Genomic DNA, 134,808 nt, shown 5'->3' on the forward strand with positions numbered 1-134,808 from the left:
CGTGGTGTAGAAATTCCCTCACAGATGGTGTTATGAGGGGCCTCACGTGGTGTAGTAACTCCTTCACATATGGTGTTATGAGGGGCCTGACGTGGGAATAGTACCCTTTGAGATGTTTGTAAACTTCAATTAGGTCACCCCTTGCCCGTCTGTAGTATAAGCTAGGCAGTTGCAGGCGTTCTAATCTCTCTGGGTAACTGTGATGTCGTAGTGCAGTCTCTAGTATATCTCGGGAACCAGAGAGTACTCCAGTATCCAGACGGGAAAGCATCTCGCCAAAGACCATCTTTAGATGGTCTTTGACCTCACTCTTGAAGAGCGTTACGAGGGAAGGACCGCCTAGATATCTGAACTACCTTCTCACATTGGCCCGAGAACTTCAGTTCGTTGTCAAAATACTCACACAGGTCCTTTCCACATTCGGTCTCTATTTATACAGTTTTGTAAATATCTTTGTTGTAAGTCTTCTTAGAGTTTTCGGTAGTCTTAACCTTTTTTATTTCATATTCTCTTATTGTCATGATAAGAATATCTTGTTTATTAGCAAGATAAATGTTTTAAGACCTTTGTATTGACTTTTTTGTATTTCAAAATTTTACTTATTAAGTGAAAACTAAATTATTCCTAAGGCTTGTTTGAACTAATTATTTCTTTGGTTCTCGTTGCAGGTAAAAGGAGGAGCCTAAGGTATCCACAGTTAAACTTGAGGCCTTCAACAAGCTCTGTGACTCGCAGCACTTAGGCCTCTCCAAGCAACATTGACCCGCTCAACAAAACCAGAGGTCACTATGTAATTAATGTACAAAATCATTTGATGTAAGTCATCCAGATTTCATAGACATGTCTTAGCACTACCACCCATGTGAGAAGGATTCGGGCTACATGAGAAGGCAACAAGATTGTTCTGGGCTAACTAAGAGGACTACGCATTGAGTGGTCAGGGGCTACATGAGAGGGCTGAGGGATTACATATGAGTTTTCAGGGCTACCTGAATAGACGCAGGGCTACATAAGAGTTCGGGGCTACTTAAGAGGGCTCTGGGCTACATGAGAGGGCTCAGGGCTACCTGAGAGGGGTCGGGACTCCCCAGAGAAGGTGGAGGGCGCGCTAAATATAAACAAAGTTAGCAGTGCCGGTCGTGGGGGCACCAACAGGCCCGGCCGGGTGTGCCAGTGTGCCCATGGCTGTAGTGCCGCCTCTACCGTGCCCGTGCCACCGTCGAGTATAACTGTGTCCCGCGCCCACACCACGCCCACCCTCACCTTCCCAGGGGCGCCTCCCACGCCTTCCCAAAAAGATTCTAGGGATTCTTACTTGCGTCAGTCACGGGTAAAAACGTAAAGTGGACTGTAGTGTATTGTGGGTGAGGAACCGGGGCCAGCCATGACGATTCCGCCCTGCTGACCTCTCCCACGCGTAGGGGCCGTCCATCGCCCCTCACACACGCCCCACCCCACCACCCTGCGTTAAGGGCTCCCCTACACCTCCCTTACATCTTTTCGCCTTCACCCGGAACTCCATCTTCGCCTCCAATCATGACTGTGGTAAGTGTCAATCAAGAGGGAGGGAAGGGAAGTGTTGTGTCTTTAACTCAATTGGTAGAATGCATCACCCTCGTCTTGCTCCACTGGCTGTCCTCTCCCCTGAGTGAGGAAGAAGTCGGAGGAATGTATTATACTCATGATTATGTCTGCATGTGTCGACTGTCTTTTTCTATAAAGACAAACAGATAGATACCTGGATGGATATTAATTCAATAAAATCGTCATACAAGTCCACATTGGTTCAGCATTTTCACAGACGGTGTAGGTATACAAATAATGGTAAGCAGTGAGCCATTTTAACTACGAATAGCCCAAGACAGCATCTAAAGACTCATTTCCAAATATCTTCTACACATTAAAGTTCTCCCGAGTGCATTAGCACACGTCATAAGTAAGGTCTTAACTCGTGGATAGTGAAGCCCAGTGACTCGTGACTTGGGGTCTAGGAGATGAACTTTAGTGCACGGCAGTTAATGGTGATGGTCCTGTTGAGGTCTGGCCACTAGCTGTTGTAGTATTACACCTGTGGTAATGGTGTACCTGTTGTAGTGTTATACCTGTGGTAGTGGTGTAGTTGTTGTAGTGTTACACCTGTGGTAATGGTGTACCTGTTGTAGTGTTACACCTGTGGTAATGGTGTAGCTGTTGTAGTGTTACACCTGTGGTAATGGTGTACCTATTGTAGTGTTATACCTGTGGTGGTGGTGTAGCTGTTGTAGTGTTACACCTGTGGTAGTGGTGTACCTGTTACAGTGTTACCAATTAAGGAATTGTTAAGCGTTCCTTCAAATTTATAAATCTCACGTACCTCTCAGTCTAAATCACTGTATACAGGTATGGAAACACTACCTCCAGAAAGACCTAACATCCCTAGAAAAGGTACAACACAGAGCTACTAAGGTGATTATTACCCAAGTAGACTGAGGACCTTAGGACTACCAACCCTACAGACAAGACATAACAGAGCGGATCTCATAGAGACATTCAACATGAACCCCGGAACATTTTTTGTGGTCTTGCGCCCCACCAACATGAGGGGACATAATTATAAGCTCGCCAAGTTATATCATGCAGCACCAACACGGGGGGACATAATTACAAGCTCGCCAAGTTATGTTACTCACCACCAACACGAGGGGACATAATTACAAGCTCGCCAAGTTATATCACGCACCACCAACACGAGGGGACATAATTACAAGCTCGCCAAGTTATGTTACTCACCACCAACACGAGGGGACATAATTACAAGCTCGCCAAGTTATATCACGCACCACCAACACGAGGGGACATAATTACAAGCTCGCCAAGTTATGTTACTCACCACCAACACGAGGGGACATAATTACAAGCTCGCCAAGTTATATCACGCACCACCAACACGAGGGGACATAATTACAAGCTCGCCAAGTTATGTTACTCACCACCAACACGAGGGGACATAATTACAAGCTCGCCAAGTTATATCACGCACCACCAACACGAGGGGACATAATTACAAGCTCGCCAAGTTATCATACAGAATGAACATAAGGAAAAACTTCTCACAGATGCTGGCAGACCTATGGTACGGTCTACCAGCTCAAGCTGTGGAATCAAGAACAGTACTGTACAGGGCTTCAAAATAGTCCTAGACAAAACTATCAAGAACAATGGAGGGAACCTACACAGGCCACTGGCCTTCTTCACTCGGCGTGGCCACCTCTAACGGTGGCCATTAGGAAAATAAGGTAGATAGGTTAATTCTGTTGCCGTACCCAGTGTTACCTTGTTACGGTAACCATTAATAACATTATACTTGCTGTAACCTAAAGTTTATTCTGTAACATCAATACGAGTACAGTTACAGGATAAGGTATAAAGTAAAGGTACGGGAAATTTAAATAGTGACTGTGGTACAGGTGACACATTAACAAAGGTGACGGCAACAACAACAACAGCCACAGCAACAACAACAACAACAGCCACAACAACAACACCAAGGTCATCACCAGCAACAATAACAAAATCAACAATAACAACAAAAGAACACTAACTACAGTAACAACAAAAACAACCACCTCAACAGTAATAACAATAAGGTAAATAAATAACAACAATAACAATAACATCTCGTGATTAATACGGGACTAAACGCTCACCTCCGTATATAAACAAAGTACTAATAACAACAACAATATAATAATAACAAAGACAACTACAATAACACCACCACAACATCAACAACACCATTAAACAACAATATTAACAAAAACAACAACAGGAACAACCACACTAACAACTACAACATTAACAACAATAATAATTAGTTACCAAAATACATCTGCAACTACAACAATTAAAACAGCAAGCACAACAACAACAACAACAACAACAACAAAAATAAGAACAAAATAACAATAGCAATAATAAGAACCCTGATAACTTTAACAACCACAATTACTATTACTATTCCAACTGTTGGTTACTTGTTAGAACAACTATTACAATTGCCCTTACTACTTTTACTATTACTATTACTACTATTGCTATTATTATGACTACTATTACGATTATTATTATAATTAATGCGATTACTATTACTGATTTTACTATTACTATTATTGCTAGTGCTACTATTGCTATTACTGTTACTACTATTACTAATGCTATTGCTACTGTTATTATTAATATTATTGTTATTAATATTGTTATTATAAATTGTTATTACTATTATTGCTATTACTACTATTGCTATTGCTATTACTAATACTATTACTACTATTATTATTACTATTACTATTGCTATTACAACTATAGCTAGTGATACTATTGTTATTATTATTATTATTATTATTATTATTATTATTATTATTATTATTATTATTATTATTATTAATAATAATATTAATAATAATAATAAAACTACCACCATAACCACTTCTACTATTACTACTATGTACTACTTTTTTTTCTATATGGCCTCCAGCCTCCCCCAATAGCCACACCTTCGCCACCATTTTATTACCTTAATATTAAATATCCTAATACATAAGTAGTTATCCTAGCTGTGTTGAGTTAGTTGAGCTTCAGATCTATGCGGCATTCAGTGACTGTTGCCTCATAGTCAATATCTGCAACCGTTGTCTGCTTTGTAGCCGATGCTCTCGTTCCCCTGAGGCAGAGCAAAGCCGACCTACTACTACTACTGCTACTACTACTACTACCACCACTAACTACTACTACTACCACCACCACCACCACCACTACTACCACCACCAATACTACTACTACCACCACCACCACTACTACCACCACCACGACTACAACAACTACTATTAACATTCCTTCCATTGTCGTAGTCCATAAAAGGTTTAGGTAACAGAGCCACTACTACCACCACTAAACACTAGTACACAACAGCAGGCACAAGTGTTGGTCTAAGCCAGTGTAAATATCACCCACAGAATGTAATTATTTTTGTGTGTTTTTTTTTCCTTTTTCATTCGTATTTACTTTTGTTATCACTAGTGTGGAATAAAGAGCTCATATTTCATCTATCTGTCAGGCTTTTCGTGTGTGTGTGTGTGTTTGTGTGTGTGTGTGTGTGTGTGTGTGTTCTTAAATCTAGTAAACACGATAATTTTGACATGAATTTGTGGCAGATAAAATGTTTTGTGTGAGATAATTAGGATCGTCTGAAGATTAATCAAACCCAGCTTATTTTACCTGAATATCTACCACCCCAGCTTATAGTGAACTACACTTTAAGATAAAATCAATCGCTTCCTTCAATTTTCAATCCCGCGGTGGACATCAAAAGTGGACACAAGATGACGTGGCACAATCTGCACCTCTTCAACACTTGACGCAGCCTCTATACTTATTCTCCCTGCACAAGACAAGGACAAAGGAAGAGGCAGTGGTGACGCGGGTGGGTGGGTAATCATTAATTTCACGATGATTACATTTCTAACACTAACCTAACTGAACCCAACACAACCTAAAACCCGAAGAAAAAAAGTGAAGAGAAAAATGAACAGGAAATTCTCGTGTTACCCACTATGATAAATGATAAGTCTTTAGTAATCTGTTGCACCCTAAGCACTTATTCAAGCCAAACTAACCTAATCTATCCTCGACCTGATGGTGGAGGATCCAGAGGTGGCTAGCGCTACCCCTTGGGGAGAAGTTTTAAGCCAAGAAATGGATCACTATTAGCACACTATTAATTGTTAAAATTTTACTTTCTGACTACAGATCCTTCATGAGCACATCAAACAGTTCTTATACTGAGATTTTCATTAAAATTAATTTTCTGGACCGAAAAATTCTTGCAGTTTTTATAGGCCGAAAATTAACTTGGTTAATTATCTCAGTATAGTTAGTTCTCAACATGCTAATTAAGGATCACTGGTACATTTGTTTTAATTACCTTAATTATCATTACAGTTTGAGTTTTTGATAATTAATTAACTGACTCACTCACTATCAGGACTACTAGTTATCTAAATTTCCACTTTTTGACCAGAGTACTTATACTGAGGTTAGCTAGTGGCTGCCTGGGAGTGCTAGTAGCCGCCAATGGGTACTAGAGGTCGCCAAGGGATGCTAGTGGGCTCCTGGGGATACTATTGGTTGCCTGGGGAGTGCTAGTGGCCGCATGGAAAAGGTGGTGATGCTTTTGGCTGCCTGAAGAGTGCTAGCGGCCAACTAGGGTGCTATTGGGCGCCCGGGGTGCTATTGAACTCCAGGGGATCCAATTGACTACCTGAGGGTGCTAGTGGCCACCTGGAGAGTGTTAGTGGCCACCTGGGTGTACTAATGGCCACCTGGAAAGTGCTAGTGGCTACCTGGGGGTTCTAATGGCCACCTGAGGAGTGCTAGTGGTTACCTGGAGGTATTAGTGGCCACCTGGGGTACTAGTGACCACCTGGGGTGCTAGTGGCAACTTAGGGGTGCTAGTGACTACTAGGGGAGTGCTAGTGTCCAGCTGAAGACTGGTAGTAAGCGCCTGGGGTGCTAGTAGCCATCTGGGAGTGCTGTTGGCTACCTGATGATGTTATTGGCCACCTGGAGAGTGCTAGTGGCAGCTTGAAGAATGCTAGTGGCCACCAGGAAAGTACTAGAAGTCACCTATGGGTACTATTGGGCACCTGGGGATACAAGTGGCCACCAAGGAGTGCTAGTGGCCGCCTGAAGAGAGCTAGTTGCCATCTCGGGTGCTAGCGTCCACCTGGGGTGCTAGTGGCCACTTGGGTGTGCTAGTAAACACCCGGGAGTGCTAGTGGCCACGTGCGGTGGCTAGTGGCGACCTAGGGAGTGCTAGTGACCCCTTCTGAGTAGTTGGGCTAATGGTCGTGCGAGGTGCTAGTGGCACTCGGAAGTGCTAGTGGGTGACTGTGGATGCTAGTGGCCGCCTGGGGAGTGCTGGTTGCCATATGGAGGTGCTATTGGATTCCTGGGGGTGCTAATGGCCGTCTGGGGAGTGCAAGTGGCCATTTTTCGGTGCTAGTGGCCACCTGAGCATGCTAGTAACCACTTTCGAGGTGCTAGTGGCCACTTGGGGATGCTAGTGGCTGTCAGATGGTGGTGGTGCAAGTAACCCCCTGGGGGTAGTGATGGTGTCATGGTTTTGGTGTGAATCAGTCCACCAAAATGAATCGGTGGTGAAGGAGTGGATTATATAAAGATAATAATATGTCGTATTTCTTATTTCTTACCGTAGAGTCCGATACCTTCACACTGATTACTTACAGGAGATTATGGCGTATCTACGTAGAAGTTCACTCCACCACTCGACATTCCATGATTTATACTTGATAAATGATGATTTAATGAATTCATTTAATTTTCAACATCTATCTAAGTTACTGGTTATACTTTGTCATAACCAATCAGTCATTACCTTTAGTAATAATAAGATAGGATCACAGATACGGGCAGATAATTGCACTTACATTTATTTGTCAAGCTTCCATACAATGATTTACAATTTGCATGGATATATGATTCACTCACGTTCACGCTGTAATAAAATTAATCTTCTAAAAGAGAATTTTAACTTGGGGACACATGTGATTACTCTACTATGGGTATAACTTAACAGAGCCTTAATTCTTCAAGTGATACATTTACTGCCAGCCTGGATTGCTTTTGTTGCAACCAGGCTTCCGCACAAGGACTTCTTTCCACGGGCCACAGCAACAAAAAGTACTCTTGGGTTACCACACATGGTGTCGTGCAGGAGAACTCTGTAAGCGTGACTTGAATTAACCATTTAGGTGCAATAGACCAGCCTGGATTGCTTTTGTCGCAACCAGGCTTCCACACGTGATATTTCCACGGGGATAACAACCTAGGTTAACACGCTTAGTCTCGTGTCGACCTTCCACGGCCATAACAACAAAAGGTACTCTTGGTTTACCACACATAGTCTCGCGTCACTGAGTCACGGTAGACGGTTGTCGCGGCAAGGAGAACTGGTAAGCGTGACTTGAATTAACCATTTAGGTGCAATAGACCAGCCTGGATTGCTTTTGTCGCAACCAGGCTTCCACACGTGATATTTCCACGGGGATAACAAACCTAGGTTAACACACTTAGTCTCGTGTCGATCACGGTCACAGTAGACGGGTGTCGTGCAGGAGAACTCTGTAAGCGTGAATTAATTAACCATTTGCTGTAGGTTTGATAGGCCAGCCTGGATTGCTCTTGTTGCAACCAGGCATCCAAACGTGATATTTCCACGGGGATAACAACCTAGGTTAACACACTTAGTCTCGTGTCGACGACGGTTCACAGGACGGAGTGGCGTGGAGGACTCTGTGTGGTGTGGTGTCCCGCCCCCTTTCAGGAGGGAGAGGATGGAGACGACGTCTTAACTAACCCATGGCTCAGGGGGTACGACTTAAAATGAGGTTTTTGGGTGTGAAGCGATGAACAGTACAACACTGTTTCAATGCCCACCCCCCTAAAGGCTGGCTAACATACACTAATTGAAAAATACATGTCCCAGTTATGCCTCGCCGGGCGTCTTATCTCTGGTAAAACAAACTTTGGAGTTGGTTGCGTGGGTAAGCCTAATGCAACCCATGACAGATGGTACTAGTGATGGTCTGGGAGTGGTGGTACTATTCACAAGATCACAGATCAAATAAAAACGAACCATACAACGTCTTATGGTCGCTACATGTAATGTCAAGACCCTTCTGGTTACTGGCATAAACGAGCGTCCTGAAAGAGAAGCTGCCCTTGTAGCAAAAGAGCTGTCTAAGTATAATATCGAAATAGCAATGCTTAGTGAGTCCCAGCTCCCAGACGAGGGTTGACTCACAGAACGGCGGTCTAGCTATACCTTCTTCTGGAAGGGTAAGCATGCTGCAGAGAGAAACAGTGTTTATGGAGTTGGCTTTACCATCCGCCAAAGCATCCTACAAAGGCTAACTGAAATGCCTGTTGGGATCAACGAGATCCTCATGACGCTCCGAGTCCTACTGAATCACTCACGTCATGCCTTCTTCATCAGTGCATACACCCCAACACTGGATGAAGAGGGTGACCATCAAGGAAGCCTTTTATGCCGATCTTGACAGAGTGCTAACCTCTATCCCCAGAGAAGATAAGGTTGTGCTTCTAGGTAACTTCAATGCCAGAGTTGGCAGAGATGCTGACATATGGCAGGGAACCATAGGGAGGAATGGACTAGGCAAGTGTAATCCCAACGGCCTACTCCTCCTCAGCAAGTGTGCTCCACACAACCTCACTATCACCAATACCTTGTTTAGGCAGGCCGACGATCCAAACACTGGCATCTCATTGACTACATCATTGTCAGAGAAAGAGATCTCCGAGATGTCCTCAACACGTGAGCTATGCGTAGCCTAAACCACTGTGACACTGATCATCGGCTCATCAGAGCCAAACTCTCACTTCATGTCGCCCCAAAAAGAGCAAAGGCAACAAGCCTCCAGAAGAGGTTTCAACACTAAGTGTTTGGAGGATGCAACGGTAGCACATGCTTTCAGTAGAGCAGTTCGAACATGGGCTGATAAACAACCCGACATCAAACAACCCAAATCCCAGTGCCGTATAGGGTATTCTCGACAATGTCATGGCAAAAACCTGCAGAGACCCTCGGCCAGATCAAAAGAATACACCGGGACTGGTTGATGAAAATGACACAGAAATCATCGTACTCGTCGATGATAAATGTGCTGCTTTAATTGGCTGGCAGAATAACCCACAGTCTCGGTGGATCAAAGCTGATACCTTCCACAAAAAAAAAGAGACTGCCCAGCATAAACTTTGCAAACTAAAGAACGAATGGTTGAAAAATAAAGCAGTGAAACGCAAAACCTTGCAGATCAACACAACACAAGATGTGCGATTTTTTTCAATTACACTATAACATTTTCTGGGCTAATTACTCATCGCACAGCCCCCCTCTATTCATCCGACGGTAACGCCCTAATCAAAGATGAAGAAGGCCTCCTTCAGTGCTGGAAAGAGCACAACCATTCGCCACTCAATCAAAACACCAGTGTGGATGTCCTGACTACCCAGCAGGTCCCTCAGCATCCTGAACTGACCCACCTCAGCCATCCTCCATCCCTAGATGAGGTAGCTACCTCCATCAAACATATGAAAAATAGCAAAGCCTCAGGGCTTAATGGAATCCCATCCAAGGTGTATAAAGCAGGAGGACCTCTGCTTACCAGCCGTCTTCACCAAGCTCTAAAAGACACCTCCATCGTCAATATATATAAGAACAAGGGGGACCGGTCAGACTATCAATGGCTAGCAACATTATCATCCGAGTCCTCCTTAACAGACTTGATCCTGAGGCTGAAAACTTCCTCCCAGAATCTCAATGTGGCCTTAGATCATCACATGGTACCACTGATATGATCTTTGCTGCCCGCCAAATGCAGGAAAAGTGCAAAGAACAGCGTCGTGAACTGTACATGGCCTTCATCAACCTAACCAAGGCCTTCGACTCGATTAACAGAGAAGCCTTATGGCAGACCCTCATCCGTTTTGGTTGCTCACCAAAATTTATTGCCATTGTGAGGCAACTCCACGATGGCATGAACGGCAGTGTCAGAGTTCTTCCCCCTCCAAACGAGGGAAAAACAAGGATGTGTTTTGGTACCAACTCTTCCATTTTTATGGCTGCCTCCCTTGCTCGTGCCAGTGCCAATTTAGCCCGCTGGGTGGACATCTAGTACAGGATGAAGGGTCTTTTGAGCAAAAGACAACTCCAGGCAAGAACAAAGGTGCCAGAAGCCTTCGTTAATGAACCTCAGTATGCAGACGACCTCATCCTCGTCGCTCACACTGAACGCTGGGAAGACAAAATAACAAATGCCAGTATTCTAACTGACACCAACTGTAGGAGCATCGAGGCTACCATTACCCATGGACTGGTCATGTTACCCACATGGACGACAGTAGACTGCCAAAGCAGCTACTTTACAGTCACCTAACGAACAATAAACGTAACACTGTCGGGTAACTGAAAAGGTATAAGGATAGTCTTAAGACAAACCTGAAAAAGTGCCAAATCAAGCCCCTCACTGAGGACACGATTACTCCACATCGTAATGCTTGGAGGAGCACCACACGAGAAGGTGTCAATACTTTCGAGTTAGCCTAACTGCATACCGAGGCAGACAAGCGCCAACGCCAGAAAGACGCTGCCACCGCCCTCCCACACTAGATGTAGCCCTCCACACGTGCAACATCTGTGGACAACCCTGCCGGTCCCGTAACGACCTCTCAAGTCACCTCAGAGCTCACCAACGAAGGTAAATCCTTATTAACTCATATCACTGTATCATCGCTGGATGATCGTTATACTCGATGCCGAGTGACAGCAAAGTAATGATAGTAGTAGTAGGTGTTGGTGCTAGTGACCAGCTGGGAATGGTGGTGGTGCTAGTAGCCGCCTGGTGGTGGCGGTGGTACTAGTGGCCACCTGGGGTTGTAGTGGTGGTGTTAGTGGTTGCCTGGGATGGTGATGGTGGTGGTGGCGGTGGTCACCTAGGGTGTGATGGTGGTGCGAGTGGACCGCCTGGTGTTTTTAGGGGTGGGGGAAGGAAGTTATAGTTCGGAAATTTAAGAAATTTCAGAGGAGGTAAGAGAGGGAGGGCTGACCCCCGAGCTAAGCTAATGGTGTGTTAGGGTTGTGTCATGGGTTAGTTATTGTCTGTTGACACAGGCACTCCACAGCCTACCCTATCCCATATATGGGTGTTTTGAGGGCCTTATTTCATATTCCGCCGACCCTACTGGCGGATGCTGGTCTAGGGAGGTTGTCTATTGCCTGGCCGTGTAGATCGGGGGTGGTAATGGACCTTTTGAGATTTGGTAACTTTTTGGGAACCATGTATGGTTGTTGTCGTTATCTGGTGGGAGTCTTTGAAGAAGTTCTTGCTCTGATCGTTCTATCTTTTGCCAGAGTCTGCTGGCCAGGATGTGCAGCTGCTGGTTAATGGGTTTTATTCTCAGGTCTTTATGTATCTCGGCTGTGGTTCTGGTGAAGAGGTATCTTTCACCTGTGACGAATCTTAGGGCTTCATTTTGGACCATCTTTAATTTTAATATTTGAGTGGTGCTCATAGTATGAAGAGGTACTGCTGGGTAAGTTGATATCGGTATGATAAATGATGTTACCAGGCGGAGTTTTATTTTCTCAGGAAGCGATTTAACGCGGTATAGTTTTCTCAGCTCTCTTCTTGCCTTTCCCTTCCTGGTGTGGACATGATGGGAGTAACCTGTCGTGGATATATGCAGGCCCAGGAGGGTGCCTCTGCTTTTGTGTTCGATCTGAGCATTATTGGTTACTAATGGATGGGTTTTCCTTCTGCATAAGGGTATCACTGTGAATTTCGGCAGACTGGGTTGGATTTTCCGTGACCGCCTGGGGGTGGTGGTGACCGCTTGGGGTTGTGGTGGCCGCCTAGGGGAAGTGGTGCTAGTGGCCGCCTGGTGGTAGTGGTGGTGCTAGTGGCCGCCTGGTGGTAGTGGTGGTGGTGTTAATGGCCGCCTGGTGGTGGTGGTGGTGCTGTAGTGGCCGCCTGGTGGTGGTGGTGGTGTATTGCTGGTGGCCGTCTGGGGTGGTGGTGCTAATGCGCCTGGGGGTGATGGTGCTAGTGGTCGCCTGGGTGGTGGTGGTGGTGCTAGTGGCCGCCTCGGGTGGTGGTGCTAGTGGCGGGCCGATTGGTGGTGCTAGTGGCCGCCTGGAGGTGGTGGTGGTGGTATTGCTAGTGGCAGTCTGAGGGTGGTGCTAGTGGCCGCCTGGGGGTGGTGGTGCTAGTGGCCGCCTGGAGGTTGGTGTGGTGGTGCTAGAGGCCGCCTGGGTGGTGGTGCTAGTGGCCGCCTGCTGGTGGTGGTGCTAGTGGCCGCCTAGTGGTGGTGGTACTAGTGGCCGCCTGGGGTGGTGGTGCTGGTGGCCGACTGGGAGTGGTGGTGCTAGTGGCCGCCTGGGGTGGTGGTGCTGGTGGCCAACTGGGGAGTGGTGGTGCTAGTGGCCGCCTGGGTGGTGTGGTGGTGGTGGTGGTATTGCTAGTGGCCGTCTGAGGTGGGTGGTGCTGGTGGCCGCCTGGTGGTGGGGTGTGGTGGTGCTGGACTGGGGGTGGTGATGTTAGTGGCCGCCTGGGTGGTGGTGCTAGGTGACTGACTGGGGTGGTGGTGCTAGTGGTCGCTTGGGGGGGTGGTGGTGCTGGTGGCCGCCTGAGGGTGGTGGCGCTAGTGGCTGACTGGGGAGTGGTGGTGCTAGTGGTCGCCTGGGGGTGGTGGTGATGGTGGCCGACTGAGGGTGGTGGTGCTAGTGGTCGCTTGTGGTGGTGGTGCTAGTGCCGCCTGGGGTGGTGGTGCTGGTGGCCGCCTGGGGTGGTGGTGCTGGTGGCCGACTGGGAGTGGTGGTACTAGTGGCCGCCTGGGGTGGTGGTGCTGGTGTGGGCTGGAGTGGTGGTGCCTAGTGGCCGCCTGGGGTGAGTGGTGCTGGTGGCCGTCTGGGAGTGGTGGTGCTGGCCCGCCTAGTGGTGGTGGTACTAGTGGCCGCCTGGGGTGGTGGTGCTGGTGGCCGACTGGGAGTGGTGGTACTAGTGGCCGCCTGGGGTGGTGGTGCTGGTGGCCGACTGGGAGTGGTGGTGCTGGTGGCCGCCTGGTGGTGGTGGTACTAGTGGCCGCCTGGGGTGGTGGTGCTGGTGGCCGACTGGGTGGTGGTACTAGTGGCCGCCTGGGGTGGTGGTGCTGGTGGCCGACTGGTAGTGGTGGTGTAGTGGCCGCCTAGTGGTGGTGGTGCTGGTGGCCGCCTAGTGGTGGTGGTACTAGTGGCCTGGGTGGTGGTGCTGGTGGCCCAACTGGGGTGGTGGTACTAGTGGCCGCCTGGGGGTGAGTGGTGCTGGTGGCCGACTGGGAGTGGTGGTGCTGGTGCCCGCCTGGGGTGGTGGTGCTGGTGGCGCGTCTGGGAGTGGTGGTGCTAGTGGCCGCCTGGGTGGTGGTGGTGGTGGTGGTGGAATGCAGTGGCCGTCACCGGGGTGGTGGTGCTAGTGGCCGCCTGGTGGTGGGGGTGGTGGTGCTAGTGGCCGACTGGGGTGGTGATGTTAAGTGGCCCGCCTGGGGTGGTGGTGCTGTGACTGACTGGGTGGTGGTGCTAGTGGTCGCTTGGGGGTGGTGGTACTAGTGGCCGCCTGAGGGGTGGTGGTGCTAGTGGCCGACTGGGTGGTGGTGCTAGTAGTCGCCTGGGTGGTGGTGATGGTGGCCGACTGAGGGGTGGTGGTGCTAGTGGTCGTCTTGTGGTGGTGGTGCTAGTGGCCGCCTGGGGTGGTGGTGCTAGTGGCCGCCTGGGGGTGGTGCTGGTGGCCGCCTGGGGTGGTGGTGCTAGTGGCCGCCTGGGGTGGTGAGCTGGCTGGCGCCTGGGGTGGTGGTGCTGAGTGGCCGCCTGGGGTGGTGGTGCTAGTGGCCACCTGGTGGTGGTGGTGGTGCTAGTGGCTGCCTGGGAGTGGTGGTGGTGCAAGTGGCCTTCTGGTAGTGGGGTGCTAGTGGCCGCCTGGGGTGGTGGTGCTAGTGGCCGCCTGGGGTGGTGGTGCTAGTGGTCGCTTGGGGTGGTGGTGCTAGTGGCCGCCTGGGGTGGTGGTGGTGGTGAGTGGCCGCCTGGGGTGGTGGTGCTAGTGGTCGCTTGGGGTGGTGGTGCTAGTGGCCGCCTGGGGTGGTGGTGCTAGTGGCCGCCTGGGGTGGTGGTGCTAGTGGCCGCCTGGGGTGTGGTGCTAGTGGTCGCTTGGGGGTGGTGGTGCTAGTGGCCGCCTGGTGGTGGTGGTGGTGCTAGTGGCCGCCTGGTGTGGTGGTGCTAGTGGCCGCCTGGGGTGGTGGTGGTGCTGGGCCGCCTGGTGGTGGTGGTGCTGAGTGGCCGCCTGGTGGTGTGGTGGTGGTACTAGTGGCCGCCTGGGGTAGTGGTGCAGTGGCCGGGTGGTGGTGTAGTGGCCGCCTGGGGTGGGTGGTGGTGGTGGCCGCCTGGTGGCGGTGGTGCTGGTGCGCCTGGTGGTGAGTGGTGGTTGGTGGTGGGTGGTGCTAGTGACCGCCTGGGGGTGGTGGTGGTGCTGTTGACCGCCTAGGGGTGGTGGTGGTAGTGGTGGGGTGGTGCTAGTGGCCGCCTGTGGGGTGGTGGTGGTGGTGGTGGTGGTGTTAGTGACCGCCTGGTGGTGGTGGTGGTGCTGTGGCCGCGTGGGGGTGGTGGTGATAGTGGCCGCCTGGTGGCAGTGGTGCTAGTGCCGCCTGGTGGTGTGGTGGTTGGTGGTGGTGGTGCTAGTGACTGCCTGTGGGTGGTGGTGGTGCTATTGGCCGCGTGGGTGGTGGTGGCGGTGTTAGTGACCGCCTGGGGGTGGTGGTGGTGCTATTGGCGCGTGGGGGTGGTGGTGGTGGTGGTAGTTGCCGCCTGAAGGGTGGTGGTGGTGGTGCTAGTGGCCGCTTATGGGGGTGGTCACTTGCTATTTTTAGAAGCAGAGAAATGTTTGGCCATCTCCCAACTCTCCTCTCCCCCCCCCCCTCTCTCTGTTTATCCTGGAATTTATCATTAACCAGATATCTTCCTCACAAACATTTAACATCATGGAATAATTTCACATTATGGAAATTTCACATCATGGAACATTAACCTATTATAGATAAAGTTAACATATATAGTTAACATGAAAAAATGTTTACAAGATATAGAACGTTAACAGGACGCAAAGTTAAAAATTAATTTTACTTAATGCATTACAAATTACCATTCTGGTCACAAAATTATAATTATAATGATAAAGTTAATATCGTTTTTGAAACTAAGTGATTTACAAAATTACCATTTATAAAGTGTACAGTACAGTATATTGCAAATGGTAACTTAAGACAAAGTTCAGATTAACATGCAAAGTTAACAAGGACAGCATTAACTTATAAAAGGATAACATTAAGTTAACACTACACAAAGTTAAATATATATATATATATATATATATATATATATATATATATATATATATATATATATATATATATATATATATATATATATATATATATATATATATATATATATATATTTCATGCGGTCAGAACATGGGCTCATGGGCCGTGGGTTCCAATCCTGGCGGGTTGAGGTGTTGATTGTATGTAGAAGTCCGCAGCTTTATTGGGCTAATGAAATATATATGGATCCTCGTGTTTTGAAGCGGATTTGGTAAACGTTACTCTGACCACCCTACGTGATACTGGTAGTCCCCATTAGAGGTTCACGACATAGCTCGTTGAACAGGCTTTGTGTGAATATACAGAGTCTAGGACTGCTTTTAGCATCCTGGTGGTCCAGAGGTAGCGTTCCCCGGTCACAGCTCATGGGCTCGTGGGCGTGGGTTCGAATCCTGGCGGGTTGAGTGTTGATTGTATATATATATATATATATATATATATATATATATATATATATATATATATATAAATAGTTTAAATTATGCAGATAAACAATAAAATAACTAATAATAATAATAATAATAATATTATTATTATTATTATTATTATTATTATTATTATTATTATTATTATTTATTATTATTTATTATTAATTATTTAAGCCATTATAATAGTAACTTTGTAATGTTACTAATCATTTTTGTTGTGAGTCACATAACTGTTTGGTGACACTTTAAGTTCGGATTTTCCTTAAACACATTGTTGGGTGTTTTTCTTTTATTTGACACTGTACACTTTACTATACAGTACTGTACAGGTATATGCAGATAGTTATTTATGGGAAGCAATATTTATCAGCTCCCGTGAGAGACAGACGTGCTCTCTTCTATGAGTGTTGTTGGTCTATCTATCAGATCTCCAACGTACATCACTGTTGGCCCATATAAATGAGTCCTGGGTACTGACTGAGTGCTTGGTAGAATAGCGTGTTATAACTAGGTCCTCATTTGCTACCACTTGAATGTTCAATTAATTATATTGTTTACAGTTAACATAGACATCTTCATTCACACGGGGTGCTTTAATGGGGATGAGAGTGCAGTCTATGGCTACTATCTCATTTGGGAATCTTGGTATTGTGTAGAAATCCTTGTGCTACTTCACCAGCTCCTCTCGGCATTTTGATTTCTCTTCTTGCTTTCATGTATAAAACAAATGTCACTTTGTCTATAATTCTGGTAACACTAGATCCTGTTGAGTCGCCCACTACACTTTGGAAACTGCCACTAGCATAAATTCTTCTTAGTGGTACTAATATAAGTGTGTGGGTCGGGATGTCATAGGATCTTTTTGCCACACGTCCTATATCCTGCTGTAGCTCATCACATAACCACGTAATGTCCCTGCGAGAGAATCTGTAATAGCTCAGTACTCAGTGGAGGTTCATCATCAACCGCTGGTCGACTCAGTGGGTCCCTATAACACAACTTGAAGTTCCATCTTCCTCTTCTTCTTTCTCGTTCGTTGTGCAGTTTACATGAAGACGACCATTCCGGTGACTGGACACGGCTAGGTGATGGAACAGCTTCCTCACATGAGTATTAGGTCTTGCCTTGCTTTGGTCATAGGTTGTACAATAGAGAATAAATACAGTACCCTTATATCCATGTAATGTTAGCTTATGAGACCTCCAGAGCTACTGTATTTTACGAAGAAAAGTCAGCTATTTTAAATCGAGTTGTGGACTACTGTTACGAACCCCTCCACCGATTGTCATGATCTACCTACCCAGCACTACGAACCACGCCATCTATTGTCTTGATCTACCTACCCAGCACCACGAGCAACGCCATCTAGGGACGAAACACGAGTATGACTCGTCTTAGTTACCACTCCTGGGTTTCCCTTCTCCATATCCTGGTTGTTGCGTCACTTCCTCCAGTCTTCTTTGTCAGCTCAGATTCGAGGAGAGCACTTCGCTCTGGGAAGTGACCACAGGATCACCTATCCTGGAAACCTCGGCACAGTGACTACCTACTGTCTTCTACAATACTCAGCCTTGCTCGTCAGCCATCTCAGCTCCGCACTTAAGTATTTGTAATCTTGTATTGCCTCCCCACGTCCACTTGCTTCAAATTATCCTATGTTGTAATAATATGTATATACTGTTAATGTTTAGGTTAAGTATGGTTAAGGGTAAATTATAGATAGCTGAATGTTTTGTTAAGGAATTTATGGTACTTTATTATACACAACAAAGCTCTCATCCTTTGTCTACCCTTTTATAGTCCGATTGTCTTTGTTTTTTTTGTGTTGTTACCTGTTGGGATCTGGGTAGACGTTTAACTATATTATAAATCCCCAACTTGTAACACTACTAACTCTTTAGTGCATCACCACCGCAGGAGATATAAACTCGTTAAGCGCTTATCAAGTTAGTAACCCAGTAGTGAATCTGAACCCGGTAATGAATCTGGGTCCAGATCTCCAGCTGTTATGAACTTCGTATCTCAGCAGTGTTAGTGAATCTGGGTCTTGTTTCCTGGAAAAAAAAAACAGGACGTCACAACACTTAAGTATGTATATTAGTCCGAGTCAACAACCTCTGGCCCTGTTGTGAGTGAGGGTTGTTGAATAGTTCATTGGTGCTTATTTTACAGACACAACAATGCTAGAATAAACTGCAACAACAACAGCATCTATAATAACATGAATAATAATAATAATAATAATAATAATAATAATAATAAGCAAGAAGAAGTATGTGTTTACTACCTCAGGTGTTGTGCGGGCCAGCTGTTGTCTCTGCCAGCTGGGCGACAAACAAGTAAAAACACACCACCAGCTGTGCCTGCTTGTGCCGCGGTGTTAGCTTTCATCACAGTTAACTAGTATCCTGACCCGGAACCTGGCCTAACTTTACCTAATCTAACTTACTGTGAGAAAGATTTAGGAGTAATGATAAGTAAGAATCTTAAACCAAGTCAACAATGTATTTGCTCGAAACAAGGCTAACAAAGTACTTGGGTTCATATAAAGGAGTGTTAGTTACAAGACTAGCGAGGTTATCCTAAAACTATATCTTGCGCTTGTGAGACCTCACTTAGTTTACGCAGTTCAGTTCTGGTCTTTACAGAATGCCTATAGAATCCCTAGAACGAATTCAGAGGCGGATAACAAGACTAATCCCGGGTATTAGGAACCTTGAGTACGGAGACAGGTTAAAGCATCTTAATTTGCACTCCCTCGAGAGACGTAGAGTGAGGGGCGATATGATCGAGGTGTATAAATGGAAGCCAGGGCTAAACAAAGTTGATATAACAAAGGTACTCAAACTATCCAACCGGGAGCGAACTCGTAGCAATGGTTTTAAATTAGAGAAATTTAGATTTAGGCGCGAGATAGGTAAACATTGGTTTGGCAATAGAATAGTGGGTGAGTGGAACAGTTTACGAAATATCATAATTAACTCGAATATACTGGATAGCTTCAAATATAGGTTGGGTGGATATATGAGTAATAGTCGGTTGGGTATAAACAGGACAGCCCAGCATGGGCCAATAGGCCCGCTGCTGTTTCCTCCATTCTTACGCTCTTATGTTCTATCCTAACGTAATCTAGGCTGATCTATCCATAACCTAACCTAACTTAACATAACCTAACCCTACCTTACCTAATCTAACATAGCCATAACCTAACGTAATCTAAGCTGGTCTATCCTATGGTTAGCTTACCCCTATCTTAGCGTAATCTGAGTTAACCGGCATTTAAACTAATCTAAGCTAAGCGAACCCACATTAAATCTGGTTAAACCTGAGGTAATCTAACCCATACTTAATGTTGTCTATTTCACTTTCTCAACTTCTGTGAGGCTCAAAGTATTAATTCTTATCCCTGTCACCCTGTGGTACCCATCTACCCGGGGAAAACTCTTCTACGACACTGTGTACTCTAACAAACACCAGGTACGATTATCCCTTGACGAGCTTGAAGAAACAGTGAAGAAAAAATATGGAATGTGGACAAAAACAGCGACATCCTGTTTAACCTGCCAGCTGTCATCACTATCTTACGAATAGAAGTTGTTCGGAAGTAGACTTTTTATCTAGAGAATGTAACGAAGTGTTGACTTTAACCAAAACTCAAACCTATCACCTGAAAAAGATTACGTAAGTGTGACAATCAGCTAAGGGTAGTGAGCATACAGCACACGGTAGAGTAAGCCGTCTTCCGGTACACAAAGAGGCATAATGTGTCTTTCAATGCACTCGACCGTCTTCACTTTCCCAACAGTAAAGTTGGGTACTCATCCACAACTGGGTGAAGTGGGATGCCCTGGTTGCGAACCAGCTACCCTTAGTACAGGAGGCGAGCGCTGTATCCACTCGTCCTCAATTAAATATCAGGGGCACAAGTTTCATTGCTTGGGGTTCAAGGTTCATTGTTCGGGGTTCATTGTTTGAGACTCGTGGTTCAGGGCTCAGAGTTCACTGTTTGGGTGTTCAGTGATCGAGGCATCAGTATCGGGATTCATTGTTTGGGGCTCAGGGTTCATTGTTCTGGTGTCCGGGGTTCAATAAAGGGTGTTAATAATGACAAGTTCTGCGGCAGTCTTGGCTCTCTCGCTCTCCGTCGGCGGTTTTCCTGTGTTGCAATGATATATATTTTAAGCTGAGACAAACTTACACTCACTTATTTAAAGCCAGGAATTTATTTTGTTTCCTGCTTATTATATATCTTCTTCTTCTTATTCTTCTTCTTTAGTAATTATTTTCCCAACTTTCGTTAAGAGTTACTAACCATGATCCTCCATCTCCTTGATTATCCATTTTCTGTCTTCCTCCTGTTATCTTCCACCTCCATGTTATCTTCCTTCTTCCTTCTGTTATCTTCCTCAAGTTAGGATAGGTTAAGCTAGGTTAGCTTATGTTACCTTAGGATAGGTTACGTTAGCGTTAGCTTAGCTTAAATTATGTTAGGTTAGGTTAGGTTAGGTTAGGTTAGTATACATTGTGGCTGCTCCGAGATACCTACTGTATAGTGTTGTTAATATCCTATCTGATAATGTTATGTCGGGGATAGAATTTTCCTTCTTTCCTTCTTTTTTCCTTATTTTCATCCCTTCCTGATTTAATTTACGTCTTTCTTCCCTCCCTCACCTCTCCACCTTACTTGATTCACACATTTCCTCCCTCCCTCCCTCCCTCCCTCCCTCCCTCCTCTCACCTTACTTGATTCACATTTCCTCCTCCCTCCCTCCTCCCTCCTCCCTCACCTCTCACCTTACTTGATTCACACATTTCCTCCTCCTCCTCCTCCTCCCTCCTCACCTCTCCACCTTACTTGAACCCACATTTCCTCTCCCTCCTCCCTCAACTCTCCACCTTACTTAGTTCACACATTTCCTCCTCTCCCTCCCTCCTCCTCTCACCTTACTTGATTCACATTTCCTCCCTCCCTCCCTCTCCCACAGGTAGGGGCGAGAGGTAAACGCGCCTGACCTTGTGACACATATAGTGGTGATGGGGCGACTCAGGTAAGAGGGGGAAAAACACTTGACTCAACAACCGGGTCCCAATGACGTCATACTCATCATGACGCCATGTGGGCAATGTTTCCATGTCCACGCCTTCGGTCTTACCACGCCCACACTTACAGTATTGCTATGCCCACACCAATAGCATTACCACGCCCACAGTCTTACCACTCTCTGAGCCACAGTGCTGCCATAACCCCATTTAAGAGTGCAGTCACACCCACAGTGTTTTGCCAAGTCTCCATCCAAAAACTCTCTCTCTCTCTCTCTCTCTCTCTCTCTCTCTCTCTCTCTCTCTCACAAAACGACTCTCTCACTTTTACACACGTACTACTACTACTACTACTACTACCACCACTTTGTTGTCACTCGGAATCGAGTATAACGATCATCCAGCTATGATACAATGATATGAGTTATTAAAGATGTCACCTTCGTTGGTGAGCTCTGACTTGACTCGAGAGGCAGATGCGAGATCGGCAGGATCAACAGATGTTGCACGTGTGGAGGGCTACATCTAGTGCGGGAGGGGCAGCAGCAGCATCTTTCAGGCGCTGGAGCTCGTCTGCCTCGGTATGCAGTCGGGCTAACTCAAAAGTATTAACACTTCTCGTATTGCTACTCCAAGCGTTACGATGTGGAGTGATCGTCTCCCTGGTGAGGGATGCGATCTGGCACTTCTTCAGGAGTGTCTTAGGACTATTCTTATATCTTTTCCGATGCCCACTAACGTTACATTTACCATTCGTAAGGTGACTCTAAAGTAGCTGCTTTGGCAATCTACTGTCGTCCATGCGGGTAACATGGCCAGTCCAGCATAGTTGTTCATGGATAATGGTAGCCTCGATGCTCCTACAGTTGGTGTCAGCAAGAAACTGGCATTTGTTCTCGTCTTCCCAGTGAACTCAGAGGATGAAATGTAGATTAGGTTAGTGAAACTTTTCAAGTGAATTGAAATGCCTCCTATATGTGACCCATGTCTCGCTGCCGTATAGCAGGATGGGGAGGACCACTACTCATTATATGTGCAACTTTGTAGATACTTTCAGCTTCCTGCAGCTGAAGACATAGGTATGGAGTCTACCAAAGGCTTGAGATGCTCATCTGATCCGATGTTGAAGCTCTTCATTGATGTCTGCGGTGGTGGACAAGTGGGAACCGAGATACTGAAAGTGGGTAACATTAGAGAGGGTAGTACCATTAAGCTGAATGGATAGTGGAAGTGTGGCTGAACCAGGGGCAGGCAGAAAGAGAATCTGAGCCTACGTACATTCACCTCAAGGCCGAAGTATGCATACGCATCTGCATAGGTGTTCAGAATCTCCTGCAAGTCGCATTCACTGTGAGTGACGAGGGTGAGGTCATCTGCATACTGAAGTTCAGTAATGGAAGCAGCCATCAACTTTTTTCCTGCCGGGTGTCGTCTGAAAAGACTCTTCATCCGGCCAGTACTGGATGTCCACCCCGCCGGCTAAATTAGCAATGGCACGAGTAAGAAAGGCAGCCAAGAAAATTAAAAAGAGGGTTGGTGCCAGTACCCATCGTTGTTTTACCCCCGTAAGGATTGTGCAGGACACTCCACTCATGCCATTGTGGAGGTGCCTCACAATGGTAATGAATTTTGGTGAGCAACAAAATTGACTGAGGGTTTCCCTGTTGATCGAGTCGAAGGCCTTGGTAATGTCGATGAAGGCCCTGTACAAGTGGTGACGTTGTTATATGCACTTTCCCTGTATCTGGTGGGAAGCAAAGATCATGTCAGTGGTGCCACATGATGGTCTAAAGACACATTGAGATTTTGGGAGGAAGTTTCCCGCCTCAGAAAGAAGTCTGTTTAGGAGGACTCGAGCCATAATGTTGCCAGCTACCCACAGCGGCGAGATCCCGGGGTTGTTGTCAGTCTGACAGGTCTCCCTTGGTCTTATAAATATTAACGATGGAGGCGTCTTTAAGAGCTTGGAAGATTTCCTCCTTTTCCCATATATTTTCCAGGAGAGAGTGGAGACGGCTGGTAAGCAGAGGTCCTCCTGCTTTATACACCTCGGCTAAGACTCCATCGGGCTCTGTGGCTTTATTATTTTTCATCTGTTTGATGGCAGTAGCTACCTCATCCAGGGATGGAGGACAGCTGAGGTGGATCAATTCTGGGTGCTGCTGGACCTGCAGGGTAGTTGGGACATCTACATTGGTATTTCGGTTGAGCAGGAAATGGTAATGCTCTCTCCAGCGCTGACAGACGCCTTCTTCATCTTTGGTAGGTAGTAGCAAAGTCTTATTACACCAAGTCAATCCACTTTGAGTCGAAAATTCGTCCTTCACAGCGGATGACGTCATCTGGACGGCAGCCGGGGGGAGGGGGTAGTTCCGGGGTGGATGCTCAGTTACCTGATTAATATTCCATATTTTGGATGCATATCAAATTACAGACTAAATGATAAAAGTTTGAGATTTCATCGATTTCCAAAGGATTAAAAACAGAAAAAAGGTGGATTTTATTGTGCATGCAGCAAATATATAGAATGCAACAGGTTTAAATTTAAATTCCCTAGAGTCTAACTTACGGCCAAGAAACCGGATGTGGAGAGACATATTTGGTGCTTGAAACTGTTGTATAACCTAATCATTTATAATTTATCTAGTGGCCATATTAATAAATTGAAAACCTCTACACAAATATACTTCTATTGACTGATATACTGTAATAGCTTGGGGAGAGAGAGAATGGTGACATTTATAACCATTAAAATTGTTTATTATTTTCTTTGATTATTTTATTTTATTCTTGTATTCCTTCTGCCTCCCCCAGTCAATAGCTAGCCCATATGCCTATGATTAACTTATTTGCTTTTACACTGATACTGGCAGCAAAATCATATGAGTATAAATTATAATACAGCGAGGAAGAAGAGGATTGTTAATAATAATAATAATAATAATAATAATAATAATAATAATAATAATACATTTTTAATAATAATAATAATAATAATAATAATAATAATAATAATAATACATTTTTAATAATAATGAAAATAGGAATTTCATAAAAATAGTGATTACATGATAAGTTCAAGTGGCTAACTGAGAGATAGTGTACTAGGGGGAGAGAAAATCCGGAAACATAGCAAGACTATCCATCCCGGCCAATGACGTCATATAAGCTCCGCCCATGCGCGTGGGTAGACTTGGTTTATTTAGACATTGGGTAGTGGGTATAAATAGTAGGCAGCTATCAAACAGGGAGGTACTACCGCCTGGGAAGATATTGGAAGCATAATGTGTTGTCTAATGGTAGACCCTACTGCCATATGGCATCACAAAAATTGTGACCAAGTCCCAGGTTGCTGATCTGTCTTTCTGCCTCATTTACACACAATTGCAGGGTCTCAATTGTTTCTCTTAATATTGACAACACAACTACATACTGTATATTATTTCTCACTTTTGATTTTTTTTTCGTTTTTGTATCTATTTATGGATATTATTATTATTATTATTATTATTATTATTATTATTATTATTATTATTATTAGTAGTAGTAGTAGTAGTAGTAGTAGTAGTAGTAGTAGTAGTAGTAGTATCAGTATGTTTTTTACCCCCTGGCACTGACCCGCAAAAAAAAAAAAAAAAATATAGGGAGTTACCGTCCGATGACCGGAAGGGGTGCCGCGTCGTGAGTAGTTGGGCGCATCGTGTGTTGATACGCAAATTTTTGTGTTTCATATGCTGTATTTTTCCACCGTTCATCCTTTAGATCACCAAGTTTGCCCTGGGACATTGCTTTCTTGTCATGGAAGGTATCAGCTTTGGTCCGAGACTGATGGTTGTGCTGCTAGTCAGTGAGAGCAGCACGTTTACGGTTGACGAGCCTGTAGATTTCCTGGTTATTTTCATCAAACCAATCTTGGTGTTTTCTTTCGTGCTCCATCATTTTTACACTCACCTACAATCTCTCCCTCTCTCTCTACACATAATTGCACGAAGAAAAACAACTTGCACTTAATTTTACTCCGGCCGGGGACAAATTTTATCCACTAACCGACCTTGCCCATGTGCCACGAGGTATAGTGATACAAATTATAGCTTTAACTACACGAGACATACTGATATAAATTATAGTGTTTAGCTGTGTAAATCTTCACTTTGACCAACTGAGAGGATATATATGACCTGCACCTCCAGCCCTCTCACGTGACGGACCTGCACCCTTGGCATGTAACACGTTGTCTTTACTAATGCAAATGAATGGGTAGTATTTATCATTGGTATTATTATCATTATATTTACATGTTATAACAACAATAGATCTTGTGTTCTGTATCAACCAACACAACTCAACACTCCTCTCAACACAACACAAACCTAACCTTAACGACAACCTAACCTAACTTAAACTATTACAACCTAACCTAACCTATCCTATCCTAACCTAACCTAACCTAACCTAACCTAACCTATCCTAACCGCAAAGTCAACAACAAAAGAATCATCTACAAACAGCAGCTGACTCTTCTCATATCTTCAACCCCATAATGTCATTCACCAAACTTACGTCTCTCTCCAACACTAACCATCTCACTTATTATTATCTCCATCAAATATATATCTCAATATTTACCAAACGTTGACGTACAGTCCTAACTCTTACTAAGAACCTGGTGTGTGTGTCTCTCCCTAACGTGATCTAACTGATACCTTACTCTCTCCTAGGGAAAAATAGAAATATCAAAAACACTCTACAAGTTCGTCTTCATCTCACAAACTTACAATTACCGTAATCATCGTTTTTTATATCACCTCACACTTGTTGTTGTTTTGAGGTTCATAAATAATATATATAATTTATTTCTCTTATATGGATAATTTATACCTATGGTCCTTAAACCTTCTTTCTTGGAACCCAAAATTAATGAAAATAAAATCCCTAACTGAGAGAGAGAAATAAATGGATAAAGGAACAGGCAAAGAGAGGTTGATAGATAGAGAGACAGATAGCTAAGGAGGAGAGAAACAAATAGAGAGCGATTGAGATAATTAGGTTGCAAGAGAGATAAAGGTGGATATATAGATTGATAGACAGGTAGACAGAGAGACAGATAGACAGACAGACAGACAGGTAGACAGATAAAAAGAGTAAGGTAGAGAGATATAGTGTGTGTACGTGTGTCTGTGTGCGTTAGAACGGGAAAAATCTCATGTTGGCAGCCTTGGTCTTCCTGTAATCAAGTTGGCACCCCTTGGTATGACCCGCCAAGCTGACACACATACTTCTCCTCTGCATGTACAGTATATGTCTCCCCTTCTTTCATCCCCTCCCCACCCTCTCTCCTGCCCCCATCTTCTCTTCCCTTTCCTCCCTCCCCAATCTATTTTCCTTCTTTCCCTCCTTCCCCCCCTCTCTTCCCTTCTTTCTTTCCCTCCCTACCTCTTCCATCACCTCCCCATCCTCTCGCCATCTTGCTTGCCCTAGTGTAATTCTCTCTCTCCCCATCCTTCTCCCCCCCTCCCGCCTCCCCAATACCAGGTGCCTCAAGCTACTGCCCTAAAAGAACGTGGACACCTATTCATAAGTAACGAAGACGTCACGTAAACTATTATATTGTTTATCAGTAAATGTTTCCCATTTTCCTCGAGTCAAAAACGTAAATTTAAGGGTGTTTCTAATCGTGATGTAAATTAGATTGTAAGCCATTATTTCATCTCTGAACGATAGCTGGAGAAGGATCCCTAATGTACAGTACAGTTGCATGCATTTACACTTGGTACAGGGGCTGGCGCGTTATGTGAGATGTGGCAACTCTGTGGAATACCCATCTAGCATCCTTAGTCTAGCTACTATTGAGAGGTTCCTTGAGGCCTTACCAGGAGTTTTATTATGATATAAATAAACAGAGTTGCCACATCTCACAAAACTTGCCAATCCCTGTACCAGTTATAAGTGCAGGCGACTGTACATACCCAGCTCTTTGTTTTATTTCTAGAAAACTTTATATTTATTCATTTTATTGTTTCGTTTTATTTATGTAGGAATTTTTTATTGTTTTGTTTAACGGTTCAGTGAGGGATCACCTTACCAAACACTGAAGATAAACGAAGCAGGAGGTCATGTGGTGTGGGAAACAGTGTGTGGCAGAGAAATCCACACAGTGTGTGGCAGAGGGATCCACACAGTGTGTGGCAGAGAGATCCACACAGTGTGTGGCAGAGGGATCCACACAGTGTGTGGCAGAGAGATCCACACAGTGTGTGGCAGAGAGATCCACACAGTGTGTGGCAGAGGGATCCACACAGTGTGTGGCAGAGGGATCCACACAGTGTGTGGCAGAGGGATCTACACAGTGTGTGGCAGAGGGATCCACACAGTGTGTGGCAGAGAGATCCACACAGTGTGTGGCAGAGGGATCCACACAGTGTGTGGCAGAGAGATCCACACAGTGTGTGGCAGAGGGATCCACACAGTGTGTGGCAGAGGGATCCACACAGTGTGTGGCAGAGGGATCCACACAGTGTGTGGCAGAGAGATCCACACAGTGTGTGGCAGAGAGATCCACACAGTGTGTGGCAGAGGGATCCACACAGTGTGTGGCAGAGGGATCCACACAGTGTGTGGCAGAAGGATCCACACAGTGTGTGGCAGAGAGATCCACACAGTGTGTGGCAGAGGGATCCACACAGTGTGTGGCAGAGGGATCCACACAGTGTGTGGCAGAGGGATCCACACAGTGTGTGGCAGAGGGATCCACACAGTGTGTGGCAGAGGGATCCACACAGTGTGTGGCAGAGGGATCCACACAGTGTGTGGCAGAGGGATCTACACAGTGTGTGGCAGAGGGATCCACACAGTGTGTGGCAGAGAGATCCACACAGTGTGTGGCAGAGGGATCCACACAGTGTGTGGCAGAGAGATCCACACAGTGTGTGGCAGAGGGATCCACACAGTGTGTGGCAGAGGGATCCACACAGTGTGTGGCAGAGGGATCCACACAGTGTGTGGCAGAGGGATCCACACAGTGTGTGGCAGAGGGATCCACACAGTGTGTGGCAGAGAGATCCACACAGTGTGTGGCAGGGGATCCACACAGTGTGCGGCAGAGGGATCCACACAGTGTGTGGCAGAGGGATCCACACAGTGTGTGGCAGAGGGATCCACACAGTGTGTGGCAGAGGGATCCACACAGTTTTAGTCTGAGGTATTAATGGAGTCTAGTATACAGAGTTTTTTCAAGATAAAATGTTAACAGAAAATGGTTTTGCCCTCCCAAGTGCTCTCATGGGCCGGTGGTGGCGGTACTCCTCACCCCCTGTCAGCACATAGTCTACCTTTCTCAACACCTGTCCTAATATGGATTACCTGATGATTGAACACGCAAATGCTAACTTAACCTAACTTAGCTATACCAAAACCAAACCAAACCTAGCCTAACTTAACTTAACCTAACCACCCCAAGTAACATCAGGGTGGCTTATAAGGTGAAATAAGCTAGGTTGCCTAATCTTAAGGTGATCCCTATAAACTTTAGAACATATAATAATAATAATGGTTGCCCCTCGTGTAACGAGGATGGCCGGCCCAAGGGCCACCTAGGCGTGATTTTGTTTAAGGTGTAGAAGCTGTCACCAACACAACAACCACACTCTAAGTTAACGAGTTGCATGACCCAGTGTCAAGGAATAGTCCGAGAAGACCGAACAACTTGCCAACTGCACTGGCTAACCATTACCCGGAACACGATCCGCAAATCGATTAAAATCCAGGTTCCCAATTGCTGCTGGGTAGACAGAGGCAAATGGCGTAAAGAAACTTGCCCATAGTTTCACCCTGCCCGGGGATCAAACCCGGGTTCGCTCGCTTGCGAGGCTAGCATGTTGACCATTACACCACAGGTGAACTCAGTATGGTTGTGTTATCATGAATGTGTCCATTATATCTCTATGGTACTGCAGTATACACAAGATTATCATGAACTATCAGCAGTCCTATCCAGTTTCCACACACACTCACACACACTCACACACGCTCGCACACACACACACACGCACACTCACACACACGCTCGCACACACACACACACGCACACACATACACACACACACACACACATACACCTGATGCTAGCGTGCTCTTCATGTTGTTGCTGTTTCTAATGTCATTACTGTTCTTCAACAACTAAGGTCTTTAGCCCCTTGAGTATGATGATTTAATCCTTTGAGTACAATGATTTAACCCTGTATATACGCTGCTTTAACCCCTTGAGTATAATGACATAATCCCTTCAGTCATCAAGTAAACATGTTCAAGAGATTAGGTCATCGTACTCAAGTGGTTAAATCATCGTTCTCAAGGGGTTAAATCATCGTACTAAAGGGGTTAAATCATCGTACTCAAGGGGTTAATTCATCGCATTCAAGGGGTTAAATCATCGTACTCAAGGGGTTAAATCATCGTATTAAAGGGGTTAAATCATCGTACCAAAGGATTAAATCATCGTTCTCAAGGGGTTAATTCATCGCATTCAAGGGGTTAAATCATCGTACTCAAGGGGTTAAATCATCGTACTAAAGGGGTTAAATCATCGTACTTAAGGGGTTAAATCATCATGCCAAAGGACTAAATCATACTCAAGGGGTTATATCATCGTACTCAAGGGGTTATATCATCGTACTCAAGGGGTTAAATCATCGTACTCAAGGGGTTATATCATCGTACTCAAGGGGTTAAATCATCGTACTCAAGGGGTTAAATCATCGTACCAATGGATTAAATCATACTCAAGGGGTTATATCATCGTACTCAAGGGGTTAAATCATCATACCAAAGGATTAAATCATACTCAAGGGGTTATATCATCGTACTCAAGGGGTTAAATCATCGTACTCAAGGGGTTAAATCATCGTATTCAAGGGGTTAAATCATCGTACTAAAGGGGTTAAATCATCGTATTCAAGGGGTTAAATCATCGTATTCAAGGGGTTAAATCATCGTACTCAAGGGGTTAAATCATCGTACTAAAGGGGTTAAATCATCGTACTCAAGGGGTTAAATTATCGTACTCAAAGGGTTAAATCATTGTCATGAGAAACACAACTCCCTGGACTATAAATCACAGCTGACTCATTACCCGTGAAGACATTACCTCCTCACACCTCATAATTTCCCCATTAATGAGGCAACGTGAGAGAGGTGATGGTGAGGCTCGTAAAGTAAGATCTTGGATATTAAATTGCAATGATAAATGAACTTGATCATCCCAAGAAGTGGTTTAATGATTAGAGGAAAATATAACAGCAACTGATGTTTATATTTTGTCGTGAATTTGTATACCTGCACTGTCTATGTCCACTCACTCAAAAATTATTCGGCACACTTGGCTCTGATACACCACCGCAACGATTACTGGTACAGAAGCCGCCGTGATTACGTGGTGTGGTTGGTACCCCTCTCTCTCTCTCTCTCTCTCTGTGTGTGTGTGTGTGTGTGTGTGTGTGTGTGTGTGTGTGTGTGAAAGTACAGGGGTACCAACCACACCACGTATTCACGGCTTCTGTACCAGTGATCGTTGCAGGAGTGTATCAGAGCCAAGTGTGCCGAATAATTTTTGAGTGAGTGTACAGTTGCCTCAAAGAGTTCCTTTACCCTCTGTGTTGATGTTTGCATACTGTACATGTGGCATGGTAAAGTTGCAATACTAAAGTAAACTTCTGAATGAATCTGTAGTAGTCTTGTAACAATAGAACTGATTGGTGGAAGAGATTCCTATACGACAGAGAAGAGAGGTATATTGACCTCAGTCACCGACACAACACTTCTTACCGTGAACAAAATCTCACAAGGACAAAATTCCCTTCGACAAAATGCTCCTAGGATAAATCGCATGGACAAAATTACCCCTAGAATAAAATAACCTTGAGAAAATCTCCTCAACATAAATGTAAAGAAGGATAAAATCCACCCATTTTTATATAAATATCCTTGGGAGTTTTTATCTGGGGAGATTTTCTCCTACACTCACTCCAAAGCGGCCCCGCAAGGTGAGGATTTACCCCCTTCTCTAAAATCTACCTCCATTTTCTCTAATGACTCACCAGTAAAATCTACCTCTTCCTCCAAGATTCATTGATAAAATTCTACTCCCTCCAAGTGTCACTGGAAGCAAAATAATGAAATAAATCTATAAACAAACACGGATAAAAAACAAAAGAGCATCAGAATTAATAGATAAAAACCATGTGAATCCAACACTCTATATCCCGTACAAGTGTTGATGATTCACCTTCATATATCGAGACCATATAGGAATATTATCCTTCTATATTATAAGTTTCAAATTACTTAATAGTTTAGTTCTTTAATTAACAGTGACTAAGAAAAATTACTGTTTTTATTATAGTGTGTGTGTGTGTGTGTGTGTGTGTGTGTGTGTGTGTGTGTGTGTGTACGAAAATAAGCATTAGTTTATAGTTTATTGTGTCTGGATGTGTGTTAAGTCAAGCTAGAGTCTTAGTGTAAATCTGAAACCATTTTCTACACTGTGTTTTGTTTTCACTCAGTTGGTTAGGAACTTATTTATATTATTTGTCACAGGGATCTGATCCTTAACTTCATCCATATTCTATAATTTGGCGAGGTCAGGGGTCATGTGTCAGGGGTCAGGTGTCAGGGTTCATGGGTCAGGGTTCATATATCGTGTGTCAGGTATCAGGGGTCATGTGTCAGGTGTCATGTGTCAGGGGTCAGGGTTCATGGGTCAGGGTTCATATATCGTGTGTCATGTGTCAGGGGTCATGTGTCAGGGGTCATGTGTCAGGTGTCATGGGTCATGTGTCATGGGTCATGTGTCAGGGGTAATGTATCAGGGGTCAGATGTCAGGTGCCAGGTGTCAAGGGTCATGTGTCAGGGATCACATGTCAGGGGTCAGGTGTCAGGGGTCAAGTGATAGGGATCGGGTGTTAGGGGTTAGGTGTTAGGGGTCATGTGTCAGGGGTCAGGGGTCGGGTCAAGGGTTCATGTGTCAGGGGTCAGGGGTCATGTGTCAGGTGTTAGGGGTCAGGTGTCAGGGGTTAGTTGTCATGTGTCAGGGATCAGGTGTCAGAAACTCGCGAAAATGATGCTTTTTGCCCCCCGCCATTATTGTATCTACTCATTAGTCAGCACAGGGGTTCAGTACAACCTCTACAGACAGACATAAAGTGCTACTCATGGTGCGGGAGCTAATTGATATTGATATTGAAACAGTTTATTTAGCCAGAAGAACACAGATACAGAGTCGATTAAATATCATAATATTAAAATGGCTGAGCCAGTTGAGAGCCTGAACTCTCTTGTAGGCACCTTATATATATACTGTACATTTATCACAAGGAAGTATTATGTAACATTTTGTAACACCTGGAATAGTACAATAGCATGGTGGTAATAAGAACATCTCATAATGTTACCACGGTTATCACTTCGATATTTATTTTATTATTTTTTTTTACATTTACATCATAAGTATATACATAACTTACATCGGAAATTGAAAAACATAGATAAGATAAGGGAAAGAAGCAGCACAATATGGGTTGTATTAAGGTGGAACAAGAGGAAAGAGCTGTCAGGATTATGTCTAGTTGGCAAATATATTTATTGCAATGTTATTTTCTATCTATCTACATAATTTATGGTAAAACGGTTTTGGTGGTACAATAAAAGCAGGTATATAAAGTAGCTATTACAATAAAAAAAATATTAATACTCATAACAATAGATTTTTTTTAAGAGATGATTTAAAGGGAGGGAGCGTAGTCTTTGCTGGGATGGGTGGGGGTAAGTTGTTCCACACCTTCACACTTGATATTTTATGGAGGTCTGGGACTGAGAGGAGTGCATGGGGGGTCTTAGTAGCTCTGGGTGCCTTAAGTTGTATATCTGATTATTCCGGGATTGGAAATAATTGTTGTCAAGCAAGTGATTGACTAATCTGTAAACAAATAACAGTAGGTGTTAATATCCTCGAATTTTAACATTTTCAATTTAGACCCCAACAGCTGTACTCGTCTTTTTTCTCCAATGACTTAAGAACTTGTACTAAAAATTGTCTTTAGTAGCCATAAATGAGACAACAAAGACACTTGTGGGTGCCAAGTGGCGCTCGTCAGAACCTGGGGAGTGCCAAGCCCCGTGCCAAGGTCGTGGAGTAACACTGTCTTCCCTCACATCCTCAAAACAACGCTACTTACAAACACATCCATTCACATGTACGTATCAGGTTGCACATTCTCAGCTCGTATGCCAGTCTGGAGATGCGAGTATTTACCTAACTGACTCACACTTAAGTTACGACACAAGGGAACGTAACTTAAGTTCTCCCTTAATTGGTGACGAAGGAATGTATTAAACTGACTCACTTAATTTAGTAGACAATGATGGCTGTTAAATGGTTTCTAAATATGACTGAGACTACACAGAATAGATGTCTTCCCAGTAGTGGGGTCGACATGTGGTGGGGTCATACAGTGAGGTCATAACAAATGTGTATTCTGCGTTTATTTCTATTTGTTTATCATTATCAACCAATAGAAGAAACATAACACTGAAGATAAATATGGAGTAACAATGACATACACAATAATATTTTCTTTGTGTGGAGTCAGGTCAGGTCAGGTCAGGTCAAATTTATTTACTAGTGTTGACTGATGATGTCACGATGCACTCTGGTGGACAAAACAAAATAAAGAGCGAAGTCAACCACTCGTGTACCAGAACTGTTGATGTATGTAAACAATAAGAATCAGGGCTTGTATACTTCCTCGAGAGGGAGAGAGAGAGAGGGATAGACGGGGATACCAACAACAATTATATTGTGTTACCACTCAGGGGTGAGAGAACATGGCGAGCACAGGGAGCCCACCCAGCTGGGGGGTTTAATGGGGGGGCACGGTAAGCCCCCTCCCCCCATTTTTTTTTAATCTGTCCAATATCATGGGCATTTTGAGGCCATGTGCACTTGATATTAAGAGATCTTTTGAGGTCAATAGTAATTACTTTTTACTATACAGAAACGCCTGAGTACCATGCTGCATTAAAATAAGGGGACGTCCAGACCCCCAGGACACACCCAATGGATCCGCCCCTGCCACTTGCCTTGAAAAGTCGTATCTACCGTTTTTCCTCATTGTTGACTACACTGAGAAGGACTGAGCCTCTCCTGAGACACACTTGATCGCGTTGAGAAACACTTGAAGAACACTAACGAGTAAACACATCCTGGCACCGAGCCAGTGTTCGCTTTTTGTGGTCTGGTGGCTCTGGTCACTGTTTCAGGCATAATACTTAAAGTTAGAAATATACCACGAACAAGACACAGTAAACACACACACGTATTTTATAACGCTAATTATTCTATTGTTGTCATTGGTTAGTTACTGGTACTTGACCGTATGAAGGAAAACTTAACATGCGCAAAGTTTATTTGTCTTATTGCACTGGTAGACTGTTCCACACGTCGACCAGCCTCTATGTGAAGAAATATTTCCCAAGTTCGTTCTGCATGATAACTTAGGGAGCTTGTAGTTATGTCCCCTCGTGTTGGTGGTGTGTGACATTACTTGGAGAGCTTGTAATTATGTCTTCTCGTGTTTGTGGTGCGTGACATGATAACTTGGTGAGCTTGTGGTTATGTCCCCTCGTGTTGGTGGGGCGTGACAGCAGAAAAAAACAATCGGGTTCACATTTTCCATCCCTTTTAGGATGTTTCCTTTACATTTTACTTTTATCCTCTTCGTCACTGATCAGCTCGTTAGCCGCTTGGGGGGTTGGTCATGTCTCTGTTACTCACTGTTGACAAGTACTGAGCATGCACTGGCCCCTGAATGTACTGTATATGTACCTGCGCTAGTGTTGGTCAAGTCTGTTCTTGAAAGAATTCACACTCGATGCCGTCACAGCACTCACTAGCCGTTGTTCCAAGAGTTCATAATTCTTACCTCAAAAAAGTTTGCCCTCACAGTTTTCTGGACTTGCGGTTTCTTCAACCTTGACCTGTGACCCCTTGTGGGGCGGGTATCCACCAGCTCCAGTTATGTACACTCACCAAAATCTTCTAGAACGCTATAAGCATTATGCAATCTGAAAAATGAACGAAGAACCTGAAACCATTCCGAGATGACAAGCCCCATTCTGCTCATTCTCTCATCCATCGTGCCCAGGTGTTCAAGAGGTTTTTGTTGAGTGTGTACATTCGACTGAGTAGTGTCCTCTGAGATTTTTATACACTTTAATAAGGTCACCCCTTTCCCGTCTGTTGTATAAGCTAGGCAGCAGCATGCGTTCTAATCTCTCTGGGTAGATGAGGTGCCGTAGAGCAGGCACCAGTTTGGTGGCCCTCCTTTAGACATTTTCAATCAATTGACAGTCTCTTTTTTTTTTTTTTTTTTTTAGGTTAAGGTGGGGAAAGGATGGAAGGCATGCTGGGGCTCAAGGCACAGCCAGACATGAGGGATGGAGAAGTCACAACATATAGTCGTGGGGGGAAAGGTTGGAAAAGAAGTTTAATGAGTTAAACAGAGGGGGACGACACCCCTTGTTTTACATATTACAGAGTTTGTTGGCTAACTAAGCTAACCTAGGATTTAGAATGAGGTTGCACAATGGTTATTTTAGTAGACAATGACTAGATTGATTTTACAATTACAAGTTTATTAACATCTTATACTGTATTACGTTATGGACTCACTTGATTGTGACTTGTTAAATGTGAATTTATATCATCTAAGTTTTAATCTAAGGTGGATCACTGTGGCGGACATAGATGGGTCGCGGGTTGGGTTGTTGTAGTGCGGGCAGACTCCGGGGCCACCAGGCGTGGGGTCTCCCTCCGTTGATGTCTTCCCCGCGTAGGTGGTCTGGGCTGTGAGGGTCGTCCAGGAGCTTGTCCCAAACCTTCTTCCCTAGGCGATGGAACCTGAAGTTGAGGGCCTCTGTTTTATTTCTTAGGTGGATGGTTTCCACTGTCTCCTGGTAGGGTGGCGCTTGGCCACTGGCTGATCTCAAACACTTGTTTTGGAAGCTCTGTAGTTGTTGTAGTCTAGTCTTCCCGAGTGTGACGAGTGGTATAGATGGGTACTCCAACACAGGCCTCACCAGCGCCTTGTACAGGTGAACTTGTATCTTCTCAGGCATCAATTTAAAACGTTTTAATTTGGCTGCGGCGACTTTGGCTTTATTTAGTCTGTCCTTCACGTGGGGAATGATGCCCGTCCGAGAAATGATGAGGCCGAGCAACCTGCCTTGTTTAGAGTACTCAATCTCTTCGTCGTCGATCATCAATGGCGCCGGCTTGAATTTGGCTATGGGTATGACCTCAAATTTCGTTTTGTTTGTTTTTATTTTCCATTTATGTTCATACTCCGAGATCTCCTCTATTGCCCGAGCAGTGAGTCGCGCCATCCTTGCTGTGGACCTTCCTGGGCAGGTGACGATCTGTGTTACATCGTCGGCATACATGACGTACTCGCTGCCGACGATTGGGGGTGGCAGGTCAGCCGTGTAGAGTGTGTAAAGGGTTGGTGAGAGACAAGAGCCCTGAGGCACGCCGCTCGATAGTGAGAATTCTTCTCCAAAATGTTCTTGCATCTTGATTTTGGCTCTGCGGTCCATAATGAAGTTGCACAGCAGGCGCGTCAGATTTTCGGGTAGCCCCAGTTGTATGATCTTATACTGCAGCCCTGCGTGCCAAACTTTGTCAAACGCCTTGCTGACGTCCCTCAGTATTATATTGCACTGCAGGCGGCCAGTCATGGCATTGGCGATCTGCTCGTAGGCCTGAGCTATGGCGGTGGATGTGCCTCGGTACTGGCGGAAGCCGAACTGGCGGGGATTATGCACGTCTTCGTCCTCCAGATACATCCGCAATCGCTTGTTGACTATTTTTTCGAAGATTTTGGCAGGTACCTCTAGCAGCGATATTGGTCGAAAGTTTTCGACTTTGTTTGGAGGCTTCCCTGCTTTTGGTATGAGGCGAATAACGGCGATTTTGAACATCTTAGGGAAGTATCCAGAGGCGAGGCAGGCGTTGCATATATGAGCAAGCCTCTCTATCATGTTGTCGGGGAGTTGGGCCAGGATCTTCTTGTTAATGTGACTTTGACCAGGTGATTTGTTTTTAAACCCTTTTATGACGGCTGACACATCTGCAGGAACTATGGGCTCCGTCAGGTAGCTTCCGTCCACCAGTCTAGTGAAGTCAGTCCGTGGGAGCGGCTGGAGCAGGTGCTGATGGTCCTGCAACTGACCTAAAATGTCCTCTCAAACTCCCTGTCGAAGCCTTCGTTCTCCTGTTCACTAATGGTAAAGATCTTTCGTAAATATCGCCGATGTAGTTGTTCTTGGTTTTCTTCCTCGAATATTTTTACGTTGTTTTGGTTGAGCAGTTAAGGGACCGTGCTAGAGGTGGAACCCATCAGTCGCTTGATCCCTTTCCAGAAGGCAGCAGAATCGCGGTAATTGTTGGCTGCCTCCCACACCAAGGCGGCCCACTTTTGTTCATGTATTTTTTTTTTCATTTATTGGGCACCCTCCTACATCTTTGTGTAAGGTGAAGCGCAGAAGCGTTTACAGCGCCCAACAGGGAAGCATGCTAAGTTCATGCTTGCCTTTATGTCTCACGAGTTAAGGGCGTAGAAGTCTGAAGAGTCAAGGGCGTAGAAGCCTGAAGAGTCAGTGGTTTATGTCGTGAAGTTATTGGAAGCTCCAACAACTTTCCCTGAATACGAATTCGCAACTTTCGATTTACACCAGGTACCTACTTTACTGCTAGGTGAACAGGGACTAATGGGGGCTAGGAAGTAAGTCCAAACAACTATCACCGGCCCGGGAATCGAACCCGTGACATCTCGCTTGCGAGGCAAGAACGGTACCGCATCTACCACCGATCCCCCTTTTTGTTCATGTAGACGTTTGCTCTCGTGCTGGATGTCCGTCTGTAGCTCTCGGTACCGGTCTCTCAGCTCTTGCGTCCACCCGCGGATACTGGCTAGCTGTCTCACGTGAGCGTACTGGACACTGAGCTGCCTCAGCTGGTGACTAGTGTGAGGATGGGGAATGGTCCTGTGAGTGGTGGTCGGGATGTTGTTGTCCATCTCCGTCTTCACATCTGTGTACCATTGTTCGACCGCGTCGTCGATGTCATTGGGGCTGGCTTCTTCCAGGTTTCTCCCCTGCTTGAGACTGAGAGACTCCTTGAAGGAGTCCCAGTCTGTCCGTTTGAGGTTTGACCTGATGTTGGCGGGGATCATAATGGGATTGGATGAAAGCGTCACGACGACTGGCAGGTGATCGCTGGTACTGATGGGTCCGGCGGTAACGTGCCTGTTCAGGACGGCCTCGTTGTTAGAGAGGATTATGTCGGGTGTTGTGGCACTGGCACGTCTGATCAATGTCGGGAAATCTGGCCCGAGGTGTTGCAGTTTTCCCCTTCTGATGTTGTCATACAGCGCCACACCGACGTTGTTCTCATTACCGTGTCCGTGTATGGCGTGGCGCGCATTTAAGTCCCCTATGATGTATGTTGGTTTACTGTGGGGTAGCAACTGGTTGAGGTCTTGTTCGGGTAAGTAAGGACGTCTGGGAGGTAGGTACATTGTTCATATGATAACAGGTCCCCTAGTTGTCTCCACCTGCACTCCTAGAACTGAATCCTCGAAGTCTGGCAACACTCTGTGACTCAGCTGTGACCTGATGGCCACAGCGACACAATCATTCAGCTCACCCGTCATGTTCCTCTGGTATACAGTGTAGCCAAAAATTTTCAGCTTACTTTCGTCCTTTATGCCAGTACTGTTTAACAGAATGATGTCTGGGTCTAATTGATAGTATAAGTTAGACAGTTCGTTACGTCTATTAAGGGACCAGTATAAGACATTATGCTGGACAATTTTCATCCTGCTAACGACTGCCATTTCGGAGACTGTAGCTTGGGGCTCTAGCATACCTCGGAGACCAGACGAGGTGACAGTACTCCAGACGTTTTCTGTTATCTGCAGTTTCTTCGGACTGTTGTGAGATGTGATACGCCTCCTTACTGTTGATGCGACCTAGGTACAGCCATTTGTCCGACCATTCTTGAAGCTCACAGAGATCTTTCTGTAGCTCTTCATAGTCTGTTTCATTCTCAGTTTCCCAGAATAACTTGGAATCGTCCGCTATCATTTGTATGGAGGAGTGTATGGCTGGCATGTCATTCAAGAAACAAACAAAAACCAACTGGCACAATACACTGCCCTGTGGTACCCCGCTTGTCAAAGAACATGACTATTTCGTGCCATTAATCATCACACACTGCTTCCGATCGTGAAGGAAGTCTCTGAGCCATGGTAGGACATTTAACCGTATCCCATACCCCTCCAATTTAATTTTCAGCCTTTCATGGGATACGCTGTCGAAAGCCTTGGCAAAATCTAGACATATTGTCAATATTACCGCCATGTTCCATAATTTGAGTCCAAACACCCAGGACTTTAAAGCAGGATCGTCCCAGCATAAAACTGTGTTGACAGTCCTTTACAAGGTTGTTTCGTAGTAGATGTTCCATAATGGCATCTCTTATGATGCTATCTAGTACTTTACTCACTATGCTGGTCAGGCTCACTGGTTTATAATTATTCGTGGAGTGACGATCGCCCTTCTTGAATATAGGACTCACATAAGCCACTTTCCAGTCACTGGGGACCTTTTACTCATCCATGCGTTTATACCTGTAGAACAGAATCTTCCGGGGCTAAGGAAACTCGTTGCACAAATCTCTTAACAATCTTGGATGCTCCATGTCAGGGACGGGACTAATCAACCTTTAGCTTTGACAATGTGGGTCAGCGCTGTACCAAAACATCTATCCTCAAACGCAGGATGATTGTTCGCATCCACTCTTGTGAACACCGAGAAAAAGAATTTGTTCAACGCCTCCGCCTTGTCCTGGTTAGCATCTGCGTAACTACCATCTTCAAGCCTCGGGTCCGATATGCCTACTCGTGTTTTTAATTTCTACTTTGCGCAGCGGTAAAAGGCCTTTGGGTTTGACTTGACCTCACTTGCACTCTGCCTCTGGAACTCTTTTTCAGCCCTTCTACACTTGGCTTTGCTTGGTTCCTGGATCTGGCATACATCTTCCTGTCCTGCTCATCATTTGTCCTAACCCACATCTCGAAATCCTGCGTCTTCTTTTTAACTTTGTCGACCGCCGCATGGTTCCTGTGTAATGGTCTCGTTGCATTCCTGGAGGCACTGGGTTTGGTCTTGGGTATATATTTATCGATAAAATGGTTCACTTTACTGGTTATGATATTCAGGGTAGTGTCTGCGTTCATATATCTTTTCCCTCATTCCGTCATAAATTCCCTTGTAATATTTTAACCTTAGCCTTAGCCTTTGTTTGGTTATGAACCATACCCTCCACATTATTTTATAATGAGGTCCAGCAGTTTGAGTGTTTGCTCTCCATAATGAGTTGGAATACAAAATTGTCTCTCAGAGTTTCTCTGAAAAGAGTAGCGGGATTATTAAGGTCATTTGGTGTGGTATTTATTTCTCCAGTCGATTTCGCCATAGTTAAAGTCCTCATTACAAGGAGGTGGCTAGGGTTGACGCCGTTGCATTGTCAATTCAGGATCTTAAGTTGCGAATCTGTAGATACATCCGACAATGAGCAAGTCTCTCTCCTTTAGTTTAATTTAACTCCAATTTGATTATTAAAAAACACAATAAGGTCTGCCATTTTGTGTCTTGTCTGAAGGGTTGTTAGTCCTAAGGCCCTCAGTCCACTTGGATAATCGAGATGACAGTTACAGAATCATCATAGTCGCTCTGTGTTTATATAAAAATGAACTAATATAAAAAAAGAGGTGCTGGCGGACGCCCCCCCCCCATATATATATATATATATATATATATATATATATATATATATATATATATATATATATATATATATATATATATATATATATATATATATATATATATATATATATATATATATATACTTATAATATAATGTAAAAATATAAATAAAAGATTAAATAACGAAGTGATAACCGTGTTAACATCCTGATATATCAAGTGTAGGCAAATTACTGGAAGCAATCATTTCAAACTCTATTCGAAATCACCTGGAAAAGCACAAGTTGATCAATGATTCCCAACATGGCTTCACAAGCGGACGTAAATCTGACGAGGACTCCGCAAAACTACAGGAAGATCTAAAAAAAAATTTCTCATGGTCTGAAAAATATCAGATGAAATTTAATGTGGACAAATGTAAAGAACTTAGTCAAGGAGATGTAAACAGAGAAACCAGATATCAGATGAACAACGTTGATATAGAGAAATCCGACTGTGAGAAATATTTAGGGGTAATGGTAAGTAGGAATCTTAAACTAAGACAACAATGCGTATTTGCTCGAAACTAAGCAAACAAAATACTTGGGTTCATACAAAGGAGTGTTAGTTACAAGACTAGCGAGGTCATCCTAAAATTATATCTTGGACTTGTGAGACCTCACTTGGATTATGCAGTTCAGTTTTGGTCACCGTATTTCAGAATGGATATCGATACCATTGAAACCATACAAAGGAGGATGACAAGACTAATCCTGGGTATTAGGAACCTTGAACATAGAGACAGATCAACGCATCTGAATTTCCTCTCCCTAAAGAGACGAAAAGCGTGAGGGGCGATATGACCGAGGTATATGAATGGAAGTCAGGGCTAAGCAAATTAGACAAATTTAGATGTAGGGGCGAGATAGGTAAACACTGGTTTGGAAATAGAGTAGTGGATGAGTGGAACAAGTTACTAAACATAACCATTAACTCGTACACGCTGGGTAGCTTCAAATATAGGTTGGACGGGTATATGAGCAATAGGGGTTGGATGTAAACGGGACTGCCTTGTATGCCTTGTATGGGCCAATAGGCCCGATGCAGTTTCCTCCATTCTTAAGTTCTCTCTCGCTCTCGATCACACCAGAAAAAGGCCACAGACAAACCTGCTAATGTTTCACGTATCTAAGTGGTGACGGATGACCTTGTTTACACGGGAACCCCACACGGGTGAAAATACACGGAATAATTTGGCTCTAGTCCCGTCCATTTCCGCTTTGAAGTCCACCTCGCAATTTGACAACTGAAAAAACCACAAGAGCAACAAATTACATCCAAATTTAAGAGATACATTATTATTTGACTCTCACAGCAACATGTAGCTAAATGAGGAAGAATAGAGAGTAAAATCAGTGAGAGGGGAGAGGGGGGTGGGAGGAAGAGTGGAGAGAGAGAGTAATTACAGTGAGAGTTGTGGTGTGGTGTGGTGTGGAGGGGGGGAGATGCCTTTCTGTTGTGTCAGTGGTGAGGAAGTTGCCAGCAGCACTGTATAATGCTAGCTTAGTACAGGATTACCGCACCACGTGCATACCACCCACGCTACACACTCACACACCTTCTCTTCCTACTCCTACTTCCTCTCTTCCTCATCCTCACTCCTACTCTATCTCACCTCTCTCCTACTCCTACTCATTAACTTCCCTTTTTTTAATCCCCTTCTTCCGTCTTCCTCCTCTTCATCTTTCTTCCCTCCTCTTTTTCTCGAAGCAAAAACACGCACGACCATCCACGATTACAGTCATTTCTCCCCCTGAGGTGGATAAGGAAGTTGTTTTTTGTTTTTGTTTTGTGTGTGTGTGTGTGCGTGTCAGTCATGTTGAGCAAAATTATCAATCACCCCCCCACACACACACGCACACACACACTGGTAACGTGTGAAACACTTGACGTAAACGATAGAGATAAGCCAAACTTAACCTGACTTTACAAAACCTAACCTAACCTAACCATACAGAAAACTCAAATCAAATAACAAGTACTCCAAATGGATAAATAATTATATAAAGAATATTATTGGACAAAGGAAGGCTCCAGTTAGGAGAATAAATCGTGGTGAAGTTTACCACCGAGATAAGAAAAGCAAAAAAGAATAATGAACTGAAGGTTCATCAGTTTTCACCACCGAAAATTTAAACATGACACCCGAGGCACCGACTATATACAGAGATAATGAAGAAAATAGATTAAGCGAGATAGTACAGTAGTGACTAGAAACAATGTTAGGAAGCAAATACACAAGCTAAAGCCTAATACGTCACCAGATCCTGATGAGATATTTGCCAGAAGGAAGAGCTTAGTATGCCCTTGTCATGGTATTAATTTGTAATCGTCTATGGTGTGGATTATATTATATAAAGATTATAATATATTGTGTTTCTTATGTTTCTTACCGTAGAGTTCGATACCTTCACACTGGTTACTTACAGATTATGGTGTATCTACGTAGAAATTCACTCCACCACCCGACATTCCATGATTTATACTGGATAAATGATGATTTAATGAATTCCATTAATTTCCAACATCCAGCTAAGTTATTGGTTATACTTTGTCATAACCAATCAGTCATTACCTTCAGTAATAATGAGATAGGATCATAGATACGGGCAGATAATTGCACTTACATTTATTTGTCAAGCTTCCATACAATGATTTACAATTTGCACGGATATATGAGTCACTCACATTCACGCTGTAATAAAATTTATCTTCTAAAAGAGGGAATTTTCAACTTGGGGACACATGTGATTACTCTACTATGGGTATAACTTAACAGAGCCTTAATTCTTCAAGTGATACATTTACTGCCAGCCTGGATTGTTCTTGTTGCAACCAGGCTTCCGCACAAGAACTTCTTTCCACGGGGAATAACAACATAAACGTACTCTTGGGTTACCACACATAGTCTCGGTCACTGACAGTCACTGTAGACGGTTTTCGAGGCAAGGAGAAATGGTAAGCGTAACTTGATTAACCACTCAGGTGCAATAGGCCAGCCTGGATTGCTTTTGTCGCAACCAGACTTCCACAGGTGATTTTTCCACGGGGAATACAAACCTAGATTAACACACTTAATCTCGTGCCGATCACGGTCACTGTAGACGGGTGTCGCGCAGGAGAACTCTGTAAGTGTGAATTGATTAACCATTTACTGTAGGTTTGATAGGCTAGCCTGGATTGCTCGTGTCGCAACAAGGCTTGCACACGTGATATTTCCACGGGATAACAACTTAGGTTAGCACATTTAAGTCTCGTGTCACTGACGGTCACAGGACGGGGTGGTGGTGGAGAACTCTGTGTGGTGTCCCTTTCCCTTCAGGAGGGAGAGGATGGGGATGACGTCTTAACTAACCCATGGCCTAGGGGATACTACTTAAAATGTGATTTTGGAGCGTGAGGCGATGAACAGTACAACACTGTCTCACTGGCCTCCTCCTATAGGCTGGCTAACATACCACTAATGGAAAAAATATGTCGCAGTCATGGCTCGCCGGGTGCCTTATCTCTAGTAAAACTAACTTTGGGGTTGGTTGCGTGGGTAAGCCTAACGCAACCCATGACAGCCATTTACAAATTTGTTTAACATGTCATTAAAAACGGGTGTAGTACCAAATTCCTAGAGGATAGCAAATGTGATACCGATTTTCAAGAAGGGAAATAGATCACTATTCTCTAACTACCGCCCAATCAGTTTAACATCAATTGTAGGCAAATTGCTGGAAGCAATAATTTCAAACTCTATTCGAGATCACCTAGAGTAGCACAAGTTGATCACTGATTCCCAACATGGCTCCACAAGTGGGCGTTCATGTCTGACTAATCTATTAACATTCTTTTCAAATGTTTTCAAATCAGTGGATGACGGGCACGATTATGATGTGGTATGCCTCGACTTTAGCAAAGCCTTCGACAGAGTTCCCCACGAAAGACTAATACGAAAAGTGGAAGCTCATGGAATTGGAGGAGATATTCTAAAATAGATTAGGGCGTGGTTACAGGACAGGAAACAGAGAGTAATCATTAATGGCACTAAATCCAAATGGGGTAACGTCATTAGTGGAGTACCCGAAGGCTCAGTAAATTGGACCATTACTATTTATTATAAACATAAACAACATATATATAGGCGTAGATAGCAACATAAGTAAATTTGCTGACGACACTATAAATAGGGCGTGTAATTAAATCTGACGAGGACTCCTCAAAACTACAGAAAGATCTAAGCAAATTTTTTGTATGATCTGAAAAATGGTAGGCGAAATTTAATGCCGACAAATGTAAAGTATTTCGTCTAGGAGAAGTAAACAGAGAAACCAGATGTCAGATGAACAACGTTGTTAAAGAGAAATCCGACTGTGAGAAAGATTTAGGAGAATTGATAAGTAGGATTCTTAAATCAAGGCAACAATGTGTATTTACTCGAAACAAGGCTAACAAAGTACTTGGGTTCATACAAAAGAGTGTTAGTTACAAGGCTAGCAAGGCTATCCTAAAACTATATCTTGCGAATGTGAGACCTTATTTGGATTACGCAGTTCAGTTCTGGTCACCGTATTACGGAATGGATATAGAATCCCGAGAAAGAATTCAAAGGAGAATGACAAGACAAATGCCGGGCAATAGGAACCTTCAGTACAGAGACAGGTTAAAGTATCTTCATGTGCACTCCCTCGAGAGACGTAGAGTGAGGGGCGATATGATCGAGGTGTATAAATGGAATTCAGGGCTAAACAAAGGTGATATAACAAGGGTACTCAAACTATCCAACCAGGAGCGAACTCGTAACAACGGTTTGAAATTAGAGAAATCTAGATTTATGAGCGAGATAGGTAAACATTGGTTTGGAAATAGAGTAATGGGTGAGTGGAACAAGTTACCAAACATCACCATTAACTGGAATACGCTGGATAACTTCAAACATAGGTTGGATGGATATATAAGCGATAGGGGTTGGGTGTAAACAGGACTGTCCAGTACGGGCCAATAGGTACCAAGTAGTATCAGGGTGTTAAATCGTCAGGTGAAATAAGCTGGGGCGAGTTATCTAATCTGTAAGTGACTCAACTAATATCTACACTCCACATATTGTGTTTATTAGTGAGATAGTGGTAGGTGACAAACCACCCCACCACCTACCACCACTGAGAGAACACTATACCACCTTCTCTCCCTCTATCTCTTTATTTATGTCACCATTGTTACTAACTTGAGACTCTTCATATCTAGAACTTCTTAATGAGTCAACAAGTGACATAACAACTCGCATTCATTCAGAAGTTTACTCATTAGTGATAGTCTCTACATAATTATACTTATGTGTACACTTATGGTGACACTAAAATACTTCCTTGACAAACGTGTGTGGTTGACATCTTTGGTACAATGATTGTTTTACAGGTATAAGTCTCTAACAGGAATAACAGGAGTGTCTCACAGGTACTAACAACAGGTGTCTCACAGGTACTAACAACAGGTGTCTCACAGGTACTAACAACAGGTGTCTCACAGGTACTAACAATATGTGTCTCTCACAGGTATAACAGTTGTCTCTCGCAGGTATAACAGTTGTCTCTCACAGGTATAATAGTTGTCTCTCACAGGTATAACAGTTGTCTCTCGCAGGTATAACAGTTGTCTCTCACAGGTATAACAGTTGTCTCTCACAGGTATAACAGTTGTCTCTCACAGGTATAACAGTTGTCTCTCACAGGTATAACAGTTGTCCTCACAGGTATAACAGTTGTCTCTCACAGGTATAACAGTTGTCTCTCACAGGTATAACAGTTGTCTCTCACTCTCACAGGTATAATAGTTGTCTCTCACAGGTATAACAGTTGTCTCTCACAGGTATAACAGTTGTCTCTCACAGGTATAACAGTTGTCTCTCACAGGTATAACAGTTGTCTCTCACAGGTATAACAGTTGTCTCTCACAGGTATAACAGTTGTCTCTCACAGGTATAACAGTTGTCTCTCACAGGTATAACAGTTGTCTCTCACAGGTATAACAGTTGTCTCTCACAGGTATAACAGTTGTCTCTCACAGGTATAACAGTTGTCTCTCACAGGTATAACAGTTGTCTCTCACAGGTATAACAGTTGTCTCTCACAGGTATAACAGTTGTCTCTCACAGGTATAACAGTTGTCTCTCACAGGTATAACAGTTGTCTCTCACAGGTATAACAGTTGTCTCTCACTCTCAGTTGTCTCTCAGGTATAACAGTTGTCTCTCAGTTGTCTCTCAGGTATAACAGTTGTCTCTCACAGGTATAACAGTTGTCTCTCACAGGTATAACAGTTGTCTCTCACAGGTATAACAGTTGTCTCTCACAGGTATAATAGTTGTCTCTCATAGGTATAATAGTTGTCTCTCACAGGTATAACAGTTGTCTCTCACAGGTATAACAGGTGTCTCTCGCAGGTATAACAGTTGTCTCTCACAGGTATAACAGTTGTCTCTCACAGGTATAACAGTTGTCTCTCACAGGTATAACAGTTGTCTCTCACAGGTATAATAGTTGTCTCTCATAGGTATAACAGTTGTCTCTCACAGGTATAACAGTTGTCTCTCACAGGTATAACAGTTGTCTCTCACAGGTATAACAGTTGTCTCTCAGGTATAACAGTTGTCTCTCACAGGTATAACAGTTGTCTCTCACAGGTATAACAGTTGTCTCTCACAGGTATAATAGTTGTCTCTCATAGGTATAACAGTTGTCTCTCACAGGTATAACAGTTGTCTCTCACAGGTATAACAGTTGTCTCTCACAGGTATAACAGTTGTCTCTCACAGGTGTAACAGTTCTCACAGGTATAACAGTTGTCTCTCACTCTCACAGGTATAACAGTTGTCTCTCACAGGTATAAACAGGTATACAGTTGTCTCTCACAGGTATAACAGTTGTCTCTCACAGGTATAACAGTTGTCTCTCACAGGTATAACAGTTGTCTCAGGTATAACACAGGTATAACAGTTGTCTCTCACAGGTATAACAGTTGTCTCTCACAGGTATAACAGTTGTCTCTCAAGGTATAACAGTTGTCTCTCACAGGTATAACAGTTGTCTCTCACAGGTATAACAGTTGTCTCTCACAGGTGTAACAGTTGTCTCTCACCGTATAACAGTTGTCTCTCACAGGTATAACAGTTGTCTCTCACAGGTATAACAGTTGTCTCTCATAGGTATAACAGGTTGTCTCTCACAGGTATAACAGTTGTCTCTCACAGGTATAACAGTTGTCTCTCACAGGTATAACAGTTGTCTCTCACAGGTATAACAGTTGTCTCTCACAGGTATAACAGTTGTCTCTCATAGGTATAACAGTTGTCTCTCACAGGTATAACAGGTGTCTCTCATAGGTATAACAGTTGTCTCTCACAGGTATAACAGTTGTCTCTCACAGGTATAACAGTTGTCTCTCACAGGTATAATAGTTGTCTCTCATAGGTATAACAGGTGTCTCTCACAGGTATAACAGTTGTCTCTCACAGGTATAACAGTGTATAACAGTTGTCTCTCACAGGTATAACAGTTGTCTCTCAGGTATAACAGTTGTCTCTCACAGGTATAAGTTGTCTCTCATAATAACAGTTGTCTCTCACAGGTATAATAGTTGTCTCTCACAGGTATAATAGTTGTCTCTCACAGGTATAACAGTTGTCTCTCACAGGTATAACAGTTGTCTCTCACAGGTATAACAGTTGTCTCTCACAGGTATAACAGTTGTCTCTCACAGGTATAACAGTTGTCTCTCACAGGTATAACAGTTGTCTTTCACAGGTATAATAGTTGTCTCTCATAGGTATAACAGGTGTCTCTCACAGGTATTAACAACAGGTATCTCCCCACAGGACACGTCAGAGGTGGTGAACATGCTGAGGAAGGGGGACAAGGTGGGCGTGTTGGTCTACCTCAGGAACGGAGGGGACGCCAACGCCCGCAACCAGCTGGGCTGGACCTTACTCCACCTGGCCTGTGTGGAGGGCCAGGCTCAGATTGTGGAGGTCCTCCTCGAAGCTGGTGCCTCGGTCAGTATCTCTCTCTCTCTCTCTCTCTCTCTCTCTCTCTCTCTCTCTCTCTCTCTCTCTCTCTCTTCCTGTCTGTGTGTGTATGTGTATGATACAGGTGATGGCACTAACATAAGGAAAGGGAGGGTTTGATAATGTTAGATAAGTTTACTTTAAATATATAGGTTAGGTTAGGTTAGGTTTATTTTTATTGAGTTTGGTTAGGCAATGTTAATTTTGGTTAGGTTAGATTATGTAATGGTAATTTAGGTTAGGCTAGATTAGGTCAAGTTAGAATAATTTAAATTAAGGGATGCGGCAGCAGAGTGGATACAACTATCACTAACTGTTCTCAGGGTCACTGGTTTGAGCCCTGGTACCTAACTTTACCATTGGGATGTGATAGCGGTCGAGTGCAGTGCCGGCCATACTGCCTCCTTGTGAGATTTATTCTTCAGTCCAAAGGAACCCACTTTGAGGTGAGGTTAGGTTAGATTAGCAAAGTCATACCTAGTTTATTAGTATTTTGTCTAAGAAGTGACTCACGTGCACTCTTCTCTCAGGTTAACTCGTGCACTACGGACATGTGCACTCCCCTACACCGAGCCTCCTCCCACGGCTACTCATCGTGTGTCGAACTACTGCTCAAGAAGAACGCCTATGTTAATGCTCAGGTATGTTACTGCTCAAGAAGAATGTCTATATCAATGCTCAAGAAGAAAGTACCTCAGTGCTGATGAAAGAGCTGATGAAAATGTTCTCTCAGTGAGTGAGTGAGTGAGTGAGTGAGGATTCCTACAGATAAATATGATATAAAACAGTAAAAATTATACAAGAACGGGATTATATTGGTGGTCACTGTGATAGACAATAGGGTAAACTACAGATATTTTTTCGATATTAATAATAATAATTTTAACTCATCTCCATAAAACTTAGTAACATAATTTAACTTAACTAACCTAATTTAATCTAACAAAATTTAACCTAACTTAAACACAATGCAACTTAATTTAGTCTTACGTAACTTAAAATAACTTAGGACAGTTTAACTTTTATTAATGTTACGCTGTTCTCGGGCAGGACAAGTCAGGCAACACGCCCTTACACGAGGCAGCGCGAGGCTTCCATACAACTGTGGCCAAGATGCTCATCAACAAGAAGGCTGACACAACCAAGACGAACAGAAAGAACCAGGTGTTCCTCCAACTGGTGAGTCTACCATCCTACACACACTCCTACCATCCTACACACACTCCAGGTTTACCATCCTACACACACTCCAGGTTTACCATCCTACACACACTCCAGGTCTACCATCCTACACACACTCTCGGTTTACCATCCTTCACACACTCTAGGTTTACCATCCTACACACACTCCAGGTTTACCATCCTACACACACTCCAGGTCTACCATCCTACACACACTCAGGTTTACCATCCTACACACACTCAGGTTTACCATCCATTACACACACTCTAGGTTTTACACACACCATCCTACACACACTCCAGGTACACACCCAGTTTCTACAATCCCACACACACCTAGGCTTACCATCCCACACACTCCAGGTTTACCATCCCACACACTCCAGGTCTACCATCCTACACACACACCTCGGTTTACCATCCTTTCACACACCTAGGCTTCACCATCCCACACACACTCCAGGCTTCACCATCATACACACACACCCAGGTTCACACATCCCACACATTAATTCTCGGCTTACCATCCTTCACACACACTCTCTAGGCTTTACTTCATCCCACACACACCCAGGCTTCACCATTCCCACACACACCCAGGTCTACCCACATCCCACACACACCAGTTTCTACAATCCCACACACACCTCGGTTTACCATCCCACACACACCCAGGTTTACCATCCTACACACACCTAGGCTTCTTACCATCCCACACACACTCTAGGTTTACCATTCTACACACACTCCAGGTCTACCATCCCACACACACCCAGGTCTACCGTCCCACACACCACCCAGGCTTACCATCCTACACACACTCCAGGCTTCTACCATCCTGCCACAATACCCAGGTTTACCATCCCACACACACTCCAGGTTTACCATCCTACACACACTCCAGGTTTACCATCCTACACACACTCTAGGTTTACCATCCTACACACACTCTAGGTTTACCATCCTACACACACTCCAGGTTTACCGTCCTACACACACTCTAGGTTTACCTTCTTACACACCCTCCGGGTCTACCATCCTACACACACTCCAGGTTTACCATCCTACACACACTCCAGGTTTACCATCCTACACACACTCCAGGTTTACCATCCTACACACACTCTAGGTTTACCATCCTACACACACTCTAGGTTTACCATCCTACACACACTCCAGGTTTACCGTCCTACACACACTCTAGGTTTACCTTCTTACACACCCTCCGGGTCTACCATCCTACACACACTCCAGGTTTACCATCCTACACACACTCCAGGTTTACCATCCTACACACACTCCAGGTTTACCATCCTACACACACTCTAGGTTTACCATCCCACACACACTCCAGTTTCAATCCCACACACACTCTAGGTTTACCATCCCACACACACTCCAGGCTCACCATCCCACACACACTCCAGGCTTCACCATCCCACACACACTCTAGGTTTACCATCCCACACACACCCAGTTTCTACAATCCCACACACCTTAGGTTACCATCCCACACACTCCAGGCTTACCATCCCACACACCCAGGTTTACCATCCCACACACACCCAGGCTTCATCCCACACACACTCCAGTTTTGCCAATCCCACACACACTCCAGGCTTCACCATCCCACACATACCCAGGTTTACCATCCCACACACACCCAGGTTTACCATCCCACACACACCCAGTTTCTCACAATCCCCACACACACTCCAGGTCTACTGTCCCACACACACCCAGGTTTACCATCCCACACACACTCCAGGTCTACCATCCCACACACACCCAGGTTTACCATCCCACACACTCCAGTTTCTACCATCCCCACACACCCAGGTTTACCATCCCACACACACCCAGGCTTACCACATCCCACACACACACTCTAGGCTTCACCATCCCACACACACACACTCCAGGTTTACCATCCCTACACACACACCCAGGCTCACCATCCCACACACACTCCAGGTCTACCGTCCCACACACACCCAGGTCTACCATCCCACACACACTCTTAGGGTTTACCTTTCTTGCCACACCTCCAGTTCACCATCCTCTACACACACTCTAGGTTTACCATCCTACACACACTCCAGTTTCTACCATCCTACACACACTCTAGGTTTACCATCCTACACACACTCCAGTTTCTACCATCCTACACACACTCTAGGTTTACCATCCTACACACACTCCAGGTCTACCATCCTACACACACTCTAGGTTTACCATCCTACACACACTCTAGGTTTACCATCCTACACACACTCTAGGTTTACCATCCTACACACACTCCAGTTTCTACCATCCTACACACAGTCCAGGTCTACCATCCTACACACACTCCCTCCTCATCGCCTCTACAGCAACAACACTTCTTAATAATGTTTCAATAGTCTCAACTCACAAGAATATTCCCAGAAAAGTCAATCAGGTGTTGGGTCTGGAGAGGCAGAAGTAAAAATCTTGTCAGTTTCGAGTTTCCACTCCAGCTTTTGAGGTCTTTTATGACTAATGTTGAGACAGTACCACGAGTAGGACCATAAAGTATCTATTATTCTGGAGACCGGAACTATACCAAGTCTATATTAGGTTAATGAACTCTAACATAAGATTGTCAGGTTAATTAAGGTGAGATTAGTGATGTCACGTTTGTCAGATTTCAAAGCTCCGCAGTTGAGGTTGTGGTTGTCAGGAAGTCACACCTGCAAGGTTGTGGTTGTGGCCGTTTAGTTTAACTTTAAACTTAGATTAATGCTGCAACATGAAGGAAATTTTCAACTTATCTTCCTATGATATTTCCCTGTGAAGAAGCCACAATTTTGAGCAACATATTACTCTACCTTAGTGTACATTTTGTACTAAATGTACTCAGCTAAAGGACTAACATTTTTATCTCAGTGCAAACTATGAGATGTTTATACTTAAATTAATCACTCTCTTGCAAGAATTCCAGCAATGCAAGCTATATTCTGAAAAGTCATTTTAAAAAGCATAAAAGACACTGCATCAATACTTGATGATTGTGATGTAAATCATAAACTGTGGTTGATAAACATTGTTACTCTTCATAATACAGACCTACATGAACTAGGGATTAGGATTATCCTGCTGGAGGACACTTCACTCGCTCTGCTAGTGACAGCAAGAACAGTACTGTCAGTTATAGTCCTTCCAAATTACAATTATCTGTATCTTATAAATGAAACTATTTGATCAAAGGATCATAAAAGTTTTACATAAAACAACGAAAGACAGTAGTTCTTTGGCCGAGATCACAGCGTTATAATGAAACCTTGTACAGAAGCCTTTAATATAGTTTCTTGCCGTTAACTGTCTAATTATATACACATACAGTGCATACGAATATGTTATTTGGTTAAAACAACAAAGAACATCATTGAGATTCATCTGCAGAGATGCTGTACTGTACTTTAACTCCTCTGAGGTATAGTACATGCGGTCCTTTTAGAAAATATATATTTAATTGTATTGTATTCTTTTTTTTTCTAACATATTTATTTATTTATTTATCATATTTATCCAATACACTCTTCCATGTTTTATTTCTGGTACAGGACTTTCTTTTATAAAATTATGAAATATGGGGCTATCATCCTGCACCCCTAATATAGGGACCCAAATTAGGTTTTAACATACAGCCAAAATATACTAACTGTAATACATGTACTGTATTATGCTAACTATGACGCGTGTGGTGGTGGCGTGTGTTGCAGGTGGGGCAGCAGCTGATGCCGGCGGTGGAGTGTGGGGACACGGAGGTGCTGGTACAGTGGCTGGACTGGGGCCTCAACCCGGACACAAAGGGAAACCTCCACTGGTCCATCCTACACCACGCCAGTGCCAGGGGCCAGCTCAACATTGTCTCACTACTGCTGGAAAGGCAAGACCCTCACTTCCTCTAACTCCCTCTGTCTACATACCTTTCCCTGTCTAACTTTCTTTATCTACCTTTATCTCTGTTAACCTTTATCTGACTACTCCCCCTCTCTCTACCAGTCAACAACACACGCTCACTCTCACAAAACAAATATAAATCATTCCTCTACATTATCATTTATTAATCTTCACATTAACGACACAAATCCCACTCTGTATCTGTCAGTGAGGAAGTCTGTTTGTCTAGTGTTCTGTCTATACTTGATCAAAATACATATTACTGAAAGACGAAAAATTATATTGGACCATGTTTAATTGTTTTTTGTAGCTTTCGTGTTTTGGGATCACCCCAAGGGATATATTTTAGTTAAGTTTCAATATGGGTTTAATAATGTATTCTTGTAGTGTTTGATCTACAAGTCAGACTCCAGGTAGCACAAGGTAGCCCTCAAGTACCTTACAAGTTGAGATTCCAGGTAGCACTAGGTGAGGGTCTGGTACCTTACAAGATGAGACTCCAGGTAGCACTAGGTGTTGTGTCTCGGACCTCAATATGTGTGGGGAAATCAGCCACCAAAACAGTATCTCGTTTATTGTAGAGGAACAGCCATCTCCACAGGTGGTTTTGGTGCCATCCTGACTAAGTTTAAACACAACATGGAATTCTGGGTACAAATGAGTGGTGTCTTGTGCACCATACAAAACATAAGTTATTACACTAGGTGGGGGTCAGGTACAGTCTCACCCAAAAGTTCGTTAACTCTCCCAGCCAGCTATTGCTGCACTGCCTGCTTCAGATGTTTGAAACTGTCTCAGTACCAACCAGAACATGAAACCGATACTAATGAATCTAAAGGTTCGAAGTAACAGACTCAAGTTCATACATCTGAAGCAAACAGTGCAGCAATAGCTGGCTGGGAGAGTTAACGAACTTTTGGGTGAAACTGTACCTTACAAGATGAGACTCCAGGTAGACTAGGTGACCCTCAAGTACCTTACAAAATGAGACTCCAGGTAGCACTAGGTGACCCTCAGGTACCTTACAAGATGAGACTCCAGGTAGCACTAGGTGACCCTGAGGTACCTTACAAGATGAGACTCCAGGTAGGACTAGGTGACCCTCAAGTACCTTACAAAATGAGACTCCAGGTAGCACTAGGTGACCCTCAGGTACCTTACAAGATGAGACTCCAGGTAGGACTAGGTGACCTCAAGTACCTTACAAAATGAGACTCCAGGTAGCACTAGGCGACCCTGAGGTACCTTACAAGTTCAAACTCCAGGTAGCACTAGTTGAGAGATCAAGTCTTCAACAGGGGCGCCAACGTCAACATAGAGGACAGCAACAGAACGTCGCCTCTCCACACCGCCTCCTTCCACGGCCATCTGCGAGTAGCTGACCTTCTGGTGAACTCGGGGGCCAACGTCAATGCGCAGGTGAGCTAATTCTCTCTCTCTCTGTCTGTCTCTCTCTCTCTCTCTCTCTACCCTTTTTTTCCAATTATCTATCTATAGTTTCTTACATATATAGTATTTACAGTTGGTGATATTAAGTCATGTCCTTACTTAGTGTTACAACACCTGATTATATATATATATATATATATATATATATATATATATATATATATATATATATATATATATATATATATATATATATATATATATATATATATATATATATATATATATATATATATACAGTTTAAGTAAGACCTCGATAAATCGGACTTCAATATATCTTAATTCAATATTTTTCGGACTCTTAGGTGCTCTGGTCACTAGAAATAAAAAAAAATATAAATAAAAAATAAGTGCACATTTAAGAAATGGGGAACATTAAAAAAAATTCTTATGAAAAGAACAACTTTTACTCAATACTGTACAGTGGTATAACCAGATTTGCTATAGGCCTACTGAGAACTAAGACACTGAGTATAGGCGTTTATTGTAGATGCACGGAAAAGCTAATGTGTTAGCTATTCTGTCGGCGCATACTCTTCTGCTGAGTTCTGCGCATGACTCCTTGAGAGGGAAAAGCAAACACCTTGATGAGGCGTTAGCGTGTGTGGCGCCCGAATAGCTAACAACCAATCAGCGAGTTTCTTCAGTGGGTAAATACGCGGATCATGGCCGCTTTTGGAGAATATTTTGATTAATATTGAAGAGTTGGGGCATGTAGGGTAATGAAAACTGTGATATAATAATAAAAATAATTCTATATATGGTAGTATATTGGATGGCAATAATACCACATCTATTCTGTCAGAGGACACACACAAAGAAAATGCGGCAGCAATGAAGAGAAGATTGACAATGAGGCAGAATGGGGCCCTTCAGGATCTCCTATGTGAAGCAAGAACACTGCAGGAGAGACTAAAATTTACAGGTGACGGAAAGCAAAACACCGATGACGTTGCAAGAAAGTTTGGAAACAAAATGCGTGTGGGAAAGGTGTCTTCGGAGGTAAGATCTCTCACAGAGGAATCCCCCCGTGGGGTTCTGCCAATAAACAGAGAGACATTAAAACAACTGAAAGAAAAACATCCCCCTACAAGTGAAGATGAAGGCATCAGGTTCCAGGGTGACTATATCCCACCAAATGCTGTCCTGTTCGAGAAAATAACAGGAGGGATGGTGTGGAAAAAGGCACTGAAGACACGAGGAGGAGCCGGCCCCTCAGGTCTGGATGCAAACGGTTGGAGAGTCATCCTTAGCACTAACAAGTTTGGCCCCGGAGCAAGTGATCTCTGCACTGCCATTGCCATCCTTGCAAGAAAGCTGGCATCCTCGTGCTGCCATCACCTCCATGCTCTGACGGCCTGCCGCCTCATTCCCCTGGATAAGAATCCAGGATGAAGTCCTATAGGGTTGGGGGAAGTGCTGAGGCGGATCATCGGAAAATGCATAATGGAGGTGGTAAAGGATGATGTCAGGGCAGCAGCAGGGAACCTGCAAGTTTGTGCTGGCCACCAGGCTGGAAGGGAAGCTGCCATTCACGCCATGCGAATGATATTTGAGCAGCGTGATTGTGAGGCCGTTCTCCTGGTGGACGCTTCAAACACATTCAGCATACTTAACCGCAATGCCGCACTGCACAACATCAAGATCAAGTGTCCAAGCTTTGCAATGTATGTTGAAAACTCCTATAGGAATCCATCAGACCTCTATATAGTAAACAACAAGGCTCTAAGAAGTGATACCATCATACAGTCAACCGAGGGAACAACGCAGGGGGACCCTGTTGCAATGGCAATGTACGCAATACGCCTATTCGTGCTCCAACACACAATAAAATTTGGAACAACTGAAGTCAAACAAGTGACGTACGCTGATGACCTTACAGGAGCAGGAAAAGTGGAGGACATCAAAAAGTGGTGGGACCTGGTAACATCGCGAGGCCCACAAATAGGGTACCACCCAAACGCCAGCAAGTCCTTCCTCATTGTGAAGCCAGAACATTATGAACGGGCAATGGCGGAAGTGAGGTCAAAATAACAAAGGAAAGCCAAAGACACCTAGACGCAGTAATCTGCACGACGGACTTCAAGACCGAGTACGTAACGGGAAATCCAAACTCTGTCTGAGATTGCTAACACAAAGCCACATGCGGCTTTTGCGGCATTCACCCATGGAGTCAAGCATCGCTGGAACTACCTGATGCGCACTATCCCTGATATTGGACCCCTCCTCCACCCTCTGGAAGGAGCTATCAGCGTCAATTTCATTCCCAAATTAGTGAAACACCCTCACTTAACCCCAGCAGAAAGATCACTCCTTGCACTACCACTGAGACTGGGAGGTATGGGATTGACCAATCCAGAGGAGAATGCTGCCACCGAACATCAAAACTCAGTTAAGCTCACGGCAGCCCTCACGGACCACATAATAGCTCAGAACGCAACAGGGGAGGTGGATACCAGTGAAGTAAACAAGATTCGAAGGTCCATTACGACAGAACGACAGCACAGCCAAAGTGATAAGGTGTAGCAACTGTTGTTGCAAGTACCAGAGAATTTGAAGAAAAAAAGTAGCTATAGTGCAGGAGGAGGTGGGCGCCTCGAACTGGTTAACTACGTTACCGATAAGGGCAAATGGTTTCAGTCTCAATAAACAAGAATTTACAGATACGGTAAGGACAGTGGAAGGTTTGCCCTCCCAATGCGTGTGTGGCTCTTCCTATGATGCCGATCACGCCATGGTGTGCAAGAAAGGGGCTTCATATGCATGAGGCATGACGAAGTAAGGGATCTCACAGCAAATATGTTGAAGGAAATCTGCCGTGATGTCAGGATAGAACCAACCCTCCTTCCATTGGAAGGTGAGATTTTCCAACATAAGACTTCAAACGCATCCAACGAAGCCCATGTGGACGTCATTGCTCGAGGATTCTGGACCCAGGGACAGCTAGCCTTCTTCGACATCAGGATTTTTTATCTCATGGCCGCATGTCACCGGAACTTAGCTTTCGATGCTGCACACAGGAGGAACGAGAACGACAAGATAAGGGCATACGGGGAGAGAATTCAGAACGTTGATCAAGGCAGCTTCACTCCTCTAGTGTTCACAACCTCTGGTGGGATGGGACCAAGTGCAAGATGCTTCTACGCCAGACTCGCGGAGGTGATATCCGAACAGAAGCAAACAGCCCAGAAATTATGTTACAGCCTGGATGAGATGTCGACTGTCCTTCTCTCTCCTTCGGTCTGCTTTGCTCTGCCTAAGGGGAACGAGAGCTTCGGCCCCAAAGCCGACAACAGTTGCAGATATTGACTGAGGCTACAGTCACTGAATGCCGCATAGATCTGCGGCTCAACTAATTCAACACAGCTAGGATAGCTACTTATGTATTAGGATATTTAATATTAAGGTAATAAAATGGCGACGAAGGTGTGGCTATTGGGGGAGGCTGGAGGCCACCTTTAAAAAAAAATATTGGATAGGACCTAAAACAAAGCATATGGGGTGAAAGAATTGAAAAGGACTGCACCTAGTTGAAACTTCTTTAGGCTCTGCCCATTTATAAGTGGGCGCTGTCCCATTTCATTACCCTCTGGTGACTTTGGTATAAAAATATCGATAATTACTCATATATGATTGAAACCTTAATATCATTACTCATAAGATACTTTAAATAAGGGTGAAGAAGTTGATTACAGTTCTGTAAGTGCAAAAATTAAAACATAATGAACCTGATATTCGTCGCATTGCGTGTATACTTATAAATATGCGAACACCTAACAGCAAGAGAAGAGAGAGACAATATACGTAGTGGAGCAGCTGCCCTGGTTGTTATGTGTGGTTTCAGAGAGTCCGGCAGAAATCGCCTTAACAACGGGCCCGATTTTTTGTTACTCTTATTTATTGTCGACTGATTGACTTTTTTTCCTTTTTTGTCTTTCTTTCCATAATTTTCTATATATTTTCTTCGCCATTTCTTTCTGTATAGAGTCCAAATAACAGTTCTCCTAATTTTATTGTGTTCTTGAGTGTTATATAATGACTCAAATTGGCTACTTGTACACTTAGGACAACTGATTAATGAATAAACCAGGGTATAAGAGTATGCAGATGCATAATACTGTACACTACAATATAACTTAATAAGTGAAGATAAATACACTACAATAGTATTTATTAAGTGGTGATAAATACATCACACTAATAGTTAATAAGTGATGATAAATACTCTACTGTACTGTACTAATTTACTAAGTGTTGGAGACAGACGTTGTGGTAAACCTATCAGCTGTTAACCCTTTGTAAACAAATGACTGGTGGTGTTGAGTGTAGGATTCTTTTTTCAAGAAACCTGATTCTTTTAGGATAACATTTTATCAACCTGGCACCAAATGAAGCTAATGCTACCTCCCCCTCCCTTCTCCCTGCTGCTCCCAGATATAAACTCGTCTTCCACATACAATATACACCTTCACTTATGTGTTCTTTTTCTTATCTTTATAGTACTGTACTGTACAGTATACAGTTTTCTCTTTATTCATAAGACAAATTCTGTGGTTACTTACATATAACACTTTAAAGTGTGTAACAATCATCTCGGTGAAAACAGTTGTTGACAACCAGACTTATGTCTGATTCATATTTTTTGTTGTTGATGTAATAATCTTTTAATAACCTTCTTATACACTTACAGCCTTTAGTTGTTGAAGTGAAGTGCAGTAATAACATAACAACAACTGATTTTCTTTAAAAAGTTCAGATAAGCAGTATTATCCCCCCCCACCCCCCCTCCGCCATATATTCGCATTTTTCGGACTCGCATTTTTCGGACCTTGGTCTGCCCCCAAAAGGTGAATATATGGTGGGGAAGGAGATAATACTGCTTATCTGAACTTTTTAAAGAAAATCAGTTGTTGTTATGTTATTACTGCACTTCACTTCAACAACTAAAGGCTGTAAGTGTATAAGAAGATTATTAAAAGACTATTACATAAACACCCCTCTACACCCTCACACTCTTCACGATACCCTCACACCTTTCACTACACTTTGACACCTCACTACACCTACCACTACACCCTGGGACCTCACTACACCCTTACACATCCCACTACACACACCCCCCACACCCCACTACACCCTGACACAAGTACACCGATAGTAAATAGGTTGGTTTATCCTCAGGACCAGCGAGGCAACACACCGCTACACTCGGCTATAGAAGGCAGTCACCCCGGCATTATCAACTTATTACTGGAGCGAGGATGTGATACTTCCCTGCCTAACAAGGAAGGCCAGATCTTCACACACCTGGTCAGTCCTCCACTCTTACCTTGTCATTGAATATTATTATTATTATTTTTTTATTACTATTATTATTATTATCATTATTATTATTATTATTATTATTATTATTATTATTATTATTATTATTATTATTATTATTATTATTATTATTGCTATTATTATTATTGCTATTATTATTATTGCTATTATTATTATTACAGTATTATTATTATTATTATTATTATTATTATTATTATTATTATTATTATTATTACAGTACTATTATTATCAAAGTGTTCATAAATATTTTGCTTTACAATTAAATTAACAATACAATCACAGCTGCGATCTCCGTCTTAAGTTTTGTACAAAGTGAAGGAAGGTCAAGAGATCAACTGAACATTCGTCACCCCCGCTAGTTTTACCTCAAGAGTAACTTCCCTAATGCTACCCGGGTTAGTCTGAGTTAGGTTTGGTTAAGTAAGGTTAGATTATGGTAAGTGAGTTTAGGATGGTTGGGTTAAGCTAGTGAATGGTAAGGTTAGGTGAGGATAGGCTAAGGTGGTTAATCTTCAGGTGATCTTGGTCGACTCACGAAAGTATATTTTCCCACCTGATGTGGTTATCGAACACAGGTGAACGAGTTCTTGGTGACAGCCGTACATGCAGCCAACGTGGGCCAAGTGGTGAGCCTCCTGAAAGGCCAAGCTGACCCCAACACCCGCGACTCCTACGGCTTCCCTGTGTTGTGCCACTCTGCCTTCAAGGTCAGTTGCCAGGGTAAGGTCTGAGCCTTGTATGGCAACACTAATGTGAGGTTTGATCCTCATCTGGCAACACCAATATAAGGTTTGATGTTTATCTGACAAATGATAAAAGGTTTGATCAACATCTGTCAACAGTGATATAAGATTTGATAATTAGCTGGCAACTCTAATATAAGGGTTGATCCTCATTTGGCAATACTTATATCCCCCCCAACACACACACACACACACACACACACACACACACACACACACACACCTTACCAATTCCTGTACACACAATGAAATAAGTATTTTTACAATTTTGTGTTCGACAATATGACACAATGGACGGAGGATTTCGATAACCTTACCAAGACAACAGGAATCATGGTGTTCATTTTGAAAATTATTGGACCTCCGTAAAGATACTTTTATTGGTTATTCAAACACACACACACACACACAAATGCTTCAGTGTTTTCAAAGTGTGGAATATATTGTACAGTATTTTAATGTGAGACATTTTAGGACTAATCTCTGAAGTGTGGAGGTAAGTATGACTTGGAAACTCGCTAGTCATACATAATATCACAATTAGTGCTTCTACCTGTACATAATATCACAATTAGTGCTTCTACCTGTCCTCCCAATGCAGTATGATAATTTGGGACAAGACTCAGGCTTCTCCTCGCCACATCTTTTGAAATGCTTCTCACCATTATTGGTCACCATACTTATAACCTTCCGAGGAGAGTCGGGTGCGGATCCAGGAATATCAAAAAGGGTGGGGGAACATGTCGAGCACAGAGAGTGCATCCAGCTAAGGAACTTTCTGAAGTCTGACCAACATCATAGGCATTTTGAGGCCATTATGAAGCCATGTACACTTGATATTAGGAGATATTCTGAGGTCAGTAGTAGTTACTTTTTACTATACAAAAATGCCAGAGTACAATACTACATTAAAGAAAACGTATTGGAATTAGTTGATGAAAGGGGGGGTCCTGACCGCCAGGAGCCCTCCTGGATCTGCCCCTGGGAGTTTATCACACACATAACGAGACTCGACTGTACTATACTGTAAAATATGTGTATACTTTACTTAGAATATAAATGCAATAAAGACATACAAAATAATTAAAATAAATAAACAAATAAATGGGGTGATAATCGTGATAACATTCTCATATGTACAGTATTTACCAACACCATGTAACATGTGATACTAAATGTTATACATATAACAATTCCTTGAGATAAATGTACTGTATACAGTATAATTATCAGATGCCACTAAGCGAGCTCATGCTCTCAATTGGCTCAGTCATGTCAATCTTATTATTATTATCCTCTCTGTATCTGTATTTTTCTGGCCAAATATTAATATCAATATCAATATAAAATCTTAATGATGTCAAAATTAAAACTGGGAAGCAGTAAGTGTAGAAGGGTGGCAAATAGAATAACATTGGAGATGAACAGAGATGTTTACCTGTTTCGCACTAGAGAATAATGTTGTCGTTCGTTGTATTTCTGTTATGCTGTTAAAACGTCTACTTCAAAACATTTTTTTCTCACTGTAATAATAGACGGTGTATAAGTTCCACCTAAACATATAAAACACAAAGTTTTAATATATGTAAAACTTTGTAAAACAATGTTAACAGTCAGGTTCAGTGTGTCGATGCGCTCCTTTGTTCAATGTACACTGCCCCACACTTCATGGGGTACCTGGGGAGGGAAGGGGGTGGTGTATAATGTAAGTTAAAAACTAAGAAAAATATTTTTGACAGAGCCCTTGGTCACTAATGATCCAAACTTCCACTTCCTAGCTAAAAAAAGTGCCCAAGATGTCCCCAGACCAGTGACTACCCCACTTTAGGAGCTCATGTCATCAGGGCACATACTTCACTTGGCTCCTGGAGACAAAATGGGAGACGGTAAGACGAACAGATGAAATTAAGACAGAATTATATGGCACCATTTGAGGGAGGGAGGCCATCACCCATTAGAGTGGTGATATAGGCTGCTAATAATGATGATGATTGATGATCTGCACAAACACACACACACATGCACCCTCACACACACACACACACACGTTCAAAGTTCCTGGGCTAATGATAACGTTCTCTCACAGGGGGACGTGTTGATCGCTGATGCCCTGTTAGAGAGTGGCGCTAACCCAAACCTCGGGGACGCTGGTGGCAAGACTCCTCTCCACCATGCTGCCTACTGGGGGAACCTCTTCGTGCTCAAGTCACTGCTGGACAAGGGCGCCACTGTTAACATTCAGGTGAGTCAGTGATTCTACCTGTGTCTCCTGACCTACAGGTGTGGAACCTGACAGGTTGTGTTTTACTACTGATGTACCGGTAATTGTCTATCTTGCCCCATTTATATTGACATACTGTAATATGCAGAATTACAGGTTATAACTTATCTTTAGACAGTGGTGCACTTAGGTATCTTATTCTGGCTAACACCAGACGATTTTATTCAGCTGAGAAAAAAACCCTGCCCTACAGAGGTAAAACATTTTTTATTTCATAAATACCAACACAAATATTGACATAGCTTAAAAAACAAAGAACTATCATATTAATGCCAGTAACTACCACGAACTGCCTTCTTAAGAGGGAAACAAAGACAATAATAGCACCTTTCACTACCATGATATCCACTTACCATCAACACCAGGATAAGCACGGCTGCACGCCCTTGCACGATGCTGCACGGGAGGGGTCAGAAGATGTAATCACAGTACTAACGGGACGTGGGGCAAAGGTCGACGTGGGTGACGACGAGGGCAACACACCCCTGCACATTGCTGCCAGGTGGGGACAATTGTCGACTGTGGAGCAGCTACTGGAGAAGGGAGCAACGGAGAACATCAAAAACAAGGATGGTCTCCTCTACTCTGATCTGGTGAGGAAACAATGTACCTCTGTAAAACTGTAGCACTATACAGTATTATCTACCACTGTACAGTGTGAAGCAATAATCCCCCCCCCCCCCTCTGTAGCCGGAGCCACGAGGGGGGAGAGGAAAGAGTTTGTCCGATCGCCAGGCCTCCACTTGCCATGGCTCCTACTACTATGGGGGTAGCTATTACTGCTTCTGACTGTACCACTGTAACATTGTAACACTATCATGTAACAATGTACCATCTACCACTGTATTTTGTACCAATCATCTACTACTGTATCCTGTACCACTCACCTACCACTGTATTCTGTACCACTGTAATATTGAATGTCTATACAGTACTATATCACTAATTCTCTATATGACTATACCACTATATTTTAATACCACAGAGCTCCCCCAAGTATGCAGATTTTAACCGCACGAAACCCAACTAAACGCATCAAAGCCATGCAACCCAAATTCCAAAGTACAGTACTACTACTACTACTATTACCTTGCTGTCACTCGGAATCGAGTATGACGATCATCCAGCTATGATACAATGATAAGAGTTATTAAGGATGTCACCTATGTTAGTGAGTTTTGAGGTGACTAAAGAGGCCGATACGGGACCCGCAGCGTCGTCCACATTCGTCGCACATGTGGAGGGCTCCATCTACTGCGGGAGGGGCGGTGGCAGCGTCTTTCCGACGTTGGCGCTTGTCTGCCTCGGTTTGAAGTCGGGCTAACTCGGAAGTAGTGACACCTTCCCATGTGGTGCTTCTCCAAGCGTTACGATGTGGAGTAATCGTCTCCCAGGTGAGGGGGTCGTTTTGGCACCTTTTCAGGTTTGTCTTGAGACTATCCTTATACCTTCTTAATTGCCCGCCGGCGTTACGTTTACTATTCGTTAGGTTACTGTAAAGTAGCTGCAGTACGCAGGGGTCCCAAGTACGCAGGCGTAAATTTCCGTGAGGCACTGCCAAGTGAGGGAGGGAGAGAGGAAGTGAGCAGAGGAGCTAGCTGTTGATTGGTTAAGTGGCCACTACCAACTTTCTGGCCGTGACGTCACCAACGACGCAGACACCAGTCCCATTCCTCCGCTCCTCAAGACTTACTTTCCTGTATTTTTTAGGTGTTTTGGGCTGCTACAGCTACCATGGCTACCCCACTGCTGTTGGGACGCCAGGCAGAAGAGTGAAGTCGATGACCCTGACACGCAAGGAGATAAAAGACTGGCTGAACAATGGCAAGAAAGTGTTTATTCTTCTTATTTAAAGGTTTATTTCTGTTTTATTATACACCTTATATAACTAAGGCACACATATTTAACTAAGGGTAACTTTCAAAGAGGCTATGTGCAAAAAAAGTGCATTGAAAAACCAGTTTTGGGTTCATGGTGCGTATCTGGAGGGGTCCCGAAGCTAATTATTTTTCCCATTAGTTTATAGTACCCAAGTACACGGTTCCCAAGTACACGCCGCTCCGTTGGCACCAATTACCCGCATACTTGGGGGGAGGCACTGTACTATAAAACAAAACCAACTTTACCAGTATATCACAATACTGTACTATATGATACTATAACACAGGCACTAATACGGGCAGTAAGGACAGAGGAACACAGTCAAGTGATGTCTGGTCTAGCGTGGGGGGGCGACCCTAACAGCAGGGACTCTCGAGGTTGGACGCTGCTGCACCATGCTGTCTACAAGGTGAGACTTCTGGCTCAACCTTACTTAGGAGGATGTCTTAGGGGAGGAACTTAATATCTTTAAGTGACATGATATTTTAGAGGAGTAACTTGATCTTAGAATAACTTGATGTAAATTACCTGAATATTTTAAAGTAACTTTTCAACACTGAGTAACTTTGTCTTAAAATAACATCTGAGAGTAACTTAATATCTTAGGGGAGTAATTATTGAGTAGTGTTTGGAATTATTGCCTTACATTGATGTTCTGTACTAGTATTGTACACTCGTTAACAAAAAAGTATCTTTCAGGAGGGATCTGATAAATTTGGAATTGAACTATCCTGCTGTCTCGTTTGGGTTGGTAGTGGTGATTGTGAGACATTTACTACCTATTATGGTAGGCCTAATTTAGTTATTTCATTATTTGTTCGTTGCATTATGGTTGGGTGAATAACAATATGCATCATGAGCCTTTATAAAAACCTTCACTCGTGGTGTCAGTTTGTTTCTCACAAGAATTGTAAAGATACTCTTTTTTACCGAGTGTACAGCTGTATAGTGTATAGGTGTTGCACATATGTATGGCGTGGTATACCTATGTTGTACAGCTGTATGGTGTATGTACTGTAGAAATATGTACTGTGTATTTTAAAATTACTGTATGCACTGTACAAGTGTGTAATACACATGTGTTGCCCACGTGTGCAGTGAATAAATATAAGTGTTAAGTGTACTTACTGTACAAGTGGTGCACATCTATTACAAGTGTTATGTGTTGTAGGGGACCCAGAAAATCTGTGAACTACTGTTGGAATGTGGCGCCAACGTCAACGCCGCCGATGATCACGGCAGGACGCCCCTGCTGCTGGCTGCCTACCGGGGCGAGCATCAGGTAAGGTCAGGTGTGGTTTGGTGAGGTTAGGTTATGTAAGATCAGGTTAGGTTACGGTAGAATAGGGTAAATTAGGCTAAGTTAGGCTAAGTGACATCACTTTAAGTTAGATTAGGTCACGTTATCTTTACTTTTTACTTACTTTTATCCTCTTCACCACTGATCGGCTCGATAGCCACTTGGGCGATTGGTCATGTCTCTGTTATGCACTGTTGGCAAGTACTGGGCATGCACTGGCTCCTGAATGTATCTCAACCTGCTCCAGTGTTGGTCAAGTCTGGTCTTGAAAGAGCTCGCACTCGGTGCCGTCTCAACACTCTGGCAGATTGTTCCAAGAGTTCACAACCCTCACTCCGAAAAAGTTACCCCTCACAGTTTTCTGGGCTTGCTGCTTCTTCAACCTTGAGCTGTGATCCCTTGTGGAGCGAGTTTCCTCCAGCTCTAGGTAAGGTCACTCAACTGATTAGTGCCCTTTGAGATATTTGAACACCTCAATTAGGTCCCCCCTTGCCCCTCTGTAGCATAAGCTAGGCAATTTCAGGTGCTCAGGGTAGTTGAGGTGCCGAAGTGCTGGCACCGGTCTGGTGGCCCTCCTTTGGACATTTTCAATCAACTGACAGTCCCTAGCATATCTCGGAGACCAGACGGGGTGACAGTACTCCAGACAGGGAAGCACCTCACTCTTGAAGATCTTTACGGGGGACGGACTGTCTAGATATCCGAACGACTTTCTTATAAAACCTAATACGCTTTTGACTAAACAGTGCTACATGAGTTGTGTTGGCATTCAATCCAAACCAGCTCCAGCCAGCCTCCAGGTCACACAGATGTACCATATATGACATACAATAAAACTTGTGGAACAGGTTTAAGCAGGTACAGGAAGAGGGGGACATCAAAGTAGTGTACCAGCTCTCCCACTAATAGGGGCAAGTGGCAAACCGACTGTAAATAATGTTGTTAACATAGTGCATGCTGTAGCTTTAAGTAATACTACTAACCCAGAGAGAATAAATGCTCTAGAATAAATCCTCTAGAAACTGGGGATATCAAATGTTAATACACAAATGCCAGAAGTTTAGTTAATAAAACTGATGCACTTGAACGCATATCCATTCACAGAACATCCAGAAATCATAGGAATTAGCGAGTCCCAGGGCTAACATGATGTGTCGCAGGGTGTATTTTATCCACCAGCTTATCGCCCACCATTTAGAAAAGACAGAGCCACAAGAGGTGATGGTGTACACTATATGTCAAGGATCACCAGAGTGTAACTACTAATGACTAGCTAAACGAAATGGGATCATCTGAGTCAATTTGGTGTGATTGATAGCTCAAAACAAAAGCAAGCTAACAGTAGGTGTGAACTATGTATATTCAGAATTCTTAATGAGAAAAGTTATTAGTGATAATGAAGGACTAAAAGTTAATGGTGAGTTATATCATACTCTGTATTCAGTAGTTATACAGATGATACTGCTCTTATCACAGATAGTGAAGAGACATTACAAAACCTCGTTAACAGATTAGTGGAAAAAGGGTGAAAAATATGGTCTAAAAATTAAGTTAGGCTACAGGGAACTGAAACAAGTGGAAAATTTTGTGTAGTACTTGGGAAATTACATTAGCTGTGATGGTAGATATACGGGAGGCTTTATATGATAAGGACTTTATTTGAGAAGGACCGGTATATGGGTCAGAAGTATGGCCACTTTCAGCAGTCGACACCATAAATGATGTTGGAGGCCTTTGAATAAGCTACACAAACAGGAAAACAAATGAAGAGGTACTGTGCTAAGATCAACAAAAACTTTGAGAGAAATGCTTGAAATGTACAAAAAAAGAAAGATGAGATACTTTGGTCATATAATTGGGGATGAGGAGATATTAACAGGAATATTAATGGACAAAGTTGAGGATAGGAGGGCCAGGGAGAGGCAGAGACTGGGATGGATAAATGAAATTAAAAACTGGGTCTCCAGAGAGATACAAAACCTAAAGAGGACTGGTAAAAACAACCTGAGATGTGATGACAGTACAGTAATATCTCTTGGAAAATCGTTCCCAAAGCCGGAATTTTCCAGATTATTCTGGCTTGGGGACGATTTTCCAAGGGGCACATTTTACGGAAAATTCCAAGAAAATTTTCCCGATACCTGGAAAATTCTGGGGAACGAGGATTTTTTTCCAGGTTTGAGAGATGATGTAATGGGCAATTTCTGGAACTTCCGAGAACATTTTTCTGTTATCCGGAAAATTATGGAAAATTCCCGGGATGTGGGATTTTTTTCCGGCTTTGAGAAAGTCGTCTCGTTACCTAGAAATCTCTCATTCCAGGAAGTGCTCGGCACCAAGTGTTCCGGCTAACAGAGATATCACTGTACAGTACTCTGAATGAGTGATAGGGCTGACTCAGCTTCAGGGAAGGAAGTAGCAGATTTCCATAGAGTCATCCAGCAGATCTCCATAGAGTCATCCAGCAGATCTCCATAGTGATACAGCAGATCTCCAAGAGTCATCCAGCAGATCTCATTAGAGTGATCCAGTAGATCTCCATAGAGTCATCCAGCAGATCTCCATAGAGTCATCCAGCAGATCTCCATAGTGATACAGCAGATCTCCAAGAGTCATCCAGTAGATTTCCATAGAGTCATCCAGCAGATCTCTATAGAGTCATCCGGCAGATCTTCATAGCCATGCAGCAGATCTCCAAAGAGTCATTCAGAAGATTTCCATTGATTCATCCAGCAGATCTCCATAGAGTCATCCAGCAGATCTCCATAGAGTCATCCAGCATATCTCCATTAAGTCATCCAGTGCATAGGCCCTCATCATGGGAGACTTTAATCATGAGACAATAGACTGGGTGAATCTTACCATGTTAAGGACACTTTCTTCATGCAACACGTGTTGGACCCCATGAGGGGAGGCAACATTCTAAATTTAGTCTTAACGACTGACGAGGCTATGGTTGACGAGGTCCACGTCGGGGAGAAACTAACTCTGACCAGCGACAACTACAAACTAAAATGGAATACAATCTTGATAGTTGAGAGACAGTAGTTGAGGAGGAATACTATGACTTCAACAATGGAGATTACTGGCTCGTGAGAGACAAACTACAGAAAATTACCCGGGAGGAAATAGTGAGAGAGAAGGCAGGCATCGATGACTCAATGCAAAACTTCATGGAAATCCATTAGTAAACAGAAGAGGAATGTATACCCACCTTGTGTGTGATCTACATAAACGACATAGGTGAAAATATATCGAGCCAAATTGTCAAGTTTGTGGACGATACGAAGATATTAGGGAAGGTAACAAGTCGGGACAATGTCACAAATGGTCCCAAGACTGGCAAATGCTCTTTAACATTACAAAATGCAAGACCTTACATGTAGTATACAACAACCCCAAGCACAACTATTCTATTAACACTTTCCTGGATACTGTCAATAAGGAGATTTTTTGTTTTTTATCATATTCGCCACTTATCAGCTTACTAGCCGTTTGGGTGGTCTAACCCATATCTTGAGCATAAGCCCAGTTGGGACACAAGTCCCAGATTTTTCAGAGTTGTTCCTCAGATGTTATTGCATTACACCATTCCCCAGGTTGCGACCTACAACAGCCGTCTTACAACCAGGTTCCTACTCACTGCTAGGTGAACAGAGGCAACGGGTGTAAGGAGACCTGCCTAGTTTCTCACTCTGCGGTGTGATAGATCATTTACAGAAGGCAGCACACATCAAGTGGGGGCAGCAGTGAAAAAAACAAATCGAGATCTAGGAATTATAAAGCACACCTTTGAATAAAAAGATAAGAAAATGCTCCTCCAACTGCACAAATCTCAAGTATATCCCAGTCTTGATTACTCTATACAGACATGGAAACCTTACCTCCAGAACTATCTAACATCCCTAGAAAAAGTGCAACACAGAGCGACTAAGATGATTCCGGAACTACGTCATCTCTATTATACAAGTAAACTGAGGGCCTTAGGACTAACAACCCTTCAGACAAGGCATAAAAAGGCAAATCTCACTGGAAAACTTGAACCCGTAACATTTGTTTGAAATGCCCTGCACCACCAACATCAGAGGACATAACTACAAGCTCGCCAAGTTATGTTACTCATCACCAACACGAGGGGACATAACTACAAGCTCGCCAAGTTATGTTACTCATCACCAACACGAGGGGACATAACTACAAGCTCGCCAAGTTATGTTACTCACCACCAACACGAGGGGACATAACTACAAGCTCGCCAAGTTATGTTACTCACCACCAACACGAGGGGACATAATTACAAGCTCGCCAAGTTATGTTACTCACCACCAACACGAGGGGACATAACTACAAGCTCGCCAAGTTATGTTACTCACCACCAACACGAGGGACATAACTACAAGCTCGTTATGTTACTCACCACCAACACGAGGGACATAACTACAAGCTCGCCAAGTTATGTTACTCATCACCAACACGAGGGGACATAATTACAAGCTCGCCAAGTTATGTTACTCATCACCAACACTAGGGGAACTACAAGCTCGCCAAGTTATGTTACTCACCACCAACACGAGGGACATAACTACAAGCTCGCCAAGTTATGTTACTCATCACCAACACGAGGGGACAACTACAAGCCAAGTTGTGTTACTCACCACCAACACGAGGGACATAACTACAAGCTCGCCAAGTTATGTTACTCACCACCAACACGAGGACATAATTACAAGCTCGCCAAGTTATGTTACTCATCACCAACACGAGGGGACATAACTACAAGCTCGCCAAGTTATGTTACTCACCACCAACACGAGGGGACATAACTACAAGCTCGCCAAGTTATGTTACTCACCACCAACACGAGGGGACATAATTACAAGCTCGCCAAGTTATGTTACTCACCACCAACACGAGGGGACATAACTACAAGCTCGCCAAGTTATATCACGCACCACCAACACGAGGGGACATAATTACAAGCTCGCCAAGTTATCATACAGAATGAACATAAGGAAAAACTTCTCACAGATGCTGGCAAACCTATGGTACGGTCTACCAGCTCAAGCTGTGGAATCAAGAACAGTACTGTACAGGGCTTCAAAATAGTCCTGAACAAAACTATCAAGAACAATGGAGGGAACCTACACAGGCCACTGGCCTTCTTCACTCGACATGGCCACTTCTAACAGATGGCCATTAGGAAAATATATACAATATATATATACTTTTACTTATTTTACTTTTATCCTCTTCACCACTGATCAGCTCGTTAGCCGCTTAGGCGATAGGTCACGTCTCTGTTATGCACTATTGGCTAGTATTGGACATGCACTGGCTCCTGAATGTATCTGAACCTGCTTCAGTGCTTGTCAAGACTGGTCTTGAAAGAGCTCACACTTCGTGCCGTCTGGCAGTTTGTTTCAGTTTTTTTTTTTTTTTTTTTACAGGGATTACCCCACCCGGGCAAAGGTCACTGACCCACATCGCAGCCTGGGGGGGGGGACAAAAACGTAATAATAACAATTAGTTCAAAGTAATTAAAATTTATAATAAATACAAAATTAAAAATTAAATAATAATAACACTAATAATAATAATTAATAATAATAATAATAATAATAATAATAATAATAATAATAATAATAATAATAATAATAATAATAATAATAATAATAATAATAATAATAATAATAATAATAATAATAATAATAATAAAGATATACAAAAATTTAAAAAGATCAATAGTGAGAAACGATATATGTACAGTATGTTGTGTTGTCAAAGAAAGAGAATGAATTGAGACCCTGCAATTGTATGTAAATGAAGCAGAAAGTCAGATCAGCAACCTGGGACTTGGCTACAATTTTCGGGATGCCATATGGCAGCAGGGTCTACCATTAGACAACACATTATGCTTCCAATACAGTATCTTCCCAGGCGGTAGTAACAACTCTCACTCCGAAAAAGTTACCCCTCACAGTTTACTGGGCTTGTGGCTTCTTCAACCATGAGCTGTGACCCCAGGTAAGGGCACTCGACTGAGATGGATCATGGTATCTAGGGGAAAGTTTTAAATTGGATAAAATCATGGTTCACCGATAGAACGCAGAGGGTCAGCGCAGATGGTGTTAGATCTGAGTGGGGCCGTGTAACCAGTGGGGTTCCCCAGGGGTCAGTACTAGGCCCACTCTTGTTCATAATCTACATAAACGATCTAGATACTGGGATCAGCAGTGATATAAGCAAGTTTGCGGATGACACCAAAATAGGGCGGCAAATTAATTCGGGGCAGGATGCAAATGCATTACAGGAGGATCTAAATAAACTGCAGGGGTGGTCTGAAAAATAGCAAATGAAATTCAACACCAGCAAGTGCAGCGTACTTAATATTGGAAGAACAAATACTGTCAATGTATACAGCCTTAACAACATCAACCTTGAGAAGTCGACTTGTGAAAGAGACCTAGGGGTACTTGTAAGCCCGGACCTACGGCCTAGAAAACAGTGCGTTAATGTTCGAAATAAGGCAAACAGAGTATTGGGTTTTATATCTAGAAGTGTAAGTAACAAGAGTGCAGAGGTCTTATTGCAACTATATATCTTGCGCTAGTCAGGCCGCACCTCGATTATGCGGTTCAGTTCTGGTGCCCCTATTATAGAATGGATATAAATTCACTAGAGTCGGTGCAGCGAAGAATGACAAAAATGATTCCGGGACTTAGAAACCTTCCATATCAGGATAGGTTAAAGAAACTTAACTTGCATTCCCTAGAAAGACGAAGAGTGCGAGGAGATATGATAGAAGTAATTAAGTGGGTGAAAGGAATCAATAAAGGGGATATAGATAAAGTTCTTATAATATCCGAGCAGGATAAGACTCGGAGCAACGGATTCAAGTTGGATAAGTTTAGGTTTAGGAGGGAGATAGGAAGAAACTGGTTCACAAATAGGGTGGTGGACGAGTGGAACAAGCTTAGCAACTTTGTAGTAAGTGCTGGAACTCTGGAAAATTTCAAAAGGAGGCTAGATAGCCTTCATTAGAGAAAGGTAAAGGAACATACAGTGAACATACAGATTAATGTAGGTGTTGAACAGCAAACTCGTAGTGTAGTAACTCCCTCCCAGATGGTGTTAGGAGGAACTCACGTGGTGTAGTAGTTCCCTCAGATGTTGTTATGAGGGACCCTGTGCTTGCTCGCCTCTTTCGCCTTTGCCTCAAAACGAAAACTTTTCCTTCTTCTTGGAAGCATGCCTTGGTTCAGCCCATCCCGAAGAAGGGTGACCATTCTAATCCCTCTAACTATCGCCACATTGCCCTAACTTCATCCCTCTCTAAGATTTTCGAAACTATCTTGAACTCCCATTTTCTCCGTCACCTTGAACGCCTTTCTCTTTTGTCGGATAACCAGTATGGCTTTCGCCAGGCGAGATCTACTGGTGATCTGCTTTCCTATTGCACCCATCTTTGGTCATCCTCTCTTAGGGATTATGGGGAAACTTTTGTCGTGGCCCTCGACATCTCCAAAGCATTTGACAGGGTATGGCACAAGTCTTTGCTATCTAAACTTCCCTCTTTTGGTTTCTCTCCCCCACTTTGTTCTCTCATCTCTAGCTTCCTTGAGAATCGATCCATGGCAGTTGTTGTCGAGGGATCGATTTCTCGCTCTTTCTCTACCAATAGTGGCGTCCCACAGGGTTCTGTTCTTTCACCAACTCTCTTTCTTCTTTTTATCAATGATTTACTTCACACTACAACTAATTCTATCCATTCTTACGCCGATGATTCTACTCTTCACTCTTCCTCACATTTTCCCCTTCCTCCTAACTCTCAAACTACATAGATCTGTTTCTAGAACTGATATCATTACTTCTATCAACGCGGATCTGTGCAGCATCTCTGAATGGGGAGATACAAACTTGGTTAAGTTCAATAGTTACAAAACTCAATATTTACCAATTACACTTTGTAAAGTAGACGATCTCCCACCAATTACATTTCAGGACGCTATCATCCTCCCAAATTCTGAAATAAATATGTTAGGCCTCACCATTTCCTCCAATATGTCCTGGAAATCACACATCCTTAGTATAACTAAAGCTGCCTCCCGAAAGTTGGGAATGCTGTACAGATGCCGTAGCTACTTCACTCCTGAGCAGTTGCTCCAAGTATATAAGGGATTCATTCGTCCTAACTTGGAGTACTGCTCTCATATCTCGGGTGGCTCTTCTTCTGTCCAACTAATAGATAGGGTGGAATCCAAGGCATTTCGTCATATTAGCTCTCCTCCTTTAGTCGACAATCTCTCTCCCCTTTCTCTTCGCCGCAATGTTGCTTCACTCTCTCTCTTTTACAGGTACTTTAACGGGCAATGTTCAGGGGATTTGGCATCCTGTGTACCGCCTGTAAGGCCGTGGGTTCGTAACACACGTCTTGCCCGCGGTGCCCATCATTTCTCTGTTGATATCGGTCACACGAGAATAACCCGTTATAGTACATCCTTCTTTCCTCACACAGCCAAGCTGCGGAATGCTCTGCCTTCTTCTGTGTTTCCATGCTCTTACAATCTGTCTCACTTTAAAAAGCTGGTTTTCCGGCAACTTCGTGGTGTAGACTAATACAGTATAACCTTTTTTTTCTATATTTTCAATTTCTTTCCGTTCTGTTTTTTTTCGGCCCCCCAGGCTCCGTTGTGGGTCGTTTGACCTGTGCCCGGGTGGGCTAATTCCCGTAAAAAAAAAAAAAAAACCACCAGGCTACTGAGCCAAGTTGTGAGATTTTATGTTTTTTTCAACTCCTATTTTCGGGAAGATCTCTGTAGCTTTCTTCATTTATTCTTACTCGGTTATATGCACATGTAGTGGACTTCTCCCCTACAACTGCGTAGCCGCAGCCACCAGCTGCTACCATCTTCCCTAGCAACCAAACTAGCGGCCCAAGCGGGGGCGTCACCAGATGCCACCGTATCCTAGCAACCGAGCCAAAGACCGGTTACTTCTCGGGTTTTCCCAACGTGACTCACGCTTGACTCACGGCTGCTGGGTATATAAGCTCTGTCTCTCCATTGAGATTCATTCTGGCCATTCTACTTGAACAAGCAACACCTCCTCCGCCGCTGCCTGGCGGCCCTCGCCTCTCCTCCGCCTGCCTGGCGGTCCTCGCTCCCGCCAGCGAGCATGGCGACCCACCAGCTGTCCTTCTCTGAGCGTCCTCACAAGCTCCTGCACATCTACCTCCTTCAACACGCTACTCACCGAACGTCTCTACTGAGCAGCTCCTCACCACACGGCACCTCCAGCACCAGACTGTCTATCATATAACTTATATTATACAAGAAAACCACCTTAGAGTTTCCATCCATCCTGAGTGCTAGACAACATTACCACGAAACCCCTACACACACACCGTCCTAAAAACATAGTGAAAAAGTAAAAGAAATAATTGTTTTAAGAGCAAACACCTAATGGGAGGAGAGCGCAGAGTGTAGCTGGTGGTGAGCATTGCTAGGGAATCGGCTTCCCAGCTGATCTTCGTTATGGTGGAGCAGATAGCGTATGCAAATGGCAACTGTGTTAAACTTTCATTTCGCTTTTATTTACTGGTTTGGCATTAGTATTTTTATTTAATTTATTCATTTGTATTATTTTATTTACTCACATTTCCTGGTACTGTATATATTATTTTAAGAAAACTATGGCTGTGAGGTGTTATGGTTTTTCAACTCGTATTTTGGGTAGATATACGTAACTTTCTTCATTATTTTTACTCAGTTACATGCACACACCATCCTACATACATATTGTGAAAAAGTATAATATTACACCACAATTACCAACATCCTTCATGCTGGGTTGGCTAGATGGCTATGAAAGAAATTTTGCATATTTGATCTGCGTATCAACCCAACCCAACTGGCGCTCAGATGCCATTCATTCTAGAGACATTAATTTTTACGGTGAAAAAATTGTCGTATGGCAACCCAACCAACCCAACTTAAATAACAAAGCATGGATTTGACTTCAGGGTAGACTCCCGAATTTGTTCTACATTTTAATACATTTTCTTGTCCTGTTTCTGATTATTTGTGAGTGGATTTTCCTACTTTTATACTTTTATCCTCTTCACCACTGACGGCTCGTTAGCCGCTTGGGCGATCGGTCATTTCTCTGTTACGCACTGTTGGCAAGAACTGGGCATGCACCGGCTCCAGAATGTACCTGAACCTGCTCCAGTGTTGGTCAAGTCTGGCCTTAAAGCGCTCACACTCGGTGCCGTCACAACACTCTCTGGTAGATTGTTCTAAGAGTTCACAACTCTCACTCCGAAAAAGTTTGCCCTCACAGTTTTCTGGACCTGCTGGTTCTTCAATCTTGAGCTATGACCCGTTGCGGGGCGAGCGCCCGCCAGCTCCAAGTAAGGACACTCAACTGAGTAGTGCCCCTTGAGATGCTTATACACCTCAATTAGGTCGCCCCTTGCCCGTCTGCAGTATAAGCTAGGCAAGTTCAGGTGCTCAAATCGCTCAGGGTAGTTGAGGTACCGAAGTGCAGGCACCAGTCTGGTGGCCCTCCTTTGAACATTTTCAACCAACTGACAGTCCCTAGCATATCTCGGGGACCAGACGGGGTGACAGTACTCCAGATGGGGAAGCACTTCACTCTTGAAGATCGTTACGAGGGACGGACCGTCTAGATATGTGAACGACCTTCTTAAAAGACCCAATAATTTATTTGCCTGATTTACCTTCTTCTCGCAATGGCTCGAGAACTTCAGCTCATTGTCAACATACACACCTAGGTCCTTCTCACATTCAGTCTCAAATAGTGCAGTTTCTTCATCCCGTTGGGACATATGATACGCCTCCTTACCGTTGGTACGCCCCATGTGCATCCTCTTACACTTCGTGACATTGAATCTCAGCAGCCATTTCTTCGACCATTCTTGGAGCCCACAGAGGTCCTTCTGCAGCTCTTCACAGTCCGCTTGGTTCTTGATTTCCCGAAATAACTTGCCGTCATCGGCAAACATTTGTATGGAGGAGTGTACAACGTCAGGCATGTCATTTATGAAACAAACAAACAACAGCGGGCCCAATACACTGCCCTGTGGTAACCCTCTTGTGACAGGTACGAATGATGATTTCGTGCCATTAATCACCACACACTGCTTGCGGTCATGTAGTAAGTCTTTTATCCACGCTAGGACATTTCCCCGAATCCCGTACCCTTCCAGTTTGATTTTCAGCCTTTCGTGGGGTACACTGTCGAAAGCCTTGGCAAAATCTAGGTAAATATTGTCGATATTACCATCCCGTTCCAGAATATGGGTCCAAATATCCAATACCTTGAGCAATTGTGTCAAGCAGGAGCGCCCCGGCATAAAACCGAGTTGGCAATCCTTTACAAGGTTGTTTCGTAGTAGATGTTCCATCGCGGCATCTCTGATAATACTCTCAAGTACTTTACATATTATGTTGGTCAGGCTCACCGGTCTATAGTTGTTCGTGGAGTGACGATCGCCCTTCTTGAAGATAGGACTCGCATAAGCCACTTTCCAATCACTGGGGACCTTTCGTTCATCCAGGCATTTACAATACAGGATCTTCAGGGGCTCGGCAAGCTCGTTGCACAACTCTCTTAGCACCCTTGGATGCACCATGTCAGGGCCGGGACTCTTATGGACCTTCAGCTTTGACAGTTTATTTCTTATACCCTCTTCTGTGAACACAATGTGGGTCAGTGCTGTGTCGAACCGTCTGTCCTCAAATGCAGGAAGGTTAATCGCATCCTCTCGTGAACACCGAGGAAAAGAAGCTGTTCAATGCCTCAGTTTTATCCTGGTCAGAATCTGCGTAACTACCATCTTCAAGCCTCAGGTCTGATACTCCTACTCGTGTTTTTAATTTCGACTTTAAAAACCAGTAAAACGCCTTTGGGTTTGACTTGACCTCGCTTGCAACCAGCCTCTGGAACTCCTTTTCAGCCTTTCTACATTCTATCTTTGCTTGGTTTCTGGCTCTTGCATACATCCTCCTGTCCTGCTCATCATTTGACCCAACCCACGTCTTGAATTTTTTTTTCTTAACTTTGTCGACCGCCGCATGGTTCATGTGTAGGGATCCCCTCGTATTCCTAGAGGCACTGGGTTTATTTGTGTGAGTGTATGTGTGTGTGTGTGTGTGTGGCTACACACACATCCGCATACTGCATATACAATACAGGTAAAAGAAATAATTGTCCTAAAGGTAAACATATAAAGGGAATATACATTTCTTTTCACACGAGTAAAAATGTACACCCCCCCCGCCCCCAACCCCCTCCTGGAAAGCAAATGATATTTGAAGATTTGACGATTTGACGCAATTTTGAAATCCAAACCCCCGCGAATTTTACTATTTTACCTTTTTACTATTATTATGATGATGTAGATAATGCAGCTGTTGTAGACGATGGTGTGTATTACAGATCATGCAGATATTGATGGAGGAGGGGGCAGACATCAACGCCCAGGACTGGATGGGTCATACTCCACTACACTGGGCAGCCAAGGAGGGCAGTGCTGATACTGTTGACCTGCTGCTGGACCACCAAGCTCACACACACATCAAGAACAAGGAAGGACTCCTCTACTCTGACCTGGTGAGAGAAAGGGTGAAGGGAGGCATAAAGATGGGGAGAGACAGAAAGAGCACTGTAGATACTATGAACTTACTGTTGAGCTTACACAGACTCATCAAAAACTGACCTGTTGAGTGACTGTGAGAGAGTGGAGCAAGAGAGAGGTACGGGATAACAAGCATCAAATCTCGTAGACTTAACTTTGTACTGTACTAAATGACGTCATACATCAGGATATCTTGTAAAGTAATACTGATTAGTAGGAATGCACCAAAATCATAATATCGCGTTCCATCTGGAACCAGAACTTACTGGAACTTTTAAAATGTTCCGACCAGAACAGGAACTAAGGGTATTATAGCTAAAAAAATAATTTTCAAGTTGTTTTAACTTCACGACATTCAAAAATCTTAGTACTGTATGATGTTATTGGTCTATGTTAAATTTTCTAAAGTTATTTTTCAAACTAAAACTACGATTATGAAAGTTTAGGTTGTTTTATTGTTTACTTAATGCAGTGGTTCCGAAACAGAGCGCTATAGTGTTGTTCAAAGGTAAATCACACATGCTTACCAGAGAACATGCAACCTTGTATTAATGATCCCTTAGCTGCATGTGATATTTCATAAATTATATTAAGTTTGAAATTCTAGTTCTGCTTATTTATAAATACACACAGAACAGACGGTGTGTAAATAACCTTAAATAACTACAACTGGTTCTGTGGTGTGTCCTGAGTCCTTGACATTGTGTTTGTCAGCTCAGCCAGTTGCCTCACACTCAAGTGTATTGTACTGTACATGACATGTAGTCCAATAAATATGATTTAAAATGTACACTATTACAGATATTACCGGAATGAACACTAAAAAGACCATACATGTTCCTGGACATATGAACAAGGTACAGTGTCCATCAAAGAACCTTATGGAGGTACAGGAGTGCTAATATTGTATTACTTTTACTTAAGGTGTTTAATGAAGGACAGTAAGCGGGTCCACCTTTATACTTGGATTCCACCAATACGCATGGACTCTGCTGAAACACCTCTTTTACATAATATTGCTGCTTCCAGTACAGAAACACCTGTCTCACTTAACATCTTGTTTCTAGCTGCTGAAACACCCGTCTCACTTAACATTTGTGTACACTTTAGCTGAAACACCTGTATCACTTAACATCTATGTTTCCAGCTGTTGAAGCATGTCTCAATATATCTGTTTCCAGCTTTTGAAACATTACTCATTTAACATCTGTTTTAGCTGTTAAAACACGTCTCATTTAACATTTCTGTTTTTGGCTGCTGAAACACCTGTATCACTTAACATTTGCGTGCACTTCAACTGAAACACCTGTATCACTTAACATCTTGTTTCTAGCTGCTGAAACACCTGTTTCACTTAACAAGTGTGCACACTTTAGCTGAAACACCTGTCTCACTTAGCATATTTGTGTACACAGCTGCTGAAGCACTTGTACCTGGCAGTGAGGCACAACGACGCAGACAAGGTAGTCAGACTGGTGAGGGCGGGAGCTGACCAGTTCGCGGAGGTGGAGGGGACGGGCCTCAACCCCCGGGAGGAGGCCAAGCGGCAGGGGCTGTACGACATCCTTCGTGCAATGGCTGCCCTGGCCAAGAAGGAGGAGCCTCTACCTGAAGATGACAAGATCATTGCACTCGAGGATGTCTATAGACTCTTCGAAGTAAGTAACGCCAAAAAAGGGAGACCAGTTCGTTAATGACTAAAAGATTATTTGAACTTTTGCACTTCACTGTGAACTACAACAGAGAAACATTCAATGGAAAACAAATCATTAAGTAGGGTTTTTTTCCTGGATCTATTATAAATGGTCTGTGGAAACTCATGTGAGATTTTTTTTTTTTACACCCATTTTATCCCGCTTTCTCTGCCTTTCCTTCACTTTTTGTCTTCCACATTATTTTTGTTTTGTCCCTTTAAATTTCCCTTTGTGTTTCGTGAAAATTTTGTCTGCTAGCACCATCTTAACTCACTCCACCATTATTTACAACTTTTAGGATAAATGTTGTTGCTTTTTAGAACTTGTATCAATTTGATTTTTAAGATAACTTGTTTCCTATTTGTCATTAGCTTTTCCTGAACAAAAAATCACGATATAACCTGCAGAGATGTTGTTTAAGTCCTTCGTTTTGGCCTTGGCTAACCATCAGGGCTTTCTTAAACTTGTGCCGGTCAGACTTACCAGCCGCCGCTACAGGCAGCACCAACAGACAAGACTATCACACTAGGACTTGCCCCGTCTTGTCATGTTTTAACTCACCTTCTGAGGCTCTAGTTTCTGAATGCATGTGTACTAATTTAGGATGGATATAGCACTGAGGACGACGTCTTGGGATCCTCAGCAGAGGAAGGACGGAGTGAGGACGACGACGACGACCAAGATGCCTACTGGAAAATGTCCAATGCCTACGAGGTTCTCTCTGCTGAGGAGGCGTTTAAAGACGAGGATGACTGGCTGGACGCTTGGCAGGAAAAGCCTAAGGTCATCTCTGCCAAGGAACTCTTCGAGGAAGATCAAGCCGCTTTCTGGGAAATCTGGGAGGACAAACCAAAAGTCATACCAGCCAAGGAATTGTTTAAGGAAGAGAGTAATTGGTGGGAAAAGGATGATAATGACGAAGATGATGACAAAGAGGGAGGCGATGAAGATAAGTCTCATATTCCCTCAGCTAAGGAATTCTTCCGAGATGATGAATGTTGGTGGAGGGACGCCTTGGAGGACTTGCAGAAACCACAAGTTGTGGCAGCTAAAGACTTCTTCAAGGATGAGAAGCCATGGTGGGAGGTGGAGGAGGAGGAAGAGAGAAATAAAGCAATCTCAGCCAAAGAGTTCTTCAAGGACGAGGACAAGCCTTGGTGGGAGGAGGAGGACAAGGAGAAAGCAAAGGTAATATCAGTCAAAGACCTTTTCAAAGATGAGAAGCCCTGGTGGGAGGAAGAGGAGGAAAATAAAGTGATCTCAGCCAAGGAATTCTTCAAGGATGAAGATAAGCCATGGTGGGAGACAGAAGAAGTCCTCCTACACCAAGAAAAGTCCTCATCTCTACTGTCCGGACTAAAAAAAAATTTGGACAGTGCTCGGTCATCTGAGAGTGAGAACTACGAAAGTGAAGAGGAGGAACAGGATGAAGACAGTGCAACGGAATCTTCTGGTGATGAGATAGAGGAATGGAGTCACACAGAAGATTATGAAGATGCCAACGACAGTTTGTTAAGTGATAGCAGCACCATGTACAGCGCCAGTGAGGGGGAGCGACTCCAAGCTAGTGTTATCTTTAGGGACACTCCATGGTGGGAGGAGAGTGAAAAATTGGACCAGCCAAACCAAAACAACCAAGAAGACAAAGAAATCAAGATGTCAGAACAGTTGCAAGAGAAACATTATCTAGACGACATGAGTGAAGCGAGTGAGGCCACAGAGACTCTAGATATGGACACGAGTGAGATAAGTGAGGCAGCAACAGAATTGTCACAGACCACCTCCGGCAACCCCTGGACTGACAACACATTCCAGCCCAGGGTTGAAAGAAGCAGACGAAGTAACATTGGGAGAATGAAAACAGACATAAGTACTGGAGAAGATTCAGAAGGGAAAGATGACATAGAAGAAGAAGAAGAGGAAAGAGAATACTTAGAAAAGGATGAAGAAGAAGCAGAAACAGAAGATGAGGTTGAGATGAAAGATGATACATATGAAGATGGTGATAATGGGATAGGTGAGGAAGAGTACAATAGTGAAAGTGAGGAAGTGAAAAGTGAGGATGAAATAGAAGACATACTGGAGGAAGAAGAGGTGGAACTTGACAGTGAAGATAATGTGAATGAAAGAGCAAATGTTCCCTCCAGGAGACTAAGTCCACTGTTGTGTTCCAGTGAGGGTTCAGACAACACTACGCCCGGCGACAGAGACAACTTAAACATCACACCTATAGTAAGCATTGATGAGAGTGAAGTTGATGCCAAAAAAATCAAAATTCATGAAAGAAGAGAAAGAAATAGAGACCCTTTGCCAGTTCAGAAAACACCTCTAGATATTCTTGTGGAAGAATCGGTGAGTAAAAGAGAAAGTTTAGTAATGGGAGAAACTAACATAGATGTAGACACAACTAAAATTGACACTTTCCTAGATCCAAATCAATTGTATGTTGACGTTCACTACTTAGAAGGAAACCTGCAGAAGTCAGACTCACAGACCAGCGGTTATGAGTCGAGTTTATCATTGTCAGAAAGCAAAACTAATATTTATACCACCAGAGAATGTGAATTTAGTGTAGTTACTGCATGTAATGAAACTACCGATGCTGAAATACGAGAAGAAATAAAAAATAGTGATGGACTTGATGAAACAGGAACAAGAATGAAGAAAGTGTCTCCTGAGAGAGAAAGTAAACACGCATCAGTAAATGAGGTTGAGGAAAGACAAACAGATGGCCAGGAAACTCAGGTTGATACACAAGATGACAAAACACAAATAATGATAAAGCCAAGAAGTGAAAATAAAAATGCAGAAGAATTGGAGAACATTCAGAGTAAAAGCGAAGATGGGAAGATAATTGTGATGCATATGAAGTTTGAAACAAATGATGATACGATAAACATAAGTGAGGCTGAACAGGAAAATACACAGAGAGAAAACAGGAAAGTTTTTGAGGAGGAGGAAGAAAGTGAAGTGGAAGAAAACAGCAACAGCCAGGAGACGTCCATAAGGTGTGGGAAGTACCAGCCTGCAGCAGATGATGTATCTTCCAAAACGTACGCAGAAGCTCTTAAGGAAAAGTTAGGGGACAAAACAACAGTGAATAAGATGGATGCATGTTTGGCTAAAGTGGATGCCAGTTTAGCATGGGTAGATGCCCGGTTGACAAAAGACTCGAATGGAACGTCATCAGAGAAAGAGAGGCAAATAGGTGAAGATGCCAGGACTCCAATGACACACAGTGCCAGTGTAACTCCCAAATACTGTGGTGTTAAAAAGGTCACCAAGTTACCAGGAAGGGATGAAGGCCCAACGGTACCTTCTAAGACCAGAAGTGATGACAAGGACACTGTACTTCTTATGAAGGTTCATGTTCATGTTCCAGAAGAAAGCAGCAAGGTGAGAACAGCTGAGGAGATCACTGTCATCAGCCAGGATGGAAGGACCAGCAGCGACTCTGTCAGCAGCACTTTCCTCGGGGTTGTAAATAACGGCGATTATGACTTAAAGAAAAGTCCCAAGTTTGTTTCTCGGTTACCAGAATGTGTTGTCTTAGATAAAGAAGATGTGAATACATCTACTACAAAGTCAACTGACCAAATATTGGCTTCTAAAAGAAGTACAGCGAGTGAACATTATCCAACAGATGAAAGTGATCCAGCCAGCGGAGAGGAAATACCTGAAGCAAGTCAAAACAAACCAAAACAACATGATCAAGAAAATGAAAGTGGTTTTTTCAGAGAATGTTTAGAGAAAGAAAAGGGAAAAACTCATAGTAATAATCAGGGAAGTGAAACCACCAAGAGTGTAGAAGGTGATGAAAATATGACAGTACACAGTTCCCTGAACAAAAAGACGACATCCACCAGCAACAACGACGATGACATTTCTAATGCTGACAGAGACACACGCCAGCAGGACAGTTATCACCTTACAAGAGAAAAAGAGAAACAGAACAAAATGCCTGATGCCACTAAGACAAAGGTGAATGTTGAGAAGGAAAGAGGAGAAAAACTGTCTCGTGAAAGTTCCTTAGAACGATCAGTTCCAGACGATGGGAGCAGCATTCCACGTCCCCTGCCTCAGAAGACCCTCTGGAGGTGTAGCACCTACGAGTCCATGAGCATCAGCGACTATGACAACCTGGCATTCCTGATCCATAAGTCATCTAGCTCACCGGCCTGCTGGACCCCCACCAACACCAAACAGAGGTCCCTCAGTATCGAGTCTCTGGACAAGGCCAGAGATGAGTCACCTGAGGACACAAAGTCTAAAAGTACATCTGAGCAGAGCCAAGGTCCCTCACAGGACACAAAGTCTAAAAGTACTTCTGAACAGAGCCAAGGTTCCTCACAGGACTCAAAGTCTAAGAGTACATCTGAGCAGACCCAAGGTCCCTCACAGGACACAAAGTCTAAAAGTACATCTGAACAGAGCCAAGGTCCCTCACAGGACTCAAAGTCTAAGAGTATATCTGAGCAGAGCCAAGGTCCCTCACAGGACACAAAGTCTAAAAGTACTTCTGAACAGAGTCAACGCTTCAGGTCAGATAGTGTGAAGACTTCTCGTGTTGATAAAGTGAACAGCAGCAGCAGTAAATGTTATGTAAAGCAAGATACAAATACTGATTGTAGAGACCATGTAGAGAGAGTGACTAGTAGTAGCAGTAGCAGCCACGGACAGAAGGGAGTCACAAAACTCCATGTTGACCGCTGTGAGAGTCAGTCAGAGAGTCGTGGTGATATAAACATGTTCACTAAAGAACCTCCACAAAAACAGGTTGCATGTGAGGCTTCCCCGCCCGTGTCGTCGCAGGTCACTCACCCCGCCGCAACAGTAGCAGCTCAGGCATGCACTAATAGTAGTGATATTAGCTCTGCTCACCACTCATTCCTTCTTCCTCCACGGAAAAGGGAACGTAAAGTGCAAGGCCAAATTGACAAAGATGCTGAACATAGTGCAGAAAGCAAATATACTAATGCAGTAAACAAGCCTTCTACTAACACCGCTTTGTTGTATGATCCAGATAAAAAAGAGGTCGGTAAAATAGAGGCCGCCCGCCCTGACGTGCCTCAGGCCAAACAAGTTTCTGCTAAAACAAGCAAAGAGCTCAAGTGCGACAAAGACAAGACCAAAGAGGTAAGCATACAGTGCTCCAGCTTATTCTCGCTAACGTCTGCAATGTTGCTTCTGCAAAATCTTGCATTCATATATTTTATCCTAATACCTTTCATGAAACTAATAGCTTCATTCTTGTAGTCCATATAATAAATAGCACATGCTTATAGTGTCACAACATGAAGAGAAATATAAGATCACTTTTTGGGGGTAGAGATGACGCGAGTATTTAATATATCTTTACAGTTTTGTGCGGCGGCGGGCAAGTCAGACCCCGTCAGAAAGTCGTCTTCATGCCACATAAGTTGACCCCGCGGCTCGTTGTCTCACCAAGACACTGAAAATTGTGTCGTCGTCTCAATACTTTGACGGTGACATAAATACGCTTGGTGTTGTTCAGTAATAGCGAGACAACAATTGTCTGCCTTCTTCCTCTTAATATCAATATTATATTGGCCTTGAACACAATATTACTTTCTCAAACACAAGTTTATTTTAACAAAGTCTACCCCCAGAATCTGAAGTAAATTTATTATTTTTTCTTGTCAACAATTTAATACTGTAGCTTTGAAAGGTTAAGTTGGTGTCGTTGTAGAACAATGTATCAATGTTTGTGGAATAAGATAAACTGTACCAAGAAAATGTTCTCTCATAAAATGTGACATTTGTAGATAATAAATTCCTCAGAGACAGATTCATTCCATCACTAGAGTGTCCGCACCTCCTCCTCCTCCTCTTATGTCATGCTGATAATACCAAATAATATCAGTTGGCATCTAACTGACTGTTAGTGACTCGCAGAGCAGTGAACTGGCTCAGTGGGTGTGTGTGTGTGTCTCCCTCTTGTAAACATACTGTATGTGTGTGTATCTCTTGTAGAAGTGTGTATGTGTGTGTATCTCTTGTAGAAGTGTGTATGTGTGTGTATCTCTTGTAGAAGTGTGTATGTGTGTGTATCTCTTGTAGAAGTGTGTATGTGTGTGTATCTCTTGTAGAAGTGTGTATGTGTGTGTATCTCTTGTAGAAGTGTGTATGTGTGTGTATCTCTTGTAGAAGTGTGTATGTGTGTGTATCTCTTGTAGAAGTGTGTATGTGTGTGTATCTCTTGTAGAAGTGTGTATGTGTGTGTATCTCTTGTAGAAGTGTGTATGTGTGTGTATCTCTTGTAGAAGTGTGTATGTGTGTGTATCTCTTGTAGAAGTGTGTATGTGTGTGTATCTCTTGTAGAAGTGTGTATGTGTGTGTATCTCTTGTAGAAGTGTCTATATGTATCTGTCTATCTATATCTTGTGTGTGTGTGTGTGTGTGTGTGTATCTCCTTAGATCTTTTAGATCTGCATGTGTGTTATATACAGTATATGTGTAAGTTGTATACACTATGGGTGTGTTGTATACATGTGTTTGTGTGTTGTACACTTGTGTTGCATACATATGTCTGTTGTACACACATTTTGTATACATGTGTGTGCACATTCCCTGAGCCATCACTACTACCCGTGGCATACCACTATCTTCACCCAACCACCAAAATGCTGTTATTGAACATTTTGCACTTTATCTTAAATTCCTTTTGTTATAACTTTTGGAAGTTTTGTATCAGAAGTGAGACTTGTAGGTGTGCACTTTTTCCACTATGAGTATGTTCAGTGTACACCACTTATGTCCCTGGGAGTATTATGTTTAATGACAAGTGAATGTCAACACCCTGGAGAGAATACTTAATACTTTCTGCTCTTTGTTGTGAGTAAATTGTGTAATAATTTATCACATGCATGATAATTATCCATAGTTAAACTGAGAACATTAGTGTACCACAGGTAACTTGTACCACAGACACCTTGTACCAAACACAGGCACTTCGTACAACAGACACTTTTGTACAGTACCACAGACAAGTGCATGTTGAAATAATCCTGGCTGTCTTGGCAAGCATGTTAGTTGAATTCCCTTCATTGTATGTACGTACATCTGTGTGTACAGCCATGTGCTGGCACTATGACCTTGTGTGTACATCTGTGTGTGTATGGTAGTGTTCTAGCACTATGACCCCCCTTGCTGCCCCCACACCCTCTCCTCTGAAAGCTTCGAGACGTTGCCAAACCCTCCATTATTCCATCAGGATAAAAAGTGTAAAAATATGGTTGTATATATACTTGTCAATTTCCCTGTATGATGAAATATGTCCTGGCAAGACTAGTCTACTGTAATATTTACAAAATGACCATTGTAAGAGGATGTGTGGCTGTAACTCAAGCAGCTGTAATGTGTTCTGTTATATGAACTGTGTACATGCTGTTGCATTCTCTTCACTGGAAGATAAGGGGCTAGTTTACAGCTGGTCTATGGTTGATTTACAGCTGATTTATGGCTGGTTTGTGATATAATGTTGTAGACAGTTTTAACCTCCCTCTCTCTCTTGTATGAAATAAAGTACTATATGTAGATGACTCAGGCACTATCTCTCACACCCTAAAACTGCAAATAGATTTTCCTTAGAAGCTGAATAACAACTGATTTACATATTTGTATCGTGGACAGTGGACAGTTGCAGCAGACTTTTGTCGGGTGGATCAGTGAAGCTTACTGTAATTACTCATTATGTGTTCATGCACTCCAAAAAATGCTTTATGATTTTGTTTGACAACATGACATAACAGAAGAAGGATTTTGACAACCCTACAGACAGCACGAGTTGCAGTGCTCATTTTAAATTCAACGGAGCGCTCTGTAAAGATACATTTTTGATCATGTGTGCCTGCAGTAAGGGTCTCCGAATCCTCTTTCCACCAAGATTCACTCGGACCTCAACCAAAGCAAGATGGATTTACGAGAAGCATGAAGACACACGTACATTACTGGTCAGGGATTAACTCCAGATTCAGATTTCAGATTTGGGCCACACAGGCACGGGAGTTTTTATTTTGGGCAGTTTATTACATCCTATGAAAGGCAAGAGGCCAAAGAATCTTAACTGCCAATGTAGTACAATACTGGTGATAGAGGAGCAGCAGCGATTGTGGACCAAATGTTAGTGAAACAGAATGGATGGACCCAAGTCACCGAAGGTCTTCAGAGGGAATTTGAGACCACGTGTGCAAAGATCCACCTGGTAGAGAGGCCACCAGAATAGACAACCATAAGTAAAGTCATAAGTATGTTAAGAGAATATCAACCTAACCTCAAAACATTAAAGATTCATAAAACTACCTAACCTAGCCAATACAAACTTTAGCTAACTTAGACAAACTTAACCTAACATAAACGGCCCTATCATAACTTACCTTACCCCACTGGTTCCTAATTAGGGGTAAATTACCCCCAAGGGGGGAATTTGACATTTTTCGGAGGTAACGATAGTCATTTATCCTGCTTCTTGATTTTATACATGTGTCAGACACGTCCTGGACATTACCTAATCCAGATGGAATCACTCTAAGAATTTGTCGTCTTGTCGTCTTTCTGAACAATTCATAGCAAGGAATTTCCGTTGGCTAGTTCCCAGCAATGTAGGTTGTATTCTCCCAGGTCAGTTCACTGACATTTTATAAGAGAAAAACAAAAACTCACTCTAAAGGACAGATAGATAAATAATTAAATAAATACTTAACTCGACCTCCCGGCACCAGCTGTCGAACACATTGTAGTGTACTGTATGTGGCCAGTTGTCAATTCTCTTCAGTTGTCTATTTTCTCTTTGTATGGGCACACAAACGTACGTACATGTAGATATCTCACACTCAGGAATGAGGTAGAATAGAAACTCACAATGCGCTTTCTGTATATATATTGTTGTACAGTGCAGTGCTTAGGAGTTACTAGGTGATGAGTAGTTTGCTCAGAGATCCTGTTAGGAGGGCCTGAGCTGCCACCATTTTATAAGGGCCTGTGTGTTAGTAGCAATTCCTTTTACTCTCATACTTATTACCATTGGTAGCGTGACGAGAGGAGGCTCGTGGGTACATGTAATGATAGTAACAAGTAATAGGGAAGAAATAACGGTAAATACTGTAGGTAAATAATAGACACAATATACAAATACAAAATTTATTTAAACATTAATATGGATGTAGGAGAAAGAATATATTTGTACCAACAGACGAAATCTGGTACTATGCCCTCAGGCTCAACATACTCACACCACTACTGGGTGGACATACTCAATAACACTCCCAACCCTACTGGGGGGACATACTCAATAACACTTCCAACCCTACTGGGGGGACATACTCAATCACATAACTCTTATAGTCACTTAGCACCATAAAGACCAGGGGCAACTGCCACTACAACACTCCGTCGTCAGGAGTGATACTCAAGCAACCGCCATGGGGTCCTGCCACCATGGGGTACTTTCCGACGAACTCTGAAGATCCCAGTGGATTAACCCCACCACACAAATAGCCCTACTGAGTTAGGCACTCATCCACCAATGATGGGAGCTGGTAGTGGTGTGTGGCTTGGTGATCCGGGGTCACCTCGCAGGCCGAGCGTTAGGGCCAGACGAGCCAGCTATGGGGGCCATAGGTAGTCTGAAGTGTCTGACGGCCGGGTCTCACGAAGGTAACTGATCCTATTGGACCTCGGACATCTCCCCAGACATAGTGGATACAACATCCACGCTACAGACACGGCCTAGGCTGCGTTAGGGACCTGTATGGGTGAAGGGGCGAGCACTTACTAACAGTGACAACGACATCACATTTCAGGGGACGTTAAAGACGTAAATATGACTTCACTCAGAACATATCAACTACGTTACTGTAACACTTGCACAATCAACTATTAATTGGGTCAAATCACTTAAAGAAGGGCGAATTACAACACAGAGTGGAATGGCCTACCTGTATGGGTGAAGGGCGAGCACTTGCTAACCGTTGAAATGCCCCCGGCACCCTCACTCAAAATAGGCCAGGGAGTCCACCTACTTCTATTTCGATGAATTAATTTACTGTACACTCTGACGTTGAAACTGAGACTATGAACTCAGTTTCATTCCCTACTATTATCCTCACTAACAATGCTCTGACTGAGCTATCAAAAGCAAAATTAAATTGATTACAAAGGGTTGGATGGCAACAGGTCCCAACATACAGCGTCTTGCTACGAAATCCGCGGATTATATTCAAAGTTCCCTTCAGACAAAGATGGCCTATCGATGACGTCATCAAGGAAACAGAGAAAACGGGGGACGTTTCCACTGGGGGACTCGGAAGGTTTTGTGGACGTTTGAGCGTAATATGAATCCTTAAGGTTTTCATGTTAGCCGTCATCACGATCATGACACTGTAGGGCGAGGAGGTTTCTGAGGAAGCTGGGTGGTGAGGACTGTTGAGAGATGTTGCTGGTCCGGTAGCCGAGCGTAGAATGAGTTCCCCGGTTAGTTAGGCTTGGGGATTGCTGGCCACTTCGCCTTTAGGCTATTTCGGCTGGAGCTGATGTCTTCTTTCTTCCTCTTGAGGTATCTTCTTCTATTCTTGGTCTTCTTTCTTTCCACAACTAATCTGATGTTCTTGTTTCTTCTTTTTCTTGTGTTCTTCTTGTTCTTGGTATTTTGGTTTCTTCTTTCTTCTTGTTTTATTTGGGATGAATTATGGTATGAGTGAGCGATATAATAGTGAGTTAGATGAAATGGCCGGTCAGGTGACAAGTTTCTGTGATTTTTTAATTTTCTTAATTTTTATTTTATTTTATTTATTTTTCTGTAGCCCGTGTCTTTTTGTTTGGATATGTGTTGGTAGGTGTCAGTTTTTACTTGGTATATGTGCGTGTTGTATGTAATGGAAAGGTTTGTGATATGTCTCTGACGTTGTATGTTTTAATTTTTGTTTTATTCATTTTGATTTTCTTTAGGGCATGGTTACATACATATTATAAAAAGCGTTCATGCTTGTGTCTTTCACAACATGCCGATAAGACGGGTCTCCTTGAGGAAGATTATTACAGCGTCACTTATGGTGACATCATCTTGCAATAAATTGGGTACAGTCAGCACGAAGCCTCGCTTGGCAGCTAGCATCACCAGCTGCCGGCGTTCTGGTTCGTACTGGTTGCACTCCGTCAGAATGTGTCGAATGGAAATAATTTTGTTGCACGTGGCACAGATAGGCGGAAAGGAGTTGTCTAAATAAGCTTTTAGGTGGGTCAAATAGGTACAATTTAACCTTAGTCTGGCGAGAACCACCTCTTCCCTCCTATTATTTCTGTATGCTGAAAGCCAGTTTCCTATGTTAGTCTTCCAGTTGTTGCGAAGATCTAACCTCGTCCAATCATGTTGCCACTTCCCTGTTGTATATGTCTTCCCCAAGGAGAGACACGACTGACGCTCCCAGGGTACATTGGTTGTCTCCCTGAGACCCACAGTCGCTTTTGCTAGTTTGTCTGCCTGTTCATTGCCCCGAATGTTGCAATCCCCAGGCACCCATATCAGCACAATATTCTTGGCACACTCATGTAGTTTATTAATAATGTTGCCCTGTATCTCATTGCTGGTAGTGTCACCACCTTGAATTGCTTTAAGAGCGGACATAGAATCTGAGATGATAGCAACATCATTGACATCGCTTGTTATTGCAATGTCAATGGCTCTACTTATTGCAAACATCTCTGCAGTGAATATGGTTGTATGCCGCGGCAGGCGGGAGCTCCACTCCCCGTCTCTGCTCCAGATACCGGCTCCAATGTTGTCGTCAGTTCTGGACCCGTCTCTGTACACGTGAGTATAGGCGCTATATCCTTCTAGAAATTGATAGAAAAGTTGTTTAAGGAGCTCGGGATGTAGGTCATTCTTCCTTCCTGGAAGCCACGATGTTTCCACATGGAAGTTGGGGTTCTCCCATGGCGGACACAACGATGGAACATATCTATCAACGTCTTCGAAGTGGATACCAGCACCCTGGCACAAGGTCTGGAGGCGGACAACCGAGGACGGGGACCTACGCAGCTGCAGGAAACGGAATTTAGCAACAGCACACCAACCTGGGTGGCCTGTGCCGCGCCTCCTAGCCGCACTCAACCCGTACCTTAGCGTCAACATGTCCCTCCTGAAGTGGAGTGACATGGGCCTCCACCTCTAGTCTTTCTATACGTGTACACCTGTAGGCACCCAGACATAGACGAGGGCATCGGTTCTGTATTCTGGTCAGCTTTGCGAGTGTGGTGTCGCATGCAGAAGCATACAACTGGCACCCATAATCAAGTTTTGATCTGATCAGGGTCTTATACACCATTAATAAAGATTTCCTATCGGCTCCCCATGTAGTACCTGATAAAACTTTCAGGATGTTTGTGACTTTAAGACATCTACTTTCAAGCTCGTTAATGTGGTTTTTCCACGTTAATTTCCGGTCAAAATGAACACCGAGAAATTTTACTGAAGTCTGAAATTTAATAGGAGTATCATTTAATTTTAATACTGGATTATTAATGTTACGTTTCTTAGTGAAGACTACGCCTACTGTCTTCTCAACTGAAAACCTAAATCCCCATTGTATTGCCCACTCTTCAGCGGCTTTTAGGCCGGCTTGCACCCTTTGTGCAGAGCGTCTCTCGACCCGAGAGGAGCGCCAGATTGCGCAATCGTCAGCAAACATGGAGAATTTGAGGTCACTTAAGCTGGGTGCTGGTGATAGGAAATCATTAATCATTATGAGAAATAATATTGGGCCTAAAACGCTGCCTTGTGTAACTCCGTTTTCTAGGACAAATGTGTCTGACTTTACGTTATCTTTTAATTTGACGGAAAAAGTTATCTTGCAAAAAATTTCTAATGAAAATTGGCAAATTACCTCTCAGACCCAAGGCCTGGAGCTTCATCATGAGGCCAGTCCGCCATGTCATGTCGAAAGCTTTTTCTATGTCTAGGAATACTGCAATTAGTGTTTCTTTACTGCAAAGAGCCTTTGAGATGTCAGTTTCAAGACTTATTAAATGATCTAGTGTGCTTCTACCTTGGCGGAAACCACACTGTCGATCACTCAATAAGTTGTTTCTTTCCAAAAAATACATTAGTCTACGTTTTATCATACGTTCCATGACCTTACAGACAGTTTGTGAGCGAAATCGAACGGAATGAGTTGGGGTTAGTAGGGCATTTGTCCCTCTTTGGGATCGGTACGACATGGGCAAAGTGCCATGAGTTTGGAAACGTTCTGGACGTCCAGATCTCATTGAACACTTCTAGCAATTTGTCCAGGTTTCCCTGGTCAAGGTGCTTAATCATCTCGTATCGTATACCGTCAGGTCCAGGAGTAGAGCCCTTGCCCTTTTTTAAAGCGGTCAGCCGGGGCCGTATTTATGTGATTTAGGAACCTCAGGATATGAGGTGCTCGTAGCACGATGGCCAATCACGGGAGCGGAAGCGTAAGGTGTGAAACGCTCTGATCCTGAGCTGGAAGTTGAAGGTCGAGACTAGGTCGGCGATCGTACCCCTCCATCCACTGCATAGACCTAGTCTCTCGGCGTAGCTGGCTGTACGCACTCTCTAACTCTCTCTCACCATGAACGGTTACGAGTTTGATAACGTGGCGCGGATACGTCCTGATACGCCGACCTGCCCCAAGAAATTAAACATCCTAGTTCCCAAGAAGTTCTTTGAAACTAATGAGATCGTGGGGGTCACCAAGGTGGAACGACTGAAGCTCCATGGTGACATCAAGATCACCTTCGCCGAGAAGGGTATGCCCGTACAGCTCGCGGAGATCCCAGACATCAACGGCATTCCATTTAAAATGATTGCCTACAAGTGGGACAACCTGAAGCTGGGAGTAATCTCCCACCCCGAAATTGCCCTTGTGGACCAAGCAGAGCTGAGTGAGCTCCTCAAGGGGCAACTCCAAGTTGTGAAGAAGCTGTCCGACACCACTGCCCTCATCGGACACCATACAACCCTACCCAAGGAGGCTCAACTGGCGTGGGTAACTGCGCAAGTCAAGCCCTACTGCAGACCGAAACGCTGTTACAAATGTCAGCACTACGGACACACTGTCAACAAGTGTGAGGCGCAGGAGAACACCTGCTCCCTGTGCGGCAGCCCCGGACACCGCTACACGGTCTGCCCCAACACAGTAAAAAATTGCGCTGCCTGTGGCGGCCCACACTCCTCCGCCGATCGGACCTGCCCCAAATGGAAGGAGGAATGCAGGATAGCCAAGGCGTGGCTCGACAAGAAACTGAGCTACAAAGAGGCCCTCCTTGCTTCTACGCTCCCAAGACAAGAAAAAACCAGCAGAAAAGAAAAACCAAGAAAAGAAAACACAAGAAAAGACACCCGCCACACAGAATCAAAAACAACACGAGGCCCGTGGAGCTGAAGCCCACGTGGTCAACCTCACCATCTCCGACTTCTTCCACACCTATGAGGACATAAGACACGAGGAAGACGAACAACAAGACCCAAACACGAACGAATGGACACTTCAAGAGAGCAAGAAGAGGAGGAGAGTTAGAAGAAAATCTACATCAAGCTAAGAAGAATACCAAGAAAGAAGACCAAGACATTTCCTCCACACTGTTACGCCGTCTCTTAATTTACTTAAATATCCAGGTTCTAGGCATAACCAAACAAAAAGTGAAGTAAATTAAAAGAATAAAAATAAATAAAGTAAACCTTTAAGAATTTAATTGATTAAATATTAACACAATAAAGAGCCTCGTAGGCTGTCACAACAAATTGATTCACCATCGAAACTTTTAAGACACAAGTGATACAAAACATCGAAACATCAAAAGAATAAAAATAAAGCATTGGATTACGTTAACACTGCATAAACATATAAAAACTATCACTGAAATTAACTAACGTGAAACAACACTGAATTACTTGAATACAACTAAGCAAATACTGATGGACACAATCAGAGAGACAAATAGGTACTCGCATAGATATACCACATTGGTGGCGACAGGAACAACACAAATAAATTAATTATAAGTAACAAGTGACGAGTGTCACTCAAAGGATGTGGACTGTATGACAGGAGGACTGAACTGACTCCATCAGTTGGTGGGTCCTATATATAAAGTCGGTTTCCGCCACGCGACCCGCCGGTGGGTCGTTTAACGATGCAGATGGTCGTTAAAGAACAAAGAATACTGGTTACAATACAAAAATGGGTTTGAACAAATAATAACAGTTAAAACCTTAACAGCACAGGGTTAAGGTGACTAGATTATATAATAGTAAATACAACACATCATTACAGGAATAATAAGGAGCATGGAAGCATGTTATATAAAAAAAATAGAAAAATACGACACGGTCGTAACACTTCCCCCCATAAAATAAAATTTTGCTTGCAGAAATTTTTATATGACAAGTGTTCATTCTGTGGGTCTAGATAACAGATCACTAGCATCACAGGCTAGCTTGCAAGGCTTAGAAAAATTAGGGCTCCTAAAATAGGATACGAGCATAATACATTTTTCAAGTTCTAAAAAGAATCCTGACACCTTGAAGTCCAACAAAAATATATTACCCTTCTTCAACAAATCAGTAAAGGGTGGTGCCAACTCGGCAAAATTACAAATATATCTCCGGTAATAACCCACACAACCCAAAAATCTGCGGACTTGTTGTTTGTTACATGGAGGAGGCATCTAAGAAATAGTGTCACACCTTGCTGTGGGAGGAGCAAGTTTCCAACCCAATTACATGTCTCGGATACAAAAGTTGAGCACCAAAAAAATTCTGACTTAGCAAAGTTTATAACAAGTCCTACATTTTCTAACTCGGTGAAGAGAGCGTCTAGCTGACATAAATGTTCTGACCAAGTGTCAGAAAAAATTACATCTAAATATACTACACAACCAGGCCAATGGGCCGTGACTTGTGACATCAGCCTTTAAAAGGTAGCAGGGGCATTGCAAAGCCCGAAAGGCATAACATTAAATTTATAGGTTTTACCTAATGTCACAAAACTGGAGATATCTTTAACACGACGGGTCAATGGTACTTGCCAACACCCTCGAAGGCAATCAATCTTAGAGAGGAACTTGGCGTTCCCGATTGCTTCGATGCAGTCGTCGACTCTTGGTAGACGGAAGCTGTCCTTGCTGGTGACGGCGTTGACCGTGCGGAAGTCGATGCAGAATCGAAGAGTGCCGTCCTTCTTTGGTACTAGAGTGACTGGTGAGCACCACTCGCTGGTAGGGAGCCTGCTTGATAGGCTTAGCAGAACCAACAACATCATGCACCACGGCAGTGGTACAGCCAGGTCTGTCTTGGAAGACAAGAGGATGTTGTTGGATGGCGGCCAGCACGTCAGCTCTCTGGTGTCCCGGTAGACGATGTAGCTTCCCCTGCAATTCCACGGAGTTGGACTGCCAAATCCTGACTGGTGACAGGGCTAGTGGACTTGCCCCTTCTCTTTCCTCTTCTTTCTCACCATCTACCAAGAAAGTGTCAACGGCACACACGGGAACTGGATCATCAGCAACAAATGGGGGTGCTGGGCGTGTGTGGTACAGCTTGATGGTGTTGACGTGACATAAGCGCTGTAGTCGGCGCCTGTCAGGGGTAGAGATAGTATAATTCGTGGGGCTTACCTTCTTCACCACTCTATATGGCCCACTGAACTTCGCATGGAGCGGCTGTTCATGTCTCGGCAAGGGATTGAGTACTTGATCTATCTGGAACTCTGTGTGTCTGGCACGCTTGTCGTACCATGTCTTGGTCTTAGACTGCGACTGCTGTAAATGGTCTGCGGCAAGGCTCCAACAACTTAGAAGCTCCTCTTTAACATCTCCAACTAAACTTAATACATTAATGCTCTCTTCACTACTACCTAACAATCTATCTCTAGCTATGTGCAAAGGACCTCTTACTGGATGAGCGAACAGTAGAAGTAAGAGAAACAAAATGGATGATATTAGGGCCCTAGCAGTAACTTTCCTAAGAGGTACAGCATGCAAGTACCTAGTGGAGGCATCAATGACTAAATAAATATTTAAACCCACTAGAAGTTTTAGGCAGAGGGCCTACAATGTCACACTGTACTGTTGTAAAGGGCTCAGGTACAGGAGGTACTCTTACAAGTGGAAAAGGTGGAATAGCCTGATTGGCTTTGCCTACCTCTTGACAAAAATGACAGTACTTACAATATTTAGTGACATCTCTCCTCATACCTGGCCAATAGAACTTTCTGGCCAGCCTGTTGAACGTCTTTCGGACACCTTGATGTCCAGAAAAGCGACCGTCATGGGCCAGAGCTAGAACATGTCGTCTGTAAGTGTGTGGGATAACTATTTGAGTGACAGACGCCCAGTCCGCGTCTTCCTCTGACATAGTCGGTGGGAGCCAGCGGCGGCACAAAACACCGTCTAGACTGAAATATCTCGTGGTATTGCCTGAATCATTGGCAGAATCAAACAAGAGCCTTAATGAATCGTCTTGCTCTTGCGCAGCTATTAAAGCTACTCTCCCGGTCACAGCATTAACTGCGGAAGAAATGTCTTGGGAAGCAATTGGGTTAGCAAAAAGTCCTTCTAAGGAAAGAGAATCGTCTACAACATGAGTTACATTATGATCATTAGTCATTGACATAGAACGAGTCACAGCACACAAACGGGAAACACCGGGCATATCATCAAGTTCTTACAGCTCTGCGGTAGACTCTGGTTTTTCCCGCAGCACAGGAGGTGGGGGTTACGTTCCCCATTTGACTTCCCGCCAAATCGTTACCGAGTATGAGGTCCACTCCAGCAACAAGCAGCTCGTGCACGCAGGCTACATTAGCTATCCCTGAAAAACAAGAAGACTTGACACGTACTGAAACCAACGGAGCTACACCTTGACCCCAAAACGACGTATTTGTCAGTCTTCCTCGCCGTAACAACACTCTCTTTGATGAGAGTTTGGAGACAACCCGAGTCTCTCAAAATAGTGACTGGTGTTTCGACACCAACTTCTACTGTGCCGTGTGACAAAAAGGGACGAAAGGTACCAACGTCTGGGTCCTCCGCAAAACTCTCCTGGAAAAGATCAGTCTCGTGAGGCGAGAACTGAAACTGCACTCTCTCGTACTTCACCTTTTGTGAAAACCAACCCAATTGGCATGCTGTCAGCCTTACTCAAATCAGCCATCACTCCGACTGGTGACGTACTAGTCTCTTCAGTCACAATCGTAGCTGGTTTGCCCGTATTTAGCTGCAGCCTTGTCCAACAAACCTCTGCCTTGTGACCTGGCTTTCCACAGTAACTACAAGGGTATGTAGAAAATTTGGACGCCCTATTAGGTGGCGAACGCGTCCAGCTCCTCCTGTCATGCACAAAATTACTATTGTTAATATTCCCTTGTCTCACTCTGTGGAGAGAGGGATTAAAAGTCCTTTGAACCTGTGAGGGCATAACATCTTTGTTAGTCCTACCATGCCTCAAAACATATCCATCAGCATGCTTAGCAGCCTCTTCAATAGTACTAAATTCCCTATCTAATAAGTATAAGGTAACCTCTTCGTCGATGGTTCTCAAAAATTCCTCTGTGAGCATTAACTCAATCAGGGAGTCAAAATCACTTACTTCCTTGGAGTGTAACCACTTTGAGAATCCCTCTCTTTTACTCCTAGCAAATTCAAGGTGGGTCTGCTCTGCCTTCTTACGGAGGCCACGAAAGCGTTGTCTGTACGATTCAGGAACAAGGGCATAAGCCTTTAAAACTTCCGCCTTAATACACAAGTAATCCTTAGCGTCACTGTCTGTAAGAGACGAAAAAACACACAGAGCCTTACCTGTAAACGCCTGCTGAAGCAAAATGGGCCAAAACTCAATAGGCCACTTTAAAGTGGTAGCAAGTCTCTCGAAAGCAATGAAAAACTCATCAACTGTTTCCTCTGAAAACGTGGGCATTAGCCTAGCAGCACGTGCTGGATCGAAATGAGGAAAACTAGATCTGGGGGTGAGGCCATCAGTGCTAGAAGGGTTACTCTGACCGAGCTGTATACGCAGCCGCAAGTTTTCTGAATCGGATTCTTTTGCTTTAGCTTCAGCTTCCGCCTGACGTATTTCAACCTCTTTCGCCTTAGCTTCAGCCTCCGCCTGACGTATTCCAACTCTTCTCGCTATAGCTTCAGCCTCTTTCAATTATATTTGTGACTCGAGAAGGCGTAATTCATCAGTCACTGACCGTGACTCAACTACGTTAACTTGACTAGCTTCACCGTGGTCTTCCCTTAAACTAACATCAACACTATCTCCTAACAGCTGACTACTTACCGCGTTAAACAATTTTACCTTACTGGCGCTGCTAGAAATTTCCATACCATAATACCCGCAAATTAATCTTAATTCATGTGCACTTAATTTTGAAATTTCCTCAACGGAGGGACTACCTGATATAAATGCAGCCACATCAGCTTGGGCAATGATAACCATGATGGCTAGTTAATAAAAAAAAAATATATAAAACAAAAGAATATCGCAAGTGTCAAAAGGTCGTTAGTGAATCCTGGCAAGGTCGCCAAAACTGTTACGCCGTCTCTTAATTTACTTAAATATCCAGGTTCTAGGCGTAATCAAACAAAAAGTGAAGTAAACTAAAAGAGAATAAAAATAAATAAAGTAAACCTTTAAGAATTTAATTGATTAAATATTAACACAATAAAGAGCCTCGTAGGCTGTCACAACAAATTGATTCACCATCGAAACTTTTAAGACACAAGTGATACAAAACATCGAAACATCAAAAGAATAAAAATAAAGCATTGGATTACATTAACACTGCATAAACATATAAAAACTATCACTGAAATTAACTAAAGTGAAACAACACTGAATTACTTGAATACAACTAAGCAAATACTGATGGACACAAACAGACATAAATAGGTACTCGCATAGATATACCACATTGGTGGCGACAGGAACAACACAAATAAATTAATTATAAGTAACAAGTGACGAGTGTCACTCAAAGAATGTGGACTGTATGACAGGAGGACTGAACTGACTCCATCAGTTGGTGGGTCCTATATATATGGTCGGTTTCCGCCACGCGACCCGCCGGTGGGTCGTTTAACGATGCAGATGGTCGTTAGAGAACAAAGAATACTGGTTACAATACAAAAATGGGTTTGAACAAATAATAACAGTTAAAACCTTAACAGCACAGGGTTAAGGTGACTAGATTATATAATAGTAAATACAACACATCATTACAGGAATAATAAGGAGCATGGAAGCATGTTATATAAAAAAAATAGAAAAATACGACACGGTCGTAACAACACAAGAAAACAACACACACAATCCAGCCGACCAAGCACTGAGAATCCAAGGCCCAACCCAACACGCACCTGACGCTTGACCTGACGCTAGCCTGACTCTGTCCTGTCGCCTCCTGGCTGCGTCCGGGCGTGTTGCTGCTGCCTCCAACTTATACTCCCTCACGCAAGTGGTGTTTAGCCACTGCACCTATTCTCTCCTCCTAAAATTCACTTCAATCCTCCCTTTATTCTTCCCCTGAACCTCCTTCCCCCGTCACTAGCATTTTTCGATTCGATTCGCTGTACACTGATTGGCTGGTAGGCGCGCAGCCGGAGCTCAGTTGGGAGTTGTAGGGGAGAGGAGCCACTTCAACATCACCTCCCCTCCCCCTCCCCCCATCTTCTCAGCCAGGGTTTGGTGGTTTTAAGCTTAAAGTTTTTATCTTATAAAATATTGTGGGGTTATGCGATATTGGTTCACACTCAGGATGGGTTGGAGAAAGGAAACTCACAATGTGCTCTCTGTATACATATTGTATTGGATGCACAATGCAGCTTGGTACTGGGGGGTGGTAGCGTGAGTCCAAGCGTGGTGTAGGAGAGAGCTGGTTGGTGAGGGTGCTCAGAGGACATGCGGCTTGTGGGTCGCCACGGTTGCCGGTGGGAGCGAGGGCCACCAGGCAGGAGCGGAGGAGGAGGTATTGCTTGCTGGTGGCTGTAGGTAGAAAGAGGTAGGTCACGTGGGGGTAGGCGTGGGTTGATAGTTGACCTCCTCTATGTTAGGCGGCGCTGGTTGCCGACCTAGGCCACAAGGCGTATGCTGGGGAATTCGAAGAGGGTCGGCTGGTCAGCGACACAGCGGTTGTAGGGGAAGAATCCACTACAATACTCCCCCTTCCTTCCAGGGGGTGCAGGAGACTTGTTGTCGGCAGGGTTGTATCCCACATGTGAGACATAATGGCAAGGGCGTGGATGAGCCGGCCGCTATGGGAGACACTTTGTCTAGATACAGGAGATCTGTGGGAGAAGAAAGGGAGAGGGAGGGTTGTGGAGGCGAGGAATGTGGTGCTTCTCTCGCGGCAGGTACACAGTCCTCAGTAGCGCCTGGTGGGGTGTGTGGGTCCACGTCAGGAGCAGGGGCCGCGTCAGGAGCAGGGCTGCGTCAGGAGCAGGGGCTGCGTCAGGAAGAGGGTCAATGACAGCAGCAGGGTCCACGACAGCAGCAGGGTGCAGGACAGTAGCAGGGAGTACCTGAGGGAGAAAAAAAGGGGTGTGTGGGTCCGCGTCAGGAGCAGGGGCCGCGTCAGGAGGAGGGTCCATGACAGTAGCAGGGGGTACTGTTGGGCCAGGGGCGGCATCTGAGGCAGGACGGGTGTGTTGGGGTCGGTAGGACGTGGTGCTTGGGCAGGAAAAGGAGCAGATCCGTTTCTCCTCCATCCTGTGTGAGTGCGAATCTCTGGGGGTCACCATTTGTGGGGTTATGCGATATTGATTCACACTCAGGATGGGTTGGAGAAAGGAAACTCACAATGTGCTCTCTGTATACATATTGTATTGGATGTACAATGCAGCTTGGTGCTGGGGGGTGGCAGCGTGAGTCCAAGCGTGGTGTAGGAGAGAGTTGGTTGTTGAGGGTGCTCAGAGGACACGCAGCTCGTGGGTCGCCACGGTTGCCGGCGGGAGCGAGGGCCACCAGGTAGGAGCAGAGGAGGAGGTATTGCTTGCTGGTGGCTGTAGGTAGAAAGAGGTAGGTCACGGCGGGGTGAGGTCTTATATAGCGGGGGTAGGCGTGGGTTGATAGTTGACCTCCACTATGTTAGGCGGCGCTGGTTGCCGACCTAGGCCACGAGGCATACGCTGGGGAATTCGAAGAGGGTCGGCTGGTCAGTGACACGGCGGTTGTAGGGGAGGAATCCACTACAATATCACAGACTAAACTTAGGAGAATATAACTCACATTGCTAGAATCCTTGCAAGACAAGCGAATAATTTGAATATAGACATCACATATTTTCATTGGTGGGCACGGTTCCGCTAACCGCTAATTAGCGAAGCTAACTTTCTCGTTAGCGGATTAGCGTTTTAACTAACTTTGGAAACCATTAGCTGACCAATTAGCTTCCGCTAAATTTAGTTCCGCAAACTTTAAGTCCGCTGACAAAATATATACATGTTTGTTCCTGTCTGTTGTATGCGTGTGACACCGTGACGTGTCTCCAACAGCCAGTCAGGCACGCTTGGCTGACTGTGTGTTAGTATGTGTAAACGTGACAAGACATGATTTGTCGACTTTTCATTAAAGTTTAGAGTTTTCTGTTTATTTACATGACTAAGACCAACAATAAGTTATATAAAAATGCACTGGTATAATGTGTATGTGGTTGGTATTGCATATTTACATGAATAATGAATAAGGCCGATAGGCTGTATGAGAATGCAAATTAATTATTTGTGAAATTATGTACAGTGTACACCTTGATAAGTTGATCATCATCTGATCTTGGCATGATGCTATTTACTACCTACAGTATGTTATACAGTACTATACACCTTTTCACATATACGTTGAGACATTGTTGTATACCTATTTGACAAATTTCATAACAGAATGACAGAACATATATCGAATGACAATCTAAAATAACTGTTGGTGGTATGTCATTCTCCAATTGTTACATTCTCAAACTATATGTAGAGGAGAATGACAAGACTAATCCCAAGCATTAGGAACCTTGAGTACAGAGACAGGTTAAAGCATCTTAATTTGCACTCCCTCAAGAGACGTAGTGAGAGATATGATAGAGGTGTATAAATGGTAGTCAGGGCTAAACAAAGATGACATTACAAAGGTACTCAAACTATCCAACCAGGAGCGAACTCGTAACAATAGTTTTAAATTAGTCAAATTTAGATTTCGGCGGGAAATAGGTAAACATTAGTTTGGAAATAATAGTGGACGAGTGGAACAAGTTACCAAATATCATCATTAACTCGAATACGCTGGATAGCTTCAAACATAGGTTGGATGGATATACAGTACTATGAGCAATAGGGGTTGGGTGTAAATGGGACTGCACAGTATGGACCAATAGGCCCACTGCAGTTTCCTCCTTTTTTGTTCTTATTTTCCTTTCCACTCCATCTCTCTAATCACCCACAGCTTTCAGCTTTCTCACTCCACATTTTAAAATCTTATGTAACATTGTTGAAGGGATACAATGTAAGAAGTGTAAATATAAAAAATAACAAATTTAGCTTTCATGTTTATTCAAAACATCTTCAGGTCCTGAGACCTACTAATCCACCCAACATTGGGTGACCTGACATTGTATCAGGTCAGTAAAATGAGACCACCAATACCCCACCCTGTCTCTACCTGACATTGTGTCAGGTTCAGGTCAGTTATACGAGATCCACTAATCCCCCACAGCTTCAAGGGAGTGGAAAATACCAGTTTTTGCTCTAACACACAGCTTCATTCACGACCATATCATATAGATTTTTAGTTTAGACTCTTGAAAAACTCCCCAGCACACAGAAACATTATGAGGATGTGCGCTAGTGCGTGTTTGTGCAAGATGCATAGTTCAGACACTCCGAAATCTCTCATCCTCGGAAGTGCTCTGCACCAATTGTTCCGGCTAATGGAGATATCACTGTAGTCACACTGGAACCTGATAACCCACACTGGGCATTTAAACAGTGGCGGGAAAAGGCACGCGTTCTGGAATGTCACCCTGGGCTAGCTAGTCGGGCATTCTGGAACGTCACCCAGGGTGTAAGGGTTAAGAAATAAAAATGAGTTAAGTCACCATTGAGAAGGAGTGTGAGATATCTCACTGAAACCAAGGGGATACTGACCAAAAGGTTCTGAACCACTAATCTACACATTTATCATTTCTGACTACAGTACTGTACTGTACACCACACTTACAACCTCCATTAGCAAAACCACCTTTCAACAAGTATGTTTGTTCTCCTTTTACATTCTTTAAATTGCTGTATTAAATAAAGTTTGTCTTCGTGACATACAGTACAGTACAACACCATTGTGACGAAAATGTCAAAAACAACTAGGAAGGTAACAACTACTGCTGCTAATAACAAAAGGCTTCACTCTTCTATAGGAACATTTATTAATAACAAGGACCGCTAGTATCACAAAAAACAATCACAAATAGAAAAAAGGCAAATTATTTCAAGCATAAAATAAAATTTACCATTATGAAAAATGAAGTTGGGTCCCTAGAGTTTGTCCCAGGTGAAGTACAGTACTACAGCTCCCTTAAACAGGAAACTACAGTCCTGCATCACTTTTCTGATCATCTGGGACCTTCATACACCCATTAAGAAGAGCACCACTAAGTGTTCCTGTGCAAAACACTTAAACTGTGATCCCTGTCTAATCATTGGGTGATAACCATCAAAAGATCTCTTGATCCTTTACTATGGGAATGAACATTAATTAGCACCACAACTGCAAGGGTCACATAGGAGGCCAATTATATTTGATAAACGACTTATTCAGCACAGAAATCCTCATACACAAAGGGTTAAGAGGTTTTCCAACAGAAACTATTTTAGCATTGGTAGTTATGAGGTACAAAAAAAATTATACCATGGGATCAAAACCTTGGAGAAATCTTCAATGGGCAAACCCAACCTTCTCCACATCTTTCATGAACACAACTCGAGATTTAACAATCAACTCAAAATCATTCAAAACTCAAACATTTACTGGACTAGATTAGGATTAGTCTCACCCCCTGAAAACAAACAGCCTTCTCTAACAGAAAGATCTCCCACTTAACCAAAGTCGTTTCTTCATGATCGCTCAACAAAGACAAGTTCGAATGTTCACCAGAAAACTGTATACCGCAGTAACCACTGCTGTCAGAATACACAACTACTTGGGGATCCACCACTCCCTCCAGCTCCCATTTTCATTTCAGAATATGTCCAGTTTTTATAGCAGCACTTACCTTTTGTCAAGATGCAGCAATATTTTGTCTTAATACAGTATTGCCCCTCACATCAATTCATTATTCTTGAAATCAGTCAATCCAGTTAACTGGACAATTAAATCTTCAGACTCAAGCAAAGATGTTCACAAAAATGACCCTTAATTGTGAGGCTCCACTAGTGAGCAATGACTACAGGAGCCATCAGCCCCAGACACATGGTCATGGTGTGAAGTGCTCTACTCAGGGTATCTTGTCAAATTTCAGTTCCAAAAGTTATCAAATTAAGTTTAACAGTAAAGTTATTGAGGTGAGGCAGCACTAAAAGCCTGAGATGAGGCAGCACTACAGGCCATCTTGAATACATGACATCAGATTCTGAGCCAAATTTGATTCAAGATTCATAAAATTTCTGAAGAAGTAGAACAAGAAGAACTAAAGTACAGTAGAACTTCAATATAACGCGAGATATGTTCCAAGATAGGTCGCTTTAAATCAAACTCCCACTAGATGGAAGTTGCATCGGGCAGACACGCCAACAAAACTTCCCAGTGTGACGCAAAACGTTTGTTTTGCTAGCCGGACCGTGTTTGTCAAACATGTTTGGAGGGAAGTCCCCAGTGTGCCACCGCTTTAAGTTACACCAGACAATGTTACTGGCCCTCTCACAGAGACATGACGATCCTCCTACACTGTCCAGATGTTATTTAAACAATATTGATGAGGTGTTGAAGGAATATCCTTCCTTCCTGAGGCTTTAGTAAGCCCCTTTATAATATGTATATATACTTGTGACACTTGCCAGACGCTTCTGGTGTTATTGTACAAGGGTACCTAGTGACAACACTAGGATCCCAGTTGCTCTATCAAGGAATAAATTATTGTAATTGAATTGAATGATACTGGGAGTTAAACCACACCAAGAGCAAGTAGTTAAACTATTTTTAGGTGAATTATGCAGAATATGTGTAGACAATTAACATACAGTATTGTATTAATGTAGGAGACTACAAATTGCAGGCACAGTAAAGTATAGTACGGTACAGTAAGACGAAGTCTGATTTTAGCATCTACCAAAGGCTAACTCCATAATTTCTATATTATAGTACTGGTGCACAACTAACAATATGGGTATAATTCAGACAAGTCTACTTGTAAAAAATTTATTGCACTTTCTTGTACAAATGAAGTTACTTTTAACTTACATGATTAATTGGAATGCACAGGGAATGCAAACCAGTCTGGTGCACAAGATGTATAACAACTGAAGCTTTCTAACAAATGGTCTCTTGATTTGGGTGTTCTAATCTAAATTTTTGGCATAACAGCACTTGTCTGCTACTGAACACTCCTCTCATGCACTATCAGGAGTACTATCTTTTGCTACAGACTCTAGGGGTTCTGGCAACACGTCTCCACCACAGTCTGATATCATGACCTCCTGTAGTGGCTTGTCACGAGCATCTGTCGCTGTGTTCTCAATCTCACGAATCAGTTTCTGAAAACAATTAAAAATTGTCAGCCAACCTTTAGACATCAGCCTTTGCCAGAAAAATTTGTTCAACTACCACTACCTACACTAGGTAGTACAAGTCTCCACTATAAAATTAAGTCAATATAACTATGAATAAACTTCCTCTTAAAGCTGTCACTCAACCATCATAGATCACAAACTCAAGATCTGCAAATAATCTACTATCCAAGTTCTACTATTGAGGACCTCAAAGAGAACTCAATTTACAGCATATCACCATCTTTACACACTAAAAACTATTAACCAAAGTCTCACTATTCTTTAAACTGGGGTTTCCATGGATTTTTTTTTACAGGGATCAGCCCACATGGACACAGGTCACTGACCCACACCAGGGCCTGGGGGCAATAATTTAGTCATTATTCATAGTAAAGACAATTTATAATAAAAAGTAAAATAAAATAACACTAATAAGAAAAATAAAGAACTATAAAGAAATACAAAAATGAAAAAAAATAAATTGCGAGCAATGCTGTACATATGTTGTGTTGTGAAGGAAGAAACTATTGAAACCTACAATTGTGTGTAAATGAGGCAGAAAGACAGATCAGCCAACCTGGGACTTCGTCATAATTTTTGTGATGCCATATAGCAGCAGGGTCTACCATCAGACAACATTGTGCTTCCAATATCTTCCCAGGCAGTAGTACCTCTGTTTGGTAGCTGCCTACTACGTAAAATTTTTAATATTTTCTGATCTACGTGCATATAAACTTCGTTGAATGATAGTACTGTACACAGCACTATAAAACTGATCCAAGTGCCTAACTCACTAACAGCTGCACCTCCAAGGACCCCCTCACTTTCATAGCTGCCTTCTGGACTATAAAGAAAAACTCCACATAATAGTTTTGCCCAGTACAGTATACATACAACCACATTACTGTACTTCATACTACAGTGGTTAATGTTGCATCTTTCCTCACACCACCAGCACATCCTTCGACATTATATTTTTACTATTACATTCACAAATTAGCACCAACCCTTATGCCAATTATGTGGAAATTAGCAACTGATCGAAAGATGGTCGTTACCCTGAACTACACTCCTGTACAGTCCTAATAGGAGAAACTCTTTGAATACAAATGGCTCGGCTATTGGCATAACAAATATTCAGTATGACATACAGTATAGTTTTTTCACCACTCCCACCACAGTATATAGTAGAAGGAATCCTATGAAAGTTTTACTGAACTTAAAAGTAATTAACAAATAAGAATACTCGTAACTCCATTACTGAAAATGTACCCAAAATCACTAGATACCAGCACTTTCAACTTCTAGCAGGCAAGAATCTACAATTACAGCACTATGCTTTAGAACTTTCATCTTGCAGAAAATAAATTCGTTGTGGATTTAAGACCACCACCACCACTATACCTTAATAGTAAAAGAAAAAGAAAATACAATGACCATCCTAGTGCACCTAGGCCAAAATTACCTCAACACTTAGTAAACTGTCTTGTGGTTGAGTATGGTACTTGTGAATGGCATATAGCTAGTGAACACTTCTCAAATTATACCTACATTACTGTACAAAACATGTAAATTCACCAATACCACAAATAATCCAACTAGATACGGTATCTAAATATCACCATCCCTCTCCCTGCAGGCCACTTACTTAGATGTTAAGACCTTAACAAAAGTGTCGAGGGAACTTTGTCCTTAACTTCAGAAGAGTAAACCTTAACAACCAGAAGTTCTGTTCAACAGTTATTGAGACTTCACCAAAGGATTAATTCATAAGCAAGTAATCAACGTTACATCCCAGTAATATTAGATCACGGGTAAAATACTTCCGGAATTGTGATATATATTACAGTACTGTAAACTACAATACCAAAAAACTTCCAATAAAAAAATTCAAATGCTTAATTTACATATCACCATTCAAAATAAAACATTGGTACATTATAGTACAACTACATACACTACCACTTATTCCCTTTTGTAAGAGGTCGCCTCTGAGCCAAATAATACCGTCTGGTGTAAACCATATAAAATATTAAAATTGGCATCCCTGTAGTGAAGGAGTCAATTAGTTAAAGGAGATGGAAGACTTCACATACTCACCATGCCAGAGTGAACTTTGCCAAACACTACATGTCGGTTATCCAGCCACGAGGTCTTCACGGTGGTGATGAAGAACTGAGAGCCGTTGGTATCTGCGCCAGCATTGGCCATTGACAGCCAACCTGCACCATAATGCACCAACTTGAAGTTCTCATCAGCAAACCGATCTCCATAAATACTGCGACCTAAAAATGATTAATAGGTGTTTAGTCCGTCTGTGTGTACAGAGTTAAATTTAAAAAATATTCGTTTATTTAATATTTATTAGAAATAATGCACCAACTACATTTGATGCAAATATTCCAATGATAGGTTGTACTGTACCTGTATTAATTGGACCCCAAACAAACACTCAGGAATTTCTCATTTTGCAAATACAGTAAAACCTCACTAAAGCAGGCTAATTGGGGGAAGGGGTGCCCTGGATAAGAGGTTGTCCACACCTTAAAGCAAATTTTTCCAAAAAGATACCCATTTTAAACCAAAAATGAGCACACCAATGTATCCATGTTTTCTGAAAGAAACCTGTTTTTTAATCAAAATTAATTTTAAAAAGTAATGTACATAAAGTACAGCAAAGCCTTGAATAACGACAGTAATGTGTCCTTCAATATTACAGTGTAAGGTGAATCATCGTATCGCGAATCATTAAATACCATTAAAATAAAGCAATAATAATGAGATGTGTTCCCAAGTGTGACCTTTTCATATCTTGTGTCTTTTTACCCTCTTTCCCCCCCAAACAATACAATTAGTGAAAATTTCAAACTAAATTCTTTAAATAATGTTTCTGAATGCACCTTCTACAATATAAATTAATAATAATATGGTCACACACGAGATGGGACGCCATTGTTTTCGTTAAGTGTTTACAGCCGGGAGTCCTGGACGATAGTTCTACTTGAGAAAATTAAGAAAGTAAGACCCTGGTTGTTGTAGTAAAATTATTGTAAAAATGTTTTAATTAGTGTTATTTAATGTACAGTAGAAGTAACCACTGATATTAAAGAAAAAGTGAGACATTGTGGAACGCCAATGTATACGTGAGCACTCAAGGAAACAGTCATTTATCTTAAGAGTATGTACAAAAGATTCATTATTGTTTATTAATGAATATGTATTTGACTGAATTAATGTTTATATAGGTGAAATGAACATTGTTATTCATTAATAAAACAGAATATTAACACACACACGAGGAGACAAGACGGCATTGTTTTCGCGATGATGATGGTTCTACTGAAGAAAATAAGACCCTGGTTGTAGACGTGAACTTAATTTACAAAAAAATTAATACACGTTTGTATATTTTAAGTAATGTTATTAAATGGAACACTAGAAGTAGCTAACCACTAATGGTAAAGAAATAAAGCGAGACGGTTGGGAATGCCAATGTATGTACTTTAAGTGCATATATATGAAAACATCATTTCTCTACATATGAATATAAAAGCAACACTTGTTTACTGTTCATGTATGTTTTAAATAATATTTACGAATGTAAAACAAAAATTCTACTCACCAATGGTGGTAAAGTCTAAAACATAAGGACAGCTAATGAATATTGTGCAAGTATTTACTCAGATGAGAAAGTCATCAGGTTCAACTCTGGCTGAAGCTGTAGCTATCCATAAAGTTGTTGCTGAAACTGTTACTGAAGTTGATGTTGAAGCTGCTTATGATGCTGAATTTGATGGTGTAGCTGAAGTTGATGGTTTAGGCCTTCGAATAATAAAGCTCTCGAAAGTACCTGGCACAGCTGTTTTCTTTTCTCATACATAAAGGTCATTTGCATTTATTTAAATTTTAATGCTTTGTTCTGTTGATGGATCCACTTCAGAAAATATATCCATTGCTTGCTCCATATAATATCCACAGACCTCTCGCCTTTTTCATATCGTTTTAAAACATCGTTTCTCAGCTAAGCTTATACACTTTCTATTAGCTTTTGAAATAACACTACCATCACTTGCTCAGGTTGAATAGGGATGCAAAAATGCTGTAAGAAACCTGAGAAAGTTTTTCTCCTGTTCCTGATGTGTGAAAACAAAAGGCCCGCCAAGCTCCGACTTATGTTTACCGCTCATTAGCCAGGCAGCTTCTTTGCGCAATGTGCTCTTCATTTTTTATTAATTTTGTTTCATAATACAGATCGGGATTTAGTTATTATTTATATGAAAATGTAATTTTATTTTATTTTTATCATATTTTGGTCGTAAATATGAATGAAATAAGGACAAATTGAATTGGTTCCTAAATTAAGTAGGGTTTTATATACGAAAAGTTGTTGGTCGAACCGTTGCTATCAGAGGCTTTACTGTACACTTAATTTTAGTTCACTGATAAGGTCTTGGGGCTCATTTACACGATCAGTCTCGGAGCATGTTTACGAAGCATGGTAACGAAGCCGTGCTCGGGCAGTGATCATGTAGATGGCAACACTGAACCACCAACCCTTCCCAGGCATTTACGTGTGGGAGCCTAATACAGGTAGTTGCGTGGCCACTATGTGCTTCGCCACTGAACCGTAGCGTGCTCGACCACCATACGTGGTAACCGATCGTGTAAACAAGCCCTCAGGCTTAACCTTCTCACCACCTTATGGATACCAAACACTTTCCTAAGGGTCATCATTATTGTTTAATTTTTTAATAATAATGCAAAAAACATGAATGCTTCTTCTTCAGCCTACGGTGAATGTACTAAATGTATAAAAACGGTAAATAGTGACATAAAACACCAAAAATACAGTACAGCACTATCGTATTTTGCGGTAGGGAGCACTGTATTTAGGAAAAAACTTGTGTATATTTCTCCTGTTGCCATAGTTTTCTTAAAATAATATACAGTACACTACAGTACCAAGAAATGTGAGGAATAAATATTACTCCCCATTTCACCAAAGTAACGAACATCAGCTGGCACGGATATTGCCTAGCACACAACCCTCCCTTACACTCTGCGACTGTCCTCCCGTCCCTCACACAGCCAGCTAACTCGTGTCTCAAAGAAATGTTTACTCTTAGGACAATTATTTCTTTTACTTTTTCCACAATATGTATGTAGGATGATGTGTGCATGTAACAGTAAAAATAATTGAAGAAATTTACACATATCTACCCAAAAATACAAGTTGAAAAAACAACCATAACACCTCACAGCTTGGCCCAGTAGCCTGGTGGTTACAGTGACCAGTTTAACATGGCTACAATGCTATGATTAATCACTATTATATCACTAAACACGAATAACAAATCCAGTGAAATATGGCAGGGGGAGGAGCGTTACAACTGCAGACAATGCCTTAACTAGTGGTCACTCACTCACCCCCAGTTGCCAGGCGTACGACCGAAATACATGCGAGAAAAACATATTTTGTAGTCTAATCTGAAATCGGTGACAGGCAAAGTGATAAACAAATTATATAAACCATAAATTTATAAGGAACACTATCATTACTGGAGTGAATGAAATAATATTCCCAAAAACAACAATTGGTAACTCTTGGGCACCTGTGTCCCACTTGCTGATGCCTTGGTCCCTTGAAATTTTGCAGACATCATATCGGAAGATTTTTTTTTTTTAGGAAAATAATTTTTTCCGGCTTAAGCGATATTCGCCTTAGCAGGGTCCGCTTTAACGAGGTTTTACTGTATTGTACACCGTAATCCCTTGCCAAAAAAGGGTTTACCAAATGTGGTTGGTACAGAGTATCCACATTTTATATTTTGACCACCATAACCGTAGTATCCAGCCTCAAGTATATACTGTAGTATTAATTCCTCGCTAACTGTGGGAGTTGCATTCCAGAATTCAGCCTTGGTTGTCAAGAGTCAGGTCTAACAGGAGACATTGGGTTTGGGAAAGTAACAACAGACATAGCTCAAGTTTCATATGTACTGTATAATATCAAGGCTAAAATTAAGTACAGGGTGCATGCTATACTAAATACAGTGGGGAATGCTATAACGAACGGATCCACTACGAATATTCCTATAACGAACGGTTTTACCTATAAAATTGAGAATGCTATAACGAACGAAACTCCTACAACGAACATTATTAAAAAATATATATATTTTTTTTTTACTAATTTATTGTTTTTTTATTAGAAATATTAATGATATTCTTTATTTCAGGGGTTTAAATGCATATTTATGCACTTTTTTACAATTTTTACAATTTTATATTATATTTTTCAGTGTTAAGTGGTTGTATTTGAGGGCCTGGAACGGATTAATCCTATAACGAACAAGGTTCTAGAACCAATTAGATTCGTTATAGCATACCCCACTGTAAAACTATCATACTCTAGAAATACCAACAGCACACTGCAGGTACTGTATAAAATTTATGTAGCACTGCCCCCAGCACTAAATCCCCAGTTTTCATGCTCTTCCTAGCAATGTAAATACTATACTGTATGCAGTACACAAGTTTTTATACCTCAATATTTCATACATACAAACAACACATTTTTGCCATTTTTTGTGACAAGATAATACAGTAGACATACAAGCAAGCAGACCTCAGAGCTGCATTTCAGAGGGTAGGTACTGTAGGTATGTACAATATTTGCTTAACACCTGCCAGCCACCTATACTTCTAATTTTCCCCAAGCTTGTGCACTCATGGATACAGAAAGCTGGTTAATCTCACTTTTTTAAATTAATTCTAATCTTTTATTTGGAATTATCTTAAAACTGAAGTTAGTAAAGCACAAAAAAATATAATTTTAAAAACCAAAATATATTCATCATAATTTTTACAGGGAAATATTAATTAAAAAATTATAGATGAATTAATTTCCCTTAATTTGATAAAAAGTAGCACATCTACATTAGCTATAGTGTATCTAATTTACCATAATAAATATGGTGGTATAAACACCAACTCCATCCAAAAGAGTAATGTGCTCACCTCCAGTACCATCCCCTTTGGTAAAGTCTCCACCCTGGATCATGAAGTCCTTGATCACCCGGTGGAACTTCGAGCCTTTGTAGCTATCACCATTGGGTCCCTCAGACCGTGCCAGCTTGTAGAAGTTTTCCACAGTTTTTGGAACGGTTCTGCCAAAGAGGTCAATAGTTACACGGCCTTTTGGTACTCCGCCGATGGATAGGTCGAACCACACCTGAAATGATACAGTACAGTAATGTTAATGGTAAAATATCATTGTTAACTTTTATACACTCTGGTGGCTATGGTACAGTACAGGTCTCGAGACAATCAGCGTCACCATTTGTGATTCCTGGCTTTGCTGTGATTGACTGATACAGTACTTGGTTTATTATCTCTTCCAGTAGTTACATTTCTGGAAAAATCTGTCAACATTGCAAACAAATACAGTATTATCACTATCTTTAACCCTTAAACAGCAATGGACATCACATGCTTAGGATTTTCATGCCTATGTTTGGGTGCTCACGTGACTGTGTTGTCTGGTTACTATGACAGCACTGGCATCTCACTCCAGAGCCAGAAGAACATGACCTGTACTGTACTCCCAGTACAACTCAATTTCTCCAAAAATTATTACTTTTTAGTATTTATTAAATATGAATTTTCAGAATATTTCACTTTCTATAGTGAAAAAAAAATTAACCTCAATTAGGGCACATTCTGGACGTCTGAATATTTTATTACACGATTAGCTCCATTTTCTCCGTAGCAAATTATACCCCATCCTGGGTAAAATGCAGCACAGGTAAATATACCTGCCCTTTAAGTGGTTAACAGGCCAATCAGTGGTAAAGAGGATAAAGTAATGTAAATTAAAAAAGCATTGGGCATGAAAAACATGTCTCACTTCCTTTTTTCAGGTAACAGTGGACACTACTAACACCAGAAGCAGTTTGATGTCATTCAAATTTTCCACAAATGCGGTTTGGATAGTAAAAAAATACCACTTTCCTTTACATATAGAGAATATACTCAGTTTTTTCCTTTGATTACAAATTACCTGTAATGGTTTGGACATGAAAGAGGGAAATACCTGCATTATCCACCTCCATATTAAGGTAAATTCCTTCTGCAGATTATGCTGGGGTCTAGTTACGAAGTTATATTAGGGTCTGTGCATTGTCATATCGTTTCTATTACAGTTCTTACTATCATCCAATAAACATCTTAAAAATTTAACAAAATCAAACAACTGCTTTTGGTGTCAGCGGTTTCCTTAGATCAGGTCAGGTCACACTAGGTAAAGTTATGACCATACTAAATTTTACCTAACCCCCTACCAGGGGCGGACTCCCAGTGACCCTAGCCGGGGATTCACTCCCAGACCCCGAAACGCTATGTAATAATTCCAGAGTCGTGTGGTCAGCCTTCACGAGAATATAAATAGCCATTCAAGTATTACTTACCTTACTCTGAGATAGGGTAAGAGTCAGGGACCAGAATGTGGGTTCCTCTGTTCTCTTAAAGTTTCTTTATTTTTAGAATGAAACAATACGATAAACTTCCAATAATCGAAATCGCACCCAGCACAATATGGCTCCATGTTGCAACTGATTAAAAATGTACTGCATCTTGGCACCCACGAAGAATATTGAATGCCAATTGGGTGAATCAAAAGTGGAGTTTTTTATTGGATTTGATTGGCTGCCACCCCCCGCCCTAGATTTGATTGACTGCAGCCCCCCAATTTGATTGGCTGCCGCCCCCAGGCACATGCGTAGGAGGTAAGCAAACGTACGAACACAATTTGAGCAACAGCGTGGGGGCAACAAGTGTTCTGATTTTATTTACTTTTTAATTCAATAACTTTCTTATTATCAATTAGCGACGGAAGTACTGTACTATAAGAAAATTATCATAGAAAAAATAGTTCCATCGATTAAGTATAGTGAATTTCCGGAATTCTGTGGTTGCTGTAAACTGCAGTATTACCAACGTTTTAGTCTTCACTAAATGTGAACTAATTTTGAGTAAATAATCGTTTCGGTTATCCACCTATTTGGAAGCCAATCGTTCAAAACATCAAATACCATCGGAAAAATAATTTCAACCTAACCTCTCTTGGAAGGTGTTTAACTTAAAATCATAAAATTCGCTGGATGACCGAAACGATAATACCCTAGTTTTTAGCGGTATTCTAGTTTAGGTCATCCAAACAATGCTTGGTTAATACTCGTCCATTGGCTGTCCGCAGGTTCCCGCCATGTTTGCCCATGGTTATACTCCTCGCTTAAGAGTCCGTCGTCTCTTCCTTACTTCCTCCTCCTTGTAGGTTAGGTTAGGTTAGGTTAGGTTGGTTCCTTTGGTACGAGAATAGGTTTTTGTGTAGTTTTGGAGTTTTACTCAAATTTGACCTCCATTTTTGTGCAAATTAGCAAAAACCGCTAATTTCCAAAAGGAATAAATGTCAGACTGGAGTAATACACTGAAAAACACCAAAAAATCTATTATCGTACCAAAACCTGATAGCCAACGGCCGAATATTTTTACCCAATCTTTTTCTGATGGTTATCGAGGAATTTTGAACAATTTGGACCTTCATATCTGTCAGAAATCAGTTTAGATATTTAAATACAGAGATGACCGAAACTAAAATTGTACCTTTTTAGCAGCTTCTTGGTCTGTCCTAGAGTACATAGGCTTATTGTACAGAGCCGTCTATAACTACCTCCACTGTCTCTATACAACCTGAATCAACATAAATTTACAATAGGAATTTAGAGAATAACTATGTGAATTTTAAACCATTTAAACGAGCTAGACAAGACAAATATCGGCAAGAATATTAGAGAAGTAAATAATTACCCTGTGTGTAGCTTTGGGTCCCTTGCCCGGGGCGGATCCTTTCTGGCCATCTACTTTATTGAACACAGATGAAAACACCACCATGAACAAAAACGCAACAGCCGCCAACGTCTTCATGATGAGCTTGAGTCTGCTTCTGCCCGCCACTGCCGATACAGTCACAGTCACTGCCGATACAGTCACCGTCTCCCTTGGTGTAGACAGTTGACACCTCCACACACACGCTTGGCCTTTCACCCCTACTCTAGCGGTCTCTGCTAACTACAGTATCTTGCCACCTTTCGGCTTAATTTCCTTTCAAAGCTTTATAGTTCCCTGATAAATATGATTTTTTTTAATGAGTTTAATATTTGGATTAACTGGTTATTTTTCATGTAATATTTACTTTTTCTCCATACTTATCACTAATTGCTATTTATCTATATCCGTTTTAATTATTTATCTTTGTATAATTAACTATCACATCTGTATAATACTACTGAAATATATAATCAATCATATTTTTTTTAATATGTTGTTAAATTGTTTGTCATGTAGGCAAATAATAATGTTGCTAAGAAAGAGCCTTTACTGGTGGCAAACTTTGTTACCTTGTCACCAATTTTTCAGGAAATAAATACCTTTATTGAGTTATGGCTTTATTCAATGTAATTTATCAATATATTGTATAAATTTTATATATTTCACTATCTAGTAGTACAATCTATTTTAAACAAATATTATAAGTTAAAAAATCTTACTCAAAAGGAAGCTGATGTTATGACATATAAACATTACGAGTAATTATGTTTATCATTTGTCCTGATTTGATGTTCTTTCATTGTGTAATCTTTATATGGTTGTACATCTGCCATGGCTTCACCATTATTAATAACAAAATTGTTTTCAAATATTAAATTGTGTCCACCGGGGAAGCCGAGGACAGACACACATGGGGCTTGATGATTGGCCAGAGATATAAGTGTTGCAAATCCAGCGTAAATACTGTTTGAGAGTGAGTTTAATGTTTACCATTTTCTTAGTATTTTAATAAGTGTAACTGAAGAGTCTTATTAACATTTCATAAATTATTCTTATGTTCCTATTACAAAATTAATGCCACTATGCTGACGTGTCCATTGTATAATGGACACGTCAGCACCATGGTCACGAAGATGAACACAAATATATTTATCTATCCAGTAATTGTGTCTGGTAATATCATTAGGTTGAAAGTTGTCTTTCGGCTTAATACCGATCTTGTCGGTTCATGTACCGTGTGTCAGAAATATAAAAATATAGGCTTTAAAATTTAGATTTTCCTGCCGATTCCAAAAATCTTTGTTTATTTTTTTTAGTGATTGTTGAGAAAGACCTAACCTAGCTTTGATTCCGTGTGTATATATATATATATATATATATATATATATATATATATATATATATATATATATATATATATATATATATATATATATATATATATATATATACATATATTTCGTGTAGATCCACAATGGAAACGTGGATAAGATAAATTTTGATAAAATCACACGGGGAAAAGTGAAACAATAGAGAACCTTAGCTTTCGTCTTTATTTAAGACATCTTCAGGGCAACTTAATTATAAAGACAGAGAGAGAGCTTATGTACACAGGGTGACCTTACAAAACATGAGGTTAGGTCAAAAAATATGACCTCCACTAATCCACACACCAACCACCACAGTAAACATAAAAATATTTTATACGAACGGGCGACATAATTAGTCATGTCAGGTCAGGTAAAAAATGAGACCCACTAATCATCTATCCTACATCTACCTCAAATACTTTCAAAGATTTTTTAACCTTGGGCCACTGACAAATAAATTTGTGTAACATATTATCAGTTCTGTACTGACCATCACTAAGGTTTAAAGAATTTATTTCTATAATCAAACTTGCTTAAACTAGAAGTCTTTCTGTGACACATGATGATTTATACGTTTCTAAACTGTTGTCCCAATCTATGGGATGATTATTGTTCCTTATATGAACGATAAGTGCACTGCTTTCAGAAATTCAGATGCTGTTCTAATATTGTACTTGTGCTGTTTAATTATGAGTTGCAATGCTTTCCCAGTCTGACGTACATAATTTACATTACAATTGCTACATGGAATACAGTAAACACTTCCATTTACATTCAAGGTTGGACTATTCTTAATTAATATATTAGTAATAGTTGAGTCATACTTAAAAACAACATTAATGTTTAATAATTTACATGTGAGTGTATACAGTACAGTAATGACAATGCCAGCATTGTCATTACAGTATGATATGACCACATGTATTTCCTAAACTTCTCTGTACATATATCTTTGTATAAGTTATTGGGGCCAAGAGAGTAAGAAAGGCATAATTTCCTTGCATTTCCGTGACTCAGCGAAATTTTGCAAAGTGAAAGTTGCCCCATCAACACTTTTACCTGCCTGACTACTTTCAAATAAGGTTCTGGGGAAGAGAACACATTACAAGCTATTCTCACCATCTTCACGTACCTTTTTTCTGAATATATCTACACATTATTATTATTATTATTATTATTATTATTATTGTTATTATTATTATTATTATTATTATTATTATTATTATTATTATTATTATTATTATTATTATTATTATTATTATTATTATTATTATTATTATTATTATTATTATTATTATTATTATTATTATTATTATTATTATTACCCATTTTCTCAGGTTTCAGTAATTAATTTTAACCTAACCCGATCCTAACTCAATTCAACCCAACCTAAGCTAGCCGAACCTAAACTCAGCATACCAAAGTAACCCAACCCAACCTAAATCAATCAAACATAAAATGACGTCACCGAACTTATACTACTGTAAAATTATCAGCTGCTTGTGGGTCGGTGCTTGTAGTTATACGTTAAGGGGCTACTGTACTGTACAATCAGGTTGGGTATCCTCTACTACAGGTTCAGTTGCTGCACATGGCAAGGGCGGATTCAGGGGAGTCCTGGACCCTCCTTTTCACCAGAAAATTACAATACCTTTTCTTTAATGCATTTTTGTATTGTAAAAAGTATTTACTATTGACTTCAGAATATCTCCTAATATCAAGTGCGCCTGGCCTTAAAATGCCCATGATATTGGTCAAATTGAAAAAAAAAATCAGGGGAGACTTAAAAACTCCCTCGCAGGGTGGACTGGATGCTCGCCATGTTCCCCACAATTTCTTGGATTCACCCCCCCCCCAATTTGGATATTCCTGGATCCGTCCAAGAATGGTACTGTTTTTGTAGATTCTCATCGAGCAGTGTGTTGACCTGTGTTGCTGTTCGGTAAAATTGGCTCACCTTCCTTATTCTTCGTAGCCTTTTTGAGGACCACTACTGGTATGCCGGTGGTCGGGTCAGTGCATGTTTTTAAAGTGTAAGAAAGACGGGCGCCACAACATCCCTCTTTTTAACCGTGTGTTGGGAGATGTTGTAATAACCGAACTTACTATTTTTTTTTTCTGGTGAGTACTTTTTATATGTGCCATGAGATACTGATCAGTTACCTGTTTTCTAGCAAGTGCTGTTTATTATCGTCCTCTAAAGCCTCATTGAGTCACTTTCAATTGACAGTTGTACACAGACCACAGGTTGTCATTTAATCTGCTGGTCAACTCAAAGGGCGACAACTTCAGCGTGGGTGAAACTGTTACCCTCACCCTCCGTTATACAGGTCAGGTGAAAGAGCTGTGGAATAATTATCTAAGTTCAGAGGTGTTAGTTGCCTTCCCACACACACTGTACCGTTCACGTGGTGCGCCGACTAATAGTTATACGTATGATGATGACTACTTGTTCAGTCATTTATTTTCACCTTCAGTTTCAGTACCACTAGACACATTGTTCTTCTGGTGTCTATAACCACAACTAAATGGCAGTGATCAAAACACACACACACACACACACACACACACATACACACACACAAATCCAGATATATGCACACATGTTTCCTCTACAGCACCACCAGCAAGGCAGATCTACAATCAAGTGTTTCCTCTACATCACCACCAGCAAGGCAGATCTACAATCAAGTGTTTCCTCTACATCACCACCAGCAAGGCAGATCTACAATCAAGTGTTTCCTCTACATCACCACCAGCAAGGCAGATCTACAATCAAGTGTTTCCTCTACAACACCACCAGCAAGGCAGATCTACAATCAAGTGTTTCCTCTACATCACCACCAGCAAGGCAGATCTACAATCAAGTGTTTCCTCTACATCACCACCAGCAAGGCAGATCTACAATCAAGAAATGTTTCCTCTACAGCACCAGCAAAACAGATCTACAATCAGAGTGTTTCTCTACATCACCGCCAGCAAGGCAGATCTACAGTAAGTGTTTCCTCCTGTCACCACCAGCAGGGGCAGATCTACAATCAAAGTGTTTCCTCCTCTGGCACCACCAAGCAAGAGCAGATCTACCTGATAATTGTTTCTACTCCTACCAACACGCCACCAGCAAAACCAGATCTACAATCAAAGTGTTTTCTCTTCATCACCACCAACAAGGCGGTCTTCACAATCAGGAATGTTTCCTCTACATCACCACCAGCAAGGCAGATCTACAATCAAGTGTTTCCTCTACATCTTTTAGCAAGGCAAGATCTACAATCAAGTGTTTTCACTCTGCATGTCACCACCAGCAGGCAGATCTACCAATCAAAGTGTTTCCTCGACAGCACCACCAGCAAGGCGATCTGCAATCAGAGTGTTCACTCTACAACACCACCAGCAAGAACCGGGAATACTGGCAATCCAGTGTTTCCTCTGGCGCACCAAGCAGAAGCAGATCTACAATCAAGTGTTTCCTCTACATCACCACCAGCAAGGCAGATCTACAATCAAGTGTTTCCTCTCATCACCACCAGCAAGAGCAGATCTACAATCAGTGACTTTCCTCCACATCACCACCAGCAAAACAGATCTACAATCAAGTGTTTCCTCTACATCACCACCAGCAAAGACGATCTACAAATAGTGTTTTCTCTACATCACCACCAGCAAAGGCAGATCTACAATCAAGTGTTTCTCTACCCAGCGCACCAGCAAAGGCAGGAATCTACAATCAAGTGTTTCCTCTACAGCACCACCAACAGGGCAGATCTACAATCAGTGTTTCCTCTACAGCACCACCAACAAGGCAGATCTGCAATCAAGTGTTTCCTCTGCATCACACTGACAAGGCAGATCTACAATCCAAGTGTTTTGCCTCTACAGCACCACCAGCAAGGGCAGACCTACAATCAAGTGTTTCCTCTACAGCACCACCACTTCAAAGGCAGACCTACAATCAAGTGTTTCCTCTGCTTACCACCAGCAAGGCAGACCTACAATCAGTGTTTTCATCACACAGCACCAACGAAAGAGCAGACCACAATCAAGTGTTTCATCTACAGCACCACCAGCAAAACAGTTCTACAATCAAGTGTTTTCATCTACAGCACCACCAACCAAAGGCAGACCTACAATCCTAGAAATTGTTTCATCTACAGCACACCACCAGCAAGGCAGTTCTACAATCAGAAGTGTTTCCTCTACACCACCAGCAGGGCAGATCTACAATCAGTGTTTCTCTACCAACACCACCAACGGGTCTACAATCAAGTGTTTCCTCTACACTTTTACCAGCAAGGCAGGTCTACACTCAAGTGTTTCCTCTACAACACCTAGCAAAACAGTTCTGCAATCAAAATTGTTTCCATCTACAGCACCACCAGCAAGGCAGATCTACACTCAAGTGTTTCTCACTCTACATCACCACCAACAGAGCAGTTTACCACAATCAAAGTGTTTCCTCTACGCCACCACCAGCAAAGGCAGATCTACAATCAAGTGTTTCCTCTGCAGCTACCAGCAAGAGCAGTCTACACTCAAGTGTTTCCTCTACAACACCACCAGCAAAGGCAGATCTACAATCAGAGTGTTTCCTCTACAGCACCACCAGCAAGGCAGATCTGCACTCCAAAAATTGACACTCCATCACCACCAGCAAGGCAGTTCTACAATCAAGTGTTTTCTGTCTGCAGCCACCACCAGCAAGGCAGACCACAATCAGTGTTTCATCTACAGCACCACCAACAAAGGCAGATCTACAATCAAGTGTTTCCTCTACAACCACCAGCAGAAGCAAGAATCCACAATCAAGTGTTTTCCTCTACAAGCACCACACCAGCAAGGCAGTTCTACAATCAAAGTGTTTCCTCTACAGCACCACCAACCAAGGCAGATCTACAATCAAGTGTTTCCTCTATCACCACCAGCAAGGAGCAGATCTACAATCAAGTGTTTCCTCTACATCACCACCAACAAGGCAGACCTACAATCCAGTGTTTTCCTCTACAACACCACCAGCAAGGCAGACCTACAATCCAGGGGTGTTTCATCTGCAGCACCACCAGCAAGACAGGCCTACAATCAGTGTTTCATCACACAACACCACCAGCAAAGGCAGACCACAATGTATGTGTTTCCTCTACCACCAACCAAGGCAGACCTACAATCCAAGTGTTTCATCTACAACACCACCAGCAAGAGCGAAATTTACAATCAAGTGTTTCATCTACAAGCACCACCAACAAGAGCAGACCTACAATCAAGTCGCTGCATCTACAACACACCACCAGCAAGAGCAGACCTGCAATCAAGTGTTTCATCTACCTTTTACCAGCAAGAGCAGACCTACAATCAAGTGTTTCTCTACAACACCACCAACAAAGGCAGACCTACAATCAAGTGTTTCTCTACAACACCACCAGCAAGAGCAGTTCTACAATCAAGTGTTTTCCTCTACATCACCACCAGCAAGGCGGTTCTGCAATCAAGTGTTTCCACTCTACAGCACACCAGCAAGGTAGATCTACAATCAGTGTTTCCTCACAGCACCACCAGCAGGCAGATCTTTCCATAATCCAAGTGTTTCCTCTACAGCACCACCAGCAGGTAGATCTACAATCAGGGTGTTTTCCTCTACATCACCACCAGCAAGGCAGTCTACAATCCGTGTTTCATCTAGCACCACCAGCAAAGGCAGTTCTACAATCAAGTGTTTCCTCTACATCACCACCAGCAAGGCAGTTCTTCCAATCAAGTGTTTCTCTACCAGCACCACCAGCAGGTAGATCTACAATCAGTGTTTCGTCTACATCACCACCAACAAGGCAGTTCTACAATCGTGTTTCCTCTACAACACCACCAGCAAAATGATCTACAATCAGGTGTTTCACTCTACAGCACCCACCAACAAGGCAGGACTACACAATCAAAGTCATTTTTCCTCTACAGCACCACCAACGAGAGCAGATCTACAATCAGAAGTGTTTCTCCTACAGCACCACCAAAGCTGAGAGCAGATCTCTACAATCCAAGTGTTCATCTACAGCACCACCAGCAAGGCAGATCTACAATCAAGTGTTTCATCTACAGCACCACCGACCGCAAGAGCAGATCACCACAATCAAGTGTTTCATCTACAGCACCACCAGCAAAGGCAGATCTACAATCAAGTGTTTCCATCTACAGCACCACCAGCAAGGCAGATCTTTAATCCAAGTGTTTCATCTACAGCACACAGCAAGGCAGATCTACAATCAAGTGTTTCATCACAGCACCACCAGCAAGGCAGATCTACAATCCAAGTCAGGCTTTCATCTACAGCACCACCAGCAAGGCGTTCCTAATCAAAGTGTTTCCTCCACAGCACCACCAGCAAAGGCAGATCTACAATCAGAGTGTTTCATCTACAGCACCACCAGCAAGGCAGATCTCTACAATCCAAGTGTTCCTCTACATCACCACCAACAGGAAGGAGCAGATCTACAATCAGGGTGTTTCATCTACAGCACCACCAACAAGGCAGATCTACAATCAAGTGTTTCCTCTACAGCACCACCATAGGGGAGCAGATCTACAATCAAAGTGTTTCCTCTACCAGCACCACCAGCAAGGCAGATCTACAATCAAGTGTTTCATCTACAGCACCACCAGCAGGCAGATCTACAATCAAGTGTTTCCTCTACAGCACCACCAGCAGGGCAGTTCTACAATCAAGTGTTTCTCCTACAGCACCACCAGCAGGGGCAGATCTGCAATCAAGTGTTTCCTCCACAGCACCACCAACAAGGCAGTTCTGCAATCAAAGAGTGTTTCCTCCTACAGCACCACCAGCAAGAGAGCAGTTCTGCAATCAAGTGTTTCCTCTACCGGCACACCAACGAGCAGTTCTACAATCAAGTGTTTTTCTCTACAGCACCACAGCAAGGCAGATCTGCAATCAAGTGTTTCTCTACAGCACCACCAGCAAGGCAGTTCTACAGTAAGTGTTTTCCTCACCACAACACCACCAGCAAGGCAGTTCGCGTCAAGTGTTTCCTCACTGGCACCACCAGCAAGGCAGATCTACAATCCAAATGTTTCTCTACAGCACCACCAGCAGAGCAGATCTACAATCAAGTGTTTCCTCTACAGCACCACCAGCAAGGCAGATCTACAATCAAGTGTTTCTCTACAACACCACCAGCAAGGCAGTTCTACAATCAAGTGTTTCCTCCTACAACACCACCAGCAAGGCAGTTCTACAATCAAGTGTTTTCTCTACAGCACCACAGCAAGGCAGATCTACAATCAAGTGTTTCCTCTACAGCAGCACCACCAGCAAGGCAGATCTACAATCAAGTGTTTCCTCTCCACACCACCAGCAAGGCAGTTCTACAATCAAGTGTTTCCTCTACAACACCACCAGCAAGGCAGTTCTACAATCAAGTGTTTCTCCTGCTTTTACCAACCAAGGCAGATCACCAATCAGTGTTTCCTCTACCGCTTACCACCATAGAGACAAGTTCTACAATCAGGTGTTTCCTCTACAACACCACCAGCAAGGCAGTTCTGCAATCAGTGTTTCTCTACAACACCACCAGCAAGGCAGTCTGACAGTGTTTCTCTACAACACCACCAACAAAGGCAGTTCTACAATCAGTGTTTCTCTACCTTTTACCAACCAAGGCAGATCTACAATGAAGTGTTTCCTCTGGCACCACCAGCAAGAGGCAGATCCACAATCCCGCAAGTGTTTCCTCTACCTTGCCCACACCAGCAAGGCAGATCTGCAATCCAAGTGTTTCCTCTCCAGCACCACCAACCAAGGCAGATCTACAATCAGTGTTTCCTCACCACTTCACAAGCAGGCAGTTCTACAATCAGTTTTCCTCTACAACACCACCAGCAAGGCAGTCTACAATCAAGTGTTTCTCTACAACACCACCAGCGAGCAGTTCTACAATCAATGTTTTCTCTACAGCACCACCAGCAAAGGCAGTTCTACAATCAAGTGTTTCCTCTGCTTGCCACCACCAGCAAAACTGAGTCTACAATCAGTGTTTCCTCTACGCTTCACCACCAGCAAAGGCAGTTCTAATCAAATATTTCTCTACAACACCACCAGCAAGGCAGATCTACAATCCAAGTGTTTCCTCTGCAGCACCATCAGCAAAGGCAGTTCTACAATCAAGTGTTTCCTCTACATCCACCCACCAGCAAAGGCAATTTCTACAATCAAGTGTTTCACTCTACAACACCACCAGCAAGGCAAAGATCTACAATCAGATGTTTTACCTCTACAACACCACCAGCAAAGGCAGTTCTACAATCTAAGTGTTTCCTCTACAGCACCATCAGCAAAGGCAGATCTACAATCAAGTGTTCCTCTACAGCACCATCGCTTAGAGCAGTTCTACAATCAAGTGTTTCTCTCATCACCCGCGAGCAAGAGCAGTTCTGCAATCAAGTGTGTTTCCTCCTACAGCACCATCAGCAAAACGGTTCTACAATCAAGTGTTTCCTCTGCATCTACCACAAGCAAGCAGTTTCACCACCGTCAGTATGTTTCCTCCTACAACACCACCAACAAGGCAGATCTACACTCAAGTGTTTCCTCACAGCTTACCACCAAGCAAAGGCAGTTCTACAATCAAGTGTTTCCTCTTCATCACCACCAGCAAGCAGTTCTAATCAAGTGTTTCCTCTAAGCACCATCAGCAGGCAGAAGATCTACAATAAGTGTTTCCTCTACAGCACCATCAGCAAGAGCAGTTCTACAATCAAGTGTTTCTCCCATCACCACAGGCAAGGCAGTTCTACAATCAATGTTTCTCTACAGCACCATCAGCAAGGCAGTTCTGCAATCAAGTGTTTCCTCCACATCACCACGAGCGAGAGCAGTTCTACAATCAGAATCGTTTCTCTACTACCACCAGCAAGGCAGATCTACACTCAAGTGTTTCCTCTACAACACCACCAGCAGGCATTCTACAATCAAGTGTTTCTCTACATTTCCACCAGCAAGGCAGATCTACAATCAAGTGTTTCTCTACAACACCACCAACAAGGCAAGTTCTAATCCCAAATTAACCTCCCCCGACACCACCAGCAGGAAGTTCTACAATCAAGTGTTTCCTCTTACAACACCACCAGCAAGAAACGGACCTACTATCCAGTGTTTCGCTTTACAACACCACCAGCAGGAAGTTCACAATCAAGTGTTTCATCTACAACACCACCATAAAGTTCTGCAATCAGGAAGTGTTTCATCAGCACCACAGCAAAGGCAGTTCACAATCAAGTGACTTTTCTCTACAACTTTCCACCACTTCAAAGGCAGTTCTACAATCCGTGTTTCCTCTACGCACCACCATAAAAAGGAAGTTCTGCAATCAAGTGTTTCCTCTACAACACCACCAGCAAGAGTTCTACCACAATCCAAGTGTTTCATCTACGGCTTTACCATCGAGAAGTTCTACAATCAGTGTTTTTCATCTGCTTCCACCACCAGCAGGCAGTTCTACAATCAAGTGTTTCTCTACAACACCACCAGCAAGAGCCAGATCTACAATCAAGTGTTTCTCTACAACACCACCAGCAAAGGCAGGTCTACAATCAAGTGTTTCCTTTACAACACCACCAAGCAAGGAGCAGATCTACAATCGGTGGCTTACCTCTAACACCACCAACGTTCTAGTCAGTGACACCTCTACAACACCACCAGCAAGAGCAGGTCTACAATCAAGTGTTTCCTCTACAGCACACAACGAGGCGGTTCTACAATCAAGTGTTTCTCTAACACCACCAGCAAGGCAGATCTGCAATCAGAGTGTTTCTCTACAACACACCACCAACAAGGCAGTTCTACCGTCAAGTGTTTCCTCTACAACACACCACCAGCAAGGCAGTTCTACCACACACTCAAGTGTTTCTCTACAACACCACCAGCAAGGCCAGTTCTACAATCAGTGTTTCCTCTACAGCACCACCAACAAGGCAGATCTACAATCAAAGTGTTCCTCTAAACACCACCAGCAAAACGGAGTCTCAAGTGTTTTCCTCTACAGCACCGGCAGGCAGGTCCCCAATCAGTGACTTCTCTACAACACCACCAGCAAGGCAGATCTACAGTCAGTGTTTCCTCTACACCACCAGCAAGGCAGTTCTACAATCAGAAGTGTTTCTCTACAACACCACCAGCAAGGCAGATCTACAATCAAGTGTTTCCTCCACATCTACCAGCAAGCAGGGTTCCTACCGCTCAGAGTGTTTCTCTACAACACCACCAGCAAGGCAGTTCTACAATCAGTGTTTCTCCTACGGCACCACCAGCAAAGGCAGATCTGCAATCAGTGTTTCTCTACAACACCTGCCTTAATGCAGTTCTACAATCTAGTGTTTCTCCTACATCACCACCAGCAAGGCAGTTCTACACTCCAGAGTGTTTCTGCTCTACAACACCACCACAAAACAAAACAGTTCTACAATCAAGTGTTTCCTCTGCAGCACCACCAGCAAAGGCAGATCTACAATCGATGTTTCCTCTACAACGCACCACCAACCGAGCCAGATCTACAATCAAGTGTTCCTCTACAGCTTTTCTCGCAAGCAGTTCCACTGAAATGGTGTTTCTCTACAACACCACCAGCAAGGCAGTTTATACAATCCAAGTGTTTCTCACCACAACACCACCAGCAAGCACCAGTTCTACCGTCAAGTGTTTCTCTACAACACCAGCAGGCAGTTCTACAATCGGTGAACTTCCTCTACAGCACCACCAGCAAGGCAGATCTACAAATCAAGTGTTTCCTCTACCAGCTTTCCACCAGCAAAAGGCAGTTCTGCAATCCAAGTGTTTCCTCTGCAACACCACCAGCAGGCAGTTCGCGCACAATCCAGTGTTTTCTTACTTTCCAACCGAGCAGTTGCACAATCAAGTGTTTTCCTCTACAGCACCACCAGCAGGCGTTCTAAATAAAGTGTTTCTCTACAACACCATCCAAGCAAAGAGCAGATTTACAGCAAAGTGTTTCCTCTACAACACCACCAGCAAAGCGGATCTCTACAATCAGGTATTTCCTCTACAACACCACCAGCAGGGCAGATCTGCAATCAGGCTCTCTACAACACCACCGCCGGGCAGTTCATACTGTCAGTGTTTTTCTCTTTACCACCAGCAGGCTGGTTCGCACAATCAAAGTGTTTATACGGCATACCAAGCAAGGCAGTTCTACAATCAAGTGTTTCCTCTACATCACCACCAGCAAGGCAGTTCTACAATCAAGTGTTTCCTCTACAACACCACCAGCAAGGCAGATCTACAATCAAGTGTTTCCTCTACAACACCACCAGCAAGGCAGTTCTACAATCAAGTGTTTCCTCTACAGCACCATCAGCAAGGCAGATCTACAATCAAGTGTTTCCTCTACAGCACCATCAGCAAGGCAGTTCTACAATCAAGTGTTTCCTCTACATCACCACGAGCAAGGCAGTTCTACAATCAAGTGTTTCCTCTACAGCACCATCAGCAAGGCAGTTCTACAATCAAGTGTTTCCTCTACATCACCACGAGCAAGGCAGTTCTACAATCAAGTGTTTCCTCTACAACACCACCAGCAAGGCAGATCTACACTCAAGTGTTTCCTCTACAACACCACCAGCAAGGCAGTTCTACAATCAAGTGTTTCCTATGCACATCTCACCACCAGCCAGGCAGATCTACAATCAAGTGTTTCCTCTACAACACCTACACCAGCAAGGCAGATCTGCAATCAAGTGTTTCCTCTACAACACCACCATCAAAGGCAGTTCTACAATCAAGTGTTTCCTCTACAGCACCACCAGCAAGGCAGTTCTACAATCAAGTGTTTCCTCTACAGCACCACCAGCAAAGGTAGATCTACAATCAAGTGTTTCCACTCATCACCACCAGCAAGGAGCAGTTCTACAATCAAGTGTTTCACTCTACAGCACCACCAGCAAGAGCAGTTCTACAATCAAGTGTTTCCCTCCCCACCAGCACCACCAGCAAGGCAGTTCATACAATCAAGTGTTTCTCACAACACCACCAGCAAAGGCAAGATCTACAATCAAGTGTTTCCTCTACAACACCACCAGCAAGGCAGTTCTACAATCAAGTGTTTCCTCTACAACACCACCAGCAAGGCAGTTCTACTATCAAGTGTTTCCTTTACAACACCACCAGCAAGGAAGTTCTACAATCAAGTGTTTCATCTACAACACCACCAGCAAGGAAGTTCTACAATCAAGTGTTTCATCTACAACACCACCAGCAAGGCAGTTCTACAATCAAGTGTTTCCTCTACAACACCACCAGCAAGGCAGTTCTACAATCAAGTGTTTCCTCTACAACACCACCAGCAAGGAAGTTCTACAATCAAGTGTTTCCTCTACAGCACCACCAGCAAGGCAGTTCTTCCAATCAGAAGTGTTTCCCTCTATAACACCACCAGCAAGACGATTCTACACAATGAAAGTGTTTCCTCTACATCACCACCAGCAAGGCAGTTCTACAATCAAGTGTTTCCTCACCCAACACCACCAGCAAAACCAGATCTACAATCAAGTGTTTCCTCTACAACACCACCAGCAAAGGCAGTTCTACAATCAAGTGTTTCCTCTACAGCACCACCAACGAGAGCAGATCTGCAATCAAGTGGGCTCTCTACAACGCACACCACCAGCTAGGCAGACCTACAATCAAGTGTTTCCTGTACAACACCACCAACAAGGCAGACCTACAATCAAGTGTTTCCTCTACAACACCACCAGCAAGGCAGATCTACAATCAAGTGTTTCCTCTACAACACCACCAGCAAGGCAGTTCTACAATCAAGTGTTTCCTGTACAACACCACCAGCAAGGCAGGTCTACAATCAAGTGTTTCCTGTACAACACCACCAACAAGGCAGGTGTACAATCAAGTGTTTCCTGTACAACACCACCAGCAGGGCAGGTCTACAATCAAGTGTTTCCTGTACACCACTAGCGAGGCAGACCTATAACCACGTGTTTCCTCTACAATAACAAATCATCAGTAATTCGTATATGACCTGTATCATCTATATGTTAACTCCATGTCTCATTTTTGTATTGAAAGCTTTTGTTCAACAATTTATTCCCCAGTGCCACTATATCTATTACTGCAAATATTTTTTTTTGCAATGTATATTTTCAACCCCCGGGTGCTGTGCGTTTCAATTAGCCGTTAATTATTATTATTTACCATATACACATCCACATAACGGTAGAACCACGTCCACACAAACACACACTTGAACACCTTGAGTCGCTGCCTTGGGATCAAATGTTAACCACCTCCCTCTCCTCAACTCCTGCCCACCAAGACGGGTGCAAGGATTGATGCTCAATCCACGACTAATATAAAAGTTGCAAATTCAATCCAGAAAAAATGGAAAACAAGGTGTTGGTTGAGTCGTGAATAAGTGCCCAGTGGTAAACAATGTCACAGCCGAAATCTCACGCCCACGCCTACATCTGAACTGCCAAGGGTTATCTTCACCCTACAAGTGAGGTCCCAAAACGTCACGTGAAAAGTCCATCAAAATACCACATGACAGGTGGTAAATCCTGCCAGTGTCTATACTGTACTGAGAAACTAAAAAAATAGATCCCTGGACGGCACTCTGTAGGCCTACAATGACCTTCTCACCTCCCCTTGATCTTCATTGTCTCCAGCTACCAGTTGGGACAGAACTGTTATACGTCCTCACCACCACCCACCTTGGAACGGACCCTTTCACGTGCAGCTGTCCTACACCACAGCTACAACAGAGGCCTACAAAACCAGCTACCTTGCTGTAGTTATTTTAGCTTGTATGTTCACCCAATGTTTTCTGCTTTTATTGTAATAAAAACTTTTGTTAAATGACTTACTGCCAGTTTCTCTCAATAAACCAACACTCCTATGTTTATTCTCAATGTACAGTTGTAGTGTACTGTAAGTGGCCAGTTGTCAATTCTCTTTGGTTGTCTATTATTTCTTTGTATGGGCTCACAAACGTACGTACATGTAAGATATCTCACACTCAGGATTGAGGTAGAATAGAAACTCACAATGCGTTTTCTGTATATATATATTGTTGTACAGTGCAGTGCTAAGGAGTTACTAGGTGATGAACAGTTTGCTCAGAGGTCCTGTTGGGCGAGGAGCTGTAGAGAGGTCTTGCTGGTCCAGTAGATCAGAGTAGAATGGCCTCCCGGCGGCGGTGGAGTTGTTTGTTGTTGAGATTGTCGGACCGTAGTCCGACACGGGCCTTTGCCTATAGGCGGCCCGTTTGGTGGTTCCGGCTGGAGCTCCTGGAGCAGCCAGACCGGATTTGGGATTGGAGGTGGTCCTACCTGCAGATATGAAAGGATACTGCAGGTTGCAAGTGTGAGCGGACCCCCGATCACTGGACGCTTACCACCAAACCCCACTCTTGGACGTGGTCAGTTTCGGAGTGGCGCGCCCCCCGAACTGGGGTCCGCACTTGCTGGGAGAGGATACTTTCTAAGCTATCTGGGTGGTGGGTATCGTGTGATGACCCGGAGTAGGTGGTGAATGTGGTCTGTTTGGCCTTTCGGGTTAGAGTGGCCGCTGTTGTTGTGTGTGCTTCTTGGGAGTTTTGAGTTCTGTTTTGGAGACTATGTGTGACTTTGCAGTCGAGGAGATAGTGTTCCAGTGGGTTGGCTGCTGGCTCCTGACAGTAGGTGCATTCCATGACGTCATTTCCGATCATCTGCCAAGTGCACTTGTACCCTAATCGTAGTCGATGAAGGCTGACTTGGGTTTGTCTTGGAGTTTTCTTGTCAGCGAAAGGTGGTTCCCCCTTTTGTAGCCG

The 134,808-nt window shown here is 43.0% G+C and overlaps 3 protein-coding genes across 5 annotated transcripts; 2 read left to right on the forward strand and 1 right to left on the reverse strand.

Moving 5' to 3' along the window:
• Positions 1-1,161: 1,161 nt before the first annotated feature.
• LOC121857104 lies at positions 1,162-87,738 on the forward strand. 3 transcript variants are annotated; one of them, XM_042352980.1, is made up of 16 exons: positions 1,162-1,545; positions 49,283-49,459; positions 50,002-50,112; positions 50,522-50,650; positions 54,397-54,563; positions 55,876-55,996; positions 61,208-61,336; positions 61,945-62,076; positions 64,199-64,354; positions 64,759-64,986; positions 66,561-66,683; positions 67,446-67,556; positions 80,037-80,210; positions 81,651-81,893; positions 82,533-87,065; positions 87,291-87,738. In XM_042352980.1, the coding sequence occupies exons 1-16, from the start codon at positions 1,537-1,539 to the stop codon at positions 87,351-87,353; spliced, it is 6,606 nt and encodes a 2,201-aa protein (XP_042208914.1). In that variant the 5' UTR covers positions 1,162-1,536; the 3' UTR covers positions 87,354-87,738. The 3 variants fall into 3 exon arrangements, with proteins under 3 accessions (XP_042208914.1, XP_042208915.1, XP_042208913.1); XM_042352981.1 differs by having other exon boundaries at positions 82,533-86,194; positions 86,291-87,738; XM_042352979.1 differs by having other exon boundaries at positions 82,533-87,738.
• A 20,611-nt stretch (positions 87,739-108,349) lies between these two features.
• On the reverse strand, positions 108,350-118,815 carry LOC121857101 (peptidyl-prolyl cis-trans isomerase B-like). Its single transcript, XM_042352974.1, has 4 exons — positions 118,581-118,815; positions 115,734-115,947; positions 110,814-110,998; positions 108,350-108,698 (listed from the first exon to the last, which is right to left on the reverse strand). Exons 1-4 carry the CDS (start codon positions 118,695-118,697, stop codon positions 108,555-108,557), a joined length of 660 nt encoding a protein of 219 aa, XP_042208908.1. The 5' UTR covers positions 118,698-118,815; the 3' UTR covers positions 108,350-108,554.
• Positions 118,816-121,969: 3,154 nt separating this feature from the next.
• On the forward strand, positions 121,970-130,322 carry LOC121857290 (A-agglutinin anchorage subunit-like). Its single transcript, XM_042353279.1, has 8 exons — positions 121,970-121,983; positions 122,219-122,301; positions 124,075-124,809; positions 125,561-125,747; positions 125,915-126,119; positions 126,788-126,944; positions 127,982-128,500; positions 129,928-130,322. The coding sequence occupies exons 1-8, from the start codon at positions 121,970-121,972 to the stop codon at positions 130,320-130,322; spliced, it is 2,295 nt and encodes a 764-aa protein (XP_042209213.1).
• The last annotated feature ends 4,486 nt before the right edge of the window (positions 130,323-134,808 follow it).

Source organism: Homarus americanus, unplaced genomic scaffold, assembly GCF_018991925.1.
Source record: "Homarus americanus isolate GMGI-L3 unplaced genomic scaffold, GMGI_Hamer_2.0 scaffold20465, whole genome shotgun sequence".
Lineage (NCBI taxonomy): Eukaryota > Metazoa > Arthropoda > Malacostraca > Decapoda > Nephropidae > Homarus > Homarus americanus.

What these genes read in the sequence shown, in the direction of transcription:
- LOC121857104 (XM_042352979.1), top strand. An exon ending in TCCTCGAAGCTGGTGCCTCG is followed by an intron (nt 49,460 to 50,001) that starts GTCAGTATCTCT and finishes CTCTTCTCTCAG; the next exon opens with GTTAACTCGTGCACTACGGA. An exon ending in GCGCCACTGTTAACATTCAG is followed by an intron (nt 64,355 to 64,758) that starts GTGAGTCAGTGA and finishes CATCAACACCAG; the next exon opens with GATAAGCACGGCTGCACGCC.
- LOC121857101 (XM_042352974.1), bottom strand. Translation starts at nt 118,697, where the DNA reads ATGAAGACGTTGGCGGCTGTTGCGTTTTTGTTCATGGTGGTGTTTTCA. An exon ending in GACCCAAAGCTACACACAGG is followed by an intron (nt 115,948 to 118,580) that starts GTAATTATTTAC and finishes GTATCATTTCAG; the next exon opens with GTGTGGTTCGACCTATCCAT. An exon ending in CAAAGGGGATGGTACTGGAG is followed by an intron (nt 110,999 to 115,733) that starts GTGAGCACATTA and finishes AATCATTTTTAG; the next exon opens with GTCGCAGTATTTATGGAGAT.
- LOC121857290 (XM_042353279.1), top strand. An exon ending in TCTACCAGCACCACCAGCAG is followed by an intron (nt 125,748 to 125,914) that starts GTAGATCTACAA and finishes TTTCCTCTACAG; the next exon opens with CACCACCAACGAGAGCAGAT. An exon ending in CTACAGCACCACCAGCAAAG is followed by an intron (nt 126,120 to 126,787) that starts GCAGATCTACAA and finishes TTCCTCCTACAG; the next exon opens with CACCACCAGCAAGAGAGCAG.